The sequence below is a fragment of the Ipomoea nil genome, unplaced genomic scaffold (assembly GCF_001879475.1).
Source record: "Ipomoea nil cultivar Tokyo-kokei standard unplaced genomic scaffold, Asagao_1.1 scaffold1043, whole genome shotgun sequence".
Classification (NCBI taxonomy): Eukaryota; Viridiplantae; Streptophyta; class Magnoliopsida; order Solanales; family Convolvulaceae; genus Ipomoea; species Ipomoea nil.
Genome location: NW_017617471.1, coordinates 4,050,604 through 4,189,508, shown reverse-complemented (window position 1 = coordinate 4,189,508; position 138,905 = coordinate 4,050,604). Strand labels below are relative to the sequence as shown.

General features: G+C 35.2%; 16 protein-coding genes and 3 long non-coding RNA genes across 36 annotated transcripts in view; 10 read left to right on the top strand and 9 right to left on the bottom strand.

The window, feature by feature from the left end:
- The window catches only part of LOC109181521 (replication factor C subunit 3), a 52,158-nt gene extending 25,008 nt beyond the window's left edge, over window positions 1–27,150 (bottom strand). Inside the window, exons 1-11 of one of the 3 annotated variants that reach the window (XM_019331328.1) lie at window positions 26,868–27,150; window positions 26,640–26,750; window positions 26,520–26,552; window positions 26,087–26,255; window positions 25,238–25,419; window positions 24,085–24,221; window positions 23,878–23,976; window positions 23,218–23,287; window positions 23,050–23,124; window positions 22,529–22,574; window positions 21,874–22,196 (exon numbers count right to left, since the gene is read on the bottom strand). In XM_019331328.1, coding sequence (XP_019186873.1) covers window positions 22,138–22,196; window positions 22,529–22,574; window positions 23,050–23,124; window positions 23,218–23,287; window positions 23,878–23,976; window positions 24,085–24,221; window positions 25,238–25,419; window positions 26,087–26,255; window positions 26,520–26,552; window positions 26,640–26,750; window positions 26,868–26,951 — 1,065 coding nt within the window. In that variant the 5' untranslated portion in view covers window positions 26,952–27,150 and the 3' untranslated portion in view covers window positions 21,874–22,137. Of the gene's footprint in view, window positions 1–21,873; window positions 22,197–22,528; window positions 22,575–23,049; window positions 23,125–23,217; window positions 23,288–23,877; window positions 23,977–24,084; window positions 24,222–25,237; window positions 25,420–26,086; window positions 26,256–26,519; window positions 26,553–26,639; window positions 26,751–26,867 lie in introns of those variants that run through there. The other 2 variants (XM_019331329.1, XR_002054212.1) reach the window with 2 other exon arrangements.
- LOC109181532 lies at window positions 383–1,842 on the bottom strand. The gene is made up of 2 exons (XR_002054217.1): window positions 1,748–1,842; window positions 383–803 (listed from the first exon to the last, which is right to left on the bottom strand). It is a non-coding gene; the product is annotated as an uncharacterized LOC109181532 (long non-coding RNA).
- On the bottom strand, window positions 16,110–19,637 carry LOC109181531. Of its 2 annotated transcripts, XR_002054216.1 has the most exons (4): window positions 19,334–19,637; window positions 17,654–18,218; window positions 16,649–17,276; window positions 16,110–16,473 (listed from the first exon to the last, which is right to left on the bottom strand). It is a non-coding gene; the product is annotated as an uncharacterized LOC109181531 (long non-coding RNA). The 2 variants fall into 2 exon arrangements; XR_002054215.1 differs by lacking the exon at window positions 19,334–19,637 and having other exon boundaries at window positions 16,649–17,287; window positions 17,654–18,439.
- On the top strand, window positions 16,223–31,799 carry LOC109181524 (ribonuclease S-2-like). Of its 2 annotated transcripts, XM_019331333.1 has the most exons (3): window positions 16,247–16,502; window positions 16,582–16,948; window positions 31,541–31,799. In XM_019331333.1, exons 1-3 carry the CDS (start codon window positions 16,266–16,268, stop codon window positions 31,624–31,626), a joined length of 690 nt encoding a protein of 229 aa, XP_019186878.1. In that variant the 5' UTR covers window positions 16,247–16,265; the 3' UTR covers window positions 31,627–31,799. The 2 variants fall into 2 exon arrangements, with proteins under 2 accessions (XP_019186879.1, XP_019186878.1); XM_019331334.1 differs by lacking the exon at window positions 31,541–31,799 and having other exon boundaries at window positions 16,223–16,502; window positions 16,582–17,049.
- Window positions 31,800–34,675: 2,876 nt separating this feature from the next.
- LOC109181520 (F-box protein At1g30790-like) lies at window positions 34,676–36,135 on the top strand. Its single transcript, XM_019331327.1, has 2 exons — window positions 34,676–35,833; window positions 35,986–36,135. Exons 1-2 carry the CDS (start codon window positions 34,798–34,800, stop codon window positions 36,039–36,041), a joined length of 1,092 nt encoding a protein of 363 aa, XP_019186872.1. The 5' UTR covers window positions 34,676–34,797; the 3' UTR covers window positions 36,042–36,135.
- Window positions 36,136–40,514: 4,379 nt separating this feature from the next.
- Window positions 40,515–42,203, top strand: LOC109182178 (histone-lysine N-methyltransferase SUVR3). 2 transcript variants are annotated; one of them, XM_019332272.1, is made up of 3 exons: window positions 40,515–41,254; window positions 41,545–41,942; window positions 42,115–42,203. In XM_019332272.1, exons 1-2 carry the CDS (start codon window positions 40,627–40,629, stop codon window positions 41,931–41,933), a joined length of 1,017 nt encoding a protein of 338 aa, XP_019187817.1. In that variant the 5' UTR covers window positions 40,515–40,626; the 3' UTR covers window positions 41,934–41,942; window positions 42,115–42,203. The 2 variants fall into 2 exon arrangements, with proteins under 2 accessions (XP_019187817.1, XP_019187816.1); XM_019332271.1 differs by having other exon boundaries at window positions 41,545–42,116.
- Window positions 42,027–46,677, bottom strand: LOC109182177 (probable inactive leucine-rich repeat receptor-like protein kinase At3g03770). Of its 6 annotated transcripts, XM_019332266.1 has the most exons (10): window positions 46,586–46,677; window positions 46,301–46,472; window positions 46,021–46,092; window positions 44,452–45,833; window positions 44,054–44,187; window positions 43,705–43,945; window positions 43,194–43,399; window positions 42,994–43,043; window positions 42,560–42,671; window positions 42,027–42,463 (listed from the first exon to the last, which is right to left on the bottom strand). In XM_019332266.1, exons 4-10 carry the CDS (start codon window positions 45,788–45,790, stop codon window positions 42,188–42,190), a joined length of 2,358 nt encoding a protein of 785 aa, XP_019187811.1. In that variant the 5' UTR covers window positions 45,791–45,833; window positions 46,021–46,092; window positions 46,301–46,472; window positions 46,586–46,677; the 3' UTR covers window positions 42,027–42,187. The 6 variants fall into 6 exon arrangements, with proteins under 6 accessions (XP_019187811.1, XP_019187815.1, XP_019187812.1 ...); XM_019332270.1 differs by lacking the exon at window positions 46,586–46,677 and having other exon boundaries at window positions 46,021–46,069; window positions 46,162–46,510; XM_019332267.1 differs by lacking the exon at window positions 46,586–46,677 and having other exon boundaries at window positions 46,199–46,510.
- Window positions 46,678–49,999: 3,322 nt separating this feature from the next.
- LOC109182179 lies at window positions 50,000–50,766 on the top strand. The gene is made up of 2 exons (XR_002054339.1): window positions 50,000–50,353; window positions 50,447–50,766. It is a non-coding gene; the product is annotated as an uncharacterized LOC109182179 (long non-coding RNA).
- Window positions 50,767–54,175: 3,409 nt separating this feature from the next.
- On the bottom strand, window positions 54,176–57,276 carry LOC109181824 (plant cysteine oxidase 1-like). 2 transcript variants are annotated; one of them, XM_019331744.1, is made up of 5 exons: window positions 56,838–57,276; window positions 56,169–56,290; window positions 55,514–55,658; window positions 55,159–55,437; window positions 54,176–54,518 (listed from the first exon to the last, which is right to left on the bottom strand). In XM_019331744.1, the coding sequence occupies exons 1-5, from the start codon at window positions 57,049–57,051 to the stop codon at window positions 54,412–54,414; spliced, it is 867 nt and encodes a 288-aa protein (XP_019187289.1). In that variant the 5' UTR covers window positions 57,052–57,276; the 3' UTR covers window positions 54,176–54,411. The 2 variants fall into 2 exon arrangements, with proteins under 2 accessions (XP_019187289.1, XP_019187290.1); XM_019331745.1 differs by having other exon boundaries at window positions 55,159–55,389; window positions 56,838–57,268.
- Window positions 57,277–60,174: 2,898 nt separating this feature from the next.
- Window positions 60,175–63,382, bottom strand: LOC109181826 (membrin-11-like). Its single transcript, XM_019331746.1, has 4 exons — window positions 62,936–63,382; window positions 61,447–61,567; window positions 61,197–61,346; window positions 60,175–60,559 (listed from the first exon to the last, which is right to left on the bottom strand). The coding sequence occupies exons 1-4, from the start codon at window positions 63,247–63,249 to the stop codon at window positions 60,398–60,400; spliced, it is 747 nt and encodes a 248-aa protein (XP_019187291.1). The 5' UTR covers window positions 63,250–63,382; the 3' UTR covers window positions 60,175–60,397.
- Window positions 63,383–64,213: 831 nt separating this feature from the next.
- Window positions 64,214–72,907, bottom strand: LOC109181823 (protein RRP6-like 1). Of its 2 annotated transcripts, XM_019331743.1 has the most exons (15): window positions 72,100–72,907; window positions 71,726–71,878; window positions 70,092–70,250; window positions 69,929–70,012; window positions 68,754–68,833; window positions 68,504–68,554; window positions 68,078–68,186; window positions 67,615–67,697; window positions 67,396–67,441; window positions 67,148–67,235; window positions 66,876–67,045; window positions 65,684–65,959; window positions 65,506–65,601; window positions 64,797–65,242; window positions 64,214–64,681 (listed from the first exon to the last, which is right to left on the bottom strand). In XM_019331743.1, exons 1-15 carry the CDS (start codon window positions 72,766–72,768, stop codon window positions 64,642–64,644), a joined length of 2,550 nt encoding a protein of 849 aa, XP_019187288.1. In that variant the 5' UTR covers window positions 72,769–72,907; the 3' UTR covers window positions 64,214–64,641. The 2 variants fall into 2 exon arrangements, with proteins under 2 accessions (XP_019187288.1, XP_019187287.1); XM_019331742.1 differs by having other exon boundaries at window positions 64,214–65,242; window positions 72,100–72,906.
- A 12,226-nt stretch (window positions 72,908–85,133) lies between these two features.
- Window positions 85,134–98,253, top strand: LOC109181742 (ubiquitin carboxyl-terminal hydrolase 12-like). 2 transcript variants are annotated; one of them, XM_019331643.1, is made up of 32 exons: window positions 85,135–85,338; window positions 85,703–85,787; window positions 85,985–86,132; window positions 86,213–86,370; window positions 88,130–88,395; window positions 88,494–88,712; window positions 88,800–88,908; window positions 89,434–89,549; window positions 90,754–90,852; window positions 91,539–91,648; window positions 91,767–91,841; window positions 91,961–92,039; window positions 92,140–92,286; window positions 92,370–92,450; window positions 92,535–92,654; window positions 93,465–93,587; window positions 93,987–94,064; window positions 94,149–94,237; window positions 94,324–94,432; window positions 94,566–94,634; window positions 94,762–94,872; window positions 95,149–95,204; window positions 95,300–95,477; window positions 95,613–95,714; window positions 95,793–95,864; window positions 96,145–96,210; window positions 96,287–96,352; window positions 96,456–96,542; window positions 96,641–96,757; window positions 96,929–97,003; window positions 97,218–97,304; window positions 97,557–98,253. In XM_019331643.1, exons 1-32 carry the CDS (start codon window positions 85,309–85,311, stop codon window positions 97,596–97,598), a joined length of 3,369 nt encoding a protein of 1,122 aa, XP_019187188.1. In that variant the 5' UTR covers window positions 85,135–85,308; the 3' UTR covers window positions 97,599–98,253. The 2 variants fall into 2 exon arrangements, with proteins under 2 accessions (XP_019187187.1, XP_019187188.1); XM_019331642.1 differs by having other exon boundaries at window positions 85,134–85,338; window positions 93,987–94,237.
- Window positions 98,254–99,279: 1,026 nt separating this feature from the next.
- Window positions 99,280–107,097, bottom strand: LOC109181743 (casein kinase 1-like protein HD16). Its single transcript, XM_019331644.1, has 17 exons — window positions 106,796–107,097; window positions 105,629–106,109; window positions 105,307–105,432; window positions 105,150–105,223; window positions 104,975–105,044; window positions 104,842–104,897; window positions 104,623–104,694; window positions 104,290–104,384; window positions 104,043–104,109; window positions 103,843–103,972; window positions 103,469–103,687; window positions 103,226–103,356; window positions 101,821–101,995; window positions 101,638–101,728; window positions 100,172–100,329; window positions 99,880–100,068; window positions 99,280–99,692 (listed from the first exon to the last, which is right to left on the bottom strand). Exons 2-17 carry the CDS (start codon window positions 106,052–106,054, stop codon window positions 99,633–99,635), a joined length of 2,139 nt encoding a protein of 712 aa, XP_019187189.1. The 5' UTR covers window positions 106,055–106,109; window positions 106,796–107,097; the 3' UTR covers window positions 99,280–99,632.
- A 3,970-nt stretch (window positions 107,098–111,067) lies between these two features.
- On the top strand, window positions 111,068–114,448 carry LOC109180866 (ADP-glucose phosphorylase). Its single transcript, XM_019330564.1, has 3 exons — window positions 111,068–111,597; window positions 113,254–113,544; window positions 113,950–114,448. The coding sequence occupies exons 1-3, from the start codon at window positions 111,121–111,123 to the stop codon at window positions 114,214–114,216; spliced, it is 1,035 nt and encodes a 344-aa protein (XP_019186109.1). The 5' UTR covers window positions 111,068–111,120; the 3' UTR covers window positions 114,217–114,448.
- Window positions 114,449–116,957: 2,509 nt separating this feature from the next.
- LOC109181584 lies at window positions 116,958–122,000 on the top strand. Of its 4 annotated transcripts, none has more exons than XM_019331420.1 (10): window positions 116,958–117,163; window positions 117,497–117,579; window positions 117,899–118,058; window positions 118,355–118,427; window positions 118,673–119,055; window positions 119,142–119,230; window positions 120,279–120,857; window positions 120,957–121,169; window positions 121,257–121,403; window positions 121,559–122,000. In XM_019331420.1, exons 1-10 carry the CDS (start codon window positions 117,136–117,138, stop codon window positions 121,763–121,765), a joined length of 1,962 nt encoding a protein of 653 aa, XP_019186965.1. In that variant the 5' UTR covers window positions 116,958–117,135; the 3' UTR covers window positions 121,766–122,000. The 4 variants fall into 4 exon arrangements, with proteins under 4 accessions (XP_019186965.1, XP_019186966.1, XP_019186968.1 ...); XM_019331421.1 differs by having other exon boundaries at window positions 116,959–117,163; window positions 118,355–118,422; window positions 118,683–119,055; XM_019331423.1 differs by lacking the exon at window positions 116,958–117,163 and having other exon boundaries at window positions 117,496–117,579; window positions 117,906–118,058.
- Window positions 122,001–122,882: 882 nt separating this feature from the next.
- LOC109181586 (T-complex protein 1 subunit theta) lies at window positions 122,883–128,490 on the top strand. Its single transcript, XM_019331426.1, has 13 exons — window positions 122,883–123,203; window positions 123,675–123,937; window positions 124,032–124,178; window positions 124,293–124,454; window positions 125,056–125,133; window positions 125,629–125,762; window positions 126,186–126,258; window positions 126,358–126,435; window positions 126,517–126,639; window positions 126,757–126,851; window positions 127,203–127,412; window positions 127,695–127,752; window positions 128,146–128,490. Exons 1-13 carry the CDS (start codon window positions 123,053–123,055, stop codon window positions 128,215–128,217), a joined length of 1,644 nt encoding a protein of 547 aa, XP_019186971.1. The 5' UTR covers window positions 122,883–123,052; the 3' UTR covers window positions 128,218–128,490.
- A 186-nt stretch (window positions 128,491–128,676) lies between these two features.
- LOC109181587 (photosynthetic NDH subunit of subcomplex B 2, chloroplastic) lies at window positions 128,677–130,228 on the top strand. The gene is made up of 3 exons (XM_019331427.1): window positions 128,677–129,209; window positions 129,294–129,734; window positions 129,886–130,228. Exons 1-3 carry the CDS (start codon window positions 128,733–128,735, stop codon window positions 130,078–130,080), a joined length of 1,113 nt encoding a protein of 370 aa, XP_019186972.1. The 5' UTR covers window positions 128,677–128,732; the 3' UTR covers window positions 130,081–130,228.
- A 1,625-nt stretch (window positions 130,229–131,853) lies between these two features.
- LOC109181588 lies at window positions 131,854–135,212 on the top strand. Of its 2 annotated transcripts, none has more exons than XM_019331429.1 (6): window positions 131,854–132,027; window positions 132,646–132,926; window positions 133,582–133,716; window positions 134,038–134,075; window positions 134,205–134,271; window positions 134,637–135,212. In XM_019331429.1, exons 2-6 carry the CDS (start codon window positions 132,705–132,707, stop codon window positions 135,033–135,035), a joined length of 861 nt encoding a protein of 286 aa, XP_019186974.1. In that variant the 5' UTR covers window positions 131,854–132,027; window positions 132,646–132,704; the 3' UTR covers window positions 135,036–135,212. The 2 variants fall into 2 exon arrangements, with proteins under 2 accessions (XP_019186974.1, XP_019186973.1); XM_019331428.1 differs by having other exon boundaries at window positions 131,855–132,027; window positions 132,634–132,926.
- Window positions 135,213–135,362: 150 nt separating this feature from the next.
- Window positions 135,363–138,653, bottom strand: LOC109181585. The gene is made up of 3 exons (XM_019331425.1): window positions 138,189–138,653; window positions 136,210–137,521; window positions 135,363–136,047 (listed from the first exon to the last, which is right to left on the bottom strand). Exons 2-3 carry the CDS (start codon window positions 137,512–137,514, stop codon window positions 135,568–135,570), a joined length of 1,785 nt encoding a protein of 594 aa, XP_019186970.1. The 5' UTR covers window positions 137,515–137,521; window positions 138,189–138,653; the 3' UTR covers window positions 135,363–135,567.
- Window positions 138,654–138,905: the final 252 nt, after the last annotated feature.

Genomic DNA, 138,905 nt, shown 5'->3' with positions numbered 1-138,905 from the left:
TATATCCACAACGTACAAGAAACAACTAACAGAAAAAGAGATCAAACAATCAAAGAAGGTGAAAGAGGGAAAAGCAGAAACTAAGAGCATTGACATGACATCAAAAAGAACATTTAGTCTGTTAGACCAAAGAAGAAAAACATCTTTTGAGACCATTAAAACTAATAATTAAACTATGACAATCTCAAATATTCCTGAGACTGCTGCTCGCATCCTTAGAAGGAAAGCATTAAACTACTACCATAAGATGGAAACAGATACAGACAATTCAATAAAGAATATGATTTTCAAAATAATACAAGGTCCGAAAGAAAAAAGGAAATCAGTTCATGTGATGGTTTGGAAACCAAGCATTGAGAGTGGTTCTTTTCTCATACAACTAATACAAGTACAAGTAACATTCCTAGAACTAGTTGTGTTATAACAGTAATCAAGCCAATTCTAATCAAACTAACAGTGCTGGGATAAAATACAAGAATTCATTATGAGAAGATTCTGTTTCAAAACAGAAATGCTTCATCAGTTTATGCTCTGAAATCGAACTGCTTGTCTTGTGAACATCAACAAATAGAGCCACGCGTTGAAAAGGAGATTCCATTGGCATGCAATATTTTTTCCAATAAGCAGCTGACATGACCATTATATTTTTTCCTGAAGAACTGAAAATGGGTCTTCTTCACCAAAATGGCAAAATCAGGTACGGACACAACAAATTATTTCATCATACACTACCACCATTAGTGTCTCGACAGCCCGCCCTCAAAATATCATCAGCAGGAAGTGCGTAGGAGGGAGAATGAGCCCTGCAATTAGTAGTTCCTTGAGTCATATTTGTGGCCAGAGTGCATCACCAACCAGTCAAATTAAATGACAAAAATAAATATTTTAAAAGAAAAAACAAGAATATTATAAAATTCTGTTGTCATTTAACAAGAAAATTATAAGTTCAATCACATCATTGGAAATTTTAGTAAATTCATCTGTGATAACAAACAACCTGGCAAATAAAGATTAGCACCACCAGCCCCCCCAACCCGCTTCTAAGCTCAATCCATATTTAATTTATTGAGGGGTCCTAAGAGGCCGCCATAGAAATTAGAGAACACTACAGCATTATATGTATTTCCCCAATATGCACTTACAAAATGTAAGAATCTGGCATATCATTAGTCTGCTTGCTTCAATCATTAGCTCACACTCACAATAATAAAGAGCACTTCTAGCAGCAAAATTCTTTTCCACAAACACACTATTAGTTTAGTCCAAACTGCTTCAGTAAGCTGAATTATATATAGAGAGTACAAGTAAGTTCTCATCTCTATAAACATTCTCATGTCATTTAGTTTCAAAAAAATTTATAATATAATAATAATTCAGCTGTATGTTAACTGCAGTTACAGCCCTTAGCTGTTTTTGTCCATAAATGGTGTACCTATCATCTATACTAATAACCTCTTAAGGAATTTTAAACTTTTGGTCTCCCTTAGCTTCCTTCTTTAACCGTGATAACTTTTAACTAATGTTACGTTGGTCCCTTAACTTTCACTATTATATTATTCATTCCCTACTGTTTACTGTCCACATATATGATTAAAGAAATTCACATGTGGGTAACTTGACCCCAACATAAGCCAATAGCTGGATGGATTCAAAATAACGAAACCATTTGATTTGCTAAACAAAGGAGGAATTCAACAGGTAAAAAATTGAAGCAAAAATCCTCCTTCCCGGCCGCTGTTGTTCTCACCAGAGAAAAGGAGGGTAATTCAATAACCCTTTCGGATCCGCATAGCAATTTCACCCATGTAAAATCATGAAACTACAGCTCTAAGTTACATTCAGGACTGGAATTCTCTGCAACACTAAGAAGCATCCTGCTATCTCAGATTCCTGAGACCACTGCTCGCATCCTTAGAAGGAAAGCATTAAACCACTATCATAAGTTGGAAACACAGACAGACAATTCAATAAAGAATATATATGACTTAAAATAATACAAGGTCCGAAAGAAAAAAGGAAATCAGTTCATGTGATGGTTTGGAAATAAAGCACTGAGAATGGTTTCTTTCCTCATACAAGTACAAGTAACATTCCTAGAACTAGTAGTGTTATAACAGTAATCATGCCAATTCTAATCAAACTAACAGTGCTTGGACAAAATACATGAATTCATTATTGAGAAGATTCTGTTTCAAGACAAATTCCTCATCAGTTTATGCTCTGAAATCCAACCCTTCGTCTTGTGAACATCAACAAGAGCCACGCGTTGCAAAGGCGATTCCATGGAATGGGCACACAAGGGCTGTCTAATTTACTGTGGACATATATGATTACAGATATTATTCAAAGTTGCAAGCCAGTATTATATTATCCATTCCCTACTGTTTACTGTGGACATATATGATTACAGAAATTCACATGTGGGTAACCCCAACATAAGCAAATGCAATAGCTGGATGGATTCAAATTAACAAAAACATTTGATTTCCTAAACAGAGGAGGATGAGGAGTTCAACATATTAAAAATTGAAGCAAAAATCCTCCTTTCCGCTATGTATCAATCCATCCTCCCAAGTGCGCGCTCAAGCTAACACAACACTACAAGAAAATCCGATAGCAATAAGTTGATAGGTGCAACTAAGTAAAACACCCGGACTGCCTATCCAGCCTGTAACAAAAAATGTGCACAAAAAGGTATAATGAGCAAACCCCAGATTTAGGTTCAGTTTGGATTTGGGTCCTTTGCACCACCTAGTCACCTACATTCATAGGGATGCTGAATTGAAGGGTACAGACCAAGATTCGGTATTTTTAAAAACTTCTGACCAAGGGTGGGTGGCTTAATATTAGGATAAGGAGTTTGACATGAGAGTGATTAAAGAAGTGGGACTACAAGTGGAAAAGATGAGAAATAAGTGTTTCATTCAGTTTCAATCGATAAGGATTACAGAGCTATATGAAATAGATAGCTATAATATCTCCTAACTAGTAGGGCTTATACAGAAGACTAAGCCAAACTATAATAACAAGATAAATAACAACAATATAAAAGATAACAATAATAACATTATTCACACACCCCCTCAAGCACAAGGGTGGTGTGTAGCCACACTGATCTTGTCACGAAGAGTCACGAACCGCGGCCCCGGTAGTGGTTTGGTGAAGATATCTGCAAGCTGATCCTTCGTAGACACGAAATTAACGATAAAATCACATGTTGCAACCTTGTCCCTGACAAAATGAAAATCAATCTCCACATGCTTCGTCCGGGCATGAAAAACCGGGTTCGCACAAAGATAAGTAGCACCTAAGTTGTCACACCAAAGAGTGGCAGGATTCCCGGAGTGCAACCCAAGTTCTCGGAGTAGTGAGACAATCCATGTGACCTCGGCAGAGACATCAGCTAGGGCTTTGTACTCGGCTTCAGTCGAAGAGCCGGCTACCGTGCGCTGTTTCCTGGATAGCCACGAAATAAGATTAGTGCCTAAGAACACCGCATACCCGCTAGTGCTCTTTCTGTCCACCGGACAACCGGCCCAATCAGAGTCAGAGAAAGCATGGATGTCGGAGGATGTGGACGGAGACAACCGTAACCCATAATTCAAGGTGCCTTTGATATAGCGTAAAACCCGCTTCAATAGAACCCAATGATCTGTTGTGGGCGCATGCATGAACTGACAAAGACGATTCACAGCATAGGAAAGATCTGGTCGTGTGATCGTGAGATACTGTAAAGCCCCGACTAAGCGCCTGTATTGTGTGGGATTCTCGTACGGTTGATCTGAGGGTGAAACGGCTTGTGTAACAGCCGCTGGAGTTGTAAGCGGTTTGCAATCTGACATTCCTGCTCGACTCAGGAGATCATTCATGTAGCGGCGTTGAGAGAGCATAAGACCGTCATCCTGTTTTAATGTTTCGATGCCCAGAAAGAATCCTGGTGTACCAAGATCCCGGATCTTGAAAGTAGTAGATAGACCCTGAAGCAAAGCATCTATTAACGGAGCATCGTCACCCATCATGATTATATCATCCACGTAGACTAATAGAAATACCCGGGAGGCCCCGGATTTGTAGTGAAACAACGAGACATCAGTCTTCGAGGGAGAAAAGCCAGCTGAAATCAAGTAGTCATGCAGCCTTTTGAACCAAGCTCGGGGTGCCTGTTTCAGGCCATACAGGGAGCGCTGCAAGTGGCAAACATAGTCAGAGTGGGTTGGGTCTTCATACCCGGGAGGCTGTTTCATGTAAACAGTTTCCTCTAAATTCCCGTTTAGGAAGGCGTTATGCACGTCCAACTGACGCAGAGTCCACCCCCTTGATACGGCTAAAGAAAATAACAAGCGAACCGTTGTCGGTTTGACTACGGGACTGAAAGTGTCGAAGAAATCCTCTCCAGCCACTTGATTAAACCCTTTGGCGACTAGTCGAGCTTTGTAGCGCTCGATCGATCCGTCAGCGGTGCGTTTGGTACGGAAGACCCATTTGCACCCAATGACGTTCATATCCGGTGTAGCCGGGATGAGTTTCCAAGTGCTGTTATGAATTAAGGCATTAAATTCTTGGTCCATGGCATCCCGCCATTTTGGATGACCAACTGCCTGTGAGTAACATGTGGGATCAGTAGTAACATTTAAAACATGAAAGGGCTCGTCAGTTCCTCGAGTCATGTGACGTAGTCTCATGACATGGCCCCTGTCAGTGGTGCGTTGCACACGAGTACGCTTCCGTCTGGCCGGGACCGTAGCCGGCACTTCAAGTGCCATAGGCGGTGGGTCCTGTGCCAAAGGAGTGGGATTTGATGACAAAGGTACAACACTCGGGGAATCAGTTGTCAGACCATGTGGTATAATAGGCCCGGCGGCCCATGGTGCTTGGGTAGGAACCGCTTGTGTCTGATCCTGTATTTCTGAAAAAGGAAAACAAGATTCGTCAAATCGGACATGACGACAGATATAGACCTTCCCCGTTGTGAGATCCATGCACCTATACCCCCTAAATGACGGAGGATAACCTAGGAAGACACAGGGTGCAGAGCGATACTCTATCTTGTACCGATTATATGGCCTGAGATAGGGATAGCATCGGCACCCGAAGACTCTTAGAAACGTGTATGGAGGAAACACTTTGTGTAACCGACTGTAGGGTGTTTCAAAATTTATGGCTGATGAGGGGAGATAGTTGATAAGACACGCAGCCGTTTCAAAGGCATAGTCCCAATATTGTAAAGGGACGGATGCTTCGACAAGGAGTGATAACCCGGTCTCAACAATATGTCGATTTCGGCGTTCCACCCTACCGTTTTGTTCATGTGTGTACGCACACGATTGCCTATGTATTATGCCAAGGGAATGGAAGGTTTTGTGTAACTTTTGGTACTCACCCCCTAAGTCTGATTGAATAGCTTTGATAGAACGCGAAAACTGGCGTTCTACCATAACACGGAAGGAATCGAAAATTTTATAAATATCCGATTTTTGCTTTAAAGGATAAAACCAGCAAAATCAGGAATGATCGTCAACGAATAACAAAAAGTAACGGAAACCTAAAGAAGAAATAACGGGGGCGGGGCCCCAAATGTCAGTGTACAGCAAATCTAACGCATTTTGACTAGATAAAGCTACCCTATCTAATGGAAAACGTGACGATTTTCCAAGATGGCAAGCTGCACACGACCCCGACGCCTCAGATTTATTTGTGGTAACCGGACAAACTTGAAGGACACGATTCTGGACTTGGCTATGTGGATGACCCAACCTGCGATGCCACACCCCGGGAGCTTATGAACGCAAAATGTGACTGTGACATCGGCAGCTTGTACAGACCGCCCGCAACAGGACCCTTAAGAAGTGTCGCCTTGGTGACGGAATCCTTCACAAAAAAAAGCAATTTTTGTGAAATTTGAAGTAAACATTATTTTCAGTTGCAAAGCGGTGTACAGATAATAAAGGAACTGACAGTTTGGGTACAACTAAAATATTAGACATAGACAGAGATTTAAACTGAGTAGGAATAGATGCATGGCCCACTCGGGAGACCGTTAAACCTGCGCCGTTCCCGACTCTTAGAACATCGCTGCCTGTGTACTCTTCAGATTGCGAAACCATCGCGAAATCCGGTGTCGCATGGGCGGTGGCCCCAGTGTCCGGGAACCATGACCCGACTGCCGGTACGGTAGCATCATCGCCGGCGACGACAAAATTGGCTTGTGGAGCCGGCGACGGAGTCGTGTATCGCTTGTAACAATACACCGCAGTATGTCCGTGCGAGCGGCATATTTGGCACCGGGGAGCTCCGCCACGTCCACGCCCTCCACCGCCACGTCCACGACCCTGCCTGCCGCGGTTCTGCCCACCGCGATTGCTGCTGCCACCATGGTCGCTGGACTGGTGACGTCCACGACCTGCGAAGAAGGCTGCCGGAGAACCTGCAGTGCCGCCTTCTGTGGCCGGGTAATCGTCGGAGTAAATAAACTCCTGAGCTTGGAGATAATCCGAAAGCTGGGAGATGGATACCGGAGTTCCGGTGATGGTGAGAGACGACGCCATCGCCCTAAATTCTGGCCTCAACCCCCTGAAGACGTACATATTTTGTTCGTCCAGAGAGAGAGGGCGACCGGCGAGGGCGAGAGCTTCCACGATGAGCTGAGCTTTGCCGAGGTATTCCGCCGAAGAGCTATTCCCTTGCCGCAAGGATTGGAACTGGCCCAACAGATTCAAGCAACGCGCCCGGGAAGATGACCCCAACGCAACAGTTATGGCCTCCCACACCTCACGCGAAGTGCTCCTCCCTACTGCCAGATACATAACCTCATCAGACAGTGAGGAGATGAGAAGCGACATGATGGATTGGTCCTGTTGCACCCACGCGTGGAACGCGGGATTGGGACCAGTGGTGGCGGGCGTGGTCGTCGTTGCAGTGCCGGAGTCGCCGGAGGTTGGTGGAATGGCGATCATGGATGGTGGACATGGATTTTCGCCATCCACAAAGCCGAGCAACCCCTGTCCTTTGAGAAAGGGAACGAGTTGCGTTCTCCAGAACAGGAAATTGCGAGAATTGAGCTTGATGGATACAAAATGATGGGCTGAGGCAAGCGTGTTTGGGGTGGTGGCCGGAGTAGATACGGTGGCGGCAGTCACCGTTCTCTCGGAAGAATTAGTCGACATAGTCGATCGGAGAGGGAGAGAAAAAAAAAGGATTAGGACCGTTGGCTCTTGATACCAGATGAGAAATAAGTGTTTCATTCAGTTTCAATCGATAAGGATTACAGAGCTATATGAAATAGATAGCTATAATATCTCCTAACTAGTAGGGCTTATACAGAAGACTAAGCCAAACTATAATAACAAGATAAATAACAACAATATAAAAGATAACAATAATAACATTATTCACAGAAAAGACCCGAACTCTTAAATACACTTCATTTAGACAAGATTCATTGAAACAACTATAATGCGATGCACTTCTTTTAGACAAGATTCATGGAAAAAACTATATTCTGTTAGCAGATGACAGGATATCATAGCAAATAGGTCATGAAAGAAGCATTCTTTTCGGATCGGGTCGGATCCACATAGCAATTCCACCCATGTAAAATGATGAAACTACTGCTTAGTTGCATTCAGGACTGAAATTCTCTGCAAGACTGCAACACTAAGCTCAATAAGTTAGAACAAATCAAGAAAGAATGGAAACTTTGCGATAACCGCACATAACATATCAACAACAAGAAACGAATAGATAAAGAGTTCAAAGAAGAAACTAAAAGCATTGACATCAAAATTCAAAACAAACATTTAGTATGCCCAAAGTAGACAAACATTTTTTGAGACCAATAAAAATTCATAATTACACTATGACTATCTATCTCGATCACATAGTCCTGAGATTGCTGCTCGCATCCTTAGAAGGAAAGCATTAAACCACTAGCAAGCATAAGCTGGAAACATAGACAGACAATTCAATTGCAGCAAAAGCCAGTTGCACATACAATAAAGAATATGATTTCAAAAATAATACAAGGTCAGAAAGAAAAAAAGGAGAATGCTTTCTTTTCTCATACAAGTACAAGTAACATTCCGAACTAGTTTTGTTATAATAGAAATCATGCCAATTATAATCAAACTAACAGAGCTGGGTCACAATACATGGATTCATTATAAAAACATTCTGTTTCAAGAAAAAAATTCTTCATCAGCACAGTTTATGCTCTGAAATCCAACCGCTTGTCTTGTGAACATCAACGGATAGAGCCACGCATTGAGATGGAGATTCCATTGGCATGCAAGGGCTGTCTCTTGCGATCACAAGATTCAAGAAAATGATCACTTGTTTGCTAATACACAATAAGCAGTTGACATGAACATTATTTTTTTCCCTGAAGAACTAAAATTTGGATCTTCTTCACCAAAATCAGGTACTGTCATGAAGTTTTGAGCAAGGCATTGAATATTTGAATTTGCTCTAGATTTGATGGATTTTAACACTAATTAGATCAATGGAATTCTACGAATTTGAGAAAATGAAAGTCCAAACATCAATTTCAGCCACTATGTATGCAGTGCATGCAAGGTGTACATATAAGAGTCTATAAAAGCTACTATTAAACTTTACATCCATAGATAGTTGCAATGTAGAAGTGTGCCTGCAAATACTACTTATTGTGCGTTTCATTCTTAAAACATTTTCAGACTCTCACTGTAAGCTAGAAAGCACTCACTTGAATGGGTATTAATATTATCGATTCTCTTCTTTTTTTCTCCAGTTACCAAATCAATGGAAACTAAGTGTGGCTCACGATCATCCTCTTCAGCACCCATCCGACATATGAGCAAATGACGATCCTGATTCCAAATTTGCATTGGCTTCCAAAAATCATCTCCATTGTCAAACCATGCATATTTATGCCAATTAACATCACTATCATTTTCAATCATTAGCCAAACCTCCCAATGATTCTCCTTTTCCTGATAACCAATCAAAGCAATACTGTCATTCATAACCGAAACCACGCATCTTATAAAACCATTCCCTCCATCCCCATATTGTCCTGGTGGATTAAATGGCAAACTAATTGTCCCAAAAGTCTCGGCACTCATGTCAAACCAAAGCAAATAATGCTTTAGCTCATCACCTGGGTATGCATAAAGATACCAATAATACTTTCCTTTCAAGTAAATATCATAACCAGGACTTAACCACAAAGGATCGAAGTGAGGATATTGATTAATTTCTCTCCAAACCCACAAATTACCAACCTGGCTGCAAACCATTACCTTGTATACACATCCCTCTAACGAACTCCAAACAATGACAACCTTCCCGGCCATGTTGTTACAAAACCCAAATCCAATCACTTCTTTCAACCGATCTAGAGGAATATTGTGAGGTGGGGAGATAGGTGGTAATGCCTTAATTTCCCGGGTGGATGGGTTCCATATCAAGATATCCCTAGTTCCATCAATCCTACCGGCAATTAGGCATAATATACCATCAATACACTTTACATTCACTATACATGAACTTGGCAGGGCTAGGTTTACACATCCAATTTCATCAGAATCCAATTCTTTGTAAACTAATCCAAATACTTCCTCACGCCAGGGCGGATATTCCCTGAGCCCAATCTCACGCTGGAAAATGACATAATCTCTACTCACCCGACTAATTTCATAGTGCTTGTGTTGGAAATGATTATCACTTTTTATTAAAATATAGAAGAATTTACACACAGACTTAAATCGCATAAGAGACTTTACCGACAATCTCGCCAAAATCTCGATCAGGAGCTCCCTTGGAAATTTGCAGTTCTCCATTTTCTTGAATGAACAGCTTTGTTAGGGTAAAAAGGAAACGGTGGTGATTGCAATCTGGTAACCTGGACTACGTAAATGTGGGCTAGCCTAAGCTTGTTCTCGGAATAAACCACGACTAATCGGCTCAAAGAAAAATTGTCTTGAAATTGAACCTAAGGGGGTGTATTCAATCCAGACGTTTAATGACTTTTAACGACTTTCAAAGTTTGGTGGTATTCAATTTAGACTTTTAAAGACTCTTTAAAAGTCTACCTGTATTCGATTCAGATTTTTCAGAAGTCTTTAAAAGTATACAAGTATTCGTTTCAGACTTTTATAGAGTCTTTAAAAGTCTACTGGTATTCAAATATTTATCAACTTTCATAGACTTTATCAGAATAGGATTTTTATAGACTTTTTCTTCATTAATATAAATAGATAAAATCCGACCCTCCAACCTCAAACTTTTCAATTTTCTCTACAGACTTTTTTTCCTCTATCAACCAGACAACTTTTTCATCAAATTGTCGGTACGTCTATACGTTGTAATTTTTTTTTTTTTTTTATATTTATGCAACTTTGTTTGCTGCGAACAACAGCAAAATTCCAAGAATTTTGCTGCTGTTCGCAGCAAATTTGCTTGCTGCGAACAGCAGCAACAAATTCTTGCTGCTGTTCGCAGCAAGCAAATTTGCTTGCTGCGTGTTCGCAGCAGCAAACATGCTGCGAACAGCAGCCCTGCTGTTGTTTGCAACAGATTTTAAATACGCTTATCTGCTGCGAACAGCTGCATCTCTGCTGCTGTTAGCAGCATAAATATTCTATAATTTTTCTTGTAATGAATTGAATTAATATACTCAAATTTTTACAATTTTTTTTTATAATTAATATAATTTTATGTTATTATATGTTCATTAATTATTAATATTTGTATTTGTGTTAAGTTGAATTATTTGAGGTTCTTATTTATTTGATAGTAATGGGGGATCAAGAAAGGAGTAAAGGTAAAAGTAAAGTTAATGGAAATTATGCATTATGGGCACCTGAGGAGAGTAATGAGTTGTTACAACTTATGGTTGATGCAATAAAAAATGGATGGCGTGATAGTAGTGGGGGTTTAAGCAAGTTAACTGTGGAGAAGAGGATACTTCTGGCTCTTAATGAAAAGCTTGGTTGTCAAAGATCGTATGCACAATACCAAAGCAGATTGAAATGGTTCAAGCATCGTTTTAACAATTTTTCTGAGCTTATGCGTCATAATTCTGGATTTGGTTGGGATCCAATCACAAAGAGGTTTACTGCTAGCGATGAGGTGTGGGAAGATTATTTTAAGGTGAGATTTTTATATCGTTTAATTAACATAGATGTTTCTTAAATTTTATATTTTAAATAATTTATTAACTATTTTATTTTCCTTTTCTAGTCTCATCCTACTCATAAAAATCTACGGACAGATACGATTGCTGACTATGACGATTTAGCATTTGTATTTGGAAGTAGTACTGCTGTAGGAAAAAACTCTATCGGATTGGGTGATGAAACTGATGCAAGAATCTATAGTGTTGAAGAAGATAATCAGTGTAGAATTGATCAACTACACTTTGATTTTGCTAACGATGGATTTACACAAAATGATATACAAGTAGATTCTCAAGATCCACAATTATCACAATATACTTCATCAGCACCTCAAGAGATAAATGTGGAAGCAACTTCAACAAAGTATTATAAAAGAAAAAGGAATAGAACTGAATATGAAGGAAATAGTAGTTCAACAGAGGAAACAAATCGATCTAATGTGTTAGATAAATTATCTAATACTCTTGATTCGATTGCGGCTGATATCCATATTCTGGTGCAAAAAAGAGAAAAAGAAAGTGGTTGTTGGGATGCTATTAAGGAACTCCCTGACTTGGATAGTGATACTTGTTTCAAGGTTTTGGAATGGCTGAACACGAAATCAAAGAAAGATACATTTATAAATATGTCACCCCAAGATCGCTATAAGTGGATAATGTTCAAATTGTCCAAATGAGAGTTCATAGTATTATTATTATTAGTACTATTATTAGTTTCATAAATTTTGTTCCATGCATTAACAATATTTGTGTTGGATTTTTTACATGAAGTTTGATAGAATTATTGTTAGTATTACTATTTTTTTTTTGCTATAAATTCTTTTCTTTACTTTTTTTTTTTTTTAAAATATTTTTTATTGTTTCATATAAATACTTTTGTTTGTAGGTACTATTTAATATCATTTAGGTGATTGATATATAATGTCAAGCTCTAGTATTGATAGCAATGACGACTTTGAGATGGTTGATGTGGAGGAAGAACAAGTAGATGAAGAAATTGAAGAAGTAGAGTTTTATGAAATCATTCAACGTTTATCGGAAATAATTTCTATGATTATACAAGTATTAAAAGAGGTTATTATTGATAATAATGGTGAACGAATTGAACATCCACTAGCTCGACGACCGATTACTTCACGTGGATACAATTACATACAAAACGTATTGGCTGAAGATTCTGATAACTTTCGGCAAGTATACAGAATGTATCCAAATGTGTTTTTAAAGTTATGTCATATTATAAGAGAGAAAACACTTCTAAATGATACAAGATACATTACTGTTGAAGAAATGGTTGCAACATTTTTACTAACAGTTGGTCAGAACTCTAGATATTGCCATACTCGTGAAACATTTTATCGGTCACACTTTGCTACAAGTAAGAATTTTAACAAAGTTTTAAAGGCTCTTAACACAATAGCACCTGAGATGATGGTCAAACCTAGTTTCACAGTGCCTACACGAATAAGAGAAAGTACAAGGTTTTACCCATACTTTAAGGTAAGCAATAAATCACCCTATTTGATTAATTATTGTTCTATTTTTTATGCGTGTCATAGATATTCTTATAAATGTGAATATGAAATCATATTTATGTGTTGAATTTACTTTACGATTGTGTTGGAGCTATTGATGGCACACATATTCCAACAATGGTAACTGGGCGTGATGTAAGCAGTTATCGTAATCGTCATGGAATAATTTCACAAAATGTATTGGCTGCTTGTAACTTTGATTTAGAATTCATATATGTTCTTAGCGGGTGGGAGGGTTCAGCACATGATTCAAAATTGCTAAGTGACAGTTTATCAATGAGGAATGGCCTTAAAGTACCACAAGGTCAGTTTAGTTTAGTTTTTTTTTTTTTAAAATAATATTAAATAACTTTACATATTGGATAATTAATATTTTAAATGTGTGTAGGTAAATACTTTTTAGTGGATTGTGGATTTCCAAACCGACAGCAATTTTTAGCTCCATATCGAGGTGTACGTTATCATCTTCAAGATTTTTTCGGACAAGGTCGTGACCCTGAAAATGATGTTGAGTTATTCAATCTACGACATTCTTCTTTGAGGAATGCAATTGAGAGGATATTTTGTATATTCAAATCGAAATTTACGATCTTCAAGTCAGCACCTCCATTCCCTTATAAGACTCAAGCAGAACTTGTACTAGCTTGTGCCGGGCTTCATAATTTTCTTCGCAAGGAGTGTCGTAGCGATGAGTTTCCAATTGAGCTAAATGATGATGAATCTCCTTCACCTTTACCAACGAATGATGTAGATAATTTTGAACATCTGTTTGAAACTCAAGAGCAACAACGAGAGCATGCCAATGAATGGAGGGCTAAAATAGCTTTGGATATGTGGAGAGACACCCAACAAGGTGAAAACAATTCCAATCAAAGATAATTGTACTAACAAGATGAATATTTTAATTTGTACTTTTTGATTTTAGACATTTTGATAATTATATTACTCAATATTAGTTGTTTCATTAGTACAAGAAATATTTTTGTTGGTTATATTTAGTGAAAATAGATTATATTAATTGATTAATCTATTTTCTTTATGTATAATATAATCTATTTTTGTGACAATCAATATTTATTTTTTATTTTTTTGCAATGCATTAATTTATTTATGGTTTATATAAATATATTTTTGTACGAAAATTATAAATATAATGTATTAGTAGAAGTTATGGAATGTTTGTAAGGGTGTATTCAATTTAGAATTTTAATGACTTTTGTAGACTTTTTAATATGAAAAAGTTTTTAAAAGTCTATAAATGTTTGTCTTATGGATTTTTAAAGACTCTTACAAAGTTGATGAAAGTTTAAAAGATTCTAGGAAAGTCTACGAAATCTCTACAAAAGTCATTTAAAATCCATCACTTTAAAAGTCTTTGAAACTCTTTAAAAGTCTTGATTGAATACGCCCCCCTAAGTTAATTCTTCCAAGAGTGCTCATTTTGTCAGTTGAACTGTCCCATTGACTTCTTAAGCAGATCTTTAGGATATAGTATTTGAGCCTTTTAGATTTTTTATTTTATTTTTGTATTCCTATTAGTCCTTTAGATGTCCTTATATTAGAATAAATCGTCTTGATTTTTTGTTCTTGTATTTTAAAAACATTTATTTCTATTTTTAGAATCATACATAACCCAAAAACAATATTAGTAATCATTCTAATTTCACCCTACTATCAAACATGCAAAATACTTTAACCAAAATTCATTACAATTACCAAGTATTTAATTCCTATTCCAATACTGATTCTCATATGCCAACCAAACACACCCTTAATTAAAGCAGGGGAAGGTATTTAATTTTTAAAAATTAACTCCCATCTCCCTCCTCGGCCTGGCAAATTATTTTGTGGACCCGAATTCAAAGTGCATATTGATATTTGACAGTAATAATTTTTTCATACATATTTCATGTGTTGTGAAATTATGTCATATATTTTCATGTGAAAATATTTAAGTCTTCTAAAATATAATAATAATAATAATAATAATAATAATAATAATAATAATAATAATAATAATAATAGTTAATTACCGAAATGGTCCCTTGACTATAGCAAAATTATCAATTTGGTCCTTGACTATATTTTTTGACCAATTAAGTCCCTCAACTTTAAAAATCTTAACCAATTTGGTCCTCTGTTTGTTTGACGGTTAGTCAACCGTTAACTTGGGACCAAATTGGTAATTCGCAATAGTCAAGGGACCAATTTTGGTAATTAACTTTAAGGGTCGGCAATTCGGTTCGATTTTCTCGAACCGTACCGTACCAAACTAGTTAGATTCGGTAATATACCGAACAGTAATAGATTCTTGTATACCGAATGGTTCGGTAAAAACTCGAACCTAACTGAATTGTTCAGTAAAAACCGAACCGAATACCGTTTTTGTGGACCCCAACATCCATCGCATCATCCACTATCTCATTCAATTACAAAAACTCTTCTTCTCATTAGCTTTAAGTTTTTCACAACTTTTTGTGTACCCATTATTTTATCTCCATATTTTAATTATTTCTTTATTTATTTAATTTATAAATTTATAATTTTTAAATAAAGATATATGAATGAACATATGTAAATATGAAAACTAAACATATATATAGGCAAACTTAAAAATTAAATTAAAAAAAAAAAAAAAAAAAAAGAACTATGCTGCCGTTGAATCTCATTCTTTCTCTGTTTAAAAATAAAATAACAATAATTAACATTAAAATTAACAGCTAGTGAAAATAAAATTAACATTAAAATAAAACTACAATAATTAATAGTACAAATACGGAAAAGTTTGGCAAAGTTTCTGACATGCAACCTCAATTTGCAGGAGGACAAGTTTGGCAAAAGTTTCCCATCCCAATTGTCAAACTAATTTTAATGTCTCAATTGAATGCAGCAATAGGAGCAGGCCGGAAGGCAAGCTAAGGGCTTTGAATTTAGTAGTTAGTACTATGAGAGCCAGCCAAGGGGTACAGTCTTGTTGCATACTAACTAGTAACTAGTCACTAGTCACTAGTCACTCAGCTCCAAAAACGTAACTGTGCCAATTCAATCACAAACTTAATCAATTTAATTTACATATATATTAGCATCAGTTCAATTTCTTACCCATTATGAATTATTTTCACAAGTTGCAAAAAAAAAAAAACAAGCCCTTTAGCTCAAGAATCAAAATAATAATAATACGGATTATTATATTAATTGCATACCGAGCTTTCATTATGGTCATTTCATTCCCGATCATGAGCTGAGTATAGGATCAGTCAATGGATGAATAACATGTGCTTCTAACACTTCACATTCCACCCTGTGATCCACCAAAGCAAAGCAAAATAATCTCAATGAATGAAAACAAATGCAGTCAAATAAGAATGAAGTAAAACAAATTCAGTTAGAGCTACCTGATGTAGAATGACATTACAGTGGAGTAAAACAAACAAATTCATTCATTTATAGGAAATAATTAACAACTAAGAAAATGACAGGCAGTGGCTTATAGCCTATATAAACGCACACATAATACTTGAGCTTGCTTAGCATTACACACAGCACATCTCATCTGCAAATTAAAAGACATACACACAATGAAAATTCCTTTAAGTTTACTTATTTTCTTTTTACTTGTAACCAAGAGTTACCAAAAAAACCCATGGGATGGCTTTGGTTTGGCACTCATATGGCCCCCAGGCTATTGTGCTTCCATTGGTGACCGTTGCGAAGAGAGTAAGGTGAAATCTGATTTCACCATCCATGGTCTATGGCCATTTGCCAACTCCGGAGCAAAGCTTCGGCCTGGACGAAATTCAAAAACATATCAGCCAGTAAGTACCATTTTTATTTTATTTTATATTCAACGATTTTACTTCAATATCAATATAATATAACGCATGCATGTTGCAGATTCCAAAGAATTCTCCGCTCTTCAATCCACTCACTGCAAATTGGCCTAGTATTGAAAAAAACAAACCTGATGATGGTTTTTGGGCACACGAGTGGAATGACCATGGCAGGGCTTCCTTTACCCTCTTCAATCAACCTCAATACTTCACTAAAGCATTGGATCTGTTGCACAGGAACAATATCACGCGTGTTTTACAAAATGGTGGAATTGCTCGTGGTCGCCAGTACAGGGATACCCAGATTCTTGACGCAATCCGTCGTGCTTTAAATGTGAATGTCAAAATTCAATGCAAAGAAAAGTACCTCGTCGAGGTTAGAATCTGCTTTGATCAAGCTGCAAAAGCCATGATCAACTGTAACACCAAAGGCATCATAGGATACTGCCCAAAAAGCTTTACCTTCAGATAAGCTTTGGATGTTTGGGATTTTAGAAAATAATAAATAAATGTTGAATGGTTTACTAGTTGATGTTATTTTGTGTAAGTCACCACCCGAATTTCCTAAAAACGAATATATATAGTTTGCTTTAACTTAATTGCAGTTTATACAGACATATATTATATTGCATACCAAACTTTGAAAGCTGCGTGCAAAACTCTCATTATGGTCATTTCCGGGCAGAGTATAGGAGCAGTCAGTGGATGAATCACAAGCCTTGATTGTACTGGCTTCTAACACTTGGATCATATTCCACCCTGTGATCAAGCTAGAAAAGCAAATCTCAATCAAAAAACATGCATGCAGTCTAGGATCTATTACATTTTCTGAGAAACGTTTACTTTAGGAATATTGAATTTGGAGTTACAACAATAATTTCTCTTCCTAATAGTTAAAACTATCATTAATTTTCGACAGTAATGATAAAATCATGCATGGTTCCATTTCCAGTTACCCCTTGTTTCATTCTCATGTATATTTCTTTCCCGGCCCCCATTTATATATTTCAGTATGAAGCTAGCTAAACAGTTCACAAAGAGACCAACGATTAAAATTCTGCTTGTATACAACAAATGCAACACCAAACTTACGAAGCCAATGCATACTGACACTTCACATATCATTTCATACCTACCTAATTAATAGTGTGTTCGTTAGCCATAATGCTACTCGATCTGTGAGACTGTGACTCATCACTACCACCATTAGTGTCTCGACAGCCCGCCCCTCAAAAACATCATCCATCAGCAGGAAGTTTGTTGGAGGGAGAATGAGCCCTGCAATTAGTAGTTCCTTAATTGAGTCATATTTTTTGTGGAGTGCATGACCAACCAGTCAAATTAAATGATAAAAACATTTTCAAAGAAAAAGCAAGAACATTATAAAATTCTGTTGTGGAGTGCATGACCAACATAAGCCAATGCAATATAGCTGGATGGATTCAAAATAACAGAACCATTAGATTTGCTAAACAGAGGAGGAGTTCAACAGGTAAAAAAGTTGAAGCAAAGATCCTCCTTCCGTGCCCCTGTTGTTCTCACCAGGTAAAAAAAATTGAAGCACAAATCATCCTTCCCGGGCCCTGTTGTTCTCTCCAGAGAAAAGAAGGGTAATTCAATAACCCTTTCGGATCCGCATAGCAATTTCACCCATGTTACTACCGCTCTAAGTTACATTCAGGACTGGAATTCTCTGAAACACTAAGAAGCTCGATCAGTTAGTCAGAAACAAATCAAGAAAGGCAGGCAACTTTGCAATAACAGCATATAACATATCCACAACAACAAACAACTAACAGAAAAAGAGTTCAAAGAAGGTGAAAAAGGGAAAAGTAGAAACTAAAAGCGTTGACATCAAAACAAACATTTAGTTAGCCCAAAGAAGACAAACATCTTTTGAGGCCATTAAAAGTCATAATTACACTATGACTATCTCGCTCAGATAGTCCTGAGACCGCTGCTCACATCCTTAGAAGGAAAGCATTAAAATACTAGCATAAGTTGGAAACACAGACAGACAATTCAATAAAGAATATGATTTCCAAATTAATACAAGGTCCAAAAGAAAAAAAGGAAATCAGTTCATGTGATGGTTTCAAAAACAAGCATTAAGAATGGTTTCTTTTCTCATACAAGTACAAGTAACATTGCAAGAACTAGTTGTGTTATAACAGTAATCATGCCAATTCTAATCAAACTAACAGTGCTGGGACAAAATACATGATTCATTATGAGAAGATTCTGTTTCAAGACAGAAATTCTTCATCAATTTATGCTCTGAAACGCAACCGCTCTTCTTGTGAACATCAAGAGATAGAGCCACGCGTTGCAAAGGCGATTCCATGGGCACACAAGGTCTGTCTCTTGCGATCACGAGATTCAAGAAAATGATCACATGTTTGCTAATATACAATGAGCTGACATGAACAATATTTTTTCCTCAAGAACTGAAAATTGGATCTTCTTCACCAAAATCAGGTACAGTCATGAACTTTTGAGCAAGGCATTGAATTTGTTCTAGATTTGATGGATTTTAACACCACAGTAGATCAATGGATTCTATGAATTTGAGAGAATGAAAGTCTAAAGATCAATTTCAGCATCTCTGTATGCAGTGCATACAAGGTGTACGCATAAGAGTCTATGAAAGCTACTATTAAACTTCACATCAATAGATACTTGCAGTGTAGAAGTGCAAATACAACTTACTGTGTGTTTCATCCCTAAAACATTTTCAGACTCTCACGGAACGCTAGAAAGCACTCACTTGAATGGGTATTAATATTATCGATTCTCTTCTTTTTTTTTCCACTTACCAAATCAATGGAAACTAAGTGTGATTCACGATCATCCTCTTCAGCACCCATCCGACATATGAGCAAATGACGATCCTGATTCCAAATTTGCACTGGCTTCCAAAAATCATCTCGAATGGCAAGATGATCCAACCATCGAAAAATAAAAAATGCTATGGAACAACAATCAGAATTTTGAATATGCTCAAGGCAGAGGACTAACAAACGACCCCTAGTACTGTTAAAAAGCATTTATCACATCAATACAAAAAGACAAGGCAAAGATACTTAAAAACAATTGATTGAAGAAATACTTTTAGATCAAGAAGTAACATCATTGGCCATGCTACAGAAAGCTACTAGGGTAAACAATACGCTCAAGAGTGTAGGATAGAAATTTTCAAACATCTTATGGAGTGATCTATTTACTATAGTCTACAGAAAGATACTATGTAATGAGTCATGAGTAGAGATTAGTAGGAAAAAAAAAATAGAAAAAGGCTATTCTCAGTTCTCATACATATAGGCACGGATCAATCTAATTGTCTCGTCTTTTACCAAGTGAAGTTCACTCAAAATTGAAAGAAAAAAAAAAAAGTAAATTGTCTACAATAATTTATATTTGTGGTTGAATCAATCCTCCAAAGTGTGCGCTCAAGCTAACACAAAACTACAAGAAAACCCGATAGCAAGAAATTGATAGATGCAACTAAGTAACAAACTCGGATTTCCTAGCCAACCTGTAACAAAAAATGTGCACAAAAAGATATAATGTGTAAACCCCAGATTTAGGTTCAGTTTGGATTTGGGTCCTTTCCACCACCTACATTCATAGGGATGCTTAATTGAACGGTACAGGCCAAGATTCAGTATTTTTAAACACATCTGACCAAGGGTGGTGACTTAATATTAGGATATGGCGTTTGACATAGAGTGATTAAAGAAGTGGGTCTACAAGTGGAAAAGACCCTAACTCTAAAATGCACTTCTTCTAGACAAGATTTCATGGAAACAACTAATGTGATGTACTTCTTTTAGACAAGATTCATGGCAAAAACAATAATGTGTTAGCAGATGACAGGATATCATGGCAACATCATCCAATAGGTCATGAAAGAAGCTTTCTTTTCGGATCGGATCCGCATAGCAATTTCACCCATGTAAACTGATGAAACTACTGCTTAGTTGCATTCAGGAATGAAATTAAGAAAGAAAGGCATCTTTGTGATAATCGCATATAACATATCAACAACAGGAAACATATAGATAAAGAGTTAAAAGTAGAAACTAAAAGCATTGACATCAAAACAAACATTTACAATGCCCAAAGAAGACAAACATCTTTTAAGGCCATTAAAATTCATAATTACACTATGACTATCTATCTCGATCAGACATTCCCTAGACGGCTAGACTGCAGCTCGCATCCTTAGAAGGAAAGCATTAAACCACTAGCGAGCATAAGCTGGAAACATAGACAGACAAATTAAAGGAGGAGAAGGTATTTAATTTTAAAAAATTTACTCCCACCCCCTCCCAAGCGGGACAAATTATTTTGTGGACCCAAATCCAAAGCGCATGTTGATATTTGGGTATAGTAATTTTTCCCTTTCTACATATTTCATATGTTGTGAGATTGTGTCTTATATTCTCATGTGAAAATATTTGACTTTTTTTTCCATAATTACTACTTTCAAAATGTAATTTTATAAAGACTACACTTGAGACTCATTTCACTCGTTACGAAGACCGCTTGTACAAATAAATACGAATAAACCATATAGTTGATTAGATTTTTAGTGACCTAAAGGTTGTTTAAAAATCCCTTGGTAAGTTCATTTGTACAAATATGCTTCTTGTTTTTACCCACATTTAATTTATTTCACTACTTGTTACTTCATTCACACGACTTGAACTTAAAATCTTAGACGGCCTATACCATTGTCTAATCCTATTCTCTTATCCTCAGGGTGGATTTGTTAGGCAGGAGTTATTCTACATGCTAAAAAACGAGAAAGATGTGCACTTTGCATTTGGGAACATTCAGAAGGATGGCATAAAACATGCAACCCAAGGGATGCACACCTCCAAATTTTGCCTAAACATTAGTGCACTCCATCAAACCGCCTGTTTGATGGCATTGCCAGCCACTGTGTTCCAGTCATCATCAATGACGAAATACAGCTTCCATACAAAGATGTTCTTGACTACTCAGAGTTCTGTGTATTTGTTCGCACCTCGGACTCCCCCAAAGAAAACTTCCTCTTAAACATGATCAGAGGCATTGGGAAAGAAGAGTGAACTAGAATGTGGAGTAGGCTACAAGAGGTAGAACCCTTATTCGAGTATTTGTACCCTTCAAGGGGGAATGATGCTGCCCAAATGGTCTGGCAGGCTATTGTACGCAAGGTTCCTGCTGTTAAGTTGAAAATACACAGGAACTGGAGATATTATCGAACGCCTGTTTCATTGGATAATTCTGCTCCTCGTCTGCCAAGCAACTTTTGGTGAAGTCAATAGGTTGTTTTTTCAAGGTTTTTGCTCCAAATTACAGTTGTTCCGAGACCAGAATTCTTGTGGTGTATATAATTGATTCAGAGCATTAAGCTCTGCAAGAAGCTATATAGATAAACACACAGATCAGAAGGGAGAAGACAGTGAATTTTCTAGTTGCTGTCACTCAATCAGATTGTTTAACTAACTAAAGAACAAAGAGTTGAAAGAAATCCAGAAATTTGGGCAACTGCATCGTTGATGGCAAAAATTGTACCAACTACATTCACAGTTTAGATCTGCAGGCCTCGCCGCCTCGGGCATTCTCCACTTCATCCAAAGGTTGCAACGAGGAAATTTTTGTAAATGCTCATAAACTTGGCCACAAATGCTGCAAGATCAACCAGGAATAAGTAATTAAAGCATCAAAATTGGAAACTCTAGGCAATGCTTAGCAAGAATCATAAGAAAATATTTGATAGGGCACTGGGTATTGGGTAACAATTAAAATACAGTAGTAAATACCATCATCCTTGTAATAAGATATGCAGTGAATAGATATACTTAAGACGAGTCAAAGACAAAGTGGCTAGAGAAAGATATAAAAAAGAGAAAAGAAGGGACAGTTCAAAGCTTCTTCTTTTTTTCCAAGCAATTTAAACCAAGTATAACCAAAAAAAAAAAAAACATGTATAAAGAGTATTGGAAATGTGGATGAAGTACCTTCAAGGTGAAATATCGCCTTCTGTCCTAAGTGCATCCTATGTTCCTGAAAGATTGGAACTATTATTTTTAAAAAAGGGATGGCCATATGACAAGAGAGAAATAACTGAAAACTTAATTACTTCTTGATATAACATTTCAAATGAACAAGAGGCAAAAGCAAACCAGCTTCACATAGAATTTATTATTATTATTATTTTTTTTTTTGGGTTGGGGGGGGGGGGGGAGTTGCGGGTGGGTGTGAAACCACTAGTGTATAATGATTAGAATAGAGAATGTCACCTGACCTCTTTTCTCAATCGGTTTGTGGAACTCCTACTTGGACTTCAATAATAAGTGTTCATGGAAGTAATCATTTTAATTTATAATTTAGGCAAACATGAGGAAATTGGAATGCACCATTACTAGACACCAAGAAGTAGTACTGTTCTGTGCACAACAGATTGAGACAGATCTAAATATAGAACAGTATGGTGCAGAAGACAGACCAACAGATCCCATTGGTCGGAACAGTAACTTACATAATATGCAGCCCAATGGCAGACCTCATGCTTCAACTCAGAATCCAATTTCTTCAGGAGCTCAAAAAGAAGCCGCTGAAATTAAAAGCATATCCTCTATTGAACTGACAAATTCTATTTTCATTACTTGAAAAGGAAAAGAGGCAGAAGGGCACGGATGAGAATCACCTTTAAAATAATGTCAGGAGGAATACAATTAGAAAGTAGTTCATAGAGCTTTCCTCGAACCTGAAACAGCCTGTGATAAAGAACCTAACATTAGAAAAGAGGAAAGTAACTGGATGCAGTATAAGTTAGTAAAGCTTAAAAGTATATAATGAATTCTATTTATGAAGCAAGTAGAGCATTTCACACAAGTTGACACTGACATGACTTCATGCACTGTGAAGTTTCAAAAGGAAAAACTAGGTAGTAATATCTGGTTTTCTTTCACAGTTATTTTGTTTTCCTGTACTTGAACATTTATGTTTTAACCCAGCAATCAGCATCTTTAATATGGAGTAAAATTTTTATAAGTTTTATATCTTTAATCTTATGCAACACTGTTTTCCATTTAAAGTTACTCATATTCAGAAAAAGTTGTATCAAACACTGAAAGATAGACTACCAAGTTGCAATTTGACCCCCTATATAAATGGACCAAACACAACTTGAGGAAACAGAAGGCACATCTTGACAGTAAAATATAAGAGAAGGGATAAAAGTATTTTTCCAACTTCAATATAATATATAGTCATCACTTGGAAATTTAAAAAAGTTCCAGTCATCATAGTCAAAAGGTTGTATATTTTATTCAATGCTTTGCATTAAGATGAACCAGAACTCAACCTTTTAGGGCTCTGTTCCTTCATTATGTCTGATGCAATCTCTGCAACATATTCCTCCCAGTCCATTGGAGGTACTGCTTGGTTGTTTGTAAAGGGATACCTTCAATGGCAAAAAACAATCTGAGGTTTCAGCACTAAGTTTCGGAATGGATACAGACACATTGATATAAGTAGTTGAATGGAACATGAGGATGTCAAAGAGCTTAACTGTTGAACACGACAAGTCTCAAATGATAATATCGCCCTTCTGAGGCTTCTGTTTGACTTTTCTGCTATGCGGGCAGCAAATCCTGCTGGGAGCTGAAGTCCTTCTTTCTTCCCAATAAATTCCAAAACCTTCACTATCTGCCATAAATACAGATAATATATAAATTATTAAATTGTAAATCAAACTTAATGAAAAGAAACCTAATGAACAAGACATTAAAGTGAACTGTGTATACATGTACATTGTACATACATAGTGTTCAATATACTTAAAAAGGAGATACAGTTTTAGACATGACATGCAGCACATAAGAGTTTCGTACATGAGATATGCCTCCAAATGTCTATCAGTATCAAGTGTGACACAAAAATTCTATTTGAAACAACCAAAATGAAGTACTCCATAAAACAACTAAAGATATCAACAAAGAAAACTCAGGGATGAGCAGGAAGGCTATATACAGAAGTTGATTGAATAAAACGTAAACCTAAGAAGGTCTTATGCATCTACTAACACTCATAAAAACTGATGTTGCACAGGCATTATAATCCCTTATAAGTTCTTTTAGAAGTAAAAACCATTAAGAAAATACATAATCTGAGGCATGTTGGAACCGCTTGCTAGTTGTTTCAAGTGATCTGCATTGCAGAAATAATTGGAATATGATTCACTTCATTGCAAAGTACAATGGATTTAATTGGAGCATGTAGAGAATTTGTTCAAAAATTAATAAAGAAAATTATATATCTAAAAAGATATGCTTTCCACAGATAAAAATTTGCATCTCAGGACTCTTTTGATGCATGTGAAGCATGCCTATAAATGGCAGCATCTCACACATTAGTGTATCGGAAAAAAAATTTACCACGTGTAGTAAGAAAAATGTCAATATTTCAGTACTACACACAGGTGGGAAAAAAAAAAAGAAAAAGCAAATATTACACAACAAATTGAGAAGGGCATTCAAGGAATTGATCCTAAACAATCTTTCAAAGCCATCAAAACAATCTAAACCATAGCCAATTCAACTTCAATGCAAATACGCAATTAACAGTTCATATATTAGCCACTTGAATTGGTTAAGCCATGTCTAACGAAATTTAGAAAAAGGAATGAATAAGACTGAACAAACATATAGCAGAACAATACAGACCTCTTCTTCCTTAGGTGCATTTATTCGCACATTGAGGCATCGAGAACGAACAGCTTCTGTAACTTTTGAAGAACTGTTGCAGCAAAGAATCAGACGGCATGACATGCTGTATTTCTCCATTGTTCTTCGGAGAGAATGTTGTGCTTCTCTTGAGAGCTTGTCAACTTCATTCAGCACTAATACTGGAATTAAATAACATTTAATATTTGTAATTAGTACCATGAAATAGCAAAACAAATTGAGTGATTCTTTGGCCTTGGCTTATTTAGGAGTTTATCTGCTCCAAAAGTAGAATCTGGCCAGAAAACTAAAAACATGAAAATGCTCTAGAGTAGATTGTAGGAACAAGCCTCTTTCTCAACAACCAAAAAAACACACACATTCAGCTGAGCCAAACTCAGACATGTCAGAAACTCACAGAAACATGTTGAAACTTCTTTGACCATGTTAGACAACTGTTTAAAAAGTCAGCTTTTAATGCATGTCAGACACCAAAAAACCAACAGTCCAACACTTACCCAATTGCGTAAGGAAATTACAGCACATCAATAGATTATGAATAAAAACCAAGTTACTAATATTTCTATTGTATGGATAATGAAATCAGATTCTCAGTGAAGTAAATAGATAATGGGGCAAATGTACATAATCAACATATCAAAGCACTATAAGTTGCAAAATTTTCTGTGCTAGGGATATTGAAATCTACTCTTCAATAATAAAGTAAAAGATAACCATCTTGCTTTGTTATAATGTATAATGACATTGTGATGTAGTACTCATGTATCATGTATCATGTATCCATGCTTTTAAGTTTAATAAATAAAGTGAAGATAGTTGTGAAATCACCTTTGAAACTCTTCTTTCCTTTGGTGTCAATGGGTCTATTCTTTGCCATTTCTTTTATTACCTCTTGAACAACATATCGGTCTTGAAATCCAGCATCACCAGGACTCAATTCCACATGATGAGTGCTTGATAATGTAGTGAGCTCTACATCAATGGTCCTAGTTCCAGCCTGAGATATATTATCAATGTGTTACCAAAGCAAATGATGGTTATAGTGGCTATGACCCCAAAAAAAAAAAAAAACACTTCAACTGCAGTCATCACAGCCAAATGGATTATTGTTTCTTGTAGCAAACTAGAAGACACTAGCATCTATTATTAATGACAGAAAAGCTAGCACATTTTAACACCTTTTAAACAAGGTTGTTTCTGTATCCAATATATTCACATGCACAAAACGAAATTATCAAAGCATAAAAAGAGGGAAGCTCACATCAATTTTCCAGACTTTGTTCTCAGCTTTCACCTACAGAAGCAATTAACAGATGAACTAGTAAAAAATAATTTAAAAGAAATATTAGTAAATAAGTACGAAATAGTGAGAACGAATTACCTTATCGGCACTGGCCCCAAATAACTGCCGGATAAGGGCCATAATTAGGGTTTTCTTACCCGACCCTGATGGCCCGTAAAACAGCAAATGCGGGCAATCTTGTTCTGTAACCTACAAACAATCGGAGAATAAAAATCAAAGCAAATCTTAAAATTTCAGAACAAGTAACAAACTATTAAAAAACAAAACAAAACAAAAACCCGAAATCAGAGGACTGAATCCAAGTACCAATTTATTAAGATTTTGAGCAACATCTTGGTGCACGATGATCTTGTCTAGGGTTTTCGGGCGGTACTTGTCGACCCACAACATCTCCGCCTACTGTCGGAGAGCGAGAGAGCGAGAGAACGAGAGAGAGATAGAGAGAGATGCTTAAAGAGTGAAGAGAGCAGGAAGTGGCGGGAAAAAAAGGGGGCAGAAAGGGCTTGAGCCTTGAGATAACTGGTAACCCCGCGTTTTGCAGTGTTTCTCTTCAAGGGTTTCAAAGGTTTCATATTTACAATAACTTCCCATTTCTTTTAAATAATTAGAAATAAGCATCTTAATTTTTTAAAAAAACGTTTAAAACAAATATGCCATATGTATGTAAAAAATAAATAAATAAATATAAAAATAAATTGTTAAAGGTGTAAGATGAGATAGTGTTGATGGTACGTTGTTGTAAATCAGGCATAATAATGAAGGAATAAATTATGATAATTTAACGACTTATTAAGTGATGTGACTAGTGTTCAAATAAAATCATGTGAACAATAGATAAAATCTTAAACTTGATTTTTGGGAAAAAAAATAAAAAATAAAAACACCCATTTGAGTCTTGAGGGGCACTCAAGAGTCAAGATGGCCAACGAGGAGAAAACTCACTATTGAGTTTGCTATAAGATGCATGTGATGTAAAGAGTTAATTACCGATTTGGTCCTTCGACTATGAAGATTTCACCATTTTCGTCCTCGATTTTTAAAATTTCTCAATTTAGTCCTTGAGTATGTTTTTTTTTATTACCTGAAATGGTCATAACCATTGGACATCTATTAACTCGGGACCTGAAAGAGTATTCAAATCACACAACAAATTGAAGTGAAAAACTACCTCGCAATGTACTTGTTTGGTAATCAGCAGTTAGCTCTTCAATATTAGTATATATTTAATATTTTATGCCATAATTTTTTATTTGATCTACCTTATGTCCCGTATTTAGTTTCAACCATACCTATACAATTATTTTATTGATAATTATAATCAATTTTGACTATATTATCTTGTATTTGTAGACTTAGAATTACCTATTTAAATACGCAAATTCAATATTCAATTATCTATGCATGAACAATTCTAATTTAATTTTGCTTTTATATACTTTAAAGTACTTATTTAAACAAAATATTGGGCCTTATCTCAATCGCGCAATGCGCGTCAAAAACTAGTATATATAGCATATCTGCTAGGAATCGAAGGTCTTGACTTTGTTATGTTGCCCAATAAATACACAACAAATTTAACTATTTTAAGGCTATATTTAACAAACTTAGCTGAAAATGTAACTAAAAGCTTAAAAGGAATTGAAAGCTGGAAAACTATAAGCTAGGAGCTGAAAACTGAAGAGTTATTATGCTGAAAAGTGTAAATTGAAGAGTTGGTATGCTGAAAAGTATTTGGTAAAATTGACTTTTTTGATAAGTTGATAAATGTAAAAAGACAAAAAGGGCATCTTCATAAAATGTAAATTAGTTTATTTACATATTAAAATTTAACATTTTGAAATAAAATTATTAGCATAATCATGATTTAGAATCCCATAATGAAGTAACAATATTCCGTGAATCTCCTTCATCTAATAATAATAATAATAATAATAATAATAATAATAATAATAATTGCGGTGTGAAAGTTGCGGATAAAGGATAAGAGAAAATGATTTTAACTGGGAAGGGTAAAAGATGTCATTTCTTTAAAATAACAAGGACAAAGATGGAACAAAAAGTTAGAAAGGGTAAATGATAATTTTAAGCTAGGAACTTATTTTAGAAACATTACCAAACACTCAAATAGTAGCTTAAAATAAGTTATACATTTCTAAATAAACTCTGTCAAACACACTTTAAAAGTCCCAAATACTATAGCCAATATATCACACTTTTTTGGAAATAACAAACTCATTAATCATAAATATGAACATTTACAACAAAGCTTGATGGAATGGTAAGTCATTTGTTTGACACAAAAATATATATTTTTTTAGCTAGGCTACAGAAAACTTGATCCGCAGGCAGACTGTTTCATAAATTGAAAACTTAATACTTTTTTAGAATTATTAATGATCTGGTCAAATATAGAGAGACTAGTTGAAAAGTATTATACCACATAAGTATTCATCTCCAATTCTCCATTATTGTGTTCATCGACAATATACATACCCGATCTTTAGGGATGGCAATGTGCCCCGTCCCCGTAGGGGATGGGGACGAGGACGGGAAAAAATTTCGGGGATTGGGGACGGGGACGGGGAACTTTTTAAATTCCTCGTCGGGGACGGGGACGGGGATACCCCTCCCCGCCCCGCCCATCCCCGAAAATTAAAAAATATATATATTATATATTATATTTGGAATTAGGAATTAGATTATTACTTATTTAGTTAATTAACTTTATTAGATTTTAAAATTAAAATTTAAAACACACTCAATATTATTTAACTATTCAAACACTATGTATATATGGGATGAATTGAAATTTGGAATATATTCAATATTGATTACATTGCATGCATTGTGAATATTGAATGTGTATATATTGGACTAATTAGATTATTAGAATATATTGACTATGAATTTTAATTTTTTTATTTTTTATTTTAAAAAATTGTATTACTTTTACACATTGACTTTGGGTTGATCGGGGATGGGAATTCCCCGCGGAGATAGAAATGGAGAATTTTTTAATTCCCCGCCAAAAACAGAGACGGAAACGGGGATGAGATTGGAGTCGCCGGAACGGAAATGGAAAGTATACTCCCCGCCCCCGCCCCGCCCTGCCCTGCCCGTTGCCATCCCTACCTATCTTAGAACTTTTTTTATTGTTCAGGATAAGTTTCACATACACAGATCGTATCACGTTAGAGAAAAGACAAAAAGAAACTCGTCAACAAAACATGATAGAAATACACAAATCTACAAAACAACAAGACAATGAAACAAAAGTACATAAAACAAGTGTGGCTGTGTGGGTGGGTTGGAGTGAATCTGCTCGCTCCAGTGGGTTTTCTCTTGGTTTTTTCTCCGGTGAAAACTCAGGCAGCTTGAGGGATCTGGCCGGCAGTCCACTTTTCTGGCCACGGTTCGAAGGTGCAGAAGTTCCGTCGGGGCTTAGTGTGTTTTTTCGCGTGTTCAACCAAGCCACCGGCGACCAGTGGGCTAGCCTTCATCTCGTTCAAACGGGGTTAGCTTTAGCCACCATTTCTTCCGGCCAGCTTCTTACCCGGAGGTCTGGGTGTGTTTTTTCTCCAACAAAGACGTTGGGCTGGAAATCTGACCACAAACCAGCAAGGTAAGGGACGGGTTGTCGGTAAAGTCTCTAAATAAAAACTAAAAAGTGATAATCATTTTCAACACAAGCATTATGAAATTAGTCGGGTGAGAAGAGATAATGTCATTTTCGAGCCTAAGATTGGGATTGGGGAATTGATTGGGGAATTTCCACTCAGGCCTGAGAGAGTATTTGGTTTAGTTTACAAAGAATTGGATTCTGATGAGATTGGATGTGTTATGTGTAGACCTACCCCTCCCAAGTTCAGGGATAGAGGATGTAAAGTGTATTGATGGTATATATATTATGCCTAATTGCCCTTAGGAGTTAGGACTGATGGAACTAGGAATATCTTGATATGGAACTACAAATTAATCCATATCCTCACTTCGATCCTTTGTGGTCAAGGCCCTATATGATATTCGTTTGAACTAAACAAATAGTCTCACAGATCAAGTAGCATTATGGCTAACGAACACACAATTAGGTATGAAATGATTTGTGAAGTGTCAGTATGCATTGGCTTCGTAAGTTTGGTGTTGCATTTGTTGTATACAAGCAGAATTTTAATTCGTTGGTCTCTTTGTGAACTGGTTAGCTAGCTCACACTAGCTACATACTGAAGTATATAAATGGGGGCCGGGAAAGAAATATACAAGAGAATGAAACAAGGGCTAGCTGGAAATGGAAACATGCATGATTTTATCATTGCTGCTTTGTAATACGATCGAGTACTTGTGTACTGTCCAAAATTAATGATAGTTTTTACTATTAGGAAAAGAAATTATTGTTGTAGCTTCAAATTCAATGTTTCTTATTTTGATTGAGATTTTCTTTTCTATCTTGATCACAGGGTGGAGTATGATCCAAGTGTTAGAAGCTCGTGCTGCATAATCAACTCCTAGGAATCCTAATGCATATACGAGTGTAAGTACTATACATTTTTATTTGATTTAGAACTAATTTAATTTTATTCAATGATTTAATTTACTTCAATATATTATATAATCTATGTTGCAATTTCTACCGAATTCTCTGCTCTTCAATCGACTCAGTACAGATTGGCCTAATATTGAAGTAAAAAAATTTGATGATGGTTTCTGGAAACACGAGTGGATTAACCATGGTAAGGTTTCGTTTACCCTCTTTGATCAAAATCAATACTTCACTAAAGCACGGGATCTGTTGCACATGAATAATATCACGACTGTTTAAAAGATGGTGGAATTATTCCTGGTGGCCAGTACGGGGATACCCAGTTTCTCAACACAATCCATCATGCTTTAAACGTAAATGTGAAATTTCAGTGCAAATGGACCTATCTTATCGAGATTAGGATTTGTAAGCTGCAACAACCATGATCAATTGCAACACTAAGGCATCACAGGACAATGCCCAAAAAGTTTTACCTTCAAATCTTTGCCAGCTTACAGGGTTTTGAATGTTTGGGATTTTGGAAAATAATAAATAAATGTTGGATGGGTTACTAGTTGATATTGTTAGGGAGGATTTGATGAATGTATATAGTTTGCTTTAACGTACACGGTACAAAATAACATCATATATGCATCATATCCTCTCTAACAAATTAACTAGTAACCCATCCAACATTTATTTATTATTTTCTAAAATCCCAAACATTCAAAGCCCCGCAAGCTGGCTAAGATTTGAAGGTAAAGCTTTTTGGGCATTGTGCCTTTGGTGTTGCTATTGATCATGGTTATTGCAGCTGGATTAAAACAAATTCTAACATCGATGAGATAGGTCCCTTTGCAATGAATTTTCATATCTACGTGTTTAAAGCATGATGGATTGTGTTGAGAAACTGGGTATCCCCGTACTGGCCACCAGGAGTAATTCCACCATCTAAAATGCGTGATATTATTCATGTGCAACAGATCCAGTGCTTTAGTGAAGTATTGATTTTTGATAAAGAGGGTAAAAGAAGCCCTACCATGATCATTCCACTCGTGTACCCAGAAACCATCATCAATTTTTTTTACTTCAATATTAGGCCAATCTGCAGTGAGTCGATTGAAAAGCAGAGAATTCTGTAAAAATTGCAACATATATTATATTATATTGAAGTAAATTAAATCATTGAATAAAATTAAACTTGAGTTAGTTCTAAATTAAATAAAAATTGTATGAGTACTTGCATTCGTATATGCATTTGCAATCCTAGGAGCACTGACCTTTGCTTTGGAGTTGGAAAACAACCATAAGCCATGGATGGTGAAATCAGATTTCACCTTACTCACTATGCAACCGGCACCAAGGTAAGCACAATAGCCCAAGGGGCCATATTAGTGCCAAACTAAAGCCATCCCATGGGTGTTGTTGGTAACTCTTGGTTACAAGTAAAAAGAAAATAAACAATCTTAAAATTTTCATTGTGTGTATGTGTTTTATAATTTGCAGATGTGATGTGTAGTGCTGTGTTTAATTCTCAACAAGCTAAGTATTATGTGTGTGTTTATATAGGCTAAGCCACTTCGTGTCATTTTCTTAATTGTTAATTATTTGATATGAATGAATGAATTTGGTTGTTTTACTCCATTGTAATGTCATTCTACTTCAAGTAGCTCAAACTGAATTTGTTTTACGTCATTGTCATTGTCATTGTACTACATTTGTTTTCTTTGAGATTTGCTTTGCTGGATCACAAGGTGGAATATGAAGTGTTAGAAGCGTACAAGCAAGGCTTAGCTTGTTATTCATTCATTGACTGCATGCTCCTATACTCGGAAATGACCATCAAGTATTCAAGTGTTAGAAGCAGTAGAAGCAAGCTAATGCTTGTTCTTCATCCATTGACTGATCTTATACTCATCTCGGAAATGAAATGTGACCATAATGAGTTTTGTAGACGTGAAACTTGGTGGGTTTTCATGTAGTGTTTAGAAGGATTCAATCACACATAAAAAATTGTAGATATTATGTTTTTTTTTTCCTTTGAATTCTCGTAGAATAAACTTCACTAGATCCTCAGCAAGATTGAATTGTGGATGGCAAATTAGCTGGGATTTTTCAGGTTTTGGGCTGAGACACAAAAGAAAAACTGTGAAGGAAGAAGATACATCCTTGGACTCATTTCATTTATGGGTTCAATAGATGTCTGTGGTTCTTTGACGACGTGGTTATTTCGAGGCATTGTATGGAATTTTACTGCCTCTTTCAGTAATTAGTTGGGTTTTTAGGCCAAAATTCATATCCTAGGGTATGCTGTAGTGAAAATTGTACATTTGTGTTTGATTGGAATAAAGTTTGCATTCACCCAATTGACGTAACCCAATTGCACCTGACATACTACCAATAAAAATGTACTGAAGATGAAGACAATGACAATGCTATCCAAAAGATAATTAAGAAGAATTAGAGAAATTTAAACCAAAAGTAATATTTATTTAGACTATCGTTTTTAGACTAAGTATTTACTAGCATTATTACAAAATTGTAAACATTTATTTTAGTGATAATATAATCAATCTCTCATATATTATCTTGTATTTATATACTTTAAATGACAATTTAAATAAATAAATTTAATATTTATTTAGCTATGCATGAACATCTCTGATATAATATTGCATTGATATACTTTGAAATACTTATTTAAAAATAATCATTGATCATTATTACATTCGTGCAAAGCGCGTAAAAGAACTAGTTATATTAAAAAATAACAAAAAATGAAACGAACATAATAACGTGGAGCATTTGTCTTCAATCAAGAACAAAAGAGCAAATTATGCCGTGGAATCGTGTTCACTTTGCAAGGTAGACACGATTTAAAAACTGTTCATAATTATGAATATATAGTTCAAAAATTATGAACATATAGTTCTATAATTATGAACATAGAATTGTGAACATAATTATGAATATATAATTCTGTAATTATGAATATAGAGATTCAATAATTTTGAATATGAAGTTCAAAAATTATGAATATATACCTTTATAATTATGAACATAAAGTTCAGTCATTATGAACATAGTAGAGTTCAATAATTATGAATATGAAATCCAAAAATTATGAATATATAACTTTATAATTATAAACATATAATTCAGTAATTATGAAGATATATAACCGTGTCCACCTTGCAAGGTGGACACGGTTCCACAACATAACAATTGGCCAATTGGAGGATGGGGGTTAATTTTTTAAATTTAAATACCGTCCCATGCTTTAATTAAAATTTGTTGTTGGATAAATATTGATGACTTAAAACTTGTTCATAATTTAAATTATAAATATTTCAATATATAAATTGTATATTTTGAACTCAGGTCTAAGTGAATAATTTCTGCACACCACAAATTTAACTATTATTCCGGAGTATAGTTTAAAAGACTCAAATACTATAGCCTTTACCGGTGGCTTGTGGTCCACTGGTATCGGATTGCTCCCCTATGTGGGAGGTCTAGGTTTCGAGCCTCAGTGTAGGCATAGATTGTATGGGTATCCCCCTTCCTTTGTAATAAAAAAAATACTATAGCCTTTAATCACGCTTAGCCAGTTAGCCCAGCCCACATTTACGTAGTCAAGGTTACTGCAATCACCACCGTTTTTACTATTTACCCTAAACAAATTTACCTAGACGAAGCTATTCATTCAATCCAAACAAAATGGAGAACTGCAAATTTCCAAGGGAGCTGCTGATCGAGATTTTGGCTAGATTGCCGGTAAAGTCTCTTTTGCGATTTAAGTCTGTTTCTAAATCCTTTTATTCTTTAATAAAAAGTGATAATCATTTCCAACACAAGCACTATGAAATTAGTCGGGTGAGAAGAGATTATGCCATTTTCGAGCGTCGGATTGGGATTAGTGAATTTCGGCGTGAGAGAGTATTTGGTTTAGTTTACAAAGAATTGGATTCTGATGAGATTGGATGTGTAGACCTACCCTTACCTAGTTCAGAGACAGTAGATGTAAAGTGTATTGAGGGTATATTATGCTTAATTGCCGTTAGTGATGATGGAACTAGGAATATTTCAATGTGGAATCCATCCACCCGGGAAATTAAGGCATTACCACCGATCTCCCCACCTCACAATTCCATTCCTCACAAATTCCTTACAGATGATCGGAAAGAATCAATTGGATTTGGGTTTTGTAACAACATGAGAGGGAAGGTTGTCATTGTTTGGTGTTGTGGAGATGAAGATGAATGGAAATGTGAGTACAAGGTAATGGTTTGTAGCGAGGTTGATAACATATGGGGTTGGAGAGAAATTAATCCACATCCTCTTTTCGATCGATTGTGGCCAAGGCCCTATCATGATATTTACTTGAAAGGAAAGTATTATTGGAATTTTTATGGATACTCAGACCGTGGTTCGTTTACGCCGTATTTGCTCTGCTTCGACATTAGTGCCGAGACTTTTGGGACAATTAGTTTGCCATCTGATCCTCCATGCCAAAATGGGGATGAAGGGAAAGGTCTTGTACATGCTAATGTTTCGGTTATGAATGACACTATTGCTTTGATTGGTTATCGAGGGGGACGGAGGAGAAGGGATGGACGATGGGAGGTTTGGTTAATGATGCAAAATGGTAGTGAGGTTAATTGGCATAAATATGCCTCCATCGGGGGTGGAGATGATATTTTGCGGCCGATACGAATTTGGAATCAGGATCGTCATTTACTCATGCAACGGATGAGTTATGATAGTGATACACACTTAGTTTCTATTGATTTGGTAACTGGAGAAAAAAAAAAAGCGAGAATCGATGATATTAATATCAATATGGAGCAGCAGTTCTATCTAGCTTACAATGAGAGTCTGAAAATGTTTTAAGAATAAAACACACAGATGCTGAAATTTATCTTTTGACTTTCAATTCTCTCAAATTCATGGAATCCCATTGATCTACTGTAGTGTTAAAATCTATCAAATCTAGAGCAAATTCAATGCCTTGCTCAAAACTTCATGACAGTACCTGATTTGGATCCAAATTTTAGTTCTTCAGGGAAAAAAATAACTGCTTATTCTGTATTAGCAAACAAGTGATTCTTGAATCTTGTGATGGCGGGATACAGCCCTTGCATGCCAATGGAATATCGTTTTCAACGCGTGGCTCTATCTCTTGATGTTCACAAGACAATCGGTTAGATTTCAGAGCATAAACTGTACTGCAGAAGAATTTCTGTCTTGAAAGATATTATGTTTTTTTTGTTTTGTTTTGTTTTGTTTTTGTTTTTCCTGCATTTTTCCTTTGAATTATCGTCATCTCCATTTCTATAGAATGAACTTCATTGGGTAAAATTAGAATGATGCTTTGTGGCTGGTATGTTTGAGAATAGCCTTTTGCCCTTTTCTATTGTTTCCTACAATGGCTTGTCTGCTAAGCTCTAATATACCACTCGTGACTTGAAACGCTCATTGCATAGTATCCCATTGTAGTCTTGTAGACTGTAGTCACTAGATAGATGACTTATACAATTTTATCCTATTTTGGTGGTTAATAAAACACTTAACTTCAAGAAAAGAAAGGACAGTCTATCATAATTTGACTTACCAACAATCGCTCTAAATGTTAATAATTTTTTTTTAATAACAAAGATTACAATAGATAAATTCAATTGATAGATTATTATGAGTCAAATCGTTTTTAAGAAAAAAAAAAGTTTCTTGAAAAAGAAATCGTTTTTGAGAAAAAGAAAGAAAGAAAAAAACTCACATTTAAGTAGACTCTTGAGGGATATAAAAAAACTCACATTTAAGTATGACTTTTGGGGGAACAAGAAAAGAAAAGATGTGATCTTAATTATTAGAGATATGCTCTCGGACCAAACAAATACCTAACATTTAAGTGTAAAAAAAGAAAAAAAAAAGTTATGAGTAAAACTTGATATAAAATTTGTTCAGCACACTTTAATATTTTATAAATTATGAATATGTAATTGACATAAATAATGATAGACATCCACCCGCACACATACATTTATATCAACATGTCTCACATATGCTTAGTGTTGTACAAAGGGGTTAGTCAAAACCTTGCCATGGTCTTTCTATTCTGTGCCTAGAAACCTTTATCAGAATTTTTTACTTCAAAATTAGACCAATCTGCAGTGAGTAGATTGAAAAGCAGAGAATTTCGTGAAAACTGCAACATACGGAGTATATTATATTATAGTGCAAATGTGCAACATATATTATATTATAGTGAATTAAATTAAATCATTGACTACAATTAAACTTGAGTTAATTAGTTTTTAATTGTTAATTTTTTCTATAAATGAATAAATTTGCTTGTTTTACTCCATTGTAATGGCTTGATTTGTTCACAATTCAAATTATAAACATTTAATATGTAAATTGTGTATTTTAAACCCATGTCTATATTGCAATATGGATCAAAGTTCACAGAATAATTATATTTGCACAAACCACAAATTTAACTATTATTATATTTTAAAGGACTCAAATTCTATAGCCTTTAATCACGCTTAGAAGCATACTACTTAGCTTATATAAACACACACATAATACTTAGCTTGCTGAGAATTAAACACAGCACTACACATCGCATCTGCAAATTAAAACACATACTCAATGAAAATTTTAAGGTTCGTTGTTTGTTTTCTTTTCACTTGTAACCAAGAGTTACCAACAACACCCATGGGATGGCTTTGGTTTGGTACTAATATGGCCCCGGGCTATTGTGCTTACCTTGGTGCCGGTTGCATAGTGAGTCAACTCCGGAGCAAGGTTTGGGGTTGCTAGGAATGCAAATGCATTTACGAGTGTAACTACTATACATTTTTATTTAATTTAGAACTGACTCAAGTTTAATTTTATTTAATGATTTAATTTACTTCAATATAATATAATATATGTTGTTGTTTTCACAAAATTCTCCGCTCTTCAATCGACTCATTGTAGATTGGTTTAATATTTAGATAAAAAATTTGATGATAATTTCTGGGCACACGAGTGGAATGACCATGGCAGGGTTTCGTTTAGCCTCTTTGATCAAAATCAATACTTCACTAAAGCACTAGATCTGTTGCACATGAATAATGTCACACGTGTTTTAAAAGATGGTGGAATTACTCCTGTTGGCCAGTACGGGAATACCCAGTTTCTTAACACAATCCATACGTGGATGTGAAAATTCATTGCAAAGGGACTTATCTTATCGCGATTATAATTTGTTTTAATTCAAAACAACTAGCAAGACATTATTAATGCAAATTATTTAATTTCCTTTCTGTTCTTACTTATTCTTTTTCTGTTTTAATCCAGCTGCAACAGCCATGATCAATTGATAACGCATGTTGCACGAGTACTGCACGCGTGTTGCACGACTAAACTAACGCCTAATGTCAAATTTAAAATAAGTTTAAGGTTATGTGCATGAACTAGAGTGCAAGCAAGACATCGTTAATGAAATTTATTTAATTTCCTTTTTGTTCTTACTTATTCTTCTTCTGTTTTAATCCAGCTGCATCTGCCATGATCAATTGCAACATCAAAGGCATCACAGGATAATGTCCAAAAAAGCTTTACCTTCAAATTGTTATGTGGATCCGAAAGCTTTTTGGGCATTGTCATGTGATGTGGCCTTTGGTGTTGCAATTGATCATGACTGTGGATTAAAACAAATTCTAACATCGATAAGATTAGTCTCTTTGTAATGACTTTTCACATCTACGTTTAAAACATGATGGATTGTGTTAAGAAAACTGGGTATCCACGTATTGGCCACTAACAATAATTTCACCATCTTTTAAAACACGTGTGATATTATTCATGTGCAACAGATCTATGACTTTAGTAAAGTATTGAGGTTGATTGGAGAAGGTAAAGGAAGCCTTACCATGGTCATTCCACTTGTGTGCCCAAAAACCTTCATCAATTTTATTTACTTCGATATTAGACCAATTTGCAATGAGTTGATTGAAGAGTAGATAATTCCATGAAATCTGCAACATGCATACGTTATATTATATTGAAGTAAATCGTTGAATAAAATTAAATAAAAATGGTACTTAATATTTTTAAATTCGATGCAGCCCAAGCCTTGCTCCGGAGTTGACAAATGGTCATAGGTCATGAATGGTGAAATCAGATTTCACCTTACTCACTATGCAACCGGCACCAAGGTAAGCACAATAGCCCAGAGGCCATATTAGTGCCAAACCAAAGCCATTCCATGGGTGTTGATGGTAACTCTTGGTTATAAGAAATAAAAAACAAAAAAACAAAAAAACCCTTAAAGAGAGTTATCAAATAACCTCCCTTTTAAATCTTGTAATTTGTAATGAAAATTAAATGAGCTTGTTGTATAATTAGTGTGACAATTTATCTTTTAACACTCAATATATAGAAAAATTGAACTATACAACCTAAAATTGTAAATTTTAAATTTTATTATTGATAACGTACATTACACGTGTGCTGCACGCGTGTTGCACGACTAAATTAATGCCTAATGTCAAATTTAAAATAAGTAAGTTTAAGGTTGTGTGCATGAATTGGAGAGCAAGCAAGACATCATTAATGAAAATTATTTACTTCATTCTATGTTATTCTCCCTTGTTCTTCTTCTGTCAAATTTCCCACCTCCCCTTTTGTTTTAGCTTAATCTCTCATACTCCCTGACTGGGTTGTTATAGTGGCTTCAATTCCCCAGCGATAATTCTCAAAGGGTAGATGATTGACTATAGGGATATGATGGTACCCTATTCAATCTACTCATATCAGGAGGGATTAGATTCAATTCTCGATATGCAATTGTCACTTTTAATTTTTTTAAAAAAAATCTAAAGAAAGTATTTGGTTGAGCATATTCATCATGCTAGAAGATATTTGTAAGTTTCTCAAGTTTATGTGTACTTACCTGGAAAGTTGAAGTCTAAGCAGTGGCTTGCATGAAATTGTTTTATCCTAAATCTCCTATTACCTAACTGATTATGCAAAAAAAAAAAAAAAAAAAAAAAAATCCTTACTATCACACTGTTCAGCGGTTAACTGCGGATGGTATTCTTAGAACATCACAAATAGAAATTTTATCGGAACAAAAAATTTGGGATGAGATTTTTTTAGCTTGTACACTGCGGTGCTCAAATTAATGCCCTATTCAGGTATCTCGATGAAAATCTTCACAAATAGTATTTTTGATAGAATATTATTGCTTATTTTGATAATCCTTTGAACAATATTAAATATGGGACAATAGAAATACATTAATCGTGAAAAAAAGAAAAAGAGAAATTGATTCTATATTGAAGGATGTCGAGAGCCTTGAGACTAGGAATTCAACATTTCAGGAAAAGAATTTCTCATAAATTCAAAAACTTGTGCCATAAACACTCATCAATGGAGGCAATAATATAATTTTAACAGGGACCAAACTATTATTTATTAGAAACAGACGAGTCTACTTGTAAGTGTTACATAACTTTGGGGTATCAGTGAAATTATTCAGTAGACACGCAGAACACGATGGAGAAACGATGCAGAACGGGTCGACCCGCACCGGAAGAGGATGACTACTCGGAAGGCCAAGAGCATTTCTTCCGGTGTGCCCGTCTCATCATCCCTTACTTACAACCGCCCGATCTCGCCTCCGTTTCATCAACCTGCAAGGCCTTCCGACGAGTCTCCGACGCCATTACTTCCGCAAGAATCGCCGACGCTTCTAGAAGCTTCGAGAATTCACCAGTCCCTTTCGTCAACGCCGTCGATTCTCAACCTTACGCTTACTTCCTATACACCCGCATTCAAACCCTGCCGAACGCTACCGGAAAAGCTCAGTGTTGGGGAGGTCCGGATGATGGTGCGGGTCGGGCCATACCGGACCCGTTCTTGTTCAGGGTCGAGGGCGCCCGTGGGTGCGAGTGCTGCCGAAGTTGCGGCGACGGCGAGGGTTTGGGATGCCCGTGTTGGGACTCGGCCGAGTTTCCGGCTCAGGAGTGTGGTCCGAGCTGCCGCTGCGTGCAGGAGTGCGGGAACCGGTTGACTCAGAAGGGGGTTTCCGTGGGGCTGAGAATCGTCAAGGATAAGAGAAAAGGTTGGAGCTTGTGCGCTGCTGAGATGATTCAAAAAGGGAAGTTTGTTTGCGAGTATGCAGGTAAAGTGTTTGTTTTATTGTCTAGCAGCAATTTGGATTTGGTTCAAGCTTTTGAATTGCATGCTCCTGAAAGTTTATACTATATCTGATTAATGCATATATGTTAAACGCAAATACAACAATATTTGATGCTTAAAAGATCACAAGTTTCTTGATTTGGTTCTTGTTGTTATTCACCACATTTTATCATTTTTGCAGCTTCCATTAATCCATTATTATTATTTTGTGTTGAAAGATAACCTAGTGAAAGGTTAAATTGATTCCTCTTTATGTGCAATTTTGCTTGAAAGGTGAAGTTGTGACGACTGAAGAAGCAAGAGCTCGCCTGAAACTATATGACGAAACTTCATCCACTGGCCATTTTTCTCCTGCTCTTCTGGTTGTGAAGGAGCATCTTCGGTCTGGGAATATATGCATGAGGATGAACATTGATGCCACCAAAATTGGCAATATTGCACGCTTTATTAACCATTCATGCGATGGTGGGAACCTCTGCTCAGTAATAGTGCGGAGTTCTGGAGCCTTGTTACCCCGTGTTTGCTTTTTTGCTTCCAGAGACATACAAGAAGATGAAGAGCTCAGTTTCAGTTATGGGGAGGTTAGGCTTAATCCAAAAGGCTCTCAATGTTTCTGTGGCAGCTCTTCATGTTTAGGGGTCTTGCCATCAGAGCACACATGAGAATAGAAGGTTTGAAATATTAATCGTTTCATTGATTTTCATACTTAGTGACTGAACTGTTTTGATCCTCTCATTAGACATTTTGGTGACATATAAGGAGAAGATACTGTCTATATATTCTGCAGATCAAATGGTTTTTTGTACAAAACTGATAACTATTTGCATTCACCATTTTCATTAGTACAAAGCTCTTCAATCTTCTGAAGCAAAGCCATAGCCATTGCTTCCTCAAAAACACCTCTCATGCACTCATGCTATCGAATGGCTATCTGGCGTGAAGGCTGAAAAGGCGAAATGGGAGAGCTATCGCTGCTCTGAGAATCTCCTCTACACGCGTCTTGGACCTGAGCCGCAAACTGCAAATTCCACAACACATCCTCAACCGACGGCCTATCTGCAGGATCCTCGAGCAAACATCTGTAGCAAATCTCCACCATCGTCTTCACCGATTCATCTGAACTCGAATTCTTGACCCTCGGATCAACCACACTCCTTCTCCATGCATCATCGCCTGTGAGGCTTGCTTGCAACTACAACATTGATGCATGAACAAGCTAAAGCTATTGAGAAAGAGTTTACTAAGATCATAAAGAGCTCATGTAAAACTGTTTCGGTTTCCAGAGTACCTGTTCTTTAAGGATCTTCACATCCTTCTTGGTATTTATCCTCCTTCCTGTAATGATTTCTAGTAATATTGTACCAAAGTCATACACATCCAGCTTTTCATTGTATCTTTCCCTGCAAAAAAGTTACAGTTTATAGATATCAAAGACTTCAATCGCGACAACTTTCATATGCTGACCAAGTGGAAACTGAAAAATAATCGTAAGTATTTATTTATTTTTGGATGACAAGGGAACACTGGGTAAATCACGCCTTGTGACCCTATCCAGCAAAGGATCACAAGGAGGTAAACCAGCTTAGGTTGTTCATAGCTGACCGGCTCAAACCAAGAAAACTAATAGGCCGCTCCCGATGGGAGTTGAAGAATCAGAAGTATTTAGACATAGAAGGATATGGCATTTGATCAATTATGAATAAAATATATGTATACACAAACCTTGCACCATTAACCTCCTTGGAACCACTGGGAATATCATGAAGGCCGGCCTGCAAAGTTGCACAGATAGTAACGCCAAACTATTAATACAAGGAATTGATATACACAGGAATAACGAGAGAATTGAGTTGGTGCTTTCACGAGTGTTGATATTTGTGTGTGTCTGTGTGTTCAAATTTCCGAAATTTATCTGTTCAAACCTTTCCTGTGCTCTCATCCAGAATGGGTAGGTTAAAGCTGCTAATTTTGGCAACGAGGTTCTGGTCCAACAGAATATCGGTTATCTTCAAATCGTTTGAAAAGACACCAGGAACAATCCCGGTATGCAAGAACTGGATACCCTTTGCTATTCCTATAGCAGCTGAAACACGCTGTGCCCAGTTTAATCTCCGTCTAGAATGCTTGTCTGCAAAGCAAACAGGCAAGACTTAACTGTCAAACTTTATAACACAGACATGATCTTTATTAACGCATTTCTAATTCAAGCCTCACTGCAGATTTAGCTACTAAATGTTAGTCACTTGTGAATGTAGAAAAGATTAAATGTCAGACATTATGGTTTTAAATCCCGAGCTGGGACTTGGCCCTTCAAGCTTCTGCCCAACGGTCCCCCTAGCCACATGGTGTAGGACTTGGCTCTTCAGGCCTCCGCCCAATAGAACAGTATATAAATCCCGAGAGTACAGAGACTAGATATTATTGTTAAATTACCAGATATCCAGCTCCTCAGGGTGCCATTTGGTACATATTCGAAGACAAGAAATATTCTGCTGACACTCGAATCATCCAAGTAACACTCGAAGCAGTGCCCGAGCGCACTAACCAGGTGTTGATGTCTGAGTTTCGATATAAACTCTATTTGATGCATAAAATTTTGAATGCTATTGCTTCGTTTCAGTTTCAGGCATCTAACAGCAACATACGAACCATCTCTCAGCCGGCCTCTGTATATCTGAGTGCATAAAAAAGGTAATTCAGCCCTCATCTAAGCATTTTGTATGGCTGTATTTATTAAGTTACCATACATTTTTCAGAAATTTGCGAACTTGAACTACCATACCTGACCGGTAGATCCTTCCCCGACAAAACTTGATGTATCGAAATTGTTTGTTGCCTCTTCAAGCTCTTCCAATGAAAACGTTCGATAAGATGGAACGCTGAGTGACCCTAACTTCATCGCTTGAGTAATATACCCTATGGACATGGTGAAAGACCAAACTATCACTTAGTTGCACAAAAGAACTTTAAAGAAGAGTGGCCTATTGGCGCCCTTCTTGGTTTGAATCGATCAGCTATGTGGCCCTTTGCTGGCTAGGGCCACAAGGCAGAGTTTACCTAGTCCACACCCTCGAGTAGTGGTTGCAGGTTTCCCTCGTTACTAAAAATGCAAAAAAAAGAAACAATAAACCGAGCACTCATGGCTAAACATAGAGAGTGAAAGGGCAAGAAGAACCTTACTTGCATCCGAGAACAACTTTGAGGTGTATGCAGTTGAAGCACTTTCCATTATTAATCTCGTGGGGGTTTTCCTTACAGTCTTCTTTGCACGAAAACTTCTGACGATTAAAAGGGCCACAGCAACTAGTATGGCGCCTCCAATAACGCTCCCGCATATGCTCAAGGCAAGAATTGCTTTAGAACCCATCTTTTTACGGTGATGGCGAGGTATAATCCCCACAGCTAAAGCTTCATTCCTACAGAAGGAGACTGGATGTTGATTTTTGTCCCCAGTTTCTAGACAGTTTCCGGTATAAACCACAACCTTGGTCTTGGAACCGCTATGAAGGCAACTAGGCAATGTTCCCGTCAAGAGATTAGCAGAAAGATCCACGAGATTCAGTGCAGAATTGCAGGGTAGATTGTCGAAAAGCATTCCTGTAAGTTTGTTTTCTGCAATGCTTAGATAAGTGATTAATGGAAGAGATAGTAATGAGGATGGAAACGGCCCGACAAGTCCATTGGAAGAAACATCGAGGTGTTCGAGCTGATGACAGGATTGAACATTCTCGGGAATGCTAGAGGTGAACCTGTTCCTCCTAAGCACGAGGCTCACGATTTTGCTGCCAACTAGTGGAAACTTGGGCCCGAAAGAGTTGTCTTCCAAGTCGAGGACTTGAAGGTTTTCCAGATTGGTAAGATCAGGAACATTTCCCGTAAAATTGTTCCTCGACAGTGCAAGAATCCGAAGATTTTGCAAATCCCCGAGTGTATCCGGGAGGGGGCCTCTGAAAGAATTGTTCTTCACACTCAAAACCGCCAAATCTGAAAGCAAACCAAGCCCATCTGGAAGCCTGCCAGTGAACTTATTCCCATCGAGTATAAGTGTTTGGAGGTTAATCAACGATGAGATTTGTCTCGGGATGGCGTTGTGGAAGAAATTGGAGGTCAGGTCAAGTATCTCGAGTCCTGATAATCTCGAAATTTTGCCAGGCAACGGCCCCCATAAACCAAGAGACACTAACTTGAGGACCTTCAAGCTCGGGAGCTTAACGAGGCTACTAACAAAGGCATCAATGGAAAAGTTTTCGGGCAATTGAGGCGTGCCCTTCTCGCCGATTATATGCAACTGAGTTATGCTTCCTCCATAGCAGACAACCGTAACTGAAGAACTCGTTTCAGCATTGCAGAAATCCGTGTCGTTCTTCCAGCTCCTCAAGGAAGCCGGGGAGTTAAGAAGCTCTCGAATCCTCAGAAGTGCTCGAACTTCAAAGGATTGTGCTTGTTCGGAATACCCAACTAACGATGACAAAACAAGACAGACTATAACAAGTTCCCTAAGGCCAAAACTCCCCGCCATTGCCAAAAACTACAGAAACACGTTATCTGGGGAAGAACTAACTCTGAAACACAATAAAAATACAGATAAATCTTATGATTTCTGCTCTAAGATTACACTGAAACTTAGGGGCAAGAAAATTGGGCAGAAAAAAATTTCAAGAATCATGCTTAAAACAAGAAAACAATGCAGCCAAATATCCATATAACTATCAGAAATAATATAATAAGTTCTGGAAATTGAAAGCTCACCTCTATCTGCCAGAGAAATCAGCCAATTCAAGATTCTGGGGAAAATCCTCTGAAAAATAGAGCAAAATTAGGCTGAAATTAAAACAAGGTAGCAATATCTATCAGAAACCCTCATTTAGGTGAACACCCAAACATCAAAACCTTAAGAACAGCAAATAACTTCAAATGCAAACCTCACCAAACAGAACCAACAACTGGTCAACTCCTACCACTCACACTTCACATTCTATGCTTAGTATGACAAGACATTATTGGTATTTAGAATCAGTAAAGGTTGTACCTTTGGCTCAAGAAATACACTATTCTGATGATTATTTCAAAACCAAAATGTAGATGGGGCCAAAGCCAAGAAGATTATGCAGAACCCACACACTGGCTGCTTCTTTCCACACTTTAACCGCCATTATCACCTCAGAAACCGACAGACAACCTTTGTGTTCTTTCCCCACTTTCTTAAATTAAAAAAACAAAAATGTAACTTAGTGAAGCTGATGCTAAAGTGCACAATGGGTTTCACAGTTGGATTGAACTCAAGAAAAAGGAAAAGATGAAGATTACAACTAACCTTTATTCCCTCTTTGTGCGTGCCCCTATTCAGAAGTCTTTTTCTTTTCCTTCTTTGTACTAATCATTCCTAATTAGACACCTTTTCTTTTCTTTTCTTTTCTTTTCTTTTTTGAACCATTTGGCTTGGAGCTACTGGCTTATGCACTCTTTGTGCAGTGATATCACTGTGCATAATGTAGAAGATGATGTAAACTAAAGGAATTAAATGGCAATGGAGATTGGAGAAGATGAAATAATAGGATTGAGTTTTAAAGTTTTTTATATTAATGTATGTACAAATAGCTTATGGTATGCAATATATTATTATAGGATAAAGGCTAATAAATTAAAGTTCTTTGCATAAGCATCTATATACTAATAGTTTTTCATGTTATCTCTACATAATTCATTTTCAGTTGCATGATATATGTAATATATAAATATATTCAAGTATTTGGAGAAGTCTTTATAGGCCAGTTATCTTATTCAAAAGAGGTGCCTACAATTAAACAAGGAAATTAGTTAATGTGTCTACAGGGGAAACTTTGGTACACTTAAATATATTCAAGCTAAATATCCGTGAATTTTATGTAAGATTTTCTGAGACATGTATTATGTTTATACAGTATAATCAATTAATATTAATGAAAATAAAACATGTTTTTCTACATGTAATCTTCATCTATATATAGAAATGAGAGCAACATGAGTGTATATAAACAATACTCCTTATATAAATATATTCAAATATCTTGTAAAGAATCATGAGTCTTTCAAGAAAATATATATATATATATATATATATATATATATATATATATATATATATATATTATACGAACACTAATGATATGTCCTCCACTTGAGAGAGTAAGGTCAATCATATCACTCAATTTTGTATTTTAATATTATTAATGGTGATATACATAGCATCATTATACTATGCATTTCGACCTAGCTAGTTTGTGCGTGCTTTCGTTCTCTCATATTAGGGGCCGATATGTCTGACTAAGGTTTAATTTTGGCCTCCAAACCATCTATATATTTAGTCATCGCTTCAGCCTAAGTCACATAGGAGTCAACACGTGTCAGACAAACCTAATCAACCATTGCTCAAGTGCCAAGCCAGATGTGTCGATGAGATCTGAGCATGCATGTGCAGATGTGCTCACCTCTATGGTGCTATAAAAGCCAAGTCTCCACTCTTTAAAAGGGACGTCATTTGAACCTATACTAATACCTTAGTATATTTTTTGACCTTAGTGAAGACTTTTGATCTCACTTGCATGTAATCATATTGTGTACTAAACCCCATCATTTATACAATTACTCTCATTTCATTCATTTTCTCTACAATCTTACACACATAACCCCACATAGCGTATAGTCCATAAACCATTTATGCTATCAATTATTTTGACATGAGTTTACTAATGCTAACTTTTTAAATTTTATTACATTGAATTATACGGTGTCACGTCAACTTCAATTGAATTATTACAAATATAATGTTCTCCACTAAAGTTGATAATTTTGCGAAGTACTCTGTATCCAACTAGGCCTTGTGCCCACATGGATTGCTGACAAGAAACACTTCGTTTTCCTTTTCCTTCCTTTTTTATTTTTTTCCATAATTAATACTTCCCAGGTCTCATTTTACTATTTATGGATCACTGACATAGTACTTTTAATATAATTTAAATATATAAATTTTATACTAATGCTAAATTTAACAATATGAATAATTGAACTAAAAATAATTTTCGTCATATCTTGTTAACTGAACCAGACATATACACAGAACGGAGGAAGTAAACAATACCGCACATAATGCTATATATTTAGTGGATACATTCTTAGAATACAACTCAAAGATTAACTAACTCAAAATAAGTTTATAATTTTTATTTTGCTAACCATTGCAGGCATAATTTGCGATTCAAATTTATATATTTAGTGGATACTGATTGGATAATGGAGTTTTTTACTTTGATAAAACTACTATAAAGGAACATAATTATATTTAAGTATAAAGTACAACTAACAAAGATATTATCACATGTATAAACACCCGTATTCATTAAGTATGTCGAAAAGAAAAAGAGATTTTAAAAGGATATATAGATTACTGATGTGTTGCTTTATGATGAGGGCAGCTTTGGCTTTTTGGTCTAAATATTAAATCCCCACTTTTTTTTTTCCTTTTTTCTTTTTTACATTCTATATTAATATTTGTATTTTTCTAAAACGTCATTTCTTAACCTGGGATAGTAGCTCAGATGATAAATGGACTCTTTTCGTAGAAAAAATTTTAGGATAATCCAGGTTCAACTCCCACAAGTGAAGAATTTCCAAACCAGTTCTTAGCTTATTTTCGGAGTGAATGAGAATTAGTCAGGTGAACCTAAATAGAGAAAGACCAGGTCAATTTTTTAGTATGATTGAGCATACATGCATTAGTGGTGGACCTTTTAAGTTTTAAATGATTTATAGAGGAAGAGTTTAGGGAGCATGAGATACTACTTGCTTAGCTACCGTACACCAGACCTACATTATTATTATTTTCTAATTTATATAATTATATATGTATGTGTCATTTCCCAATACTTCTTAATACTATTGGTCTGCATGCTTTAATTCACATTCCAAAGGGAGATTCTTACCAGCTACACTATCCAAGCTTCCAACCAAACATATAAGAGGATTGCTTTTTAAAAATAAAAATAAAAAAAAATGTTAAACACCCCATTCAAACGTGATGAGTGATGAGTAAAGAAGGTTTGAAAAGACAGATCATAGTCAACGACAAGGAGATTAGATATTTCCGTTTTCCGAGGTACGTAAATGCAGATTAATTAGTTATGTATATTGTATAGTAGTGAGAGCGTACGTGGCAAACTCAAATGTCACATCGGAACTTGGCCGGCCGGTCCCACCGTACACCGACACCAACTGGACGGACGTCGTGATAGTGAAAGAAGAAAGTGATGGCAGATAAGATTTCCCACTTTCTTTTTTAGCTTCATTCACTCACCAATTTATTAAAGTCACTTCTTTTTTTTTTTTTTTTTTTTAATCTTTATGCAAGGTAATGTGGTATTTTTATTACAATTCTTTGGGTTATCCAATTACACTGATTGGTTGGAGTTATTGCAATTATCTCTTTTTGTTAAATTGTAATTTATGAATACTCTTCATGAATTGCAATTCGATCATGTAGAAAAAGTAATTTACAATTCTTTAGGTTCATCTTGTGTTCAGATGACATGTTCTGACATTTCTCATATGAGAGGTCATGAGATTGATTCTCAATGGAGGAGCCGTTGTTGACTCTTTGTGCTTCACAATAGATATATTACAATATAATAGAGTCACTAGCATTAAAAAAAAAAAAAAAAAAAAAAAAAACACTTCTAAACTTTCTTCACTTAGCATATTTTATTGGTTTGCCCAAATAGCCCTTCCCAAAGGGCTGACATGGAAGTTAAATATACTACTAACTTGATAATTACTCACATTCTTTACCTTGTTGACATTTAAAAGAATTGAAACTCTAACCCACATCAATAGATTTCACCTTCTACTTCACGTAGGTATCTTATTTTATCTTCTTCATGCAGCTATCTTCTTCATCGATCGGCTTCAATGTCTTCTTCATCAGCTTCATCATTATGTGCGGAACAACTTGGAATATGAACCATCTTTGTACTGTAGTTGTGGGTTGAAAGCCCCACTTTGCTCAACTCGAGATTCAGGGAGAAAATTTTATGGGTGTCAAAGATGGAAGGTGCAATTTGATTCTATATATATATTCTTTAAATTTTTGTAATTTTATGAATATATTATTAATAATAATTGTACATGTTCCAAAACGGTCTAGGAGGGTCGTGGGTGTGGTTTTTTTGTTTGGAAAGAACAAATTTCACTTACACGAGAAGAAACTGAGAGCGATGCAACGACACCTACTGCTTCTAAAATGGAGGAAATGAAGAAGTTGATTACAACAATGAGATGTGAAATGATCAGCGAGATACACGATGTACGGGATTTAATTGAAATTGAAGTGAAGGAGAAGAAAATGCTTAAAAGAAAGTGTGTATTCTTTATAGTTGTAATTGTTGCTATGGTGAAGTTTATGTTGTAATATGGCTCAATTATTGAATGCCTTTTGTATTTACACCATATCATCACTTTTGTGTATTCTTCTATAATGAAATTGTCCCAAAAATTTCATTATATTGTACACTTTGAACAAGAAATTCATCATGCAGAATCGCAGATATTCTTCTATATATATTGGAGCTCAAACTCTTGACAACAAATTGAACTGGATGGTGAAAACACTTATGTTTTGTTACTCGGAGGTAATCATTTAAGACATTATTATTAGTATATGATCCAGAACACTTTCATTAACATTATTAGTATATATATGATCCAGAAATACTTTCATTATTAAAGAATCATTAACATATAGAATGTGAATAAAAATATATATTATGTACTTCTAGTTTAGTGTTTAGAGCATCTCCATCTATGGAGTTTGTGATGATTTTTGAGAAAGCAAGGATAATGTGGAGGAAAGAGAAAAAAAATGAGAAAATGGGGTTCTTGCAGGAAGTGTGAGTTTTGGTATGAAAATGTAATTCAGGTCTTGTTCGCGCTTTCGGCACTACTTGCCCGATGCACTCAAGTGCCCCTAGGCACATAAAATCTTGAGTATTTTTTTTGTTGGTAGACTTGCTTTTTTTTCCTCTCTTTCTATCTCCCCCTCCTATATTTTCTTTCCTAGTTACACCTGCAAAAACTCCTCAAAAATCACAACTATTGAGGATGCTCTATATACATTAAGTTTATGAACTTATATAACAAATCTTATGGACATATAGTATAGGATAAATGTTATTAAACATGATGCAATGATTGATGCCATTAACTACTTAATATAAAATGACGTTGTTTTGGACTATGGTCCATCATGCAAGGTGGACCCTGGTTCACGATATAATTTGTGGTCATTGCAAATTATATTGTGGACCATGGTCCTCATTGCAATATGAACCATAAATAAACTTTCATCTTTAATATACTGAATGTACATTATTTATGTACTAAAAATTCATTATTTGGTATACTACCAAATAATGAACTTTGTACACAAATAATGTACATTTAAAAATGAACCTTTAGTGTATTAAAAATGTATATTTAGCATATTAAAAATCTACCTTATATAAATAGTCCATCTTATAAGGTGGATCATGATCTATGGTATAATGGTTGTATGAGTCACAAGGTGGGTTTTACAATTCAATAAATATTTAATTATAAATATTTGGAAGTGACTCCCCACCTACAATTTCATGTTCAATCAGCCATATGGGCTATGAACAATCAAGTTAAGAGTTTGGTGCTCCATATCCATCACTTATCAACTAAGTAGGGGGATAATGTTATAGTTTCATTTTCAAACAGTTTTTTTTTTTTTTTTTAACTAAATTAGCATGAAGATATGCTGTTTTCTTTCAAAGATGTGATAATTAAGAAAACATTTACATTTGTCGTTGCTCCATAAATTAAGCGAAATAATAAATAAATACAATTACATTATGTCAATTGCCAAGTAGTTTAGAGCTAAATGACATCTAGTCATCTATGTGACTCTCCCAAATGAAAGTGTCAGTAGAACTCAAAAAAATTCTAGAAGAATGCTTAGATTAAATAGCTAGTCCTTCGAGGTGGATGGCCCCTTCATTTCTTGATTATTATATCTATATATATCTTGTGTAAGACCGTATCATGTGAGACATGTAATATATTTCAATAAATTTATAAAAAAATTATATTTTAATTAAAAAGTATTACACATGCACAATCTTGTGTGCGAGAGAGATTTTAACAATTATTTGTGTGTGGAAAGTGTGATATAAGCCCAATGCAAATTTGGTTAGTTAGGCTTCTAAAACCATTGGGAAAAAGAATAATTGTTAGATCATGGACCAGAGTTCATATTGCATTGTGAATTCTGTTACAAAAATTATGTACTTTTAGTTAACACATTTTGTACCTACAGTTAACAAATTATGTACATGTAAACAAATAACTTGATAATTGGTGACACATAATATGATAGCTACAGGTACAGAAACTATCAACTACATGTACAAAGAGTGTCAACTATAGATACAGAATCTGACTTGATAATTGCTAACACATAATATGATAGCTACATGTACAGAAATTATCAACTGCAAGTACAGAATGTGTCAATTATAGATACAAAATTCGAAGAATTTTTTTTAATCATGGTATACAATGCAAGGTAAACCCCGGTCTATGGTATAATTTGCCCAAAAAGAATTATTGGGCATGGGTGTAAGCAAGTGTAGTAGTTTATCCAATTTGTATGGATAAGTGAAATTTTGGGGGAAAATAAAAGGCCAACTCTATACAAGGTTTTGTGGCAGCTAAGGGGCTAAGGTTTTACTCTAGAAGGGTTTAGCTTTTGATTTGGTGATTGAAGATATTACATGGTGTTTGGTTGGAATGATAGAATTAAGAAGAAAAAGATTATAATTTTGTTAAAAAGAATAAGGTAAAAATAAAATATAAATTCAAAAATTAAATAAAGATTTATGGGATTTATAACATTGACGATTGGCAAATTCTTCTTTTTCTTTTAATATGATTTTTCTTTTGTTCAGATATTGAAAATGTTTTCTTGGGAAGATTTTACCCTTAAAATATAAATTCTGACAATATTTCGCCGTCAATTTGGCCTAAATGACAAAAAATGATAAAAATAACAAAGTTAGATATTAAAATTGAGAAATTTTAAAATTGTGCACCAAAAATGATAGAACCTCAAAAGTTATAGGACCAAAAGTGAAATTAATACTCTGAGACTTATAATTAGTCATCTTCAAAAAAAAAAAAAAAAAAAAAAAGAATGTAAAGAATATGAAATGATCGGAAAATGTGAGACTATATAGTCTTTTTCATTTCTCAAATATTTCTATCCCAAAATGGAAAGAAAATTACTCATTTCATCCATTTCAACCCATCACACAATTGAGTTAATATTTTTATTGAGCAACATCCTAATGGAATAAATAACCATTTTCCCCAAGTAATTTCTTAAATAGAACAATAGATTGATAAGTTAACCACTTTTTTTGAGCAGCGTAAATATAATAGTTATAATAGTTATGTTGTAAAGTGTGATGCCCGTTGGCCTATTAGCTCCTAACCCCGGTGTGTTGCAAGTAATTTTAGTATATGAACTAAAGCAGAAAAAGTAGAAGAGAGAGTAAAGTAAGAGAGATGAGATTACATCCTTTTACAATAAATATATATATATATATATATATATATATATATATATATATATATATATATGCACACTATAATGGATAGCTGTTACAAATTAAGTCATTAAGCACCATAATAAAGCAGCATCTTAAATAGAACAATAAACTTTGAAGAGCTTTTCTCCAATAGAGTTTAATAACAACATGACTTTAAATCAGTTGAATTCAATGTATTACAAAATAAGAATATAAGTGAATTTTTCCATTTTAAGTTACCATGAACCCATAAAAGCATAGACTGTGAAAACTGAAAGAAGGATTCTCACTTGTCACTTGGCTACTCACATATATCTTCAAACTCTATTCTGGTCTATATACATGTTACATATATACTTACATCTTACATGTACTTGGAGAAGATGACATCTAATGAGCTAATTAGGGGCAAAAAGAATAAAAAATGGCAGCTCCCAAAAGAAAATAGGAGGAAAAATAAAGAAGGAAATATTAGGAGCACCTGGGATTAGCTTATGGACTATTCTACAACCTGTGGACCTAAGTATTGGATAACATCCATTTCTCCATCCTTGGGCATTTCAATCTCTTCCAACCATCCATAAAGTTCACCATCTTCTTCTGCTTCTGCAATTTTTCCAGTAATGTAAACAGTCAATTACAACTGATTCAAACTTGAAAGCTGAAACCAGATTACATAACAGAGTATTAACAAAACATTGTTTGTAGTGTCAAATTTTACATCATTTGCAGCTTTGGTGGTGAGTTTTCTCAAGTTTAACATGAACAAGTGTGTCTGGTTCTCTAGAGACTATGAAACCTTTGCAGCTATATATCCAGTGCAGGTCTTGGGGGAAAAATAAAAAAGGAGCCTACATTTCTGGTAAAAGGGATACCAATGCCTCCAGGATAAAAGGGGAAAGTCTATGAGACTATGAGAGGTTGAAAGCATGGCATCGGGTGCAAAAAACTATGTAAGAAAGTTCAGGCTTCTAAACTACATGGTTGTTCTGAAACACCGATTTGAAGAATTTCCTTTCATGTTTGTGGTTATGTTTCTGTTCTGCTGTGCACTGCTTTTTTCCTCAAAACATTATCAGTGAATAGCATTAAACCACCTTAGTTCTTCAAGGAATTTGATTATTCATCAAGTTAATGTACTTCTAATCTATTTAGCAAGTAGTAGTGAGTGCTGCATAATGCAATTCAGCCTAGAAGGGCTTATCTAATATGATTTTAAAATAATCAAAACCAAAGATTTACTTACTTGATAAAGCATTGAAGGGAGTGTCTCTGTAATATGAGCAGTCGCGGCCATCATCCATGGTATAGGGAGGACCAAGCACATCAAGCACTGCACATGGTGTAATAGCTTTAAATTCATGAATATTGCCTCCAGATGTTGGGTATAAAACAGAAGTGTTGCATGGTGCTGTGAATACTTTGTTAGCTTTCAACCTCGCCAATCTCCTTCCAATGCCTTCTTTAACTGCATCAGCTACAAAAAATCCAAGAAAATTTTGCTCGGTTACTGAATGCGCCATTACTGCTGTGTGCATGGTGCATGAGGTTTAATGCAATGCAGAATGACAATGGACAACTCAGAAGCAAGGGAGAGTTACCTCTTGAAGACAACTCTGAATCGCGATCAAGCCAATCATATGCTTTAATGTGCATGCTCCCTAGCAGAAGCTTGCTGAATACCGTCATTCCTGGGTGGTTGTGTAGAGGTATGACAGCATTTGCAGGAAGAAAGAACAAGCAAAGCTGCAAAATGCAAGCAGATAAGCAATATCAGGCTGATTTTTTTTTCCATGACGAGGAAACCGCAGCCACTATCTGAAAGTGTGTACTGAATAAACCCCGCCTTGTGGCGGTGTGGCCCTAACCAGCAAAGGATCATAAGTAAACCAAGTCTAGTGGGGATCATAAGGAAGTAAACCAAGTCTAGTTAGTAGTTACCCATAGCTGACCGACTCAAAATAAGAAGACCAATAGGCCGCTCCTGTTGGGAGTCAAACTTGTAACCTTGTGGTTACCAAGGTAGCAGTCTGACTAACTTGGCTGGAAAGTATATTTCCAGTCTAATTACTGTCACCCATTTCTGGTATACTGGAACCCATGATAGAACACATCTATTCACCTATGCCAGCCAAGAACTTGAAGGCCTAACACTAGAAGCATATATATATATGGCACATAAACTATAATTTGTTTCTGCAGTTCTGTATGCATAATCAGAAAGTATAAGAAACAGCTGAAGATGGATTCTCTTACCGAGAAGTTGTTGCACTTGTAGATGGTTGTGAATGTGACCCTTGGATCACCTTCAACCTTAGTTTTAGGCTGAAAGAACTGCAGATTCGCACTTAGTCCAACATCTTCTGGTATCATACCATCTACAGAAGAATAACAATCCAGTCAGAAAACTAATTGCTTATCAATCAATGATCATTTCTACCATCATACTGTTCCACAGAACAAATGATATACTTTGACAGTCAATTATATACAGTATAAACTAGCACATTCACCCTGCCCAATTTTCATATAAAACAGAAGGCATATCTTGTAATAGTACTTTTGGGTTAGGTGGAAAACCCGAGGCAACTACCCTAGAACCACAATAAAGTAGATTAGCCTAAATTGTTCATCGTTAACCAACTTAAACCAAAAAAAACTAAAACCTAGAAGTGGAACTTGAAACAATGTGATTATCAAGCCAACAATCTGACCAACTTGAGATTGCCCCTTCTTGTAATATACTTTTACTACTCAAGGAAAAGCATCAAAGATTGGATTTTTTTCTGTTTGATGAACAAACCAATCACTATTAAGAATGACTTCCCAACAAAAGAGCTTAGATTCTTCAGAAACAAGAAGTAAACTGGATATGATTTTGACGAATTCCAGATATGTATGCATATATATAGTTTGTTCATTAACCTAGAATATTGCAGAGCCTCTGCACGTCAGCGGAAGAAGGGACCGAGCCAGGCACTCCATCAAACACCTGGCGGCAAAGCATGAACAGCCTCTGCAACCCAACAGCATTGTGCAAACGAGGCTTCTTTTTCGCCGTCGCCATCACAGCCACGTTCCGGCCCTTCTTGGCGCCGACGCCCTCCCTCTCCCGCGGCTCTACCAGCCCCGTCGTCATATATTCCGATTCCTAGCCCCGCTCCCCAAACAAAACAACAACAGAATTGGCAGCAGTGTATTTTCTCCTGTCTGCGATTGTAGCACAGAGGTTGATGATGAAATGAAAGGATTTATAGAGCAGAGATGCGTGTGAGAGAGAAAAAAGTGTAATTAATGGGAATGGAAAACTAGGCATTACGCATATTTGTATACATGGAAGGGAGAAAACAGAAAACCAATGAAACCCAAAACCAGGGGCCATAGGCATGGAAGCCACAGACACAGGATTTCAGGTTAAAATTCTTTCACAGTAAATTATCTGTGTTTCTTTGCGGCGTTTTACCGCACCCACGCATACTCCAATAAAATAATAATAATAATAATAATAATAATAATAAAGGCATTTTCCGGTCATGATATCCATTATTCAAATACGGCATACTGAACCACTAAGCTAAGTTCATCTGACCCGATATCCAGTATCTCACCACTCTTTGTCGTAGAGTTGCACTCTTGAAACCTCGCAATTATAGTAGCAATCTAATTTGTATTTACCAATAACAATCAAACTTATCTTACTATACTCTTCGATTTACAAAAAAAAAGTCAATATCACTACTAAAATGTGTGCTTTGAAAAAGTCCACTTGACCTCGACGGACAAAGGAGTGAAAGCACCAAACATAGGTAAAATCGATTCAAATCAAGAAAATCAATAAACAACTTCCACGAAAAGTTAAACTTATAATGTTATAGTTACTAAGTCAACTATCCAACTAATTCGATTGATGTTGCATCCGATCTGGTATGACTCTATCTTAATTCTTAATATCTATCAGAAACACGAGAATTGTACAAATATAAAAACATAAGTCTATATTTACACATATTTTTCCCTTAAACATCAATATTAAGTGTTTATTACTCCGATCCATCTGTCATATTTTGCATTTCATGTTCACTATTCATCCGTCAAATTAACTATTTTTTCTTTACTTATTTTTTTATTAATTTTAAATTATTTTAAATTTTTATATTTTAAAATACTTTTAATATAGTCTCTAAATATATAAATTTTATATACAAATACTAAATATGATATCATAAAAAATTAAATTTAAAATAACATCAGACAAGTCTCATTAATCGAATTGTCCATATAAAATAAAACAAATAAAGTGTCTTTAAAACATAATTTTCAAAAGTTTTTTTTGGAACGAATATTTTAATTTACAAACCTTACTAAATATGTACATAATCTGCCACGGCAGATTGAGATATTACGGAGTATAATATTAGGGATTAGGGATACGAATAGTCCAATAGCTTAAAGAAGAGCAAAAGAAATATTATTTTATTATGTTTTCAAAAAAGAAATATTATTTTTATTATATTCCATGATTGAGTTAACAAGCGGCGTACGGCCCCCAAGAAAGAGGAAACAGGCAGTTAAATGAAACCAACAGTGTTTTGTTTTTCCTTTAACAGGAATTCTGTGGACCCCACGTGTATGTTGTAAGGAGTCCATTGTTTTAGCCTCAATGGATGGTTTGGGTTGAAAATTACATTCATTCACCTCATTTTGTATGCTTACATTAATTAATTGAATTAATTTTGTATGTTATATGCATAATTAATTTAATTATTTGATAAAAATTTAGTCAAATTATATATTTAAATTTAAAATATTATAGTTATGATAGGATCATGAACCTGAACACAATTGAGAAATGGTTCACTTTGAATAAAGGTTATATGAATTTTCTCCCAAAGAGACTAGGCGATTGTGAATCTCTTACTACCCCCAACCATGAGCTAACTGGATGCGGTGGAGTCATGTGAGACAAAGTTGAATCATATCGTGAAAATGGAATTGTGGGCGATTTACACAGCAATGAAATGGGCATGGGAAAAAAGAGTAAGAAAACTATGGATTTAAAGTTATACAATTTAAAAAATTTGATTCCAAAAAATTAATTTAATTTACAATTTTATAATTTTAAATTTAATTTTTTGGACTAAAAATTTTTAAATTGTATAATTAAAATTCACATAGATATCAAAAGGTCTCATATTATCAGTACCATATCACTATTTTACCTATTTAAAGGACTTTATTTTAACCGATTATGTTACTTACTTTTTTTTTTTATCCCATTATTAAAAAAAAAAAAAAAAAAAAAAAAAAAAAAAAAAAAAAAAAAAACAGAGATAGAACTTTTTATTATTCCGCGATTTCAGTGAATAAAGAGAAGTTGATCTGTCAGTCACGCAATACAATGCAGCATTGCCAGAGCAACATTCCAAGTTTAAAATTAAAAAAAAAAAATTATTATTATTGGGAAAGCTGGGTTGGTGCTCCTTGTATCTGGAAATGACGTGGATTTGATAAACGGTTTTAACGGCAAAACTGAAAGAAAAAAGAAAAAAATCAGTTTCACAGTCTCACAGACTACTCACAGTTTCAACTCTAGTCTGGTGTGTATTGTACACTATTTTGTATTCTGCGAGCTACTTAAGTAATTTAAACGTAAAGAAAAGGGGTGCACACAGATTTTACTTTGAATTTCGTGTATGCATTAAATTAAAGTATGTATGTGTAGTCGGACTGAATTGTCGCCAACGTGATTTTCATTATTGTGTGAACAATTTCATTGTGAATTTATAATAAGATCATTTTATGTGATTTATGGAAACAGCTGGCACGTCCAATACATTCAGGCACAAGCAGTAGTATTTGCCTATTTGGGCGAGTCTATAGAAAATTGTGTTTAAAGACCGACAACATGACAAGGACTGTCATTTTTTCCCCAAAGCTTCATAATCAGTATGATTTTGTTGAATTAATAAGATCGACAAATCTTCTTAATCGAAATGTATAAACTTTATACTATTTCACAAATTATATGGGGCAGACGAGTCGTTAAAAGTGCATAATATGGCTATGAATATGGTGCCACTAGCCCACTAGCTTCGCCACTAGAGAGAATTGACACACCAAAAATGTTCAGTCAAATTTCACATCTTGCCTCGCTGGAAGATAATAATGTATAAAACAGTAGGCGATCAACGATTGGCAGCCGGTGACCGGATTCCGGCTGCCGTCTTCCAACAGTAAGTCCAGTCTCCGGCGAGGCGGTGACTTTTTTTTTTTGGTGGTTCCATTTTCATACATTTAACAGGTGACATTTTACAAGGACATGATGAAAGCAATCTCAAAATTTGACGCTAATAAAAGCAAGAATTTAGGCAAGTTTAAAAGGGCTGGATCACATATAAATTTTCCTATGTCTATTTGTATGTCTGCTTCAGTTTACAATACTGTGAATCCGGGACCGAAAGATTCAACGGATTGCTAAGCACGGTTCATCGCGTCCACCTCCATATGACAACAAGGATGATGATTGTTACAACCATGCCAGCATACTTGATCCACTTGTCAGTGCGGTTTCTCCTCTCAATCAGTCTTAATAAGGAATTAGATAGCCCCAACGTGTTGAGAACATCCAGAGCTTTCCTTTGAGCTTGCTGAGAATGTAAACAAGCAAAAAAGGTTATTGGTTTGAAACTGGCGACCACAACACCATGACACATCACTTTCGATGACTCAAATATTTGTTATCAGAGGTCATACTGCACTTAGAGCTTTATCCGGACCAAAAATGGAAAATTTAAAGAGAAACCCTCAGCAAAGCCTTACATGACTCCCATTTTGACAGATTTCATATTCCACAATTTACAAGAATTAAGAAGAAATAATGTGGGAGCAACCAAGTGATAAAGACAAGAGGAAGCTAGGAATCCTAGGATACAGTCATGAAGCATTTATATCACACTATGAAGCATATAGGAAAGCTAGATGTGCCCATGAATGCTCCAGCTAACAGTCAAATAGCTCATAAATATTCTTCTATTGAACATAGCTATCGCAAATTAAAAAAGGAGAAGCACAGGGTTCTAGTGTTTCACTAATTCATTTGACTTGTCAGGAAGACCAACTTTATTCCCTACAAGCATATGAATTTATAAATGGAAATAGGTTTCATAGGGTCCATGATAACAGCAGACAAGGAGTACAGGAGGGTTCACACAACTATGCAAAAACCAACTATAGACAATCCGCACATACAGGAAAAGAGAGAGAGATCAGGACACATGTAAATACCTTTAACCGGTCCCTCTGCTCACTATATTTAGAAAGAATAGCAGCACCAGTTGCCAAGGTTTCTTCCATCATCTTTGAAGAGCTGCGGACAGACTGCATTGCTTGTGCTTCCTCATCAAAAATCTTAAGAACATGTGATGAATTGCCATTCTAGAATATAAAGCAAATACATCACCCTGACTATAAATGAATTTTATTTAAGAAAATCAATGTCAATGATTCATAAAAAAGCAGAAAAAGAATTTCATACAGCTCTTCCAAGTAACTCAGCTCTCTCTCGAGCTTCTTGGATCCGTCTCTGATTACGAAGATAATATTTATCCAAACTATCTTTCAAGGAGTCGGCCTCTTCAGCCACTTGCTCTACCTTTCTACATAACAAAGAAGCATTTTTTGCTTCAGAAAAATGTTTCAAGATTTCAACTTGCAATATAGGGAAGAAATTTCAGAAAGCCCAGAATAGACAACCTAACAAGTATAATGTTTCCTTACAAAATGAAAAGTATAAATCAAAATGCTGATGCAGCAGAATGCAGAATGGAAGGGCATGAAAATAATGGATTAGACAATTTTATTTTTATTTTTAAAAAAGATGTGTTAGCAATTAGTTTAAGAGTTTTAAGCTACCCGGCATTCTTTAATATTATTCAAAAAATCAACTAATACAACCTAATCGTGTACACTTAATTCCTAAACTAATAGATAACTAAATATCTCAATTGAGATGTTAAAAAATATCAAAAAGGAGAAAGAGAGAAAACTCTCACATGTCTCCATCCTACCAAGAGCTGGCAGGATGTATATCTCCAAATCCAGATCTCACCCACTCTGAAGTCTACAAGATTTGTGTAAGCCATCTATAGGACTCCCTGCTACGTTTCATTATCCTTCAGCGATGGAAGCTGAAAGTGTCCTGGCCAAGGGTCTTCACCAGTGGGGAGAAGCAAAACCCCAGTCAAAGAAATGGGATTTCAGTTTCCCAGATGCTAATGTCAAATTGTGGAAGAGGATAGTCTGGGTTATTAGTCTTCCACTCCATCTATGAGCCTCTTCAGAGTTTGAATTGATTGGGAGCAATGTGATAATAGAAGTGGACTTTAAGGATAATCTGATAGGAGTATTTATATGGTTAAACTGGTGGACAAATCAAGCCCAACATCTACGTTCAAGACAACAAGGTTTGCTTCAAAATTTAACTGGTTGAAGAAAAACAACCAGTAGCTGCAGCCTGCAGGTCTAGAGTTCTTGTCCAAAAATCGAACTACGTTAAACTTGAAGAAGAGAAGACTAGATTTCAAACAAACAGAGTTGAGAACTATAATATGATACCAAAATAGAGCCTTAAGCAAATTAAAGTTAGCAGAGTCAAAAATTCCACCTTCTTTCTCCCCATAATATTGGGAATCGAGAATTTTGACTCTCGATAGTACACCCCTAGCTTGATGGAATTATTACACTAAAACACCGACTAAACCTTCATATTTTCCTTTAATTTTTACAAGTCTAATTACATGATCCCTATTTGATGAATACATATTGTTTTTCTAAAATTTCCTAATTCTGGTAAATAATAATGAAAGCGGCGATATGGATTCAGTAATTGTGACGAATAAATTACATGAATGCTATAATTCGATATACTAGAAATGTCTGCAAAAACTTCCATCTCAAAGTAGCAAAGGAACTGCAATTTAGAAATGAAAATGAAAAATTAAAATAGAATAAGCAATCAAAAGAACCTTTTCCAGAGATCACGTTGAGACTTGGCAGGAATGGAACGCCAAAGGCGATCCATCTCGGAACATAGCGACTGGATCTGAGTGATGTCCTTCCTAACGGCATCGAACAGATGATCGGAAGAGTCTAAGCCCAACGAGGCGGCGTTCGACGACGATGAGAATGCAACGGAGGAAGACGAGTACTCGAAGCGCTCCAGCTTCTCCAATCCATCTCTGTTCTTCAGCAATAGCCGCCTCGAGCTCTGGTACAGCTCTGACAGAGTCCCACCCCCACCTCTGACGCCAGCATCTCCGAAGTCGACGGGCATCGCCATGGTTGATTAAACGGTTGCGGTTTCGTCGATCTCTCCGCAACGATCTTCTCCGGTTGTTGTGAATGAATTATATCACTGCAACTGAATTCTATATCAATTTCAGCTTGCTTAACTATGTGGATTTTGTATGGAGTTTTTTTCTTTCTTTTCTAATATTACTCCAAATTCTGTGATTGAACATGTTTTTTTTTTAATCTGATTTAATTATTACTTAAATTCTTAATTAAATAATCACTGAAAGTAAAAGTTTGTAAATGTCATGTTATAAATAAACACATTAACCTTAATGCATATTGTATGAATATTTAATATTTATATTATAATTTTTTATTTTATTACATTTTATTACATATGTATTAAAACGTATATTAGAATCAGTTTCAAAACTTGAAAAATGTTTCTCAAAAATAATTTAATTTTTTAATATTTAGTTGAATGTTTGAAAAATATTTTTTGTATTTAACTAAAAGTTAAGAAATTGTATTTTTTTTAAATTTTTTATCCTAAAAATGGAAATATTACTTGTTATATAATAATAATAATAATAATAATAATAATAATTATTATTATTATTATTATTATTATAACAATAATAATAATAATAATAATAATAATGGCAGTAGTGTGTTGATGGTGAGACTGTGATAGTAATAATGGTGATAAGGGTGGTGTCAATTGTGGTTGTATGGTGGTGATAATGGTTGAAGTGATGTAGTGATTGTGTAATAATAAATTATAATAATTCAATTCGAAGACTAGCTTGAAAAAGAAATAAAATAAAAAGAATTTAAAAAATATCTTCTGATTAGAAATTTAAGACAACATTTTATATCAAATCAAACATTTTTTTCGTTGATTAGAAAGAATATTTTCTTTTTGTTGTGCAAAAGTCATTTTTCAAGCTTCCACACGGACCTTATTTTACTATCTTTTAGACTACTAAGAAAAATAATTTCAACAAGTCTAAAATGCCAAGGTCAATTTTTTTTCATATCTTAACCGAAGTCTGTCCAGAAACAAAACCGCAAGCAAATGCCTGCCAGAGATGACCATATGGGCAAAGACGGAAATTCCCCACGCTTACCACCATAGGGGGTAAAAATATGGATACCTCCAAGAAGCTTAAAAACCCAATTCTAACATCTTAAATTTAATTAATACAAGTTTTTTCATCTTCCACATCTTTCTTCCATAGTGGAGCTTGACAAACCTTGATCATAATCTAGAGTCAACGAAAAGTATAGCTACGATTTCCAGTTACTGGAAAAGCTTGGCGTCGTTTCCCTTGCTGGAATTCATTAGTCACCTCTTTATTTAGGGGATCACCCGGGACGGTATTCTTTTTCTTGTTGTTTTTATCAGACTTGCGCCCAACCGCATCTTGCCCAAAATCTACTTGCTTCCTTGCTTCTTCATAGTCGAAGGGCTGAACCTGCAAATTAACCTCTTGAGCTTTAGACTTTTCAGCTAGCGTGGCTTTTCGTGATTCATTGATAGACTGAAAGCACTTCTGAAAGCTGGAAGAGAGATCAGAGAGTGAGACAGACCCATCTTCCTCTTCAATGTTGGCAGAAGAAGCGGATTCACCATTTCCCCTCTGCAGCGGCTGAACATTAGCAGCTTCTGAGTCACCTTTTACTGGTTCCTCAGCATTTTCATCGTCTTCATCATCATCCAAAATTATAACATCTTCACAATGTGTAGTGACTGGCTCAGCAACGGGCTCTTCCTCGTGATGCAAAGATTTAGAAGCTTCAGATTCCTCATTTCCTGGTTCTTCCATGTCATCATCATCATCGTCGTCCAAAACTATAATGTCCTCTAAATTTGAGGTAGTGACTGGCACATCAACAGCCTCCTTTTGATGTGAGCTTTCTAATGGTTGAGCAGGTTCTTGCACAGCTTGAGGTAACTGTTCACTCCTCTCTGAAAATGTTTGGAACCGAAGGTTCAAAGAAGACTTTATCTGCTCCAATTTCATTTCATCCTGATCCTGTTAATCACAAAGAAAGAAGGCAATATCACCACATGGGGCAGGATAAAATCTGTGCAGTAAAAAGAAATTCACATTTCTCAATACAGTTTATTGAAACAGACGCTATAAAAGGTAGAAGTGGAATTAAAATACAGACAAATGATAACTGCCTGCAGAGTCGTCTTAATGTTCAAAATGTGTCTTATCATATTTAGTAGGAAACAATTCAATAAAGGAACTAGAATACAGTTATTATTTCCATATTGTTGTACAGAACATACTCTTCTATCAGAGTCCAACTTCCTCTTAGCCGAGCCACCCAACAGCATCCCAAGACCACGGCTTGGCTTCCTTAGAGCTGGAACAATTACTTCTGCCTGAGCAAGGGAATATATTAGCATGGCAAAAATTCAAGAGAAAAGAGCCAAATGCAAAAAATGCTAACCCATCGAGACTGACCTGTTTCGATGTAGTAACCTTCACATTCTCATTTTCACATCGATGCTCATTTGTGTGATCCCTTGAAGAAGGGCTGACTTTAGTGGTACAATTTCCAGGCTCTAAATACCTGTTTTTCTGTTGTTTTCCAGCTACTGAACTTCCATGGGTACTATTATCTAGTTCAACACCGATGTTAGTATCTTCTGTTTCTGTAGACATTTTCAATTGTTCAGGAGATTCAGGTGTAAAGCCTTCAGCTCCCTCAGTATCAGCCTGAGTGTTTTCTTGAGATGCCTGTTCACATGAATGTTATTCTCTTGAACAGCTTTATATTATAATTAAGAAAAAAAATAAGTTTGGACCTAAGGGCAATTCCCATATAACTGACACAATCACAGAACTCCACACAAACCCACACCTCTTCAATATAAGCAAATTCATGCATCAATAATCACTATAAGGACAACAACAGACAAACCCTCATTAACACTAAGAGACTATGTTGTGACTTTACTAGAGAAATAACCAAATTGGTCTAAAGTATCACTTGGGCCAAATTTCCAATTAGTCGAAGGATTTCAACAATGGCAAACCACATAGTAAAAGAGTACTATAAGACTAGTTTAACAGGGAGGCAACCAGTGAGCAGCGAAATAGATTGTTTATGGTTCTAAATAGAAGTTTGGTAGATCATATTAACAGGAGTATGGAAGTTATCATCTTTCCTGTATTTCTCATATTCATTTCAGACTGAAATTGGTTGTTCGATTATACAGGCAGAATCTCCACTCAGGTGAAGAAGTCCTCCAAGAAAACTAGGAACTTCCGCTGTCATAGTTATATCATGAGTGAGAGACACGCTTTATTTTTTATTGCAGAAGTATGAAAGTGACTTTTTTCCTTTCCAGCATCAAAGAACATTTAGACAAGGGACTTCTCACCTATTGTCTATTGTTTATCATTTTCAGTTCATTAGCTTATAGGCTTTATAGCATATATCATCATACGAGAGAATAGTTCTCTACAGTCTACCCGAACTCAATGCTGACAAATTCAAAACAGACAGATCTAAGAGAGTAATAAAATTTCATTTACCTTCTTTTTTTAATCTCAAAAAGGCTAACTCCTATCTTATCTCAATTTTTAATTCCCTTTGGAAAACCATCAAAATAACATAAGATAAAATCTTGAGAATAATTTGAAAACTTACTAATTCCATATGCCTTTCTTTTAACTGTTTGGCAGCAGCTTCATATGCAGCATAATTTTGGATAGAGTGCCTAATGATACTGACTACAGCACTAAGGTTGTGCTCGACATAAGGATGCTTTGATTTTACAAACCGCCGCAACTTGTTGCCAACGAGAGGCATCTGCTTAGCTTTTTTTAACACAGCAAAGCAAATGTGCATAAATCAGTTGTGAGCTAAACACAGGAATAATTGAATTGAATAAAGGTAAACTGGCAACAGGTATAACAAACCAATTTCAATCAGGGTTCTGTTTGGTAAAATATAGCCAGTACTTTCATCTTCAGCACGGGCAATAGCATCTCTCCACTCACAGAGTCCCTTGAGATAGTCAAGAATCGTGGCAAAGGAAAGTAGTTAGCAATGATATCCTATTAAGTGTTAAAACCACTAATTTCGATAGCATGTCTTGTCAATGACCAGAGATAACAGATTATAAATCGAGATGGTTACATGAAATATAGAGCAACCTACAACTTACAGCAACAATAGCAAGCTGTTGAGCATTCAGCCCAGCTCCCTGCAACCTGCAAATGCATTTCAGAAGGCTATACTAAGTACCAAGGCCAATATAACAAAAAAGAACAATGGGAAACTACACAAAATGCAATATAGAAATCTATAAAGAAGTTCAGGTAGAAATTGTACGTGTTGACAGTTACTACAAAAGGACATTAAGCTGCCCAGTGGAATGCCATACCCATATATGTGGAGATATGAACTATCAGTTAAAAGTTCTTTTTCATACATCTGCATGCATATATCATAGCTGCGCTTGTATACCTGCAAGCAACATTAAATCTATTCAGGAAAGCAACTTTCTCACAAGATTGAAACGTAACAGATCAATCTCATGTCATAGGCAAAAATTATTTCCTTCAACTATTATCTATACAGCTATACTCCATACTCCATAGTATATAATTTAACCAGTAGTAAGGCTTCTGGTAAGCCTACCAGAAGACTTATTTTGTCATTGTTTTTGCATGAACAAGCTAAAGAACAATTTAAATAAAAATTAAAAAAAAAAAAAAAGGATTAAGAATAAAATCTAAATTTACTTGTAAACAATGCATAATGCAGCTATGGATGCAAATCATGCAATATAGTCATTTCAAGAACAAAAGGATCAAGTATTGAAAAGGAAGGTATAAGGGTCTTACCTCTACCAAAGGAGAATCAGAAGATTCAGTGTCCGTGGGTAGTTCAAGCAACTGCTTCCTCATTACATCGTAAATATATAACAGATAATGTGTATCTTCTCTGGCATATCTACAGAATAAAAGCATTAAGTGTCATATTGCAGGCTTGCAGCTCAGTGGCTGAGAAAATTGAATTATGCACTATAAATACCAACAACCAAGACACAAAGAAAAGGCTTTGTGTTTTTTCAATTTACACAAAAGAAAAAAGATATCCATATTTAAATAATTGTCCAAGTCTGGAAAAATAGAACAGAGTGGAGTCAGAATTTCTACTTTGGGAAGACAGGTGGATATATATTAAAAGATAAGCCTTATAGAAACACTTAGTTTTGAGGGTATATGGATTATTACAAGTAAAAAAAAAAAGTCTCACAAGATCCATACCTCACCATCTCAATAGGGAGTGGGCGCAATCTCCATTCTGCATTCTGGTATCTGCAAAGAGAAGAATGGCCAATATGACAGCATGGCATTTAGTGCAAATATTTAACTAATCTATTCTTTTGGGGGAGGCAGGGGAAGCTTCTCAAAATTTCAATGTTTCCCCTTCTTTTCATTGTTTTAGGTGGGGGATGGCAGGATGAAGATGATACACATAATTTTTAGGACATATGTAACTACAATTAGATCATACTCTTTCTTTGCCGCAACTCCACAATAATGATGCAGCAGATACTCCAAACTGTTCCTCTCCAGTTTCAAAACCCTTGAGGCCTAGTAATTGACACAATAATTATTTCACTAAAGCCCCAAAGAGAAAGCATCATGATGTATCTCATTGTTAGAACGATTTAAAGAATGTTCGAAAGTCCATAAAAAGCAATGGTACAATAAGAAACTAAACAAAATCCCTTGATATCAGAGGGTTTATACACCTTCCTAAACCCTGAATAGCTCAATACAACCATTGAACTAAGCTTAAAAATCTCCATGATTTACTCATTGCTAGTTTACTGCTCAAGTATGATAGCCTCTTATACAGAATATTCTTTGAATATGTAGAAATCCACCGAATTGCATACAGCTAGATAAAACATTTTTTATAAAATTTCAATAAAAGATTAATGCATAGTTTGGATTAGATTAGTATTAGGCTATTAGCTTTTCTAAGATTATAAACATGTATCTGACATTTTACTGTTTTTTATCATGCTTAAGAAAAGAGCTTATGGCTTTTGAAAATTGTTTTTGTTTATTTCTATAAGCTATTTGAAAGATGTTTTGGCTGAAGATACTCATTAGAAGGGGTATAAAATTAGTTGCATGCCTATCAGAATAGCTGAATACAGCTGTTTAAAGGCAAGTTGAAATGACAAACCCAAATAAGTTGTTTGGTGCTTATCAAAGAGCACTCATCATATAAACAGTTACATATGTCCATCATCCATACTGAGCCTAAATTGAAAAAACACATTATTGAGGCCCACATAAGTTGTCAACTAATACCAAGAATAAAGCATTTGGTGAAGGATATACTTCAAACTTCAAAGAGTTTGATGATCTTGCAGAGCTTTGTCTTTCACTAGTGAAACAAATAATCTTGTAAGAATAAATTATTGATAAAACAAACAGGTCAATTATTTGGCTGTTTCTTCAATTTCATCTTTTTCTTTTAATAACTAGAAAAGACCTAAAGACTCAACTAAGTGCATTTAGTAAATAGATAAATATACCAGATCATTTGATATTGCAAAATATACCAACTATGGTTCATCGATCAACATATTTAATAGATTATTCAATGTCATTACCAAAAAACCAAAACTAGTCTTTAACCAGGGTCCATGCAGCAGTAAATCAAGCCCATACCTGACCAGTGTCAAATAGATTGCAGACATATATGCCGAAGTCACGTTGAAGCCATATAATATCTCTATCCGCTCCATGCATAACCTAGTTATACAAGGCAAAAACATGATTAACACTTCATTGGCTGCATGCCTGCATCAATTAAAAGAGTAAAGATGCTTACCTTTTTTTTGGTTGGGTCCTTAAAAACTTCTCTTAGATATGGACCAACATGAATGCGAAGTTTCAGGGTGTCCACAACAAAATCTTCACTTCTTGTGGATATTTGCATTAGGCATGTTAGCCCTTGAAATGATCGATATTGATTATGCTCCAAATCAACCTGGACCAAAGTTGATTGCAGAACAAAGCTCAGGCAATTAACTTGGAAAACAATGCATGTGATACTATTCAGGTAAAGAAGTTCCTTTTTGCAAGTCAGGAATATTTTAAAACAGGCATAATTACTATCTGATTTGAACAACACAAGCTAAACTTAATGTTTTATATAAAAAACCAATCTCATATAAAAGCAAACCTCGCAACCCCTACTCTAAATGTCGCTTAATCTAAGCTCTTGATAAATAAGACATATCACAAAATAAATCCAACTATAGATGTTACTCATTTTAAGCTCATTGTGACATCTGTTAGAAAACCAAGAGTCCAAGACAACGTGCAGATTTTGTTCCTTATCATGTGCAAGAAACTCAAAGGTGACGGATTTAGTGAGTTTCAGAATTAACACATGTTGTAATATCAGAAGACTCCTTAACCACCTCTTAAGCTTGTAAATACATTAGCTATTGTAATTTTTATATTAAGCTTCTAAGCAATAAATTCCTTATCATACATGTTTTGCTCATTCTCTTGTTATTAGACTTATTACCATATTTCACCTCTACCAGTAGGCAGTTGGTGTTTGCCAACCACACAATCTTCCAACCTATCATTTCTTAACAGCATTCAAAATGAGATAATAAGAAACAGGTCCTCCCTACCCCTTTCCCTCCTGGGGGGTTACAGATATGTTTGATACTGCTGATTCTGTCTTTTATAAGTATGAATTTCATCAAACAGACCAATACCACCTAAGGTACAGAGGTTGTACAAAGAAGAAGAAGAAGAAGAAGAAGAAGAAGAAGAAGAAGAAGAAGAAGAAGAAGAAGAAGAAGAAGCATTTAACACTGATTGTCTGAGTATGAAAGAAAGAGCACTAAAAAGAGTCTTTCATTGAGTCCAAAAGAAAAGGGTATTCAAGCAGATATTCATATTCTATATTTTTCATAGAAGATTGACCTATTTTTTCATTCCAAAGAAGCCAAAATAAGCATAAGGCAAGTCAATTCCATATCCTATATCTAGTTTCTATCGCACTAAGACTCCAACCTTCTAATACTTTCTTGATGGTCAAACTGGTGAAAGGCATGACTCAGAAGCCAAATTATCACCTTCTACACAAAAAGATTTCTCAGTTCCTATAAACATAGACAAACAAGATGCACAGACAAGATTCTCCAAACTTTCATCAACAAATAATTTTCTAAAAATGTACATTTTGCAAATATTCCCTTATATTCCATTCGTTGTCTAACCTCATGAGTTTATTTTTTTCAGACATAAAGGATGGAAAATAAAATAATAGAACATTGCAGCCAAGATTTTTTTGCTTGACAAAATAGAAAATGGTTGTTGTTTTATAAATTCAATCTATACTCACAAAATAATTTTTTTAAAAAAAAACCATCAATCTGGCTATAACAAATAAAGCTTTCAAAATGTTACCAAAACAAAATAAAAACTATAATTGAAAAGTACCGCAAATTCATCCACTTTGCGCAACTTGGCAGCTAACTCCTTCAGATCTTTGACCTGCTCTACAAGCTTAAATGGAGTGCTCTCTATAGGAGGAGGTTCAATGGGATCTATAGTGCCATCACCATCAACAAAGTCCAGTACAGAAAGCTTCTCCTGAATGAGCATAGCTAGAAATGGTAAGAAGCTCATTTTATTCGCATCATAAATTTCAACTATGGGTTAAAATAAAAACTCACAATTTGGACATAATTAATTTTAGAAATCATAAAGATATCACTCATTCTGGGAGAAACAATTACTCGGAGTCAAATTAAAGAAGCCCAAAGAAACCACAGGACTCTTAGCATGGTTAAGAAAAATAGAGAAGCACTGACCAGGGGATGTATGAACCTGGACCCGTCATCACTCCTCTGTAACCACACGTGCTCAAAAGGCTGGTTAGAGTTGTTCACTACTATCTTATACTCATCCTGTGGCTTAGGAATTGTGGGTATATGAAAGGGGACCTTCGGCTTCGGCTTTGTGGCCACCTTCACCCCATCCGCCACCTTCTCTTCACTCCTCTCCAGGATAATTTTGCCAGAGCCACTGGCACTCGCTAGCTTCTTATTCCTTCTCCCAAGCACCACCTGAAACCCACCTTCCGACTCCATTCTCACGCCCTTTTCCTCTTCTATCTTGCGTGCAGCCCGGAACTCGTCAAGCGAGGCGTCTAGCCTCTCAAGCACATCGTCATTAACATTCACCAGCCAGTCGTACTCATCATCGGAATCGTCTGGGAGTAGCATCGCTTTACCCCATAATTCCGACAACGCCCCCACCTTTTCGAGAATCTCTTTCGATTTCTTGTCTGTTGTTTTGACTGGAGATTTGAATTCGGGGAAATTGTTGTAAAAATGGAAGTCCTTTTCCGCAGGTAGGCCTCTTGAAGAGGCAGAGAGCTTCGCAATTGAAGAAGGTAAGGGACCGCCGGCTGCAGTGAGTTTGCGCAACACCTCGGGCTTTTGAGGGTCATCTTCAGATGATACGTCCATCATCTCCATGGCCACGACAAAATGAGGAAGGGTTTTGTGAGCTAGGGTTAGGGTTTTAGTGCGTTCCGGGAAGGAAATCTGGTGAGCGGTGAATAAATCAAGCTTGTTTAGACATTATTAGAGCATCACAATGCCTAGGCAGTATTTAGAGGGGTGAACATGAAAATAAAGATTGAATATGTGTTCTAAATATGTGATTATGATTGGATTTATAAAATATATACTCCGTATTATAAAAGTTTTCATAATAACATTATTTATAAGTTAAGAAATCTATATCTATACTATATATAAAAACAAAATCCTGAAATTTTAACTTCCCGCCTAATTCCTAAAAAATCTCTCTTCCTAATAAAATATATTGATTTCTACTTTCCCATTCGTACAATAATTCTGTAATTCTGCTTTAAAATTCTATTCTAATATTATAAAATAGTGTAATACAATCTTTACTATATATAAAAACAAAATCCTGAAATTTTAACTTCCCGCCCAATTCTTAAAAAATCTCTCTTCCTAATAAAATATATTGATTTCTATTTTCCCATTCGTACAATAATTCTGTGTTAAAGTTCTATTCTAATATTATAAAATAGTGTAATACAATCTATCTATACTATATATAAAAACAAAATCCTGAAATTTTAATTTCCCGCTCAATTCCTAGAAAATCTCTCTTCCTAATAAAATATATTGATTTCTACAATAATTTTGGGTTAAAATTTTATTGTAATATTATAAAATTGTGTAATACTATTCCTATTCTAATCTATATTTATTTTATATATCAGTGTTGCAAAAATCGTGTCGCTGGCCGCGGCGAGGAAGGCCAGAATCGGTCTCCTCAACGGCCGCCTCGCCGGTTCAGGCTGAACCAGCCTTTTTTTAAGTTGTAAAGTGTCAAAAGTTCGCCAAGGCATAACTTTTGACTCCGTTGTCCGTTTTGGACAAATGTTTTTTTGAAATCGCGTATTTTTTCGAGATCTATCCACCGCAAACTGCCATAGGCAGTTTGGCCCACCAATTTCTAAAAAAAATACTTTATTAAAGAGTTTCTAAGAAAAAACTATGAGAACCTTATGTTTTATTAATGAATTTTTAAAATTTTTAATTAAACAATTGTCCCGTGCATTATTTAATAATCTTTCTTTATAATTGGTTAAATTATTTAATTATGGTAAATTTGGGAATAATTAATGATGGTAATAGAAATCCTAGAAGAATATAGAATTGAATAATATTTAATTATTGTTATATTATTATTGTGACTCATGGAATACAAGAGTTAATTCCATTTTTGGTCCTAGACTTATTGGGACATTGACACTTTTCATCCTCCATAATAAAAATTGCCACTTAGTAGCCACTGTTATTGATCGTTGGACAGTTTTGATCCTCCGTCAATGACGCCGTTTGTTGACCATGAATTATAAGGGTTTTTCTGTCTTTTTATGTTCTAATCCTTGTATTTCTCCATCCATTGGTCACTGCTACATCCGTTTCTTCAAACTGAGGTTATCCGCTTTAGTCCTTTCTAACATTAAGAAACCATCTTCACCCAACTAACAATCACGAATTTTACATTTGACATCAATCTCAAGATAATGGAAACAAATGCAATTGGAATAGAAATGGCGTTAGTTCATGCCTGTGGAAATTTTGTCGAGCATACAACATAACTAGCAAAGTCAGGAATATCACCCAACCCCTCCCTTAACCTTTCTGCATCAACTATAATAGGTATGCCCCTACTCTTTGCCTCCTGCACTACAATCAAAGCAGTCTCATGCAGCCTTCCATCTAAGTAGACAATATTTACTTCAAGCGCTGAAGACAATTTTGATTTGGGTATGTAGACCCTCCGATATCATGGGTGGATATCCTGGAGTGAAAATGCACGTGCGAGTTTTTTTTTTTTTTTTGGTTGTCAACAATGACATATGTGAATGGTGAGTTTCCTCCTTTGGACACCACCATAAAAGATGTATCAACACCATCCCTTTCAAGCTCATCAAGTATTCTTTCGCCATGCGAGTCATCAGCAACCTTAGATATGATCCTTGGATTAAGACCAAGACGAATTTTATCATCCGGGTTTTATCAAAGCATTGCCAGTGTTACCACCTCCTTGAACCTCAAAGCTGGTACTCCGAATTTTATCATCCGAGTTGGGGAATGAAGCTACAGCAGCCAGGAAGTCAACACCGGCCATTCCAACACCTCAGACAATGCGATTTTTGGGGAGCGGCGGATTCAGGTAGAATAACATAGTTTTTGAGGTTGTGCACCAAGTAGTTGTGGTCAGAGAGAGAGAGAGAGAGAAAGGGAGAGAGAGAGAGAGAGAGAGAGAGAGAGAGAGAGAGAGAGAGATGTGAAGGATATTTGTGGTCAATATGGAAGGGAGGACTTACAGGTGCAAATTCTACATCACGCCATCTACAACTACAACTGTTATTTACCATAGGAGGGTTCGCCGACCTGCTGCCCTCTCTGCTTCGCCGGAACTAAAAACCACCGGTGAAGGCCCCAACCTCGCCGGATCTGTTGTTGCACCGCCAGATCTGCCCTACTGGTCCGTCGCCGGAAGGAGTTACTACCTCGTATGCTCACCGCCGTACCCACAACTTGCCGGAGAAGAACCTCGCTGTTACTCACTACCGATGGTTACTACTTAGCCGCCAAGTCTCGCCATCTCGCCTCACAGGAGTTACAGCAGCGCTGGTATAAACAAGATTAGAAGAATAAGACATAAAAAGACAGAAAAACCCTTCTAATTCACAGTCAACAAACGGCTTCATTGACGGAGGATCAAAACTGTCCAACGACCAATAACAGTGTCTACTAAGTGGCAATTTTTATTACGGAGGATGAAAAGTGTCAATGCCTCAATAAGTCTAGGACCAAAAATGACATTAACTCCGGAATACAATACAAGAATATTTAATTATGGTTATATTATTATTGTGCCTCATGACCATTATATACTAACCGTACTTGAAAAGAAACTAATAATAATAATATAATAATAATAATAATATAAGTGGTAATAATAATATCTAAAAGTAACTAAGTTTTAATAATAATAGTAAGAATATTAACGTAAAAGTTATAACATAGAATAAATTGTAATAATTAATAACTATAGTGTAGGATTAAATTTGGAATTGTCAGGAAAGATAAACGACCTCTGGTGAAATTAACTCTTAAATAATTATATATCAATTTAAATATTCTTAATATATTACAACAATTCTATTCCGTGCATCGCACGGGTGAAAATACTAGTATTTGTAAAAGTATATTCAATTTAGGTTTTTAATCATTTTTTATATATATATTTTTTAATATGAATAAGTTCTAAAAAATTATAAATGTTTATTAGATTGATTTTTATAGACTCATACAAAATTTATAAAAGTTTAAAATATTTTATAAAAATATAGAAAGATTATGTGAAAGTCATTTAAAATTTATCATTTAAAAAATCGTTGAAACTCTATAAAAGCCTTGAATTAATAAACCCTCTTAGTTATTTACCTATATATTTCCTTCTTCTTCTTCTTTTAACAATAAAACCCATCATTAGTGTGCGAGGGTGTACACTGAGTAAATATGTCTCATGACCTTAATCGGTGAATGATCACAATTTTAATAAATATATTTTTAATCTTTATATTTTTTCTTTTCTTTAATTCCCTCAGTGCATGACTTATAATTATTAGATGTTCATAAATTAGCTGAGCTACTAACTTTTTAATACAATATTATTAGTTTTAATATTATGCATTCATCAAGTTTTAAGTCTTCAATTTTTAATTGTATTAAAATGGGCAACCCATGGGTTATACAAGTACCACTCATATTTTATACGACCAGCCAAGTTATAAATAGAATGATTCATCCCAATTGTATATTTAACCTATAAAATACAGTTAAATGGGTCCAACCTTGCGAGTTATGCTTATATTGCCAACACTATTATTTAATAGCATATTTTGACTCTATCATTAATAACACTTTTCACTTTTAATTATAAACTATTGACTAAAAATTGTTTAAATGTGTCAATACAACCTGACGCGGACTATCTAAAATAAGAATATGATTGAACATGCATGATAGTTTATATATATATATATATATATATATATATATATATATATATATATATATATTTCAGTGCAATTTTGCCTTTAGTTTTTTGGTTCCAACATTTATCGAACCCTAGCCATTTTATTACCTTCATTTACACATTTATAGATTAGATTATGTATATATTTAATTACTCAAATACCTTTGAAACTTGTAATCAATAATTAACATTTGGATTTAACAATTTACCTTTTAATATATAAATTATATTTTCCTTTGTATAGTGTATCTCTTTTATTGTGATGTTAATGTTAATGTTTTATACTCGTATTTTTTCTTTGTTTACATTTAGTATGTATTTATGTATGAATAGTTTGTTTAAGGGCTTTAGTTGTGCTTTATTTGTCAATTGTTACATTAGTGCAGTGGTATAATTCATAACTTATGATTTTTATGTGTATGAGGGATTTGCATGTGTATCTTATTATTAGTTGGTGTATAATATCCATTAGCATGTTCTTTGAATAAATTTTGAATTTTTTAGCCACGTGAGTTCGGTAAACATTTTAAGTTAGTCATTGCATAAAGCATATCTATCACCCTAATAATATATGAAATATGAGGTTTTTTTTTTTTTGTTAATACTTATTATTGTGGGTTGAATAATTCTTTAATTGATGTATCATGAAAGTAGAACAATTCATCGTCCTAGTTCTTATTTAGATTGTCACAACTCACAATAGGAATGTTATAAATGTGGGTCAACAACTGACATGTGTGTCATAAAATGATTATTGATATTAAAGTTTCAATAAACAAATTAGCTAATGTATATTATACGTTAGCTTTTTTAGAAAGGTTGATTAAGTCGGTCGCAATTAGTTAAAGGGTAATATTTATTAGAGAAAATTTCAATTTTGGTCATACGACTATAGGGGCCTTGTTAATTTCAACACCTAACTTTCAAAAGTATCAATTCAGTACCTTGAGTATATAATTTTTCTCAATTTTGGTCATTCCAACCAATTTACCGGTCAAATTCGACCGGAAAAAATAATAGGCACAAAACTGAGGGGCAAATGAGTCTTTTCCTCCTCCTCCTCTCGGCTGCTTCATCTCGGCTTCATCTTCTCCTCCGCCGTCGCCGACCACGACCGCCCTGATCATCTTCTCCTCTGTCGTGCGCCGCCCGTAGCCTCTCCTCTTCCTACTCCGTGAACGCCTTCGTGTTTATCCTCGGGTCCAGCTGGTTGAACCACCTCAATCTGCAGCTCTTCCCTGTTCCATTTCATTTCCAATCTTAACTTAATCAACAAACACTTAACCAACTAATTATATATGATTCCTTAATTAATCATCGTATCTACGTACCTGATCTCCTAGGAATCTTTTCAGCAATCAGGTTCCAGTTCTGCGGGCCGTGCTTAGCAACGAGCTCTCGCAGCCTGCCATCTTCGTGAGGTCTCCAATGCCCCCTGGCGGAAAGCCTGTGCGTTTGGTCGACGCTTCTCTTCTCCGGTTATTCTAAACCCAACACCGCTCCGAGAGGAGGAAACCGGAGGTCCGGCGGCGGGGGAAACCAGAAAGCAGCCATGGTCGGCGACGGCGGAGGAGAAGATGAAGCCGAGATGAAGCAGCCGAGAGGAGGAGGAGGAAAAGACTCATTTGCCCCTCAGTTTTGTGCCTATTATTTTTTCCAGTCGAATTTGACCGGTAAATTGGTCGGAATGACCAAAATTGAGAAAAATTATATACTCAAGGTACTGAATTGATACTTTTGAAAGTTAGGTGTTGAAATTAACAAGGCCCCTATAGTCGTATGACCAAATTTGAAATTTTCTCTATTTATTAAGTCAGTCGTAGAAATGTTGATTCTCCGCCGCATCTTTTGAAGTCCTTCACTTTGGTGAGCCTATAAAAAGCTAGCTTACATCATTAAATACCATCCCGCTCTCGTTGTGGATCATGACGGGTTAGTCTAGAAGGTTTAACTCATATTGATAGCTCTACATAAGAGTGTCTTTTATACTAAAATTCATGTGTGCATTCTCTCAAATCCTATGTTGTGTGTTTTTTCACAAACATATAAATTTATTGCATCTAGACAATTATCATCATTGACTTGGGGTTTATGTTCTATTGTTTGTGTTAATTTAGTGTTTATATATTGTGTTATTTTTATCTTAATTATTTGCTATTAATCTTGATTCGCTTGTTATTGCTTAGTTTCTTATATATTTCATGTGCTAGTGATTACTAATTAATCTGTTGTCATGAATTGCATGTTATATCTCGAATGATTGCAACAATATATATTCACCCATACACACTATATGATTATTATTATCAACCCCATTTGTGTTTTTACTCCTCATCCAACATTTAAACAAAGCTATGATACTCATTGAATTGAGGTAATGAGGAAAATACGGAGTATATATCTTCATCTATGACCTTGAGTGTGAGATGCATTGATATAGTCATATGTGCAAAGTGTTATGTTAAACTATAGATACCCTAAAATTGTTCGGACAAAGTTATGGTTTAATTATTATTCTAAATAGTTAAATTTTAGTTATATACATAATAACCGATGTTCAAAACTTGTTTTAAGATTGGTTGTGTATGATGTATGTGTGAAAACTACATACTAATTTGTTCAAAACTTGTTCAAAAAATTTTAGCTATCATATTGTGTTTGAATTCCATTGTTGTTTGTTGCTATTTAAAGAAAATGCTAATGCATTTATATGTTTTATAGTGGGGAGTAGGTCTTCATTTGGAGGTTTTTTTTTTTTTTTTTTTTTTTTTTTTTTTTTTTTTTTTTTTAAGTTAGCACATTCTATTTTAGAGAATATTTGAGTATATTTTCTAATTCATTTAACTTATTTCTAAATAAAGTTTGTTCACTAGTACATAACAGCACATCAACTATACTTGTAAAAGAGAATCTGCTACACTTGTACTTGTACAAGTGTAGAGAATGTGGGTGATACGAAAAACCTAGGATTTTTTTTAATATAGACTTTCCGCGACACCACCCTCTATGGCGGATTGTGTGTTATTTTTAATTTTAAAGACATACTATTTATAAAAAAAAATTAAAATGAAGAGCCGAAAATACCATAAAATAGGATTTCACCAGAAAAGTGATCAAAATGATAAAAAATATGATAACTTTAGAGTGTTAAATGACAAAAAATGATAATATCTGACTAAATTTAAAATTGTCACAAAAGACAATGGACCTTTGCTATAATTAACTAATTGTTCTAATAATACATTTTATTGTCTTTACTTAAATCTTACATTATTTGTTTTAGCACAATTTTAATTTAAGTACTACTGATATGGTTATACGCATCACTTCGGGTGTATATGAATCTTTACCGATTAGGAGCGACTAATTTATCCGATTAGAATTCGTCACCTCCAACCGACTTACACCCTTATTCCTAACATAATGGACTGATATAACCCTTGATCATAGTTCAATTCAGAATCGACACGCAGTAACGATATCCCAGTCATGTTTAATATATGCAAAATAATTCGATAAAATGAGATATTTGGCAAAATCGTTACGACTAATAAATGCACATGTGCCATGTATAGAACATGCCGACATAAGGCCACCCCCCCGACCCCCCCCCCCCCCCCCCGCCGATAAAATGCATTAAATGCTCCGAGGGGTGGGGGTGAGATCGAGACTCTATACATTTTTTCATTGAAATACCCAAATGCTATTGTGAATTTACTATGTCAAGTATGTATGATACAAAATTTCTATATGCTTAAGAATTTAAATGCAAAAATTTCATTATCTATTAAATCTTGTAGATTTTTTTTTAAAATATTTTAAAATATCAATGAGAGTTTACAAGATGAATAATTCTCAAATAACATCAATTAAGGTCCCAATTGTATACATAATGAAAACTTATGAATTCATACACTATAATTTCATTGCATAGCTTTTTAATTACTTTTCAACAATATTAGTAAGTCTATTATAATAGTGTAATTTTTAACTAAAAAAAAAAAGTTAAATTTCACTCACCCATCAATAGCGTATTAAGAAGGTTTAATTTATTTGAATATGAGAACTATTAGGACATAATTTGTATTATTGATTAATTATTTACGTATTTAGTTTTCATGTTAGGTTGAGCATTAATTTAATCGCGCGTAATACACGCATTACAATTAGTTTTTAAAATTAATATTAATATGTTAACATATTTTTTAGTTTAAATGTGTTAGGTAATCTATACATCATATATTTTCATACATGACCATGCTATATTATGAAAAACTAATCGCGTCCTCAACTAGAATATGATGATTTGAATCAGGGTTCATCATGTCACTAGACAATGCCTCTATCATGATTAGTCAATGGAGAAGTGTGTCAATAAGTTAGTTACCATATTATACTCTCAATAAATATGTTTAATATCAACCGTTTAAAGTTCATTCATAACTTGCATGCATATATCTAACAAATTGCTAAAATTATAAGTATTATGTAAATCTTGAGTAGATAATACTTATCAAAACTACAATAAAAAAAAGGGTCAAATGAAATTAATTAGAAACACTACAAAACGGTCGTGGTTTACCAACATATATCAAAATAACTAAAATTTGAAGTTTTAAAAATTTGGAAACTAAAAGTAATCATTTACCGATTAATTAAACATTTTTATATTCAACGAATTAATTGATTTTAAAATTCTTACAAAATAGTTCAATCAGTTGAATTAATTTTTACATATTATTATACTAATATCTATATTTTAGTAAGTTTTCTCAAACAATCTATATTTTAGTAATTCCAGCAATTATCCTCTGACTATATTGATTTTTTAAAATTAATCCTGACTTTTAATTTGGACACTTTACGTCCCTTGACTTTCAATTTATTTTCAATTGAAGTTCTTTCATAAGATTACGGTAAGGTGGACTTTAAATGAAATGGTAAAATAGTCATTTCATATGCTTAATGTATAATTTTTCGTATTTCTTCCTTGTATACGTGACTTTGGACATCAGATTCACTTAATTGTTTAATCGCTAATGGAATTTTGTTCTTCAAGTGGATTTAGGAATTAAGCAATTAAGTGAATCTGATGTCCGAAGTCGCGCATACAAGGGAGAAATACGAAGAATTATACATTAGGTAGATGAAATGACTATTTTACCCTTTCATTTGAAGTCCAATTTACCGTAATTTGACGAAAGGACCTCAATTGGAAAAAAATTGAAAGTCAAGAGACGTAAAGTGTCCAAATTAAAAGTCAATAACTAATTTTGGAAAATCAATATAGTTGGGGAACCATTGCTGGAATTAACTCTATATTTTATAAGACAGGATTAATCAATTGAATTATTTTTATTTGGGTGTACCTAAGATTTCCATCGTCGGACACAATGACTAATCCCCTCGCTTAATTGTAAGCACATTATTGTTTATATATTATACTAGTTTTTTTACGCGCTTTGCGCGAATAGGATAATGCCCAATGATTATTTTTAAATAATTATTTCAAAGTATATCAATGCAATATTATATAGGATATGTTCATACATGGGTAAATAAATGTTGAAATTGTTTATTTAAATCGGTAATTTAAAGTATATAAATGCAAGATAATATATGAGAGATTAATTATAATTGTCACTAAAATAAATGTTTGCAACTTTGTAATAACGTTAGTCTAAATACTTGGTTTAAAAACGATAATCTAAATAAATACTACTTTTGGTTTAAATTTCTCTAATTCTTCTTAATTATCTTTTAGGTACCATTGTCATTACCTTCATCTTCAGTACATGTCATTTAAAAAAAAAAATTAATAGTGTGTCATGTGCAATTGGGTTATTGGTGGTAGCATGAGGGACTCATCATGCAGTGAGATTATGATGTAGGAAGCTTTATATTTGCTTTGTTGTGTATATGATGAGATATTAGTTGTACTATGAACTCTTTATTTTATAAGACCTATTGATATTTGGTAGTAATAGTTTTTCCTCTACATGTTTCATGCATCGGGAGATATGTATCGTAGGTTATCATGTGAAAGTATTGAACAAAATATTAATATTTATTATATTTATATAAAATACTTGGTAAATAAATATTTATAACATATTTTTGTATTATAACTTTGATATTTAATTACAAGATAATGTAAAAAGAAGACAATGGACAATGTAGTGAATATAATAAATTAAAAAGTAGTGAATCTTTAAATTTGTATAAAATAAAGATAATATAACTAATGAAATTATATCTCATTTTCAATTTTTTATAATGAATATTTTTTTTAAAATAAATGCATTATAGGCATCTAATTCTAAATTAATTAAATGCATATGTTTTATTTTTTGTTGTAGCTACTATTATTTAATTTATTAAGAGTAATAAAGTGACGTATATACTTTTCATCAACAATAATGAAATCATTGATTTTATTATTATAATTTCCATTCGTTGTTGAGACAAATTATTTTGAAAGTTTGTCAATGACAATTGTTACAATTCCTGTCAATAGAGGATGCTAATAAATAATTTAAAATACATAGTTAAAAATTTACAATAGATATTGTTATAATGATATAGTAAAAACTAATTTACAAATTTATTTAGAAATTTTCATGCATTGATAAAATTCGGATATGTAAACTTGTTCAATTTGAGCTAGTGAGATGTCAATATTGTCAATTATTTGGAAAATGATCATATCATTTTAGAGTTCATGTGTAATTGTATTTATGATCAACAACGTTGTAGTTAGGTCGCGCATGTTTGACAATGATGTAAGAACAATTTTGTTCGATAAAAAAATAATAGTATAATATTTATAAAGTAATGTACAATTGTACCATTATAAAAAATAGAGAAAAGGGTCAAATAGACCCCTAAACTTTACCCCAAAGGTCAATTAGGCCCTTAAACTTTAAAAAAGTCAATTAAAGCCTCAAACATGTCAAATTGGGTCAACGAAACCCAAAAACCGGTAAATGACCTATTATTATAGGTCATTTCAATTCCGGCGACGAATTCCGGCCACCGGCGATAAATTCCGGCCGTCCGATCGTCTTCTCCTGTGGAAGACGATCGGAATTTGTCGTCGGTGGCCGGAATTTGTTGCAGGTGGCCGGAATTCGTCGCCGGAATTGAAATGACCTATAATAACATGTCATTTACCGGTTTTTGGGTTTCATTGACTCAATTTAATATGTTTGAGGGTTTAATTGACCTTTTTTAAAATTTAGGGGCCTAATTAACCTTTGGGGTAATGTTTAGGGGTGTATTTGACCCTTTTTCTCTAAAAAAATATATACGAAAAAATATTAATACATAACGACCTAAATCATTCCAATAATGCAAAAGTATAATTGTAATATTAAGTTTTGTTTTCTAAATAACCAAAATAAGATTAGTTAAATGGAAAAAAAAACTTAACCTAAATTTGTTTTTTTTTTTTTTTTTTTAAATGCATAAAAATTAAATGATTTTTAAAGTTCATGATTTATAATATTTAAATGCTATAGTTGGACTAATTATTTGACCAAAGTTTATGTTAAATTTTATATTATATATATTTTAATACATTTTAACATATTCGTAGTATATGTTTAATAATTATGCCAACTCTAATTGAGATGTGGTTCAAACCTAGGACTTTTCTTATTGAAATTAATGAGTAAGTTAAAAATAATAAATAGTTAACAAAATATTCAGTTACTAAAGTTTATACTAACGGACTTTAAGTTATTTAAGACAATAAAATAATATAATAGATGACAAATAAGGAAAATCATTAAAAAATATTAAAATCAAAATAATATGAACAATTCGTTTTAAGAAATAATACTATTGACATTTTATTGTTCTAGTTAAGGGCATAATATTATTCGCTCTTATTAGAATTGTAATGTAATGTAATGGTATGTAGATTGTAGATGTAGATGTAATTAGAATTTTAGATATATATTAATATCTCTCTTTTGTAAGACCAAATTAATCTGATTAAGTATCAATGGATATTTCAAACACTATTCAAAAGTAAATGAACTAAACACCACATGATTGTAATTTGCTATACTACTTCGGGCAGGATACTCTGTCCGCAGGCCGCCGCCGGGGCTCTATCCATACGTGTCAAGTCATCATTGGCTGCCGTGAATCCGTTGGTGCTCACAAGGGCACGATAATTGTCCTCCCCTTACAACTATTCTTCCTTCCCTTAATTTGCCCTCGTCAATTTGCTTAATCCCAAACATATCCCTTTCCCCATCGAAAACCCAACTATCAATACTCAGAAACCCAGAGCCTACTCTTTCTCTCTCCCCCAATTCTCTTCTTTCTTTTCTCCATCTCCTCGCCGGAGAGCTTTTCCCTATCTTTCCCGTTCAGTTGTTGATCGGACGGTCAATCTATCTCTAACCATGACCATGTTGAATCCTCAACCGTTAGATGTGAGTCGCTCCTCTACACGCCAATACTTCAATTTGTCGTTCATTTGCGTTCTGCGTATTTATATACTCTGTGTTTGTTCATAGATTGATAATTAGCCTCATTTGGGGAAGATACGTATACATGCTTACTCGTGGTGTGTATCCACAGTGAGTGGAATGGGGGCGTTGATCATATCGACTAGGGTTTGGGGAGGGGAGCTGGTTGTTCGGTCCCTGATGTGGATTTAGTGTTCTCTAGAATTCAGTGCCGCAGGTGGGGTTTTGATATAGGGGGTTAGGTCTAGGGTTTACTGGATCACACTGTCTGCGTCTGCTTGAAGTTTTGATCTTTACTAAATTGTGTTTATTTTGAAAATTTCAACAGCAGGAGGAAGAGGAGATGCTTGTGCCACACTCTGATTTAGTGGAAGGGCCCCAACCTCTAGTAGAAGGTCCTCAGCCTATGGAAGGTTTGTTCTTTTAGTGTTTGAAAATTTTGTGCCTAGATAGACACTTGTACACATGGGTCTGTAAAGATTCCATAATTTACACTTTGAGCTTGGAAAAGCATATATATACACTCTGTCACTTATGTGTTTATATTTTTCTGATTTTTTGTTTTTAATTTTTCTGTTGGGATTTTTCTATTGGTTTCTTTTATTTATAGTGACACCAGCAGAGAATGCTAATGCAGCTGAAAGTCAAGCCGTGGATGAGCCACAGGCTTCACGTTTTACATGGACCATTGAAAATTTCTCTAGGTTGAATGTGAAGAAGCTATATTCTGAGGTTTTTGTTGTTGGTAGTTACAAATGGTAAGGGGCTATGACTTTCTCTGGGTTGTTTGTTATGCTATAGAGTTTTGGGTTGGTTTTTCTGACATTGGTCCTGACAGGCGGGTGCTTATATTTCCTAAAGGAAACAATGTGGAGTGCTTGTCTATGTACTTGGACGTGGCAGATTCAGCTACCCTGCCATATGGGTGGAGTAGATATGCACAATTTAGCTTGGCTGTTGTGAATCAAATCAATTCCAAGTATACTGTGAAAAAGGGTATTCTCCAAGTGCTGTTCTGCTTGCCTATATAAATAAGGCTTATTTTTCATTTAATTTATGTGTTATGTACTTATTTTACTTAGGATACGCATGTTCTCAAGTATGTGTTTGTTTTTATTCCTTGTTTTGCATTTACTCTTTTTTGTTGTTGTTTTTTTTTTTTTTTTTTTTTTGTGTGTGTGTGTGTGTGTGTTGTTGTTGTTGTTGTTGTAGTATAGAAGTGGGTCTCACAGAGGGAGATGGTTCTTGCCTCCCCATTTTGGCCCTGTGACTCCATCCTTTGTTCCTCTGTGTCCCCGCCCGCCCGCTATTATGGCATTTTGTCTGTAGTGACTTTTTCTTTTTGTCCTTTCCCCATAATCTAACTGTCTTTGTATTATTTAGTGTACTGTAACTGTCTGTGTAATTACTTTTCTACAGTGTGATTCCGGTTGCTGCTTGTGAAACTAATTAAATCTGATCTCACCAGTGCATTTATAAGAGAACAGGTGGCACAATAGGACTGTGAATCTGTGATACCATATTAACTAGGATTGCATAACACACTTGCTGATAGGAACAAATTCATACTTGTTGATCTTCGTTTCTATGAGTTCATGATAGTGAAAGTTCTTGAATCTACTATTAAAAGGTAATGCATGTTTGATGTAAAAAGTATGATGCTGCTGCTGCTTGTGAGAAATTGTTGGATGAGAGTGGATAAAATCACAAAATCAACCCTATCTTTTCATTTTTTAAAATTTAATTAATGCTATCTTTTTAGTGTGGAGAAGTTTTGTGCTCCACATTTTTGCCTTTTTTGTCACTGTTTATCCCTCTTTGTGGAAGAACCTACTTCTCTCATTTATGCCTTAAATCCTTGCCCCATTTTCATGTTTAAAGGTTTTACTTTCAGTCATTATTATTATGTGGGGGAGAGGGAAGGTCATGCATTGGATATTTTAAGTTTACTCTGGCAAAAAACAATCAAGAAAATTTTCATATCTGTAACTTGATTGGTTCCTTCTTCATACCCTTTAAGATAATTGCTTACTCTTGATATCCTGACTAACATGCTTAGAGGAGATTCTTCAATTCTATTTTGCATATGTGATATTGTATTCTGATGATGTGTAAATGATGCAGAGAAAATTGTACACTCCAAAGTTTTCTGTGATCTTTACTTGATAAGCTTAGATGTTATTATATTGATTTTTTTTAGGGGGTCTCTACTTTTTTTCTTAGTATTATTTCATTTTTCTTTCAAATTCTAAACATGACCACAGATAACCAAAATAGATGTAGGACTAGGGCTGTTCATCTAACCTGTATTGGAATTCTGATAAGATATTTCTTTCCATGGACTCATTTGTTTTTAATACTGAAAATTTCAAGCTTTGGTACTCTTATGAGGTGAAGAGTCCCCCCTCTCCACCCTAAAAGTTGGCACTTAAGCATGTTATGGAGTATATTAGCAATGCAATGTTCATAATTGATTGGGAATCTGAAATATATGTGTTTGTTTGTGTGTGTATATTTATTAAATTAAGTTGAAAGTGTGTAACTACGTAGAGTTTTTAAGCTCTATGCACCATCTTGATACCTCTTTTGTGTCTAAATGAATCTTACTTTTTAAAGGAAGATTAGTAGGCATGGGCATTTAAATCTTCTTGCAGGAAAAATGAATCTCTCTCTGCTCCTTCTTGTGAATATAGTTGTAAATTAGTATGCTATTTATTGTTCTAGTTATTTTGACCTCTCTTAATGAAATTTGCAGAGACACAACACCAATTCAACCAAAGAGAGAGTGATTGGGGTTTTACATCTTTCATGCTTCTCAATGAGCTTTATGACCCCAGCAAAGGATATATTGTGAATGATACAGTTGTGATTGAAGCTGATGTTGCAGTACGGAAGGTCATTGATTATTGGACATATGACTCAAAGAAGGAGACTGGTTATGTTGGGCTTAAAAACCAGGGTGCAACTTGTTACATGAACTCTCTTCTCCAAACTCTTTACCATATTCCCTACTTTCGGAAGGTCACAATATGTTTCTTGTTATTTAGCAATCTCCATTTCTTTTTCTTGCTGATATTTCGGAGCAGAATGATTCTTATGTTGTGATTGTTATCTATCAGGCTGTTTATCATATGCCAACTACAGAGAATGATATGCCCTCTGGAAGCATTCCTTTGGCTCTGCAGAGTTTATTTTATAAACTTCAGTATAGTGATACTAGTGTAGCAACAAAAGAATTGACAAAATCATTTGGATGGGACACTTATGATTCTTTCATGCAGCATGATGTGCAAGAACTTAATAGAGTCTTGTGTGAAAAACTTGAAGATAAGATGAAGGCATGCTGTTGTTTCATTTCTTAAATATGCTGGTCTAATTGTAAATCTGTATGGTTTAATATTTTAGTAATTGCTTTACTGGTCCAGGGTACAGTTGTGGAAGGGACAATACAAAAATTATTTGAAGGGCATCATATGAACTACATTGAGTGCATAAATGTGGACTTCAAATCAACCAGAAAAGAATCGTTTTATGGTATGGATTTTTGTTTCCCAGATTTGGCTCATCTTTGATTTGAATTATGAACTGTTATTATGGTGGCGTTTGGTTGGGAACTTTTATACCTTACAAGTGGATTTGATTCCAATTATGTTTGTTAGACTACTTCTGCTACCACACTATTGGATTCAAATCTTTTATTTAGTAATCATAAAAGTCATTCCTCTAAATCCTCTTTCCATCTACTTTTGTACATGGAATAGAAAATGAGGAATTAAGAAAAAAAGAAAAAAAAGAGGTCATCCTCCATGCATTTAATGTGAATATATATACATACATATATATATATATGTATGTATGTATGTATGTATGTATGTATGTATTATATATATTTATATAGTTATTTATTTACATTTGTAATTAATTAATTAGATTCTGGTTCTTGTTTGCTACCAAACAAAGAGACTACTTTTACTAAAATGAATTCCAATTATTAAGTATTTGATTCCATTTGCGATTTTGATTCCGATGTTTGAACCATAGATATGTTCAATTTTGCAGATCTTCAACTTGATGTCAAAGGTTGTCGTGATGTTTATGCTTCTTTTGACAAATATGTAGAAGTTGAACGACTTGAGGGCGATAACAAGTACCATGCTGAAGAACATGGTTTGCAGGTTAGGAATGGTGGTAGTGTAGGTTTTTAGCTTTTGATAGTTTATCCAGCTTTTTGAAACATTAAGGACCTGTTTAGTAACATGCAAATTCTCAATTCTCCCAAGCCTCCCATTTTCTGGAAAAATGGAAAGCACGTATTTCTTCCTTTATGACCACTATTATAACCATCTATCAAAACCACCACACCTTCTTACCCCACTTACTACTCACACCACTCCCACCTACCTACTATCCAATGTGGCTCCCAACACCTACCATCACTATATTACGGTCACTGCCTATTTCAACCCATCTATATTTATCACCCACTCCACATACCTATCACTACTACTATTTCCATTACCATCACCGTTTCTACCTTACTAGACCACCACCATAATTATCATTGTTTATTACACCCGCAACTATTTACCTACCTACCCCGTCACCGCCACCTACCTATACCCATCCACCCACCCCCTCCTACCTACTCTCACCACCACTATCACTTCTTAAAACCATGGTCCTTGACCACTCATATATTTGCTTTTATGAAAGATTGAACTAACTTTCACATTACTTTATATTTTGTAAATTAGAAAATAATTGAATTTGAATGCCTTTTCCAGTTTTCAAAATAGAAAATGGAAAGTTAGAAAATTGTAGGAAAATGAAAAACACTCTATTACTATGTAGGCTTAATGTATACTGATTGTTGTGAAGCTGTAAGACTTTGCGACTTGCTATTAATCTATTAGTATGAGCTAAGCTGTGTTGTTGGGCGAATATTTTAAACATGAATGGGTGGCAAGATACACTTAAGCTCAAGAATGGTGCACTTTCTAATAGAGTTCCCAAGTGCTCTTGTAAATCTTCTTGATAGGGGAGTAAATGCAGATTTATAGTTGCACTTGAGACCTCTATTAGGCATTGTACCCTACCTGTAGTCCTGTACTGTGGTTATCTAAAATATGGATAATGTGTATACAAATATATGCCTTAATAAACTAAATGGTTTCTACTGTAAACAGCAGCATTTTTGGAGATGTTAATGATGCAGAGCTCAACAGCAAAAGTTTGTGTTGAGTGCTTGACCTTTTTTCATGCAGAAATGAACTTTTTGCTCATCTATATAGTCCTTTGCAAATTCTTCGGCTCATTGATTAGCAGTGACTATTTCCTCCTGGTTTACATTTCAAGTTTTGATGATTTCCTGGATTTCAGGATGCTAAAAAGGGTGTACTATTCATTGACTTCCCTCCAGTTTTACAGCTTCAATTAAAGCGGTTTGAATATGATTTTATGCGAGATACTATGGTTAAGGTTAGTATTAGGAAACACAGTTAGTTGTTTCCACAACTTGGTTGGTGTTGCTAGTATAGCCTTCTAGTGTTTTATTTTATATAACCTTCAAGCATTGATGCTTTGTAGCCTTGTATTCTATATTTTTCATGTAGTACATTTTATTTCTGCAAAAATATGTAGTCTAACCTACTTCTTTTTCATATGCATGAATATTAGGTCAGTCCATGATAATTTGATGTAATAGGTCTTCACAAAAACTGTGTTTTCTTTTCATATGTTCTATTGGGGGATTGGTTTGGAAGTAATGTTGCTGCCCTTTTTTGTTTTTTGTTTTTTTTGGTCCTGCCCTGGAGTGTTGTTTGCTACTTGCTCTGTTCTATATGTTGAATTGTAGTGCACAACCAATATTAGAATCTTGTGTACTGCATACTTGCATAGCCTCTCTTGTATTCCTTGCCTTCCATTCTTTGCTTGAGTGGTTTTCTATGATTTTTTGGGTAGTTTATGCTTATACGGTGACACATATATCGTATTCCTAATGCCCAAGTACTTCACTACTACCACCTATACTGTTTTGAGTGAAAATTCTCAGATACCACTATGAAACATGATGTAAATCTTTGGCTTATTGTATATATGGTTTCTATGTAATGTTTTCAGTATTGAGCAATTATGGTCATTATAATGATTGTGCCTTTATGCAGATAAATGACCGCTATGAATTTCCTCTAGAGCTTGATCTTGATAGAGAGAATGGGAAATATTTGTCTCCTGATGCTGATAGGAGTGTTCGCAACCTCTATACACTTCACAGGTGATTTTGCCTTTTTTTTGGGGGGGGTCTCTGGATGCATGTAGATTTTTCTGTTATGTTATTGGTAATGTTATATATTGTTGAGATTCAATACCATTTGTCTTCTTTTTCTTGACAGTGTGTTGGTCCATAGTGGTGGTGTGCATGGTGGACACTACTATGCTTTCATCAGGCCTACTCTATCTGATCAATGGTATATTTATATTCATGAATTGTTCATCAGTATATGTTTTCTGTTTCATTTCTGAAGCTTATCATCATCATCATCATCATTTATATCCGTTTCAATGTTGCCATTTGATTGTGTGTTAGGTACAAATTTGATGATGAACGGGTCACCAAAGAAGATTTGAAGAGAGCTTTAGAGGAACAGTATGGTGGTGAGGAGGAGGTAATACCCTGCCATTTTATCCTCCAAAGACTTATATCCTGCTGGCTGTTGCTTTATATTTCATTTTGATATCTGACTTATTCTTTTTGTTGTCAAATAGTTACCACAGACGAATCCTGGGTTCAACAACACTCCGTTTAAATTTACAAAATACTCAAATGCTTACATGCTTGTTTATATACGTGAGAGTGACAAGGATAAGATAATCTGTGATGTTGATGAGAAGGATATTGCAGAGCACCTTAGGGTAGGTTCTTCAGATTGGTTTGCCTGTCTTTGAAGAAGAAATTATTCTGTCTTGATGAATAATGTTTGTTCAACTTTTTCCAGATAAGGTTGAAGAAAGAACAAGAAGAGAAGGAGGATAAGAGAAGATATAAAGCACAAGCCCACCTTTATACCATTATCAAGGTTCTCTAATATAAAGTTGACACATGTCCTGAAAAAATTGCTGTTTCTCAGAAGGCATTTCTCATAAACTGGTATTGCATGTAGGTTGCCCGTGATGAGGATCTAAGAGAACAGATCGGTAAGGAGATCTATTTTGATCTAATTGATCATGAAAAAGTTCATAGCTTCCGTATTCAGAAACAGATGCCTTTTAACCTGTTTAAGGTACTTCCAAAACTGTTTAACAATTGTAACTAACAACTTTTCATTTGATAGTAGTGCTTTCTAGCTAAATCCTGACTGTAGTAAATTGGTGTTGATTTTTTCTTTAAGTTTGTAGTCTGAAAGTATAAACATGTTTGTTCTTCCCCATTGATGACTTGACTCTCTTACTTAGTATATCTCCCAGACATCAAGTTATGTTTGTAAGATGAATGGTAACTGAAGGCTTCTGCGTTTCATGTTTGGAGCATTTTAAAATAAAACTAATTCCCATGGAAAACAAATTTGAGTAATTGGATGCAAATCTTTGCATGAGATTAATGTTGTAAGAGAAGGGCAAATTGATGTGTTGAAAAATCAATGATGTTTATATTTTTCATCCACTGTAATAGTGTGATCAAAATTGTGTGCTTGTATATCCCTTTATTTATGTAAGTGTGGCTACAAATCTTATACTCCGTAAGTACCAAAATGTATAGAAGTTGTGAACGAGGAGCTAACATGATGTCAAGTCCATCTTTTTTTTTTTTTTTTTTTTTTTTTTGCTTTCTTTTCTTTTTTTTTTTTTTGCTTTCTTTTCCCCCCTCTATTATTAAATTTCTTTTCTCAGTGCTAGTTAACATATCAATTTGGATATGAATCATGGGGAAGTATGGTTTGCTTTATTTATTAAATTATTTATGGTTTGTCATTTCTATGTTTCTTGTACTAAATTCATAATTTCTGATCTGATTGTACTTTTGGAAGTTCTGTGAAGTATGTACAATGTGTCTATGCTTTGGTGTTTTAAGTTATTAATCATGGATGTTGCAGGAGGAAGTTGCCAAGGAGTTGGGTATACCTGTACAGTTTCAACGGTTTTGGATTTGGGCAAAGCGGCAAAATCACACTTATCGCCCCAATCGGCCATTGACTCAACAAGAGGAATTACAAACAGTGAGTTTGCTTTCTCCTCTTAATATTGTTTTTTTTGCATTGCATTTTTTTAAAATTATGTTATGAGGTAGTATTATCTTAAAATATGCCAAAATGTCTCAATGCATGCTTTTTTTGTATTTGGCTCTTAACTAGTTCTATATTTTCAAATAACTTAGTCTAAGGTATTAAAATATACTTTTTAGTCGTTTATCTTCTATTAATACTTTTAGTTATTCATGCATATTGTCTATTCTGGTATGTGTTTCTGTTAGTGTTTCAACCTTCACTAGTTTTTCCAATAGTTGAATTGGAAGTCCTTGTAGAGGAATTAAATGTCTATGAAACTGCTATTACTGTTTATCCTTTCTATCTAGTTTGCTCAAATTCTTTAACTCATGCATCATTTTGTAAGTGCAGGTTGGGCAGTTGAGAGAAGTCTCTAACAAGAGCAATACTGCTGAGCTTAAGTTATTTTTGGAAGTGGAGTATGGATTGGTAATTTCCTTGATCATCATAACACTTTTCTTTTTATTTTTTAATTGTTTTATACAATTTGTTACAATTTCAAAAAAATTTCAGGATCTACGTCCCATTCCTCCACCTGACAAAAGTAAAGAAGACATACTTCTTTTCTTCAAGCTTTATGATCCTGAAAAAGAAGAGTTTCGGTAAGCTGTTCTGCATAAAGGAATAACAACTTAGTCATTTACTTATAGTAAGGTGGTTTTTCACTACACATATATGGTATTTCCAGGTACGTTGGTCGGCTTTTTGTGAAGAGTACCGGTAAACCAATTGAAATATTAATGAAATTGAATGAGATGGCTGGATTTCCTCCTGATCAAGAAATTGAACTTTTTGAGGTTTGTGTTATTGCTATCTGTCTTCTTGTTGTTATGATAATCACTTTATTACACTGCATTTGTTGTTAAATATACATTTAGCATCAGAATGAATACTTTTATATCTTTATTTATTTTTTGTTTTTTTGGATAGGAAATTAAATTTGAGCCTACTGTCATGTGTGAACGCCTTGACAAAAGGGCTTCATTTCGCTTCAGCCAGGTATGCATTTGTCTTCCTTTGCCCTTGATTGGATATTGAACCTGAAGTTAATTTTCAATTTTGATGTTAGATTTTTTTTTAATTTTTTTTTTAATTTTTTATTTTTTTAAATTCTGAGTTCGGACAGATTGAAGATGGTGATATTATATGCTTTCAAAAGCGGCCTACCCCTGAAATTGAGGAGCACATTAGATATTCAGATGTCCCTGCTTTTTTAGAATATGTTAAAAATCGCCAGGTAAATCCTCACTTTTGGTATTTGATTAACTAGTTGTGAATCTTCACTATATATTTTCTTTCTTAAAAAAAGTATTCAACTAATATGATTCATGCTGTTTTTGGAACTCGGAGGCACTTTAGTGTATATGCACAAGCATTGCTAGTGGTTGTAAATCTGTGTTTCCAAAAAAAAGTAATAAAATTTCTTAAGGAGCACATATACATCCATTTCAATGGTAAAGGTGTTGATGCGACCAATTTTGAGTTCATTTTATGTTCCTTTTTTGGTATGCAGATTGTACATTTTCGCACTCTGGAAAGACCCAAGGAGGATGATTTTTGTTTGGAGCTGTGAGTTTATTGAATCTTTATGCTTAGATTCGCAGTGATGTATTTCATTTGCTTTTTGATATGTTTCTTGATCTTTGGCATTGCCATATTTCCAGAGCAAAGAATCACACATATGATGATGTTGTGGATAGAGTGGCTCAGCACCTTGGATTGGATGATCCATCCAAGATTAGGCTTACTCCTCACAATTGCTATTCCCAGCAACCCAAGCCTAATCCCATCAAATATCGTTCTGTTGATCATTTGGTGGACATGCTTATCCACTACAATCAGGTGAGTTCAATTTGAGCTAATGACAGCATTTTACTATAAGAGAAGGAAATGAGGGCATGAATCGTGATAGTTCGGTATTGCTACTAGGGAAAAAATTATGCAGGTGCACTAACCATTCATTGCTTTCTTTGACAGATTTCTGATATATTGTATTATGAAGTTCTTGACATTCCTCTGCCAGAGCTGCAGTGTCTCAAGACACTGAAAGTTGCATTTCATCAGGCCACAAAGGATGAGGTGAATCCAAAATGATTTATTGGTAATTTTTAACTTAACCATTTCTGTAGTGTCTTATTGTATCTTATGTGTTGTCAGGTGGTAATTATCAATGTTAGGTTGCCCAAACAGAGTACTGTTGGAGACGTGCTTAATGAAATAAAAACAAAGGTACCCGTACTTTATTCTGTTTTACTAGCACCATCTTTCTGGTTATTAATTGGATTTGTGCCCTTTTCTTGTTTCACTACACTATATTTCTTGAGAGTGATTTTTCTCATTGGGATGCATGTATTGTTTTCCGTTTTTATCGAAGTAGTAAAGCATTGTTCCATTATTGCTCTCACCTTTGCCTTTTCCAAAAAAAAAATAAAATGAGGAGAAACTTTCAGAACCTCAGTGAAGTATATTCTCCTACATTCACATATGCTGTATTTGTATGCTGAAACAGGTTGAGTTGTCTCATCCAAATGCTGAACTAAGATTGCTTGAAGTCTTCTATCACAAGATATATAAGGTAAGGTGCCTGGGAATTCAGAAATGTTAGTTTTAGACTTTTTAATCTAATTCACATTTCACTTGTGAAACTGCAGATCTTCCCAAACAGTGAAAAAATTGAGAATATAAATGATCAGTACTGGACATTGCGGGCTGAGGAGGTGAGCTGTTTGTGTGAGAATATAAATGATCAATACAGTTTATAATATGTCCATGTAATACATCTAGCTGTATTAATACTGCATTTATTTTTTCTTTTCACAGATTCCAGAAGAAGAGAAAAACCTTGGCCCTCATGATCGTTTAATTCATGTTTACCATTTCACCAAAGAGACATCTCAGAATCAATTGGTAAGTATATACTATTTTTTACATTGCTGCTCAGAAGTAATTACTTTTCAATTCAAAATTTGACATGTATTTTCCATTTGCATTGTTTTTCACAACAGCAAGTTCAAAACTTTGGGGAACCCTTCTTTTTGGTTATCCATGAAGGTGAAACTTTAGCAGAAATTAAAGTCCGCATTCAAAAGAAATTGCAGGTTCCTGAAGAAGAATTCTCCAAGGTTTGATATTTCCGTTGCATTTACTATCTCTGCAGCATTAGTTTCCAATGGCAATGCTGTACTAGATAAAATTTTTGTGATAGCAACGATGCACAATAGTGTTGTTTGCGGTTTAGGCTTCTAAAACACTATCATTGATCTGGATTCTAATTGCTCTTTGTGGATGGACAGTGGAAGTTTGCATTCTTGTCACTGGGACGTCCAGAATATCTTCAGGACTCTGATATTGTTTCTAGCCGTTTTCAGGTCATGGTTACTACTCTACATATATATATATATATATATATATATATATATATATATATATATATATATATATACATCTTTTTTTTTGTCTCCCGACTTTAAATATATACTAAGCAAAATTTGAAAATTGGTATTTCATGTTTAGCTGCTGTCTATTTATTTTCCTATTGTCACGTGAACCTAATAACTAAGACATTTTTCCTTCTTTTCCCAGAGACGAGATGTGTATGGGGCATGGGAGCAGTACCTTGGTCTCGAGCACTCCGATAATACTCCAAAGCGGGCTTATGCAGCTAGTCAGGTAATGGATCCTGGATTATATATCTTCTATGTTTGGTAGGTTCTCTGCCCAATGTAGATATTGCGCTCAGAGCACTATAAACTTATACACAATCAGATGCTCTGCTCTACTTTCAAGTGTTCTAATTGTCTTCAAATCAACATTGGCAAATTATTTAATGAAGCCATGGATGCCGATAAAGGCATCCTTTGCACAAAGCTAGAGATGGCATTTTTACAAGTCCTCTCACTGTCACGTTTTTTGTGATTGCAGAACCGTCACACTTTTGAAAAGCCAGTTAAAATATACAATTAAACCATGGCACGTTCTGATTTAAAAGCAGTCAAGGGAGCTCAATGCTCATGCAACTCTGAAAACAAATGGGAAATGCACCTTATGCACGTGATGGGAGCTCCAGAATATCAAATCGAAATTGAGGCTAGCAGGGGAATAGATTAGTACTAGTTTCGCATTCTGTGTTGTGTTTTCTTGTTCGTTATCTTGTAACATTCTTCCTTCACTTTCTTCCTTACCCGTATAATCTTTATTCACACCCCCACTCTCCCCACCTAGCTACTTGTGTTGGTTTGTAGCCTTTATTGAAACATGAACCAAGTGGGGACTGGGGGGTTTCCCCTCCCGCGTATGTATCTCGACCCTATAAATTCTTTTTCCCCTCGGGTATCCTTTGCAGCTAGCTGGTGGCCTGCTGTAGAGAGTGGCGCCTCCTATTATAGCTTGTGTAGTCTTGCATAGAAAAGATTTTGGTAGGAAGAATGTATAGTATATATAGTTGCACACATTCTGAATACTGACTGGTGTTTTCAATTTTTGAATTTCCCCATCCTCTTGTTTGCAATCTGACTTTATTATGATCAGGCAAGTAGGCAATTGCTCTTGTAAACACAAACTGCCTCTGTAGTTGAGTTTCTTGGTGTTTTATAATGCCATCTCTAGGCTTTTTTGCCTCTTCTCTGGGTCGTCTGTACACAATTATGTCATACATTGTGATACACTTCAATGGATATTAACAATATAAATGTGTATTATGTAGTCTTTTATTAAGGAAATACAGTACTATTATATATATATATATATATATAAATTAAAAGAAAAGAATAAATATTGCTATGTAATCATCCAAGTCAACAATTAATCGGAAGGGTTGGGAACCGGCTACTAGATGAAATTGAAGGTATTTAAAGCGTTGAGTGGAGTGATTGCAAAATTTAAGTTTGGTGGCCAATTTGACCCTTATTCTTTTATTATATATATATATATATATATATATATTGCAAATGAATGAATTAAACGTCAAAGATCCCGTCTTATTGTCTTTTTTATTCTTGGAGCTTCACATACTCAGAAGTGTGAAATTAGAATTTTGTTGAGTGTTAAATTGAAGTTGTCATTGAAAAGGTGAACACAAAGTCAAACTCAAAGTGGAAAAGAGGGAGAGAAATTATAGAGCACCACCAAGAGAATTTTGGTAAGTTTTCTCAATTTTTTCCTAGTTTTCATTAAAGTACATTGTAGTATTAACAACGCCTCCATTGAAACTTGATCTCATAATCTGCTATATAGAAGAAATCACTACATGCCATCTGAACACAAGGTATATTTACACTTTCTTCTTCCAAAAAACACAATTAACCTTGCTCTGAGAAGTTAGATGAGTTAAATGTAAATAAAACAAATATAAAAAATTATAACTAAACATAGGATTGAAGCTCACTAGCAATCTCTGTGGGTCTCTCAAGTAAAAAATCACAGATTTAAACTCCAGTGAGGACATTAACTCTTTGCGCTTCAATAAATTGAGTTGCGCTTCAATAAATTGAGAAAATATACATAGATAGATAGTACATTGTAATATAATCAGTAGTACTCAACAAAAATCTTGATTTTAAATTAGTCAAAACTCAATATAATGAAAATTTTACTTAGGTTAAATATCTTCGATTAACAAAGATGATCCAAATTAAGAGATTATATCTATACATGAAACAATAATAGTCAATACATTCCCTTAACCAGACAAGAGCATATAACGTTTCAATATTCACATTTCAGGGATTAATATAATATAACCTGAACAAAGGTAAAATGATCTAAAAAATGAAAAGAAAATAAAAACCATATTGACAAAGAATGTCAAATTATGTAAGTTACCCATTATAGAACTGAGATTAAGAATTTGGAAAGCTATCAATCTATCATTTCTGTCTTGACCTCCATAGTTCATTGTCAAGCTCATTTCTGGCCAACAGTTTCTGCCATCATAGAGTTGCAGCAAAAATGGCAGCAATTCTTTCTCTCTATAACTCACTCTTCCCAACTGCCTGCCATTCAGCACACAGTTCTGCCATAACAGACCGAAGCAATGTAGAGATTTCTCGACCACTTATCCTGAAAAATAAATTCCAAATGCATCGTTAGGAAAACGGATGATTGAGATTAGACGTCTGATTCTCGGGACCTTTGTGTATATTATCTTGCACGCAGAATGCACGTGCTGCCAAATATTTTCACGCAAGAACATTTCCACTAAGTTCACGATGCTAGACAATTTCGATTGATTATTATGTCATAATACCTTTACGTGTGTGCTTGGAAACGCTGATGTGCGTAGGGTTTCCTGCGCCTCATCATTGAATTTAAATTTCGGTATACTCAATATGAAGGCGGCTTGATCAGCGGTAGCAGCCATGGCCGTTATTCTGTAACCACTCTCCCATCGTCGATGAATTCCATCGCTTGGGTAAAGAAAATCAAGCTCTACTACCTGCAATAGTGTCCAGAAAGAGTACGGATGTTACGAGATGCTGTCTAGAGAAATGACAAAATATGGTAAGAACTAAGAATATAAATACAAAACACTTTCTTACCTGTTCAGAAAACCCGGCATTCCTGGACATCACCACGCACCAACGACTGCCAGCAGTAGCCATGGATGTGACATGGAAACCTTCTTTCCACTTTTTGTTTATCCATTTGAAGGGAAAAGAATCACCGACTTTGTAAGACTGTTGAGTATAGGGAGTTCCTAAACAATTCCAGGATGCAACAAAAGATAGGCATGAATAATAACGAGAGGGATAAGAGAAGGGGTGGGAAGTGCAACTTGTGGACTAAAATTGTGCATAGATAGTGCATGTCAGTAATAAATTCACCGTCATCATTAATATTTCTATATCCAAAATGAATCTTACATATATATACATAAATACATACATAGATGCGTATATGTATTTATTACCAACCACTACACCTCCCAAGAAACTAGCACTAATGCTTTCAAGAAGGCAGAATATCTTCCGAGTAGAATGTTTTTAATTTGACGGCTCATAAATGTGTCGGACACTTATAAAATACGCCCCCAACATTTTTCCAAATATGTATTGGACAAATACAAGTAATTAATGTCATGCATTTGGAAGTCAAAACATTTATTCCTTGCGAGAGTGGAAAACATTCCCATTTAGATTAGATAAGATTAAAGACTGGTTAACTAAGTTGAATTGTTCGTGGAAACTGGAAAAGTAATAGAATATTTATAATATTCCTAAAATGGAGTTAATGAAGGTTGATTAATTAAACTCGGAGATAATAGAGTTCCTAGATTTCCTATCATGTGTCCCCTATTTAGTATATAGAGTTAATGTCATCTGGGGTCCTCCGAGTATAGTAGTTTTGCCACGTTTAGTCCTAAACTTTCAAGTTAACCACTCGTGGTCCTTCAACTTTCAAGAAGCATTAATTTATTCAACAGAACGACATTTAATAAAATGTTATTTGAAGGAACTTCAAAGAATAAGAACAAATCGGCCATGCTAAAGATTATTCTGAGATGTAGGTATCTAATGCACATACAGAAATGGAAGGAAAAGATGTTGGTATATATGATTACCTAGTATACTTTTACACATGCATATGCTTGAATGCATTTACTCGTTAGTGTATCCCGACTGCATTGTTTCATAAATTTGAGACAAATACCAAGCACGTCGTTTTTCACTTTTGCCTTGTCTCATAAATGCTTCGTTTTCATGATTCTTAGTTTTCTGGTGCTTTATAAACCATGTAGAAGTTTTGGATCCTATTTATATATATCTCCATATTATATATAATAACATTTTCAACACTGCTGCATAATCATACCTAAGACAAAAACAGTTGCATAAAAAAATAGTGTATAATATTACAAAAATAGTGTGCGACTAGTGTGCGGTTAATGTGCAACTAGTGTGCAAATAAACAAGAACCAAGCAAAATTTTCCCTTTTTCGTAAAAAGTGAAGCAACATGCATGTGCAAATAGTGTGCAAATAAAGAGGAACAAGCAAATATCCAACCTTTAGACATAACGACCAATGAACTTCCATTATCCGCACCCGCTAAGGAGCTAATATAGTAGTTCTTTTCCCATTGCTCCATTATCCAATCCTAAAAAGAATCCCGAAGGTTATCAGTGGTCTTGAAAATATGACTGCCAACAATGTGAGCAAATTGAGGTACTATGTAATTTAGGAACCGACCTTATGAAGGAAGAGATCTGAAAGCTCAAAAAATTGTGAAGAGAAACCTGTCCCTCCATCCATGACTATGGCCCAAAGGTTTGCTGCAGAAGCCACACAGCTAATATATAAGCCATCTTCGTTACCCTTTTCTACATGTTGCCGGATCCTCGAGTCTGCAACATTGTAGTGATACCTAGAATCCAAAGAAGTAGTTCTTATGACGTAATAATGATACTTATAATAAAGTAAAATGAACATTGTCATATGGGGATAACTTTGGAAGTTTGAATCAAAAAGATGTATCCTCATGTTCAATCTTCTCATACATGTTAGGCACATACATATGCAAGCAAAGATGTTTTAATAAATTTATTAAAAAAAAAAAAAAACAAACAAACAAACATTTAGCCAAAACCATACTGCACAAGCATTAATAAAAGCTCGTCCTGCATTCTTAAATTGCTTTCCTTTCTTTCTGCGGATGTTGGGACAGGGAAAAATGTGTGCCGTCATTCAACCACATGAAAAAGATGTGTGAAATCACAATATTTTTTATGCAGTAGTTGCTTATGGAAAGAGTAAAATATTTTTTTGGCATTTAAAGTTCGTTCAAAGTTGAAATTAATCATCAATGTTTCCAGCCAAGTTTCCAACAATGCGTACACAGTATGTGGCTAGTCAAGGAAGCTTTTTCGGAAAACTAATGATGATAAACCATTAAAAGATCATTCCTCGGGCGCTCAACTTTGTCTAGTGACATGCACAAATGCATGCATGCACCACCTCAGAAAGCACCCAAGTGTCATGGCCCTGAGGACTTGTGTGCCTTGGCCCCTTGCTCTAAACGGGAAAACCATATAGTGGAAATTTTTTATGAATGCACTAATGTTTGATTGGAATTTTATCTACACACACTTTTAAAAAGAGCTAACTCAGACCTTGACAAATCAAATAACAGATCCATAAATATGAGAACCTTCTGCGTAGAGCATGGATACATGCAATATATATATATATATATATATATATATATATATATATATATATATACGAGTATCATAAATGGAGAGGAAAAGTCAAATTCAAGAAAATGTACAACCAAATTCAGATGTGATATGAAGCATCTTAATATAGTAAATATGTTGTTTTATTTGACAAGAGATTCAAGAAAATATCTATAGTATCTCCAGGTCAGCAATATCTATAGCAGTCAGAAATGTGGGTTCTATGGCTCAACAGTACCAGGTATATCTAAACAAATAATTGTTTCATCATAAAAGTTCATCATTTTATTTAAAAAGTTTTAAGAGCCGTGGTATTTGTATTGGGGCAAAAGATACAAGCAGAATTCTTAGCACTTACAATCGCATGCATCATTTGTCATATGCAAAAGAAGATTGGCATACTTTTACATGGAATTTACCTCTGCTTCATGGGGTGCCGTGCATTGTAAACTGAAATCCACTGGGTAGCAGGATTACCCAGTCGTATTTTCTTCCTCGGTTGCTCATCTTCATCCAAGTTGATTGTCAACCTTACCCGCTTCTGCCAAACCTGGCCACAGAAATGAAAAGCACACTATAGAACACCAGTAACTTTTAAAATAAAAATAGAAAATAAAAACCACCATCAGTGCAAATGATCAGATATAAGTAGACAGGTGAACCTTAAGAGCACCATCAATCCTTATTGGCCTGAGTGAAGTGCATGGCTCGATAATAGTATCAAAGAAAGATATAAGCTTTCCATAGTTTGGCTCTTCATCAAACTTCATATTTATTACAGCCTCAAGAAACTGTTGGAATGGAGCAGGACAAAAGCATTGCATCAACTCAGGAGAAATGGCCATCTTCTTTTTACAAACAAGAAAATTCTTGTTGTCACCCTGTTACATCAAAACAAAGTCAAGAAAATAAATAAATAAATAAATAAATAAATACGACGTACACAGAGAGAGAGAGAGAACCCAAGATAGTAATTAATCTTTATCAGCCAAGACAATCACTGGAACTACAGTTCATTCAGCAGTTATAAACAAACCTGACAGCCCTGCCATGGTAGCCTTCCCTTAATGAGGAATATCAGCGTGTATGCTAAAGATTCCAGGTCATCTCTTCGACTTCCAGTCCGGCCCAGGTGTGCATGTACACTTGCATATCTAAGTGTGCCCCTGCCAACAGAAACAGGTTTAATGCATATTCACTACGGGTTAAAATATCACCATGCAAAATTTTACAAACCTGAAAATATCAGGTCGCTGGTCATATTGAACATGCCGACCAGATCCTAAGTCTTTCCATCGAGATGCTGAATAAACAATGTTTTAGAAATGAGTACCATTTGTTTCAGTTAATCAAAGGAAGTAGAACTGCAAAAGATATGCTTGAACAATGGGGATAAACCAAAATAGCATAACCCTGTGTCAACTAGAGCAGTGCAAAATAAACAATGCTAATACACAATGAGAGAATATTAGATGCATCCTACCCAAACCAAGATCAATAAGATATAGCTTCTTTTCATCAGCAGTTCCAGGCTGACCAAGCAAAAAATTCTCGGGCTTGACATCACCATGCACAAAGCTTGATGTAGGATTATAGGAATAAGAAAGATAAGAAAAAATTAAAGTATAGCAAAACTCAGGAAAAAAAAATAATTATAATAACTACTTTGAAGTGGGAAGAAAATTAAGCAAAAGACAGTAACGAAGTGTCGAAGTACGCAACAATTTTAATTAAATATAAAGAATAATTTTTCAGGAAAATGTCAAATCCAAACTCATTGCCGGAATCATAGGTCAAAGAGAAGTAGAGAACTTACCCCTTCGCATGAAGCTTTTCAAGAATTGAAATTGCCTCCATTGCAATACAGGCAACCATACCTGGTGGCATTCTGTGGTATGCAGTGATAATTAAAAATGATATATATGCAGCTTGTGCTAGAAACCAATATGTAGGATTATGCATGTCTAGTGTCTACGTAAGTCAGCATGAATAGGAAAGACCAAAAGACACAAAAAGAGAGAAAGAACTATATTACGTTTGGCCTAGATTGTTCCAGACATCCCAAAGACTTGGTCCGAGCATATCCATAACCTGAAATGCAATATTTAGCAAACTTCAATACAAGAAAAGTAAGAATTCAAATACAAAAAGCAAATACTAACACTTACCATAATGTAAAAATCTCCCAGACGACCCTTGTAGTGAACCCATGGAATTCCATAGCACCCATTCACAGAGCTTTTCAATGAAAATTCAGGCATTTGACCATAAATTAGACATCTGAAGATTAGAAAAGATAAATAACCTGAACTTCAGATCTTAAAATTAAGATTCGATACTTACTTGTACACTTGCCACTCATTAGGAGGGTTGTAGTTGCAACCCTTACTATTTTGGTGTTCAAATTTTATTGCAACCTGCAAAAAAACATCATTGATTTATATTCTATGCATTACATTAAATAGGGCCTCACAAGCCTTAAAGAAGTGAGAAAAAGAACCTGAACAGCATCTGGTCCCGTTCTGCCCATACCACCAGTTACCCTTCTGCCAACATAGACTTGGCCAAAACCACCTTTGCCCAACTTCCTTTCAGTTATATATACAGGAGAATTTCCCACTTGCACCTAACATCCAATCATATAAGACATAAGATCATGAGAGGAAAGAAAATTGCAAGGCCGTAAACATAAAGTTATAATAAAATAAAGGTTCAATTTCACACCGTGATGCTTCTGGGCAGACATCCCAATTAAAATTCAATTTACATTTGTGTTTCAATAGAAATAAGGAACAAAGAGCAAAAAACAAGCAGGAAGATACCCTCTCAGGCACAGGAGTTGTATTTGCCTCTTCTTCAACTCCCATTATTTTATCTGCACTAGCGCCCTCGTTTGCTATATCTTTGTCTGCAGCACCTTCAATTTTATTAAAAGCTGGTTCTGCTATACCAATGGCAACAGCTTGAGGAAGAATCTTGCAATGCGGTGCGCGACCAAAGTCTATTGATCTAACTGCATCGCCCCTACCAGCAGCTACTGCTCTCCCACGACCTCCTGCTGAAGGCCCTTTCGGTGCAGCTGCTGCATTACTTCTACCTCGTCCCCTTCCTCTTCCACCTCCACCTCTCCTTCTGGTTCCATTCTGAGCAGGCAATGTCAAATTCTCTTCTTGGACAGCAGGTTGCTGGGCAGGCTGGATTTCACCAAGCCGCTTTGATCTCCGTAACCCACTACGCAATTCTGGCATTGTGACCCTTGGGCAAATCACATTCCAGTCCAATCACAAACTAAGCTGTCAGTCTCTGCATAAACACACAGATAATAACCCAAAATGAAAAAGATGTTATGGCCACGAATACCAAAAGCATCTGTACAACTTCAAACAGCATACAAGTAAATGTCAAACGTAATATATATGTAATGACATACTCTAGAAATGAAATTCAATGATGGGAATGACTATAAAGATCAAAACTTTCATATATAGAAAGGCAGATGTAAGCTGATAGATTTTCCTAACACTTTGTATATCAGAGAAGAGGAAAATGTATGTGCAAATTTATTCTTCAATACTTGATTTTTCCACAAATGAAGTGACACGGGAAGCAAATTGACCAAAACAACAAACGAACAACAAATTCATCGTTTACTTTACAAACTCAGGGGAAAAAAATATAGAATCTCCTTTCATAAATAACAAGTAACAGCATTCAATTCGATCAAAAGTGCTCACCTCTGAGAAGACAACAAAACAAAAATCAAAACACTTAGAGATCTTTCTCCAAACCGAAACACTGATAAAAAAAGAATTCAAGAAATTCAGATACATAAATTCAATCAGATTAAGAATCCAAGGTAATCAGAACCAAATCGACCAAAAACGGCAACATCATAACACTTTCCGTACACCCCGCCAAAAAGAAAATAAAATTAGAGAAAAAACAAACAAAAAGAAACAAGAAAAGCATTAAAATTGAAATGCGGCAACCTCAGAAACGGCGAATTCCGGAGGCTTTCTGTTCGGCGATGGGGTAAAGTCCGGAATGGATGGGTGTAGAAACGTTACGTTCTGTACAAATTGAGAATCGGTGAAGAGAAACTTTTGTTCGTCTTCTCTTCTGCATACGTATGCAATCCATATGGATGATGATTGTGCGTGTATATATATAGGAACATAAAAGAGTTTACGAAATCTTTGAACAAGGATTGCTGTAATCTGACAATGTGTATCGGTGGGGTGATGAGGTGTGCTGGCGGCCCTTTGGGTGTGTTGATTCCATAGCTTATGCGTCAGTTTCTCTCGTCTATTTATATGTTTACGCATTTTTTCCTCTCTTTTGTTTTTTTTTTTTTTTTGTTTTTCATATTATTTTATTGAGTTAATACCATTTGAGGTCCTCCGAGTATAGTGGTTTTGCCATGTTTAGTCCTAAACTTTCAAATCGACCATTTGTGGTCCTTCGACTTTTAAATTTAACCATTTGTGGTCCAAGTTAACCACCAATGGTCCTTCAACTATTAAATTTTGACCAACCATGGTCCTTTTAAGAGGACTACCACTGGTTAAATTTCGAAACTTGAAGGACCATGAGTGGTTAACTTGGACTATGAATGGTTAAATTTGAAACTCGAAGGACTACAAATGGTCAATTTGAAAGTTTAGGACTAAACGTGGCAAATCCACTCTTATTTTATTTCATTTACACCTCTACCGTCACCACTCAATCAATCACTCACCATTGCAATTTTTATCATTGGTTCAGTAGATAATATTTAGAGTAAAAGATTAGATGAAATACAAATAATACATTGATATAGAGATTAAATTAAAACAGTAATGTTCGATTTAAACGTGAATTAATCTGAATACAATACATAGAATGACTCATATAATTATAGTCTATTCATAACATTTCGTGGTCTAACAAAAATTATACAATATATTTTTTACATATGATGTGAGTTTGGCCTGACATATGTTTCAACCGATAAACTAATTTATATACAACTTTTAATATTTTTGTTGATAAAATTATAGGGCGAAGGGAAAGTATATTAATATGATAACCTAGGTATTATTGGTTTGTTCACATTTTTTGTTCTTGGAGGTCAATTCATATATAACGAGGTTGAGTTTTGTTAGTAAAAGATGTCACATATGTTGCTAGTTCACTAGCTAGCCATCGCATCAGTAACTCTCACTTGACATGATCTATCTAAACACTACGCTAAAAAGGCACCATATCAACTTTATCATCGGATCTTTAGTATGTTGTTGATGCCTTATATCATAAATAGACTTCGCTAATTTGGCAATGACTTCAATTTCACTATTTGTATATGTTAGTCGAGTTTGTTTTTAATAAATCATGAACTTCTTTTTTTTTTTTTAAGCAAATAAAGTATATTATTATTAAAGCAACGCAATTAAAAAGTTGAGTGGGTCATCAGTCCACTCAGAGTGAGATAACCCAGCTCCATTAACTGTAGCAAGGGAATGGGCAACTTGATTCATTTCTCTACGAATGTATCGTACTGAACCTTGCAACCAACAATGGAAGAAACAAGACGCTGACACTCATGAGCTATAGAGCCTATATGGGAACGATAAATGTTGGCATTCGAAATACTACTCCAACAAAAATTAAGACAACTTGATTCCACTCTAATATGCGTCAAGTCATATTGTTTGATCCACCTGAGAGCCTCCCGTACCACTAAGGCCTCCGCCATAACAAAGGTATTGAATACATCGTAACGGGCTGTTCCTTGTCATCTTAAACACCCCTTGGCCATAAAGGATAATAAAACCATATGTGTCAAGTCCCATTTACGGTTGAAGCCCATCATTTACTTTGCATAACCAACTAAACTAAACTAATCAGTATGTTGTGGTGCCCGGTGGTTTGCGTTCGAGCTACGACCCTAGTTTGTCATATGCACAGTATGAGTTTTCCATGCATTCCAGTTGACTTCGAAGGCTTTCCAAGCTGTTAATGGCGTCATGATACTTCTCCAAACATAGCTTGAGTTAGAACTAAGAGACGCATTTAAGAATGATCCCTTTAGAAAGTAGCGTGCCTAAAATATCTTAGTAACCAACGAGTCATGTTTCGTCAAAAAACGCCATCATTACTTTCCCATTGCTAAATTAAAATCATGCAACTGTTTGAAACTCAAGCCTCCCGCTTTCTTATGGTAGCACATTTTGTTCCAAGTTAACCAATGAATTCCTTCATTAGAATAACTGAACTATTGAACTCAATTGTTGCGTATAAAATAACATTTTCATTACTTCATCAAATTTTATCATTAGAATTGTATGATGTAGTGTATATTGACTCACCGATTCAAATTGTAATACACTATCACCCCATTATGAGACTAACACGAATTCAATTTGAATTACACTAGCATAGTTTAATTCTTATGGTTCAATCATATAACTCTTTGTTAGTTGTTCAACTTCAATATATATATATATATAGGCGGGTTCAGGTGCGGCAGTGTCTTACGGTGCGGCGATTTCTTTACGGTGCGGCAACACTAATAGTTCAACAAATATGCACCATCAACGTTAGGAAAATACACCACACAAAACAAAGTAAACAGAGCCCTGCATCATCAAACACACATCATTATGTGTGAGTAAAAACACCATACACTGTTCGGAAATACACCATTGGGGGTGGTGAGTTATATGGTGTATTTTTTTGAGTCTGTTGTGTATTTTGTGATGTTTTATTGCATTTCACTGTGGTGTGTTTTTCTTACACTGTTGGTGCATATTGTTAACACTGTTGGTATATTCTGAAATTCCGCCGCACGGGAAGACCCCGCCGCATTTGATCTTTATTATATATATATATATATATATATATATATATATATATATATATATATATATATATATATATATATATATATATATATATATTATGTTTTACTAGCAGTTGCGCGAAGCACAGTTTCTATTAAGCATGCCTTTAAGAGTGGGTGTAATTTCCTTCTTCTTCTTTTTCTTTTGATTTAGTTTGAAGGAGTTTTTAATAGAAATATTTTGTTTCAACATGAGATTCGTTGATTTAATCATAAGTATGAAATCATCATTGTTGTATTTATGAACGTATATCTAAAAAATGTGTTTAAAGGGAAGTTTTAATTTTGAATCCTGCCATTAATTAACTTTTCTTTTTTGGGGTGCATATTCAATGTTGTTGTTGAGTTGTTATGTTATTTTGTTGGACATGAAGATTTAGCAACATAAAGTATTATTTTTCATAATTTATTTATGCGATTAAGAAAAACTTATCATACATTTGCATAGCGTATTTTGAAACAATAAATCAATAAAAAATATACTTACACAGTTATGCAACCATATAATCCCTCCTTTTAGTATTTGCCATTCCTCTATTATCGCTTGCACAACTGACACATATTTATTAATAATTAGTATTTCTTATATGCGATGTGCAAAAAATAGGTGCCCAATATTAATATTTTATATTAAAATTTTAAATTTATTTAGATTTTAGATATTTAAATTATTGTAAATAATAATAATAATAATAATAATAATGATGTAAAACATTTCTATAAATTTAATATTTATATTTTAAGATATAGGTAAATATAATCTCAATATATAATGTGTATATTATTATTGAAAATAAGAAAATATATGATGAATGATGTGCATGGTAACAATAGTGAAAAAGATAACGGAAGTTATAACGGTAGGGGTATGTTTGTCCAAAATATTGTATAGTACAACATTTATAGCATAATGTATCATAAAACTTAACGGAAAAAACGGTCATAAATGAAGGGTATAACTTTCATCCACACTTATTATGTTTTTAGATTTGATATAAAATAACCAACAACGCAACTTTAGTGACAATTCAAGAACCACCAGAGCGTTTGGTAATTTCATTATTTGGTGGGCAAAAATAAATTTACTAAGAATTGAAAAGGAAGAAGTAATATAAATATTAAAATGTCTTTCTATAATAACAATTAAGGACAAATTTGTCAATAAACACTCAAACAAGCCACAAAGTGATATCATAAACTAAATTTGCTATTACTTTTTAATTTAGGACTAAAAGTATAAAATTTTAATGAAATAAAATTAAAAATCTATATCTGGGCCTCGTAAAGTACCAAATACTTATGGGCCGGACCAATTACTGTATAGGTTGGGCTGAGGAGGCCCAGTCTAATCCACTTGGAGGAGAAATACTTTCATATTGCGACTATGGCTTTTCTCTTCAAAAAACTGCGTTAGCAGTAGAGTATAGCACAACAATGGCGGGAGCAGAATCTCCGAACCAGAGCTCAGAAATCCGAAAGGACGGAATCAACGACCGATGGGTGATATTCTCGCCGGCGAGGTCTCGACGTCCGTCGGACTTCAAGTCCAAATCGAACCCTAATCCTAATAACCAATCGGAGTGCCCATTCTGCAAGGGCCACGAGCACGAGTGCGCGCCCGAGATATTCCGCATCCCAGCTGATTCTACCTCAGATTGGAGAATCAGAGTCATCCAGAACCTCTACCCGGCTCTCAACAGAGACCTGCATTTCCAGAATCGGAATCATGAAGGTTCCTCGCATGGCGACGTGTCAGTCAGTGGGTTCGGGTTCCACGATGTGGTGATCGAATCTCCGGTTCACTCGGTTCATCTCATCGATCTTTCGCCGGCTGAGGTCGGGGATGTTTTGCTGGCTTTCAAGGCTAGGATCGATCAACTTCGCATGAATGATTCCATCAAATATGTTCAGGTTTATTTTATTTTTCCTTTAAAAATAATATGAGCATTCTACAACTATTTATAAATTCTCATTATATCATTCCTGAACTATGGAGTATCTATAAGTTATTTGGGGACTGGAATTATTGGTCACCGTTCGAAGAATGGAAGCTCAAAAGAAATTGATTAAGATCAGTTGCTTCTTTCCATTGATTTTTTCGTTTTTTTCTTGGCCTAATGTCTGAAAATGTATGTTGAAATAGTAATATGAAAACTTAATGAGGAGTTGAGGACATTGAGTCTTTGTGCGGGCAAACTTTTGAATTTTAATGGTAAACTCTGAGAGTTAATTGATGGAGTGCATATAAAATTTAAAACGCATAAGTTGGCTTGCCGAGGACTAAGGCCTGGAAGAGCATTTCTCAGTCCAATGTAAGCTCAGTTTTTGAGGGGTATAGATGGTTCCACCGTGAGACTATGTTTTGGCTCATTGAAAGATAACAGAGAAGAAAACTTTTGTACTTCCATGTTAGGTGGTTCCACAGTTAGACTAAGCAAATTATGTTTCCTCATCTTGATTGGTAAGGGAAGAGAGGAAGTGATACTTCTTCCAGCTTCAAAGGATTGAGAATGTTGAGCTGCATCCCCCTCCATATCTTCATCCTTTATTGATTTTGTATCCAAACCGACAAGATAAATGGCCTTTGCTCTCTTCTTTAAACTTGGCCTACTGTTCTACTCTCGTCTGCCAAACATATGAAGAATATGATTGAGGCATATAGCTGGAACTGCTGGAGTCTTGATGATAATTTCTGTCTATTCAGAATTCATTTTAATAATTAATACCATATCAGTTGCCATTTGGACATATTTATAATTATTAAGACCTCCCTCAATCCATTGGATCTTAATTTTGGCATTTTTTCCTCTGCTAAATTATTTGGCTAGGTAACCTTTTTTTTTTCCCTTAATCCTGACCTCCCAAATTTAAATTTTGTATTTTGATAAATACGAAAACTTGCCCACCAATACCAATAGTTTACGTATCCATGTTCCATGTGTAAAATATTATTCTCTAATCCATATTTGTACAGTGCAAGGCGCGCGCACACACACAAACCTTGAAACATTTTGAGAATACCTGGACATAGTATGCATACATGTCATCAACACTTCATTTGAATCATTTAGCCATTGATTTGGAATATGATGAATTTCATATTCCATTTCTCTTTTCTTTTCTTTTCTTTTTTTGGTAGTTTTTCGATTTTCCTGGTTTTTAGCTTTGTTGAAACTTCAAACAATCTAGTGGAGCATAGCTTTCACTCTGAGGTCTAACTAGAAGCAACAACTGGTTTTTTGGCAGCTTAGTTAGTTAGTTTTATTCAGTATGTTTCAGGCATGGGGAGCAGCTTAACTATACACAAACCTGTGACATACACTGCATAAAGTTTCTGTTTATTGTTTCTAATGTTATTTATATTTTATATATGGTAATGATTGTTGGCATTTTCTAATGTATTATAGCTATAATAATTGTTCGGTTTGTTCCCAGACCTTTACCTGCTATGGTGACCCTTCCCCAGACACACATACATAAATGATACATATGTGTTCACACCTTTCAGTTTGTCTCAATCATGAATTTTAGTCTTTAACATTGGGTTTATTCGTGTTGGCTTAGTAGGTCTTTAAAAATCATGGAGCCTCAGCCGGAGCATCCATGAGTCATTCTCACAGCCAGATGATTGCTCTTCCTATAGTTCCTACTACAGTTTCTGCTCGTCTCAACAGTATGAAGGAATATTATGAGCAGACAGGGAACTGTTCCCTCTGTGATATTCGTGTGGATGACCTTATAATTCATGATTCAACTCATTTCAAATCGGTGGTTCCATTTGCTGCTACTTTCCCCTTTGAAATATGGATAATCCCTCGGGATCACTCAACTTATTTTCACGACCTAGATAGCGAGAAGGTAATTGATGATTTTTTGTCACTGAACTTATAGTTGGGTGGGTAAATTAGTAAAGACTAAATGGAATTTAAACTGTTCTTGATACCAATAGAATCTTTTAATCATTCAAATAACATTACCTATATTTACATGCACCAGAGTTATAGTCTAATCATGGGGGAGTTATGGAGTATATACTTAAGTATACTCAAATGATCTAAAATGCAACTATTTGCTGTCTGTTTGAATTGTTCATTTCCCTTTTAACATTTACATTAACCAACTCCGTATTTTTTTTAACCATTTCACTTTTCCCACTATATCTCTTTTGAATGGTTTAATAATGTTTAACATTTGTTATCAAAAAATAATGTTTAACATTTTATGTACCACAAAAATAATGTTTAGACTTTTTTAACCGTGCAGGCAGTTGATCTTGGAGGGCTATTGAAATTTATGCTCTTGAAGATGTCCTCACAGCTGAACAATCCACCATTCAACTTCATGATTCACACCTCTCCGTTCCAGGTTGATCCTTCATACCTACCTTGTTGCCACTGGTTTCTCCAAATTGTACCCCAGCTATCCGGGGTGGGAGGGTTCGAGTTAGGAACGGGATGTTATATAAATCCCGTTTTCCCTGAAGATGCAGCCAAAATATTGCGGGAAGTTAAAGTGCCAGACCAGAAATGAATCGTTGGCACGCACCATTGTTGTTGTTGTATAACACTGATGGAAGAGAGCACTAACTATATTGGTGAAAGGAAAGTCAGCAGATCAGGCATGGAAGTGTGTTAGTACTGAATATGCTTCCTCATATGCATATAAATTACTTTTATGTTTGATCTTCAAATTAGATCTGATATTAATAATTATGGAATTTCTACAGCTTTGCACCTAATGCTAATGGTGTCCTGTTTGTATCTATCATGTGTTTTTGATAAACAACTAAAGATTACACCTTCATCAAACACAAAATATTGCAGGACATTGTATAACTTTTCATAATAATAATAATACTCCATTCGTCCCATTTTATATATCTGACTTGACTGAAGTTGTTTTTAATTCAAAATTTGATTGAAATTATTTTAATTCAATTTCATAATATTAAGTTTAATATTAATGTATAAAAATTATATATTTAGAAACTAAATTTAAAATAAATATTAAACAAAAAATTTAAATTTAAATTTAAAAATTATTAAAAATACTAAAGAAAATAAGTAATGAAGAAAGAGTTAGTATGAATGTATGATTAACTCTACAAAAAAAAAAAAATAATGTATGATTAATAAATAGTAAATATGACATGTAAAATGAGACGAAAAGATAATAAATAGAGGTTTGGAAAAAAGGGGGAAAAAATGATTGTTAGAAAAAAATTGTATTATTAACGCACCCATTGCGTGCGCGCTTGTCATGAAAAACATACTCACTGTAATTGTTTTTTCTCTTTCTTCTCTTCTCTCTCCTTCACGTCATTACCTCTCTCTTCCATGCATGTAAAAATTCATCAAAATCTTCAGTGTAGGATGCTCTAACTTTCTTGACAATTTAAAATGTTTGAAAGTTACTATATTTTTCATAGTTGGTGCAAACTTTTACTTGAGAAAGTTACTTAGAGGGTCGATCTTTTTTAATGGTACACAAGAATGTGAATTAAGAGTCAGATGTGCACTGAATATATATTACATGGACTCCTTGCTAAAGATCTTTATTATTTGCATGTGACAAGGATAAGGTAAGTTGGTAACACGATACATGTTGGCAAAAATATGACTATTTTGATTTGTTGGCGATTATTGACAACACTTGAAAGTATTTTGAAACGTATAATAAGTGTGTAACATCAAACATGTTAGTAAAAATGTGACTATTTTGATCCTAATGCCCTTCAACCCTACAAATCACACTAATGAGGTCCCATTTCTTATAGAATGTGACATTGATCAAAATTTGCAACCTACTGAAACACAAACACAAAGAACCAAAGAACCAATAATGCCTCTACTAAAACTTGAACTCACAATCTTCTAAATGGAAGTCTAACCTAGGGGTGTAAACAAGCCGAGCCGAGCCCGAGCATGGGTAGGCTCATGCTGGTGCTCGTTAATGATAACACTGCTCGAGCTCGAGCTCGTGAACTGATGCTCGAGCTCGAGCTCGGCAATTGTGGAGCTGCTCGAGCTCGAGCTCGAGCTCGAATTCGAGCCTGAACTTGAGCTTGAGTTTAGGCTCAATTTTGATCTCGAATTTGACCTGTTTGATTTAAAATTTAAACTACTTTGTTTTATGACTTTTATCCATACATAATTATTAAAGTATTTTAATTTCCATCCCCTAATTATTATTTTTATATACTAAATATAATATAATATAATATAATTATATATTATATATTATATAATATATTATAAGGCTCGCGAGCGGCTCGTCGAGTCGCGAGCCTACAATACCTAAGCTCGGCTCGTGCTCGTTTAATCCACGAGCTGGTCGAGCTCGAGCCGAGCTCGATTTTGACCGAATTCGAGCCGAGTGTTGACCGAACTGTTCACGAGCGGCTCGGCTCATTTACACCCCTAGTCTAACCCAGGTATTATTAGACCACATAGTCTTGGTTGATTATTTTTACTTATTTCTTTTTATATTCTCTTATAATTTTTAAATTCAATTTTTTAGTGGTTAATAGTACTTTGAATGTGAACTCTAAACAATGTTTATTATCCCTCCTAAATTTTACCTCTCATATTTTCTTACATGATGTGGTTCTCAATCATTGGGTAACAATGAATACGCTAATAAACAATTTAGATCTATTTAATTATTAATTAAAATCACAATACATGTTTCATTTACAATGCACATTAATTTTTTTGAATAGCTACAAGTTTGAGTAACTCATAAATAATTTCATTCATTTTCAATTATACTTATATAAATATTAGTCTTTTATATGCGTGATGTGCAAAAAATATGTCGCATATTTATATTTAAAAAATTAACTAACAAATCCTTACTAATTAAAATCTATATGAAATCATAATTATTTATTATATTAATACAATATGTAATGTCTACAGCTATTATTATCACTAAATGATATAAAAAATATATATAATAGATGCACGTGCATGGTAACAATAATGGAACAGATAACAAAAATTATAACACTATGGATATATTTATCAAAAAATTATATAGTGCAACTCTAAAAGTAAAATGTACAAAATCATTAGTACTAAAAATATGATCATAAATTTGGAATATAACTTTAATTAAGACTTATTATGTCTTTAGATTAGATTTTAGATAACATGAATTAGTAAAACTTGTTTGAATTTTTTTTTTTTTTTTTTTTGAAAACAAGTTGTTTGAAATTTATTTAGACTAAAAAAAAATACATACATAACTACGTAAGTACATAAAAACCTTCTCCAAGCTAGAAAGCTCAAACGCCCGCTCGCGCTTCCCCTGCAGCCTGCAACTATACCTTCCCAAGTCCTACGCTCCGTACCCTTCGTACCTTCATTTCTACTCTCATCTCTATACCCGCACGCGAATACCCGAGCTCCAACGGACGTAGCGCCTGATTCCACGCCGGCGATCGTCATGGCGGCCGTTGTCCCACCGTCGGATGGTATCCTCTCTTCTTCTCACTCTGAATTTCGTCTGCTTTTCTTCATTTTCTTCGTTCTGCGTCGTTCCGCGAATTCTGTGATTTAATTTTAATGTTATTGCTGTTGTTCTGTAACGATATGGGTTTTGCTAGGGTTTATGCGTGTGTGTGTTTATAAATATTGCATATGCACTGGTTTCGTGTGGGTGCATTTTGATGATAGAACTGTGAGGTTTATATTGTAATTGAATTGATGTGCTTGAATTTAAATGGTTAATATGTGTCCGAGAAGTGAGTTTGATTTTAGATTGTCATCTTTCTTCATGTTTCATTTAACCGGTGTAACTGTTTCAGAAGCTGCAGAGGAGTTGCTGCAGAATTTGACATTGGATTCTGATAATGAGAAGCCCCTCCAAGCTACGGAGACCACAATGAAGGTAACATTTCTTCCTTTGTTTGTCAATATACCTTTAGCTGCTCAGTTTGTAAATTCTGATGTGGAGTATTACACTCCATATATATGTGTATCTATATGTAAACTTATAGAGAACTGTCACCAGATACCTTCAAGGCCCCAATTATCCAATTATTGAATGCAAAGAAATCAAATGCATTATATTTTGCATTGGTCGCTAGATGATATGTTCATATTCCCAATTTCTTAATGCTAGACAAAAATTACTGTTATGATTTTCCCTTGTATTTAAAATTTTTGAATTTAGACTTATGTATTATGCTCCCCCTCATTAATAAAAGCCTTCAGCTGCCCGGTTTGCACCTGCTGAATCTGGTGCTTTAGCAAATGGTATTAACAAGCCCTTTGAGGGATCTACAACACATTCCCAACAGGATTTCATGGGTCCTAGCATGTTCTATAACCCTAATGGATATCCATCCTCAACATATTACTACAGAGGTAATTATAGTTTTTGTTCTTTAATGCCATATTAAATATTGTTAAATTAAATAGTAAAATTTTTAGTTTGATTATATTTCACTGAAAGAAGTTAAGATGTGAAGTATTACATTTCCTCCATTTCTGAACATCTTTTATAAAAAGGATAGGCCAGGGGCATTAAATCTACAAAGTGATTTGAGGCATGAAGGTTGAAAGTTTGGCCCTTCATCATTTGCAAGAAATTATGCAATATCTGATAAATAACTAGAGATTATCTTTAATTAGATTTTCTCTCTCCTTTGGTTTACTTGCAGGTTATGATGGTTCCTCAACCAATGAATGGGATAGATTTTTAAATCCTGACAGAGTTGAACTGCCTCCAGTAAGGTTTTTGTTACTGATTTCCTGTTATTATTTCCTTGCTCGCTATTAAAATTTGCTTTTTATGTTGTTTTCTGGATTTCTACTTCATGTTTGATTCAAGAAAACTGTGCAAAGCTGGATAGGGAGTATGATTAAATGAGATTAACTAAGAGGCTCCAATCTGCTTGAGGCTGCCTAATTTGTCTTTAACCTAAAAGACATGCTTGAAATTTGTTGTTTAATGAAGACTGCTTCTGATATGCTACTAGTTACTTGCAGAGCATGTATGGTGACTATCATCATGGGTATGGTTATGCTCCATATGGAACATATTCTCCATCAGGCTCACACGTTGAGCATGATAACCAGATGTATGGTGCTCAGCAATACCAATATCCAACTACTTATTTTCAATCGTCTACTACTAGTGGAACTTTCTCAACAAACAAGCCTTATGCTCCCCAGTCTGAAGTCCCAACTCCAATTGCACCTGACAAAGTGCAATTGATTGGGGACACCACCAAAGTAAATCAAAGTCATGTTGGTGCTGGGGCGCCTGATCGAACCACCATTTCGAAGCCTGTAAGACCAATTTATGAGGACTCCTCTCTGAAATCCCTTGACTCCTATGGATGGGGAAGCATCCCATCAGGTATCTCTTTGCTTTTGGTTGTAAGGACCAAGAGTTAGTTAGTGCTTATATTACTATGTTTGATTTCTGAATGAATGTTTTTGCAGCAAATCAATGGATCTCTTCACCAGTTTCACATAATAGCAACTTCCCTTCTGGAACAAACCAAAGTTTGCAGCCTCTTCCACATCTCATGGTATGCATCATCAAATTTGTGGATAGGCAGTTCACTTCATACCAACTAATTCTAGTTGATAGGATCAGGACAATGGGGTTTGGATGTTCTGAAACAGAAGAAAATATTCTTGTATCTTGCTATTTCCTCTGTTTAGTTATTCATCATGCAATTCCAATATTCTCTAATTGTTTCATCTGTGTTGTAATCCACGAGTAGCAATTATATATTTTCATTAACCGTTACATTATGATGTATAGCTGAATAATGCTAAGTCTGTCTCTTGCTATTTCTATTAACAGTTGTGCTAGGTGTTACAATAGTGTGGTTGGGCTTGGAATTGCTGCAATATTGTTCTTGCTGTGGGTTGTTATTTAGTAGGTATTGCATGGTTGAGTTAGAGAGGACTTGTAAAGCTGGAATTTCAAAAGAAATAAAATGTGATTGCAATTGGCATTTGATTCCATTATGTTAAATTTGCTGATCTGGAATGAAAGAAATTGTTAAAATTTTGTTAGGCTGTTGACAAGTTGATCAACATTAATTCATTAACGGTCTTTTTGTTTACACCCATTTGATTTGGGTTAGTGGAAATCCACCTTATAGTGATTTACTTTGGTTTGTTTCTTAGGTAGGTAGGTATGCTAAAGTCTAAAGCTTATATAGTTTGTTTTGCTTGGTGACTTGATAAATCTCTCTTTACTTGTGAGAAATAAAAATAAAAAAGTCAATTGCCAATTATAATCATTATTCTGGTCATTTTCACTTGATTGCATCTCATCTGTTTAACAGAAACTCTATATTCTCACGAAGTCCTCTCTGTATTTTCATTTTACTGTTCTTTTTAATATTCTTAGGCTGGATTATAGTTTATCATTTACTGTGCAACTAAAAGTTGCAAACAGCGTGCTCACATTTCATTTTTCTTTGTGTTCTTTTTAGGAGGTGGATAATTAATTTTAGTTTAATCTTTTAGAATCAGAGTTCATATCATCATATCACTCGTATGTTATTGTGGATCAATTACTTGGAAGCATTTTAAAAAGTGGTTTTGTTTGTCAATTTACAGGGCTTGCAACATCCGAGGGCATCATCTGGACTTGGTGGATATGTGAATCAGATGTATCCAAGTAACAGGATGTATGGCCATTATGGGAACACATTTAGAAGTGGGGTAGGTTTGGGACCAAATAGCTATTTGAGTGCAGGTTCACATGATTGGCCGTCTGCTGATAACAAGTCTAGATCCTGGGGTCGTGGGAATGGCTTATTTACCAATTACAACGAAAGTGTGTATGGCTTAAATGAATTAAACAGAGGACCGCGATTGAAAGGCTTTAAGGACCTGAAGGATTCTGAATCTATCACATTAGCAGTTAAGGGGCAGAGTCTTCCTCTGAGGGTTAATAGCAATGATGATAATTTACCACTTTTCCCGGATAGGGAACAGTACAACAAAGATGATTTTCCTGAGACTTACACAGATGCTAAATTCTTTGTCATTAAATCTTACAATGAGGATGATGTCCATAAAAGCATAAAATATGGTGTGTGGTCCAGCACCCCCAACGGTAACAAGAAACTAGATGAAGCATATAAAGAAGCCCAGGATAAGTCTGGGGGATGTCCTGTCTTTTTGCTTTTCTCTGTAAGCTAAGAACTTGTCATGTTATTCTAATATTGGAAATGGTTTTTGGTTCAGTGTGAATGTCTTAGTTGTAACGTGCTCTTTTTCCCTGGTTTCCAGGTTAATGCAAGTGGACAGTTTGTTGGCCTTGCCGAGATGGTTGGTCGTGTCGATTATGACAAAACTGTTGAATATTGGCAACAAGACAAGTGGAATGGGTGCTTCCCTACCAAGTGGCATATTATAAAAGATGTACCTAATAGCATGCTGAGGCACATCACTCTAGAGAATAATGAGAATAAGCCCGTAACCAACAGCAGAGATACTCAGGAGGTTTGTCACGTACGCGGCACTTAATTTAAATATTTTTTAGCTATGAATTTATGGCTAAACGGTAGTGTTGGTATTCTGGTATTGCAGGTCAGCTTTGAGCATGGTATTGACGTATTGAAAATACTGAAAGGACATTCCAGTAAGACGAGCATTTTAGATGATTTCGAGTTTTATGAAGGACGCCAGAAGATAATGCAAGAGAGAAAGGCTAAGCAGCGCCTATTGGAAAAACAGGTGAGAGTTTTTACTCCGTTATTATCATTTCAGATGTATATGCAGTAATTAGAATGGCATAGTGTGGTTTCCACATCTCTCTTTTTATGTGATGTAATGTGCTGGAAATGGTTCTGTTGTAGCTGATGCTTATCACAATCCTCTAATTCCTGCAGGCCGGAAATGCAAAACCATTTATCGTTTTATCTTCACAGGAAACAGACAAAACTGAGACGACAGATAAAAACATCTCCGCTAAACCAGCAGATTCTGATGGTTCAGCCGCACCTGAGACCGCCAAGGCTGATGTAGGAGTGATTCCTCATGGCGAAAAAGTGACATTTGCAGCGGTGCTCTCCGGTGGGGTTGGAAATGCTTGTTAAGTTCTTTTGCAACAAGTGGGGCAATTTATGGGAGTTGCAGAGTTGGTCTAGTGTGTTCAAAATACACAATAAAGTTTGATTTGTTAGATGACATGGTTGATGTGGCTTTCTTTTTTCTCTTTTTCTCCCCAAGAACAATAATATAAATAGAATAGAATGCACTGTTCTCAAAATAGGCAGCATGATGTTGACTTGGACTGCTAAGAATTTTGAAGTTTTAGCTTCTTGTTTTGCATTTTTTAATTTTATTTTTATCACTTTTGATCAATCCAACTAATAATTCATTCAACCCATATAGAAATATTAGCATATGATAATAATTGAGAGATACTCCGTATTTATCTATTCAAATTCTAAACAAAATTTTTGATTAAAAAAGTGTATTAAGTATTTGTGTTTTCACATATGCTTTTCCCTTTTTTCCTTATAGGGTTGATGTTTTTGGATAATGTGGAGAGGAAATAGAGGGATTGAGGAAAAAAGTGATGTTTTTGCGTTGTATTAAGTGAGAATGTGTGTACATATTTAAATGGACATTTATATATCCTTAAATGTTACGGAGTAATATTTTAATGAGTTTTAATTCTTTAGATTACGAGAAAGGTTATAATTGGATGAGTTTATCTTACGAACCAAATGAGGTACATTAACTAATTAGTTCAAATTGAGAAATTTAATATCTAATTAATTATAAGAGCCTGAGTAAAAAAGTTAAAAAATAGGAAATATCGGCGTAAATTATTTTGTAGACCCGAATCCACCTTGTAATGTTGAATGACGTCTAAATGTTTCACAATTTGTATATTACGAAAACACAATGTTAACATATATGCAATTGATTACTTTGTTTTACATTCTTCCTTTCAAATATTGTAATCACACTGTATTGTATTAAAAAAATTCTATTCTACAACTGTTATGTGTTTTGACTTAAAAAACAATTAACATTTTAGAAATTCACAATTACAATACTAAAAATATACAATTTATACGTCGTTTAGGATCATGGTCCACCTTGCAAGGTGGACCTGGTCTATGGTATAGCAATGTGAATACGGGAACCGGGCCAAAATCTCAAGCCCGGGCGCTGGGCGGGTACAGTTTAAAAGATCCGCGGGGCACGAACGTAGAAATGTGGAAGATACTAGAGACGCTCTAGGGCATATTTTCTTCCACTTTACTGTGTCCTTCACTCTCTCGCTTCTTCAAACAAGATCGCACAACATCCACAGCCACTAGAGATCGGAGTGCAAATCTGAGCACACAACTAAGCTTCCGAGCACGAAAATGGTGGGATTCCAAATGCAGCCGTACGGGATGCAGTCGATGCTGAAAGAAGGGCACAAGCATCTGTCGGGACTGGACGAGGCGGTGCTTAAGAACATTGACGCCTGCAAACAGCTCTCTGCTATCACTCGAACTTCTCTCGGCCCCAACGGTACCTTCTTTCTCCCCAACTTCGTTTACTTCTCGTTTTCCAACCTAGTTTCTCTTCGGAAACTGCTTGCTTTTTAATAGTGTTTCGTTTCAAAGTGATATGGAGTTGTTTAGTGTTTCCAAGCTGCAACAGACGGCCTATTTTCATAAATGTGCATGTTAGGGTGACACAAATAGAGAAATGAGTACAGGAAGTACAGTGTCGCACTTTCAAACACATGGTGTGCAGAAACTTAGAGCTTGAGAGAGAGAGAGAGCTGCGGCCGGGAGGGGGGAGGAGCTCGGTGTTAGATCTCATACTTCTTCCTGTCTAATCTATTTTATACGCGTAGTTGAGCAACTACGCAAGTGTCCTCGAAAGAAATTATTATTTTCTCCTTTCAAATAGGGGTTTAATTTGCTATTGAACAATCATGCGTGTAGGAATAACAGACTATATGTTCTTTACCCAGTTGGTTTTACTTTTGTTCAGGTATGAATAAGATGGTTATCAATCATCTTGACAAGCTTTTTGTCACCAATGATGCTGCCACAATTGTGAATGAACTTGAGATCCAGCATCCTGCTGCCAAACTTTTGGTATTGGCAGGAAAGGCGCAACAAGAAGAGATTGGCGACGGGGCCAATCTGACTGTTTCTTTTGCTGGAGAGCTGCTTCAGAATGCCGAGGAACTCATTAGGATGGGTTTACACCCTAGTGAGATCATTATTGGATACAATAAGGCAATTAATGAGGTCTGTGTAGTCTACAATATAAGGCTAATAATAAGTTTTTTATGTACTAATCGTTCTATTTGAATTAATATTTTTACTAAACTTATCTTTACAGACAGTTAGAATATTAGATGAATTAGTTGAAGGAGGTTCAGAAAATATGGATGTGAGAAACAAGGAAGAAGTTGTTTCCCGAATGAAAGCTGCAGTTGCTAGCAAACAATTTGGTCAAGAGGATATCTTGTGTCCTCTTATTGCTGAGGTAAATATCATGAGTGCTTGTTTTCTCTAGTTCAACATGTTGTCCTAATTTCCGTTGTATCAGCTGTTTTGTTGTTTTTTTTTTTAAATTCTGTTTTGATGAATTTTTCTGTAGGCATGTATACAAGTATGCCCTAAGAACCCAGCTAATTTCAATGTGGATAATGTTCGAGTTGCCAAGCTCTTGGGTGGAGGTCTACACAATTCAACCATAGTTAGAGGCATGGTATTGAAAAATGATGCTATTGGCAGCATAAAGAGGATGGAAAAGGCAAAGGTGAGTAGTTTTATTTCTTTCTTTTAATTTGTTCATATGATATCATGATTTCTCAAGGAAAATTATTATTCCATATTAGTATTAGTATTACCACTACTCATAATATTGCTATTTATGCTTAAAAAGGGTTTTCCTAAGTTCCTACTTTTTATAACTTTTCGTTATTCTTTTGTTTCATTTGGTAGATAGAGGTATTTTCGGTTGCAAACTCTGTCCAGTACAAGGAATAATACTTTTTAGTAAACTGGAAAGATTTGATATTACCTTAGTGTTAGTCCTCTCTCTGTGCATATAAGTTGCCATTGCTGATGCTTTCTAGGGCTTCAAGTCTTCAACCATAAGTTATATTTTGGATATTTCTCTAGTTTGGTTAATATTATACATTATGTAAAGTAATGCATCTTACAAGCTCACATTTTACTTTATGCCCTTTTGGTTATAATCAGTGGAAAAGGAGTTTTTTTTTTTTTTCCTCTTGTGTTTTGCTTTGTACTTGGTAAAAAATTGTCATGATGAAACTATTAAAAAACTCTGCATGTTCTTTTAAGTGTTGTGGTTTGATTTTGATCCATGTTCGAGAGTTGATTATATACTGTTGTAGGTTGCCGTATTTGCCGGGGGAGTTGATACAACTGCAACTGATACAAAAGGCACAGTTCTTATTCATAGTGCTGACCAGGTATTTCATTGAGCCATGTTACTTTGATTTATTTTTTTTTTAGTTTTTGTTTTTGTAGAACTTCATTTTTAAAAATTTATTTTTTACTTTTTTTCTTTTCTTAGTTTTCTAATAAGAGTAGTAGGTATGCTATACATCACTTCCTTGCATCACACTAACTTTTTGCTTGTGTCTGGCCATTGAATTTGTTGAGAGGCTTTTGTATGTTATGGAACAAGATACAATACTTCTATTTAATTTCCCTTAATCTTTTTGAGTTTATGATCATATCAGAATGTTTTATATATACGTACTGGTAGAACTTATATGCAGACAAAGCCATTCAATGTTAAGTGATGCATCTTGAAGTGGTACAAACTTAGAAGTAGGGTTTCTTAGAATATTAAGGGTGAGGTACAAGGGTTGGATGGATGATCTCCAGAGTCTATAGATTCACATTTCATTATCTGGAATAATCTATTGTGCACTAGGTTCTCTAATATTCTGCATCTGCAGCTTGAAAATTATGCAAAAACTGAGGAAGCTAAGGTTGAGGAACTCATTAAAGCAGTGGCAGATTCAGGTGCTAAGGTCATTGTTAGTGGAGGTGCAGTTGGAGAGATGGCGCTGCATTTCTGTGAACGTTACAAGTACAATCTCCACCGTTTATGTTTAATATTTATGTGTTGATTTTGTGTGTGTGTCTGTAAATCTGGTGGATTGGGATTGAACTTGAGACCCCTTATAGCCTATGCCATTGGACTCTTTGGCATATTTATGTGGTGATGTTTTCTTTATTTTTACTGTGCATTCAAAAGCTGGATGCTATTGTATTGTCTTATTGTTCCAATTCTGTATGCATTTTCCCTGGGCTTCAAATATTCTCCTTGAGAGGGCTTGAGTATTTGTATGAGGTGTAGGTCCTTTGGGGTTTTGATGAAGGAGCAACCAGAGATTCAAAGTCAATCCCACAGTAAATGTTTATGAGAATGCTACCGCCTACCTGTCCCCTTTATAAGTCTTGTTAGTGGTCCTTGGCCTTCTAATTTATAATGTTATTAATTCTGTTGCAGGCTCATGGTATTAAAAATAAGCTCCAAATTTGAACTGCGACGTTTTTGCAGAACCACTGGTGCTGTTGCTATGGTAAGCATGTCATTACAGCTTGATTTAATTGTCTCACACACACTTACAAGTTACATAATTTGCATTGCTTCTAATTGTCTTCTTTAATTGTGAGACCAGTTGAAGCTCAGCCAACCAAATCCAGATGACCTTGGATATGTTGATTCCGTCTCAGTTGAAGAAATTGGTGGCATTAGGGTACATGCTTGAATTTATTCTTTACATTTTGTTCCATGTAAGTAGTTTAAGCTATTAAATAAATTATGTTTTACCTTCTAGGTTACAATTGTAAGAAATGAGGAAGGTGGAAATTCTGTGTCCACTGTCGTTCTACGAGGCAGCACTGATAGTATATTGGATGACCTTGAAAGAGCAGTTGACGATGGTGTAAATACCTATAAGGTATATGTTGCATGCATATAGATTAGTGTTCTTGAATCCTCTGTTTATAAGATCTTTCAACTGATTATGCTTAGCTTCATGTTAGAATCTAACTTTAGTGGGTCTTCATTCTACCAGGCAATGTGTAGGGACAGCAGGAGAGTACCTGGAGCTGCAGCTACTGAAATTGAGTTGGCCAGGAGACTGAAGGACTTTTCTCTCAAAGAGACTGGGTAATAATTTCTGTTGCATTGATGTATATATGAATACTCCTTTAATTGATTTAGTGTGATTCATGCTAATGCCATCGGTGACAGATACGAGTATTTAACAATTGTTTGCTTTTGTGAACCTTTCAAATACTAAACCTTGGGGTTCTGGTCAATTATGATTGTGCAAAGTATGATGTCAGTTGTCATTTCTTCTAGACTTTCAATGGTTTTCTACTCTGTTCTACATGTGTTGATGCCTTGTGTATTTCTTAGCTGTTCATGTTCAACCTCTCCATTATGATCTGAGTATGGTAGAAGTTGATTGAGGCACTGAGGGAAAGTCCTATAATAAGTTTATTTGTTTCTATGTAGTCTGGACCAGTATGCAATTGCTAAGTTTGCCGAAAGTTTTGAAATGGTTCCTAAAATTCTAGCTGATAATGCTGGCCTTAATGCTATGGAAATAATATCTTCTTTATATGCCGAGCATGCATCTGGAAACACCAAAGTAGGCATCAACTTGGAGGAAGGAGCATGCAAGGATGCTTCTACCATGGATATATGGGACCTCTACATCACCAAGTAAGCTTCTTCTCAAAGAATTAGGTGCAACAGGAAGAAACAATTTAACGTTCCATAAAAACACTGATGGTTAAACATATTCTGTGCGATTGTCAATTGTAGTGTGGTTGTAATACTATATATAAACCTGTTAGTAACTTAGTGGTGGTTAAGGTGGTAATACTATATTTAAGCTAGTTATTAGTTATTGGTAGTTAAGTACGACTTTTCCTGTCATGTTTGTATCGTCAATTAGTTGGGCTGACTGCTTACTTGTGCTTGCCTTTTGCTTTACTTTAATAGGCTCTTTGCTCTCAAATATGCTGCCGATGCTGCCTGCACCGTGCTACGAGTGGACCAGGTAACCAGCCTGCTTATTAATCTCATTTCTCTTCAATACAAGTAGCTCTACTCAGAAAGTGTGGACAACATTATTGGATTTCATCGAGAAAAGCATAACTCTTTTCAATATACATCTATTGCTAATCTGCTGCTTTGCCGTTCTCCTTTCTAAACTTCCCCAAACAATAAAGTAGAATAATATACTTCCAAAATTGAAGAACATTATTCTAGGGAAACAATGCTGCCTTATGGTACAGTGTGTATAACTGTATACTTCTCAAGGCATGAGACCTTTAACTATCTCAGGGCTCTAACCATCTGACCAAAAAAGCCTGTGTGCCGTTTAGCTTTACCAAGTAGTAGTAGTTTGTGTAATCATCTTAGCGAGTTTGTGAATTTGATTGCGGTGCAGATTATAATGGCAAAACCAGCTGGTGGTCCAAGGAGAGATCCAGGTGCAGCAGGAGCAATGGACGAGGATTGAGTTTTGGGAGTTGATTTACTATTTTGTATCTTGGTTGTGCCTCCGCCGCTCTGCCATCTAGGGTTTTTTTTTTTTTTTTTTTTTTTTTTGGGTTTTAACCTACTTTAGCCTGTCTTTTCTTCGTACATTCACACCAAGTATTGGCTTTAGAAAATTTTGAACATCAATTATTGGGTTGCTGTTGATGATCTAAGTTTTGTCACCTTGCTTTGTGATGTTGAATTGTGAACTTATTGAATGCAACCTTAAATGGATTTTTATTCTCTTAAAAAATTATATTCGACAGTTAAAAAAGAGATTTTTACCTCCAAGCTATAGAGATATAGCTTATTTCCCCTCAATTGTAGGTGCATATGTTTTCTACTTTTCTTCCCCCAATATTTTTGTCCGAATTTATTAGAGAATTAGTTATAGTGGAAGTGGTCACGTGGATCTGCACGTGAGGCTAAGGCTAACTGGCTAAGGTGTTATAGTAAGTAAGCCAAGAGCTGGTTTGAGAGATCTCTTGGTTGAAGATGGCTTCTATTCTATCCTTCTCTGTTCTCAAACCAACCATTACTAAGGCCTCTGCTTCTGTTTCTTCTTCTTCTCCGACCTCAACCATAACAACGCCGTCAGTTCCTGAAACTCTCCAAGAAAAATTCGGCCGGAAAGGCATCAAATTTTCCGACGCCGGCGACGTTGAGCTGACAGTCAGAAATGGAAGCTCACTCAAGCTGCAGATTCCGACTGCACACGTCACCTCTTACCGGCCAAAAGTCTACTGGAAAGACGACGGCTTCGAGGAAATTGTATACACGCTGCCTCCCGCCGGACCGTCGTCTTCCTCCAAAGGCGGCATTGGTTTGATCGTGGAGGAGGTTCCGGAACCCAGTCCCGCCTCCAAGGTAAGGTCTCTATCAATGGCGGCATCATCCCTGGCCCCACCTGCGCCCAAGAGTACTCCGTGGACTGTCACTGATGCCGATTCAGACTCCATTGATGCCGTTCAGGTACTGCATAACTTTGTTGAAGAATGATAGGTGTTATGAATAATTGTTATTAATTTATGTTCTGTTAATCTCAACTATTTGCAGGTTGAACTGAGCTGCACTAGGGGGGCTCTTGACCTAACCTATGTAGTCTCCCTGTATCCGGTCACCATGGCCACCGCCGTGATAGTGAAGAACACCGGCCAAAAACCGGTTACCTTAAAGACGGCAATACTCAGCCATTTCAGGTTCAAGAGCAGAGGCGGAACAGGAATCCAAGGGTTAATAGGCGCCTCTTACTGCTCACACCCTCCTCTCTCTTCCCCCTTCGAAATCCTTTCCCCTTCGGAAGCCATGAAAGCTGAGGATCCTGGTTTCTTCTCCTTTGGATGGGAGCCGGAAAAGAAATCCGGCGTCTGGGCGGTTCAGGATGTTCCCATCACCGTGCTCCGCCACAAGATGAGCAGAATCTACGCCGTCCCTCCCGCTGAAAGATCAAAGGGATTCTACAACACCCTTCCTTCCAAATACGAAACCCTAGATCAGGTACCACATTCACATTCATCCTCCCATCCACTTTCAATCTCATTATCAATTATATAAAATTTACTGAATTCTGTATTGAATTGTTTACAGACAAGTATGTTGGGGAAAGTGGATTTATGATGATTAAATCTGATGTGGTATTGATTTACAGGGTCGTGAGCTGTTCTTCAGGGTGATAAGGATGGGGTTTGATGATGTATATGTATCAAGTCCAGGATCGATTTCCCAGAAGCATGGGAGTGATTACTTCATTTGCACAGGCCCTGCTTCAGTGCTGCTTCCCGTGGTTTTGAAGCCTGGTGAAGAGTGGAGAGGAGCACAGATTATTGAGCATGATAATCTATGATCATATACTCTTCAATTCTCTCATCTCTTTGGTTTTATACAAGAAAAAATTTCAACCATTTATATGAGAAGTCTCTAACGATATCCATGTAACAAATCGTGCCTATTGATTGCTCCATACCACCTTATGCGAATCAGGCGCTCCCCAACGACTCTATTACATTATCATCTATAGTTTTTCAATCTGTTGAAGTACAAGGAGCCTCCACAGAGCCTCATGACCTCTTATATAGGAGAGTCACTGCATGTCATCTGAGCACAATGTGTTTGGCATCAACATAACTTTTTCAATACACTCTGGGACTCCATTCTAAAAGTTTAAGACATAAACTTAAGTTATTTTAAATAATATAAATAGTTTTTATAATATATATCTTATTGGACCACAAGCTAAAGACATAGAGTGATAGAGCACTAATATTTTGCCTAAAGTCCAAAAGAGGAGAGAAAGAAGTCCAAAAGAGGAGAGAAAGAAGTGGCATTGCATAATCCAAATACACTCCACAGTTACAACTTACACTTTTTCAATCTGTTGAAGTACAAGGAGCCTCCACAGAGCCTCATGACCTCTTATATAGGAGAGTCACTGCATGTCATCTGAGCGTGTTTGGCATCAACATAACTTTTTCAATACACTCTGGGACTCCATTCTAAAAGTTTAAGACATAAACTTAAGTTATTTTAAATAATATAAATAGTTTTTATAATATATATCTTATTGGACCACAAGCTAAAGACATAGAGTGATAGAGCACTAATATTTTGCCTAAAGTCCAAAAGAGGAGAGAAAGAAGTGGCATTGCATAATCCAAATACACTCCACAGTTACAACTTACAAGCACAGCCAACCAAAACTTACTATTTTCTTATCCAAATATCTATATTATACCGACATGGGAGGGTGTAAATCATGGTGACTCAACTGAACATTAATCACAGAGACTAGATCGGTGCTCACTGCGCACAAGGAACCCCCTCACTTTGAGAGGTTGCTCCCACACTGCCGCTGGTGAGACTCGATCCCTGGTCATTCTTCCAAAGTTTCACCTCTATGACCAGTTATATTATACGCTAATATTGAGTGTAGTATTGTGTGTTGTTATCTTATTAAAAGATGAATTCAAGGTTGATAAAATTTTTACTTTCCTTATGTTTTAATAAGATTAGTACTATATTAGACAGTGTATCAAGTTTTGCATACAAATTTATTTTGGATATACCAAAAGTTTTAATGAAATAAAAATAAAAAGAAGAAAGAAAACAAACTACTTTAATCTAGGTTGAAAAAAAATTAACAAAATCAGCAAAAGGAGTGATTTTCTCTTTCAAAAAGTGGACTCAAGATAATACTCAAAATGTCACCGTATATAATGGCTTTTTTCAATTTCATCCTGAACGATTTTGGTGGTCTAATGTAATATTAAATTTGTGTGTTTTTTGCTCAATTTAGTCCTTCATTTGTTATTCCATCCATGTTAAATAAAGAAATAATTCAATAATTTCAATATTAACGTCTCTTGAATTGCTCCCAAACTAGCGAATATAAAATTTTATTCTAGTAATTCCTAAAAGAAATAGAAATTTTGCACTTCACAAGACTAAGAGTAAAGAATAATCAATATTGAGATGACTGAATTGTCCCTTTATTTAACATCAATTTGATAGAATAATAAACGGAAAATTAAATTGAACAAAAACACAAAAGTCTAGGATTAAGTCACCAAAATCGTTTATGGCGAAATTGAGAAAAACCACTCAAAACCATTTTGGGTATTAACTCGAATCCAAAGTTGAACTCAAGTATGTTCATGAACATTTGTCATCCAATTCTGTGTATAGGTATATCTAATCGTATATCGTCAACTTTCCCTACCCTCTACTCAAGTACTTAATCCTGCCGGCCGTGGCTTGAACGGCGGAGTCGCAACCGCAGGCCATCAGTATACCGGTGAGCGCAACTCTTCTTTGCTCTTGTTCTTCATAGTCGCTACTGAATTATCCAGGCTTGTTAGCTTTTATGAGGGAATTCAATTACTTGACTTTCTAGCTCTCTGCTTCTAACTTGTGATGCTGAAAATAATTGAAGATGAGGAACTTCTCTGTCTGGTTCAAATTGGATTGCATTGCGCTCAATTACTATTTTTAAGTGTTCGTTTTTGAAATAGGAATCCTTTTAATCTGATTTCGATCTTGAATGTTTACGCGGGAACAAAAATTTATTGCAATACGCTAATTTGGAGTCACTGACTGTGAAAAGTGTTTGTTGTAAATCAATCGAGGAATGAACTAATGGCTGGTACACTGGATGGGTAAGGAAATGGGGATTGAACTCCATTCCCGCCCTACTATAGAGTATAGGATGGGGACGAGTAGGAAATCCAGGTCCCAGGGACCGGTATAGGGTTGGTAGGCTGGGGAATAGTCCCCATCCCTTGCCTTGCCTCGCCTTATTGCGGGTATTTTCAAAGTGCTAGTTATATTTGTTGGATAGACCAAAATTCTACTTAAATGTATATAACTCATTCTGAGATCTCATGAGTTGAGGGTTCATCAGATAATTTTGTAGATCCTCTAAAGAGTTTTGATGTGTGTATGCGGAGGAGAGGCAGATAGGTGAAGCCAGCTATGGCCTTGTTGAGTCGGAGTTTGGGCTTTCTGGGTGCTTTACCATCCCGTAATCATACGAGTTCATTTCACACAGAATCAAGGGGCCCTAACAATATTGCCTTTAAGGTAGCATATCCTTTTACTAGACAAGGAACTGGAGGCTGTTCCACTTTGCATTCCTTCAAATTGGCATCCCTTGGCAATGGAGTTGATGGAATCACAGATATTATCCACAACAAGGTAAGTTGTTATTGTTATTGGTTTTATTTTTATTTAAAAAAAAAAAAAAAAAATCTCCAGTCAATAATTTGCTTTTCCATCATCTTGTGCTTCATTAGCTTTTTTCGTTTCAAAATTCATTCTTGAAAGATTTGGGATAGAGTAATCAAGGTGGACTTTTGTCCTTTGGTATCTAAACTCTCTTCTGAATTAACATATGTGGTTAATATTCTCAGTGTTTTACCACCATTTGATAAGTAGAGACTATTTTCCCTAGTATTCTTGCCTGTTTATTTATGTAGTAAATTAGCAATTCAAATTGCTTTGAACATGCTGGGAAAAAAGGGTAATTTTCCTAATTTCTATGGTTTGGTAGTTGATGAATTCGTAATCAACACAAACTAGCATACGCTAATATTCAAGTGAAACACCTAAAAATTTCCATCAAACATGAATGCAGTTGTCCATGGATCAAATAAATAAGAGAGACATCGAAAAGGAAGCATGTAAATGGAACTGTAATTGAAAAGAAAGAAAAAAAAAAAAAAAAAAATCTTTTGGGGTTGACTGGACATTATACCTGCCAATCTCCAAAGGCTATCTGTACAGATTTTTTAATGTTATTTCTCTTGTTTTCTGTACATATTTCATTTAACTTGTTATGAGCACTATTCAGGTTTTGATAGCTGCTGCTCTTTCTGCGGCAATTGGACAACTTTCCAAACCTTTTACATCAGCTGTATTTTATGGCAATGATTTTGATATTAGGACAGCCTTTCAGGCTGGAGGATTCCCTTCCACACACTCTTCTGTAAGATATCTTTGCTTTTCTTCCCTTCCTCACCCTTCGGGTGACCTAGCTCCTCTTCCCTACTTCCCAAAGTATGCTGAAACATTCTTTAGGGGGGAATAACACTATTGGATTTAGTATACTATCAGCAGTGGTGTTTTTCTTTTTATTTAGATTCATTTCCCTACTTCCCAAAGTATGCTGAAACATTCTTTAGGGGGGAATAACACTATTGGATTTAGTATACTATCAGCAGTGGTGTTTTTCTTTTTATTTAGATTCATTATTTTTTTTTAATTTATAGTTTTACCTTACTAAGTTTGAGCTATTTGCAAATGATAGACCGTTGTTGCCACAGCCACCTCCATTGGCCTTGAAAGGTACATTGTTAATGAACATTTCTTTGGAAGAGGGATATGATTAGTAAGACATTTTCGCATTGCTTTTGGTCATTCTTCTTGCCTAACTGCGTACATCTATTTTGTGATTGGAGCATGATGTGAATGCAGGGGTTTCTCTGACGCAGTATTCGGGTTAGCAGTCATTTATGCTGGCCTTGTCATGTATGATGCACAGGTTTGTAATGACAAGTTTTCTCTTTCTTTCTTTTTTTTTTTTTGGATGCTACTAGCCCTATTACATTGTAGTATCTGTTCATATACTTTCTCAACCTACTGAAACACAAAGAGCTAATAACGCCTCCACTGAGGCTTGAACTCACAACCTTCCTAATGGAAGTCCAACCCGGGTACCATTGGACCACATAGTCCTGGTTCTCTCTCTTTCTTTAGTCTTTTATGTTCAAGTTAAAGATAGTCAGAATCATTACTGCACGTTATTTTAAAATTAATATTAGTCTTTTAAAAACTACTCCGTAATTTTTAGATTCTGTTAATCCAAATGATCCATTCTGTCTGACATTGAACATTTCGCTTTTGTAGGGTGTTCGGAGGGAAGTTGGCATCCATGCAAAAGTGTTGAATCAGCTTTTATCTGAGACATGTTTAAATACAAGCTCCTCAAACAATGGTGCTGCTGTTTCGACTGACAATTCACAAGAAAAATCACTGTCAAATGTACAGATTCTTGAACCCTCCATGTCCGAAGAAGAATTGAATTCTTTCGAACCAGAATTGAAGAAGAATGCAGCTCTGTTTCTTAAACCCAATAACCAGAAAACCCCGATGTCAATCTCGCAGAACATGACCTCTGATGCAGAAGACAGATCAAAACAGTTAAGGTATACTCAGCTGAAAGAATCTATAGGCCACACAGAGATCCAAGTCGTCGCTGGTGCTTTGCTGGGATTCTTAGTTAGTTTAGCTGTTTGTATGGTATGACCAATACTTCCCCTTCAGTTCTTAGTGTCAATGTACTTCAAATTCAATACTAATGTACAACCAACAATGGATCCCAACATTTTACCAAATTGATGTAGAACAAGACTGGAAAGAAGGCTAAAGATGGAGAATAGCAATTGAGACAAGCAAATATTTGGTCTTGTGTTGTTATTTGCAGATTAATACTATAGGGAATGGTTTGGCTAAAATTCATATAATTTCACTTTATTCCTTTTCATTCTTTCATGGAAGTTGGTACCTAATTGAAGAGCATACCAGCAATTTGGCATTTTAAACCTTCCAGATCTGACCGAAAAGATAGAAATATGAAGAAACAACAGATCATGATAATCATACATTTCTCAATGAACATAACAATTGCCAGGTTCTAACCAAGTATACATCAGATTCTACCTCTAATTATGTAGAAATCTTGAAACAGAAAGAAAGATACACACTTCATTTAACTACTACTACAGTACTACTACCTATTAGTAGTTAAATTCTAAGCCTTGCAGATACCACATCATACTTAGGTAGGAACAAGGTTGTATCCTTGGCCTTGACTGTCATTCCACAAGAACATGAAAACCGCCAGCACAACAATTAAGAGACAGCAAATCGTTCTGCACATAAATTTCTGGGGGTGTTTAAGACAGAAACCTCTAGACTTTACTGTCTCCCGGGTGTTGTTTCTGATGCCTTCAAGTTCAGTATCAGCAGACACGCCTTCTGCAGAAGATACCGACTCTGAGGTTTGATGATTAAGTTGCTCGCTTTCATCAGAAAACTTCTCGTCCCCGTTGTTCATGGTCTTGCCATTGAGTAGGCTGCTTTCTCTGTACCTCGCTGGACTCCAATCGAATTCACATGCAGAAAGGCTCCTGTATCTTCGGGTTTTCTTTTCAGAGAAATCTGGGCTGTTGTTGTGTACATCCTGGAGTGAATGGATGAGTTTTCTTGGAGTTGAGAAGATGGCTACATTGTCAGGGGTAACATGAGAGCGAGACCTCTGAAACATTAAAAAAGAGAAGCAGATAGTGAATGTCACTACCAAAAACATCAAAATAGAAATCATGTTCATATAAAGACTGTACTTTGCCTGTCTGCTTGTGAAAAAGAAACTTCCAAAAGATATAAGTTTTGTCAAAAACTTAGAATGTTAGAATGGTACCTGAGGACTTGGAGTTGCACTCCTTACAAACCCATTTCGCCCGCTTCCTGGGAAAAACCCTGCAAATCTGTCTCTATAATCTTCACCGTTATTAGTAAACTCATCATGCACAGAGTTCTGGATGCCACTTCTACTTGTAACTTCAGAAAAGATGCCGTCTTTAAGAGACACATCTAAACCATTTTCATGCCTTTTCCAAAGTTTCCTGTTCACACTCCTTCGACCATCACTCAGATACCGAGAGGTTTGATTGGTTGAAAGTGGTGAGTCAAGGAAGGAATTAAACCCTTGAAATGAATCAACGGTTTGAGATTCGGGTGATGCAGTTAAAGGTGAATCAAACATATTTCTCCTGGTATACCCTCTACTGTCGAAATTGGAGCCAGTGACTGAATCCACATCATTCTCGAGTTTTATGCCTTTCTCAGAGCAAATTCTTTTAGCCATTTGCAGTGCCTCAAATGCAGCCCCTCTAACATAAGGCATCTTGTCAGACTGGCATATTTCCATCTCCTCGATCACTATTTTCATCTCAGACAATATGCTTCTGGGATCCAGATACCTCATCAGGGAATTAACCATATGAACAGCAGACAAACGTTTCTGAGAATTTCCTTCTCCGTTTACACATCCCAAAATGCTCAATCCAGATTGTATCAACAATCTTGCATAAGCTTCAACAATCAAGCTATTGTGTTTAGCCAAGGAAGTGACCAAGGCCATGTGGTTATTGGTCTGTGAATGCTTCTCCAAGGCCCCAGTAACACACTGACAGACCTCATTCACCATCTCATTTGAAGCAACCCGCCAATTATCAGAGTCTACAAGAGCCTTCAGGCATAGGGCAGCCCCAGAAGATAGGCTCTCCTGACTACCCAAAAGGCAATCTGAAAGTGGCTTAGCAAGGGAGTGAATGATGAACCTCTTCTTCTCCTCTGGCGTTGTAGGATCCATCCCGTACCTTGCAATAGCTGGAACAACTTTTGAGCAAGCTTGGTGAAGAGGAAAGGAGCCTGCACTAGATGTCAAGGTCTTGATGATGGTGGACATTATGTTATCTATCTGAGGTACAATTTTCGGTCCATGGACCCGAGCAAGAACCTCATAGAGTGATATAGTATATTCACCAGATGATGCACCAGCCTCCTTGGTCTCAGAAACCTGAGCAAGAAAAAGAGGAATTGCCTTGGAATCCAACTCTTTCACATATGATTTCAATGCTTTCATTGCTGATTTCCTACTATCAGCATCCTTGTCCAGATTCTCCAGCTCCCTCCTAAGTATTGGACTAAGACTCCTTCCCATTGCTCACCTGAAGAAAAAAAAAAAAAAAAAGGTTAAAGCTATTGTATATCACATAATCCAAACATCCCTTAACTCACACCACCCCACATTTTTCATTGTCATTCATGTTAATCCCATTAACTTGGTAACCATAAGATACAAGTTTAATCAATGCAAGACTAGTCTATTGGCCTTTTTTGTTTAAGTCAAACATGAGCAACCTAGGTTAATTTAACTTGTAGTACTTTGAAAGCTATGGTTAACAAGATAGGATTTACAAAATGCATACACCCAGGTAGTGGATGCAATTTCCATTGTCAGTCAAGAATAATGTTTTTCAATGACAACATTCTTTCAAACCCTACATGTCATATGATTTTCACAACAAATACATACAGATTCAAATGTCAATATTTGATAACTAAGTTTTTCAATTTTATCTAGGCAATCAAACTCACTTTAATTCACAGAGACTTGAGGATAAAATCAAGATTAGCACACAGAGTTCACAAGAAAATGCAAGCCCCACCTTAAAACCAGAGACAAGACATCCAGAAACGTTAGATTCATCTCTTGGTTATGCATTCAAGAGAAAAAAAAAAAACTTAAATCTGCAATCTAGAACTAGGGATACGCAACGGGCATTCACGATTTGGCCAAAAAAACACACAGAGACCCACAAAAAAAGCTAATACCTTTTGCAGACAAAATGAACCTCTGGCCTTCCCTGTGCTCTGTTCTTTGAACCCGCCCTCCACTCCTGCTACACCGACCGTTGAAATCCTTGACGAATAACAGAGAAAAAAACTCAAGAATTGCCCCAAACCCAAAAGAAGAAAAACTTATTTCTTCTTTTGGACCCGGATTCTTGAATCTGGGGAAGATGAACGATTTGGGTATATGAGTGTAATGGTATACGTATAGGGAAAAAATTTGTAGGTTTATGAGGTAGAGGTAGCAGTAGGTAGAGAGTGAGGTGAGGTCACTCAGTATGGAAAGAGGGTTTCCGCGATTTGTGTGTGGTGTGTCTGATTGGATTGGGTTACCGTTTTGAAAAAATAAAGAATGAGGGAGGGGAGGGGGGCGACGTTCAAACTTCAAATTCAAATCTTTATCTGAAAACTCCGCCGCTGTCTCTTCCCGCCTGCTTGGTTTTGAGATTTCAACTATAGTCTTCCCACCATTATATACGGAGTATGAAACTACAAAATTACATGAATATTGTAACCCTAAGTTAGGTACGAAATGCTAATTTTAGTCGATCAGAAACTATTTTTACCACCAATTTGTCACTTAATAAAGCGGTTAATTTAATCTTTTAAAAATTAAAATTGTTACTTCATAAATAACTTATGAATTGGATATGGTAAAATTTGAGTATGTATTACGACTTCACGGGTATAATTGGATAA

Bases quoted from the DNA above. Each gene is read 5' to 3' on its own strand.
- LOC109181587 (XM_019331427.1), top strand. From the start codon at position 128,733: ATGGCTTCTATTCTATCCTTCTCTGTTCTCAAACCAACCATTACTAAG. The intron at 129,210-129,293 runs GTACTGCATAAC...AACTATTTGCAG, and splicing joins ACTCCATTGATGCCGTTCAG to GTTGAACTGAGCTGCACTAG. The intron at 129,735-129,885 runs GTACCACATTCA...ATTGATTTACAG, and splicing joins AATACGAAACCCTAGATCAG to GGTCGTGAGCTGTTCTTCAG.
- LOC109181742 (XM_019331642.1), top strand. From the start codon at position 85,309: ATGACCATGTTGAATCCTCAACCGTTAGAT. The intron at 92,040-92,139 runs GTAATACCCTGC...GTTGTCAAATAG, and splicing joins AGTATGGTGGTGAGGAGGAG to TTACCACAGACGAATCCTGG. The intron at 94,635-94,761 runs GTATGCATTTGT...GAGTTCGGACAG, and splicing joins CTTCATTTCGCTTCAGCCAG to ATTGAAGATGGTGATATTAT.
- LOC109180866 (XM_019330564.1), top strand. From the start codon at position 111,121: ATGGCGGGAGCAGAATCTCCGAACCAGAGCTCAGAAATCCGAAAGGAC. The intron at 111,598-113,253 runs GTTTATTTTATT...TTGGCTTAGTAG, and splicing joins ATTCCATCAAATATGTTCAG to GTCTTTAAAAATCATGGAGC. The intron at 113,545-113,949 runs GTAATTGATGAT...TTAACCGTGCAG, and splicing joins ACGACCTAGATAGCGAGAAG to GCAGTTGATCTTGGAGGGCT.
- LOC109181585 (XM_019331425.1), bottom strand. From the start codon at position 137,514: ATGGGAAGGAGTCTTAGTCCAATACTTAGGAGGGAGCTGGAGAATCTG. The intron at 136,048-136,209 runs GTACCATTCTAA...TTAATGTTTCAG, and splicing joins GTGCAACTCCAAGTCCTCAG to AGGTCTCGCTCTCATGTTAC.
- LOC109181588 (XM_019331429.1), top strand. From the start codon at position 132,705: ATGGCCTTGTTGAGTCGGAGTTTGGGCTTTCTGGGTGCTTTACCATCC. The intron at 132,927-133,581 runs GTAAGTTGTTAT...AGCACTATTCAG, and splicing joins CAGATATTATCCACAACAAG to GTTTTGATAGCTGCTGCTCT. The intron at 134,076-134,204 runs GTACATTGTTAA...ATGTGAATGCAG, and splicing joins ACCTCCATTGGCCTTGAAAG to GGGTTTCTCTGACGCAGTAT.
- LOC109181743 (XM_019331644.1), bottom strand. From the start codon at position 106,054: ATGCCAGAATTGCGTAGTGGGTTACGGAGATCAAAGCGGCTTGGTGAA. The intron at 103,973-104,042 runs GTTTGTAAAATT...TTCTGTTGGCAG, and splicing joins CAGCGACCTGATATTTTCAG to GGGCACACTTAGATATGCAA. The intron at 101,729-101,820 runs GTCGGTTCCTAA...GATTCTTTTTAG, and splicing joins CAGATCTCTTCCTTCATAAG to GATTGGATAATGGAGCAATG.
- LOC109182177 (XM_019332266.1), bottom strand. From the start codon at position 45,790: ATGGCGGGGAGTTTTGGCCTTAGGGAACTTGTTATAGTCTGTCTTGTT. The intron at 43,946-44,053 runs GTATGGTAGTTC...TTATGCACTCAG, and splicing joins GGGAAGGATCTACCGGTCAG to ATATACAGAGGCCGGCTGAG. The intron at 43,400-43,704 runs GTAATTTAACAA...TTTGCTTTGCAG, and splicing joins CCTGAGGAGCTGGATATCTG to ACAAGCATTCTAGACGGAGA.
- LOC109181826 (XM_019331746.1), bottom strand. From the start codon at position 63,249: ATGGCGATGCCCGTCGACTTCGGAGATGCTGGCGTCAGAGGTGGGGGT. The intron at 61,568-62,935 runs GTTCTTTTGATT...TTTGTTATGTAG, and splicing joins CAACGTGATCTCTGGAAAAG to AAAGGTAGAGCAAGTGGCTG. The intron at 61,347-61,446 runs GTATGAAATTCT...TTTATATTCTAG, and splicing joins CTGAGTTACTTGGAAGAGCT to AATGGCAATTCATCACATGT.
- LOC109181586 (XM_019331426.1), top strand. From the start codon at position 123,053: ATGGTGGGATTCCAAATGCAGCCGTACGGGATGCAGTCGATGCTGAAA. The intron at 123,204-123,674 runs GTACCTTCTTTC...ACTTTTGTTCAG, and splicing joins AACTTCTCTCGGCCCCAACG to GTATGAATAAGATGGTTATC. The intron at 126,852-127,202 runs GTAATAATTTCT...GTTTCTATGTAG, and splicing joins TTTTCTCTCAAAGAGACTGG to TCTGGACCAGTATGCAATTG.
- LOC109181524 (XM_019331333.1), top strand. From the start codon at position 16,266: ATGAAAATTCCTTTAAGTTTACTTATTTTCTTTTTACTTGTAACCAAG. The intron at 16,503-16,581 runs GTAAGTACCATT...TGCATGTTGCAG, and splicing joins ATTCAAAAACATATCAGCCA to ATTCCAAAGAATTCTCCGCT. The intron at 16,949-31,540 runs GCATCATAGGAT...TGCAACACTAAG, and splicing joins GATCAACTGTAACACCAAAG to GCATCACAGGACAATGCCCA.
- LOC109181823 (XM_019331742.1), bottom strand. From the start codon at position 72,768: ATGGAGATGATGGACGTATCATCTGAAGATGACCCTCAAAAGCCCGAG. The intron at 67,236-67,395 runs GTAAGTTGTAGG...GACTATCTCAAG, and splicing joins AACAGCTTGCTATTGTTGCT to GGACTCTGTGAGTGGAGAGA. The intron at 65,960-66,875 runs GTAAGTTTTCAA...TCATGTGAACAG, and splicing joins AAGAAAGGCATATGGAATTA to GCATCTCAAGAAAACACTCA.
- LOC109181584 (XM_019331420.1), top strand. From the start codon at position 117,136: ATGGCGGCCGTTGTCCCACCGTCGGATG. The intron at 117,580-117,898 runs GTAACATTTCTT...CATTAATAAAAG, and splicing joins CTACGGAGACCACAATGAAG to CCTTCAGCTGCCCGGTTTGC. The intron at 120,858-120,956 runs GTAAGCTAAGAA...CCTGGTTTCCAG, and splicing joins CTGTCTTTTTGCTTTTCTCT to GTTAATGCAAGTGGACAGTT.
- LOC109181520 (XM_019331327.1), top strand. From the start codon at position 34,798: ATGGAGAACTGCAAATTTCCAAGGGAGCTGCTGATCGAGATTTTGGCT. The intron at 35,834-35,985 runs GTTATGATAGTG...TAAAACACACAG, and splicing joins TTTACTCATGCAACGGATGA to ATGCTGAAATTTATCTTTTG.
- LOC109181824 (XM_019331744.1), bottom strand. From the start codon at position 57,051: ATGACGACGGGGCTGGTAGAGCCGCGGGAGAGGGAGGGCGTCGGCGCC. The intron at 55,438-55,513 runs GTAACTCTCCCT...TGCACACAGCAG, and splicing joins TTCAGAGTTGTCTTCAAGAG to TAATGGCGCATTCAGTAACC. The intron at 54,519-55,158 runs GTAAGTAAATCT...GAAAAATTGCAG, and splicing joins TCCCTTCAATGCTTTATCAA to AAGCAGAAGAAGATGGTGAA.
- LOC109182178 (XM_019332272.1), top strand. From the start codon at position 40,627: ATGGAGAAACGATGCAGAACGGGTCGACCCGCACCGGAAGAGGATGAC. The intron at 41,255-41,544 runs GTAAAGTGTTTG...TTTGCTTGAAAG, and splicing joins GTTTGTTTGCGAGTATGCAG to GTGAAGTTGTGACGACTGAA.